Raw genomic sequence first — 144,179 nt, forward strand, 5'->3', positions numbered from 1 at the left:
AGGAACCTGGAGACAGGAGCTGGTGCAGAGGCTGTGGAGGGGTGCTGCTTGCTGGCTTGCTTCCCCTGGCTTGCTCAGCATGCTTTCTTATACAACCCCAGAACACCACCCCAGGCGTGGCACTTCCCACAGCAGGCTGGGCCCACTCAAACATTAATCAAGGCGATATGCCACAGGTCAGTGTGATGGAGGTAGTTCCTCACTTGAGGTTCCCTCTTCCCAACTGACTATAGTTTGAGTCAAACTGACAAAAACTAACCAGTAAATATCTAGTTTCACTCTTAAAGACTTCTTTTATATTCTTAAATTATGTGTATGTGTGGGTATCTATGTGGGTATGTGTGGGTGTCTATGTGGGTATGTGCACATGGGTGTAGATACCTGTGGTGGTCTGAATGTAACTGACCCCCATAAGCTTGTAGGGAGTGGTACTACTAAGAGGTATGGCTTTGTTGCAATAGATATGGCCTTCTTGGAGGGAGTGTGTCACTGTGGGGGTGTGCTTTGAGGTCTCATATATGCTCAAGCCACCCCTAGTGTCTCAGCTCACTTCCTGTTGCCTTCTTCAAGATGTAGAACTCTCAGCTCCTTCTCCAGCACCATGTCTGCCTGCATGCCACCTGCCATGATGATAATGGACTGAACCTCTCAACTGTAAGTGAGCCACCCCAATTACATGTTTTCCTTTATAAGAGTTGCTGTGGTCATGGTGTCTCTTCACAGCAATAGAAACCCTAATGAAGACAGTACCCAAGGAGGCTCAAGGCATCAACTTCCCTGGAGCTGAAGTTATAGACAGCTGAGAGCCACCCCATGTAGGTGCTGGGAACTGAATTTGGGTTTTCTACAAAAACAGCATGCCCTCTTAACCATTGGTCCGTTGCTTTAGGCCCCAGTAGCTCATTTTTATTTTTGTTATGACTCATGCAAGGACCAACTTGGAAGCATCCTAAAGATGCAATGCCTGGAGTGGTCACAGCTTAGAACAGAGTAATGATGACACAGCAGCCTAAGGCCTCCAATCATAAACTCGGGGGTGGGGCCTGACTCCATGGACTTCCTTCCTGTCCCCACCCACTGTCATCCTTTCTCTATTCCTCCCTCCCTTCCTTCCTGGAGGAGCTTCTTTTGTGTTTCTGTCATTTTTTAAAGATTTATTTTATGAGTTGAAGTGCTTTGCCTGCGTACATGTCTGTGCACCACAGGCATGCCTGGTGCCTGGAGGTCAGAAGACAGCATCAAATCCCCTGGAACTGGATTAACAGACAGTGGTTAGTGGCCATGTGGGTGCTACAAATCAAACCCGTGTCCTCTGAAAGGGCAACAAGTGCTCTTAACTCCTGAGCCCTCTCTCCAGCCCCTGTTTCTGTCATGTTTTAGAGAGACTATTGCATCTGTCCTTGTCCTTTCCGGTGCAAACCTTGAAATAATCTTTATGATAAAGAGGGATAACCAGGTAAGGTGGCACACACCTGTAATCACAGCACCTGGAAGGTAGAGGCAAGAAGATCAGGAGTTCAAGGCCTGTCATGGCTTTATAGCAAGACTGAAGCTAGCTTGGGCTACATCAATCAATCAATCATCAATCAATCAAAATCAAGTCAATAAAAATCCTGCTTTAAAAAAGTATGTTAACCAGTTAATCTACCACACTTACTTTGACCACTGAGCCATCTCTCCATCCCGCTCCCACACCTTTTTTGAAACAAAGTGTTGCTATGTAGCCCAGGCTGATTCTCACTTGTGATCCTCCAGCCTCAGCCTCTTGGGTTCTGGGTATATACAGGTGTATACTGCCACATCTAGCTATAATCTCCCATTTTTGAAAACCATATAGACCTTATGCTTATCTGCATAGATTGAATAAGTCCAGATGTTATTGCTAGAAACTGTTCAGAAATGGTTTGTGAGGCACCTTCTCCCTCTGTCCTTCTCCTTTTCTTTGACCCACCACCTGCTCCCTTCTCTCCTCCTTGGATACCTTTCTAATAGTTTTGGTGTTTTTTTTTTTTTTATAAATGTACATTCTTGCTTAATTAACATGAATGGATTGCTGTGGCTCTCCCTCTGCGTGTCTCCTCCGACTCTGTTTTAAGCTCCTCCATGTGGCCATGCATATATCAAATCTGTTCCTTTGGACTGTGGGTGTGGAAGGGAAGGACACCAGCTTCGGCATCAGCAATCTGAGGATAGAACAGAGGCTGGAGTCCAGCACAGGACATGTGAGGATACAGGGGCTGAGTTCTCGGAAACAGAGAGCCCAGGTCCTAAAATCTGCTTCCTTCGATGCACAGTCGGACCCTGCTCTTTGTCACACTTGGAATAGATGCTGTGGCTCTTGTGTGTCCACACAGGGACTGACCTCCTCTGGCTGAGTCAACTTCAGAGGCATTAGCCTTTGGGGGTTGTAGAGCTTGGGGAGTGGGTAATCGGCAAGCACGTCAGGAGAGAGGGGGATAGATAATATCAGATGGCAGCTTATCTCAGGAGCTCAGCCAGCTCACAGGGGAAAATCTCCAGTTTTGCCTGGTGTGGTGGCACATGCCTGAAATCCCGGCACTTGGAAGGCAGAAGCAGAAGGATTGCAGGGTTGAGGCCAGCCTGGGCTGCATAGTCAGACAATGATTCATAAAACAAAGAAAACCCTTCATTTTTGTCCCCTCTTCCAAAGCTCCAGGATGAAGGAATAGAAAACCCATACAGCAGGATGCACACTCCAGGCTTGGGCAGAGAGGGTTTGGTACCAAATCTATGCCAAGCATGACCTATAGGACCAAGCGGGAAGCAGACCTATAGGACCAGCTAACTAAGGCCCCTTCCTAATCCCACGGCCACTGCCCAGGGCCCATCAGCAATTTGGGAGGAGAGATCTGAGTTCAAATGCTGCCCAGCTAGAGGGCGGTGACTCTACCATAGAAAATGGAATGGAGAAGAAGACAATGGGCTTGCTTGGGACTCCCACAGCTGACGAGACCCCAAATACATACACATACCTCTTTCTCTCTCTGCGATGACTGTGCTTCCTCAGCCCCAGGGGCCGACAGGATGATGCCAGGCTCCTTGTACTTTCCGGCCTGGGCCACCACAAGGTAAATACAAATCACTCCTGTTAAATACAAATCACTCCATCCTGGGTATGTCAGTGAAAGTGAAAAAGTGAGTTTATTTAACTCAGGTGGCCAGGACTGGAGGTGCTTTGGGAATGGGCGTGGTTTAGCATTAGAGGAATTGGGGCTGTTAATAAGGAAGAAAGAAAGAAAGAAGAGAGAGAGAGAGAGAGAGAGAGAGAGAGAGAGAGAGAGAGAGAGAGGAAGGAAGGAAGGAAGGAAGGAAGGAAGGAAGGAAGGAAGGAAGGAAGGAAGGAAGGAAGGAAGGAAGGAAGGAAGGGAGAGTGGGAGGGAGGAAGGGAGGGAGGAAGGAGAAAGAAAGGAGGCCTTATTCCCCCTCACTGGCCCTAGCCCTCTGACGTCTCCCAGCTGCCTGCTCAGTTCCAGGTTTCCCACCTGCTTATCCTGAAAAGGAAAGCCTGTCTGTGTGGGGACAGCCCCATGAACAGACAGCCAGGCACCGTGCCACCAGACATTTCAGTTCCCCAAACCATCTTCCCAGGTCCAGACAAAGGAGGGTGGTCCCCAGCTTGGGCTGAAAGGCGATCTGGCCAGGCTGGATTTCATGAGGAGCCTCTGTCCATTCATTGACCGAGCGGAGGGAGGGAGCCTCAGCCATGCAGACCTGGTTGAAGAATGTTCTTTCCTCTCTTCCCATGCCGATGTCCAACAGCGGAAGCAGCAACAGCAGCTCACACTCCTGAGTGCCATGTGTCGCAGCTGTGCTCAGAGCATCACTGAAGCCAATGGCTTCCATTTTCACTTTGTGGATACACAGGGTTAAATGACTTGCCCAGAGTCAAGTCACTTGTGAGGAGCAGGCAGGGACTCACCTCGGGTGGTCTGGGCCCCAGCCCTGGCTCCATTCACCTCCGGACAGATCTAGATCTTTGTAGACATTCCAGGATTCCCATGACAATGGATGAGTATCAGGTTTGCCTGGGAAACTGTCTAAAAGGCACCCCTGTCTCCTCACGGCCCCCAGTAGTGTATTAACATAGATCACAGTCCAAGTGTATAGCTCATGTATGGTAAGAACTCTCCAGATTCTGAGGCTATTCCCCGTCACCCCCAAGAACTGCCATCTCCAGGCCTGTGCCCATCAGGCCCAAGGAGAAATAACTTCAGTCCTCCTCAGATTCAGAAGTCGCCTGTTGCTCAGCTGGGGACAGCACCCAGGCTGATGATGCCTCCCAACCAGTCCCCGGCCCAGAGGGTCATTTCCAAGGCAAGGAGAAGAGTGTAGATATGGCCAAGCCCTCTGAAGTGTGAAGACGGCAGGCACGGGGGGGAGGGGGGGGGGGGCCGCAGATAGCAAGGATTGAACTTCTGACCCGGGCTGTTGAGCCCAGTGCCCCGGGACCTCACGAAGCCTGGCCTGCAGCCCAGGCCACGCATTGGAAAACGGCTGCATTGAAGGGCTGTTTTCCCCATCGGCTTGCCGTAAGGGTCACAGGAAAGCATAGACGCCCTACGCTTAGCCTGAGAATGTTTTCAGAAAGGTGAAAATGGGAAGGGGAAGACCCGTGCTACACGTGGGCAGTGCCATCCCATAAACAGACAGCAGCATCCAGCTCTCTCTGCTTCCCTAGTGTGGATCCAATAGACTCAGCTGCTCCAAGCCCCCACTGCCCTGCCTTCCCCCACCTGATGGCTGTACTCCCAAGCTGTGACAAGCCTGCCTTCCTTAAGTTACCTTTGCCAGGAATTTGGTCACAGCAATGAGAAAAGTAACTAATATAACTAGAAGTAAGCTCACTGTGACTACAAACCACATGAGTAGTCTCTGCTTAACCCTAACTCAGCATACCTCCAGTTCAACTTCCCCAGCCGGAACCCCAGGTCCCCGGGGCCACTCCAACACCATCTGTCACGAGATGAAGCACAACAGAGGCCATCAGAGGAAAGACACAACAGACTAAGCCAATCACACTCAAGACTATCTTTTATAAACTTCACAGAAGTGTATGGACATGCGTGTGTGTTTGGGCCTCTCCCGGGGGGCCCTTCGGAGTCAGGAGCCTCCACCATTAAACTCACCTGTCTCACCTTTTATTCTGCAAGCTCTCGCCACACAAATGCCATCAGGCAATATGGAGGGACTCCCGAGCTCTCATTTTAGTTTTTTGTTTGTTTGTTTGGCTTTTGTTTTGGTGCTAACGGTTGAAGCCAGGACCTCACACATCCCACTGAGCTGTCCCACAACACCCATGTGCTTTGGTTTTGGTGGAAGGGACAAAGGTGTCTGGTGAAGTACAAGAGAGCAGGAAGCTCATCGAATCTGACCCAGGGGTCCTGGTTCAAGCACAACTGTGCCATGGAGCCTCCCTGGTGAATGATGTTCACATTGAGTGGGCAGAATCTAGAACTGCCAAGAGAGAGGATCCTATGGATATGTCTGTGGGTTAACTGTCCTAGTCAGGGATGCCATTGCTGTGAAGAGACACCATGACCACGGCAACTCTTATAAAGGAAACAGTGAATTGGGGTGGCGGATTACAGTTCAGAGGTTCAGTCCATTATCATCATGGTAGGATATGGCAGTGTGCAGGCAGACATGGTGCTGGAGAAGGAGCTGAGAGTTCTTACATCCCTGACAACAGGAAGTGGTCTGAGACACTGTGGCTTGAGCTTATATGAGACCTCAAAGCCCACAGTGACACACTTCCTCCAAGAAGGCCACACCTATTGCAACAAAGCCACACCTCCTAACAGTGCCACTCCCTATGAGCTTATGGGGGCCAATTACATTCAAACTACCACAGGATTTGTCTTGATTATGTCCATTGATGTGGGGAGACCCATCTAATTGTGGGAGAGACCATTCCCTGGGCAGGGCATCCTGGACTATAAAATAGAGAAGGTGAGCTGAGCACTAGCGTGCACACACTCACCCCTTTCTACTTCCCAGCTGTTGTTATGATATGACCAGAAGCTTCAGGCCCCTGCTACCTTGACTTTCTGCCCTGATAGACTAGACCTTCAACCCTGGGCTAAAATAAACCCTCTCTCCCTGAAGTTGCTTTGGTTGGAGTGTTTTTATCACAGCCACAGGAGGAGAGACTAAGACCGTGGGCACTGGTGGCACCCACTGACAGTAGCTACAAAAGTACACTGTGAGCTGGGACTCGTGAATAGGTCCACACAGCACAGGAACATGCAGGCTGGCGACAGGTTGTCCTCAAGACAACGCTCCTGGTGACGGCACATGAGCTGGGCCCTAGAAGACTCAGACAAACAAAAGAGCATACTGGCAGAAGACATCACACCCAGGCAGGCCATGAATGTCTCCAGCAAAGAGAGTGGGGAGAGATCCCCTGCTAAGCAGCCAGTGGGTTCCTGTGTTAAATGATTTCCAAAGTGTCTTTTGATTATAAGGAATTAAAAAAAAATGCCCCCAAACATACTGTCCTGTAGGCCAAGCAGTCAGTGCTTCTGGTGTCACACAAGGATCAGCACTGAGTGGCTTGGGAGTCCCCCACCTAGGCAAGCCCTGTGGTCAACCTTGTCAGGAATCCAAAGAGAACCTCTTCTAGTGTTACAGTCCAGTCCCCGGGACATGTGGTCATCTCTGAGATCACTGTGCCCACGTTCTCACTGGCCTTGACCACACGCTCCCTACATACCCCTACTTCATTCACCTGACAAGGGCTATGGTCCTGTTCACAAAGAGCTCAGAGGGTTTAGGGACAGATAAGCGAGGTGACACACAATGCAAGAGGCACTCGGAAAGGTCATGCTCTAAGAGCATAGAGACAGAGCTGTGGTCATAGATGTGCTCATGTATGTGGGGAGTGGGGGCTGGATACTGACCTGTGCCAGGACTGTATTCTAGCGAGCTTCTGTTCTGGTAAGTATGCTAACACGTATTGGATTACAGACCTGAATTTGGTTCAGCAAATCAGGTCATTAGTTACCAATGGAATGCTCACCAAATCTAAACAGTTCTGCCTGACTCTCAAGACCCCCACAGCCAATCCCATCTTAAAGATCTACCTAGAAAATTTTTCTTCTTTCCACACCCTAACCAACCGTCAGCCAAGAAAGCGTCCTCACACATGTGGGAGACACATCTTCTTTAACTTGACATTTATTGGATTTGAAAGCAAGTCAATTGTAGGAAAGTGGAAGAAATCAAAACAGTCCTATGACATGAAGCATCTCCCACAGTGCAAGCTTTAATAATCATTTCCTTGCCATCTTTATTCAATGCAAATATACTCAGCTATATGCTGCTAAGAAAACCCAGAGCACACAGTTTTACAGCCTACTCCTCTGCCTCTGTGGTAACTGAGCCTACTTCTTTCTGCCTCTATGTATGTACCTACAGATACAAAGACCTTAAACCAATGGTTCCCCACCTTCCTAATTATTGTCTTAGTTAGGGTTTCTATTGCTGGGAAGAGACACCATGACCACACCAACAATTAACTGGAGCGGCTTACATTTTTCATGGGTGTAGACCATTATCATCACGGTGTGACATGGTGGCATGCAGGCAGACATGGTGCTGGAGCTGAGAGTCCTTACATCTTAATTCAGGCAACAGGAAGTGTTCCGTCTCACTGGGAGTATATGAGACCTCAAAGCCAGGCTCCAGAGCGACACACTTCCCCCAGCAACACCACACACTTTTTCCCTTGGGCTGGTTCCACTCCCTGTTAGCAGCTCTCCTTGACAGGTATCCCACGATTCTGGCATCTCCAACATCTTAGGGTCTCCAAGGCAATCCAGGCTTCACCTTCACAGCTTCACACAATGGCCTCTCTGGGCCTCCATTCAGGGACACCCCATGACACATGCCTGGCCTCAGTGGCTTTCCTTAGTTACGGAGGGAGATTCCATAACCCCCTTCTTTTATCCTTGACTCTAAAGCCAGAACCATGTGGCTGAAGCTACCAAGTTCTGCTGCTTAGTGGGGTTGGAACACAGTCCTCCCAATCAATCACATCTTCACCAACTTCATGTTTTCGATGGTTTACTGCACTGCCTAAGCTTGGCTGTTCTGGAACTTGCTCTGTAGACCACCAGGCTGGACTCAAATTTTACATTTTGTAATTTACCCTGCACATCTTGCTCCTTTTCATTATAAATCTTCATCAGAGTTACCACTAATAGCCACATGACAGAATCTATACTAGGCTGTTTTGAGATTTCCTCTGCCAATGAAATTAATCCAAAACTCTTCACTTTAGCCTCAGGCAGACTCTTCAGACAAGGGCAAAAGGCAGCCACATTCTTCACCAAAATATCACAAGGCTGGTCTCTAGGCCATATACGAATGTTCTTCCCCTCCGAACCCTCTTGATCTAGTGCCCCACAGTTCAAATCACTCTTAGCACCACTGTCTTCCACGCTCCTAGTAGTATGACCCGTTAAGTAGAGCTTAAAGCATCCCACTGCTTTCCTAACCCACTGTCCAAAGGTCTACACTCCTTCAAACAAAAGCATGGTCTGGCCTATCGAGGCAATACCCCTGTCCCTGGTACCAACTTCTGTCTTTGTCAGGGTTTCTATTGCTGTGAAGAGACACCATGACCCTGGCAATTCTTATAAAGAAAAAAAAATTTAATTGGGGTGGCTTACATTTTCAGAAGTTTGATTCATTATCATCGTGGTGCAACATGGTGGCGTGCAGGCAGACATGTTGAAGCTGAGAGTCCTTACATCTTGACTCAGAGGCAACAGAAAGTAATCTGTCTCGCTGGGCATGGCTTGAGCATATATGAGACCTCAAAGCCTGCCTCCACAGTGACACACTTCCTCCAACAATGCCACATCTCCTAACAGTGACACTCCCTTTGGGTGGGGGCCATTTTCTTACAAACCAGCACACTAGTGCTGCAAACCTTTAATACAGTTCCTCATGTGATGACCCATAACCATAAAATTATTTCATTGCTACTTCATAACTGTCATTTTGTTACTGTTACAAACTGTAATGTAAATATATGATCTGCAGATATCTAATATGCAATCCCAAAGGGGTCAAGACCCATAGGTTGAGAACCACTGTCTTAGAGTCAGATGGGGAATGTGGGATGCCGGTCACAGGAAGAGGTAAGGACTAACATCTGCTTGAGCACCCCAATAGCCTTACCCTCCCTTTCCCAAGGTAAATCCTCCCACTAGCTGGCAAACAAACCTCTCTTCCTTTTCTGTGAACTGGATTTAGTTCCTCCGGGAGGCCCTGTCTTCTTATTCTGTCCTGAATGAGACAGGCTGGCCCTATGGCTTTTCCTTGCCAACCCCTCAGTGACTCACAGTTCCTTTCCAGGTTTAACCACCCCAGACTCCTCACCATCTTAAATACCATCTGATCCCTCCTCACTGCTATCCCATTGGTCACACTCCATCAATCTGTACCACGGAGGAAGAATTGCAGGTGTCTTCATGACTACTTTATGATCTTTAGTTTCCAAGTTTTCTGTCACAAGTTTATACTACTTCTATTACTTAATAAATAATAATGTATAGTATTACTTTCCTATTGTGGTATTAGTTTTTGTTGTTGTTGTTGTTTTGGTTTGTTTTTTGCTCTTAAATACTTGTAAAACTTTTTTTTCTGAGTCAAGGTCTCATTATGTAGCCCAGGTTGGCCTTGAACTCATAGTCCTCCTGTACCAGCCTCCTGAGTGCTGGGATTATACATAGGTGCCACCACACCTGCATTAAACAGTTAAATTCATAAGTACAAGTGGTGACAATAGTCACTCCTAACCCAAGGGCTCCAACTGTACCGGACCAGAGTCTGAACTATTTAGTGGAAATACGCACACACCATCAATTCACGAACTATGAGTGGTCCTCCTTGCCATAGGTTGCCATAATTGTTTCATCGTGTCATTAGAATTATTGTTAATCTACTGTTAATTACTGTACCTAATTTACAAATTAGAATTTGTCATAGGGCTGGGGGGTCTAGCTCAGTGGAGAAATGTTTACTTGGCGTGCACAAGGCCTTGGCTTCATTCCCCTGTGTTAGAGAGAGAGGAGAGAGGGAGAGAGAGAGAGAGAGAGAGAGAGAGAGAGAGAGAGAGAGAGAGAGCGCTCTACCATAAGTACATGGACACAGGAAGGAACATACTCGGCTTTGGTACTTTGGTCCAGTCGCAGGCGTCCACTGGGGGTCTCAGAATCCGTTTCCAGTGAACAGAGCCCCTCTGCACTCACTGTGTCCCCCACCGTTTTCCTCCAGCCCTTTGGTGACTGGACCCCAAGCTCCAAGGCCACAGCGACGGTGGCCTTCTCCCCGTGCACATCTATCTCCTGTGCACACAGGCAGCCAGGGAAACTGCGTTCAGCAGCTTGCAAAAGAGACTTTGCTTCTCCTGTCTGGCTGATGATAAATATGTTGAGAAAGTGGAGGAAAAATACTTTGGTAACGAAACTCACTGGGTATGGCTTGCCATGACTTAATGAACTATTCTGGAATGAGCATGTTCTTTGTAACGAGCTCACAGACCATCTGTTTAATAATTCCAGAGCGCTGCTGAGTGGCATTAAGCTGAGATGCCAAAAGCTGGATCCTTTTCATTTTGAAAATCAGGACATTTTGCTCCCTCTGGCTGCTTAGTCCCTTCTCTTTTCTCTAACCCATCCTCCAAGCACTTTCTCCTCCGCTCCTTCAGGACCAGCCAGTGGCCTCATCTTTCCGGAATGCACAACCAGAACAGAACCATAGCAGCAGCAGCAGCAGCAGCAGCAGCAGCAGCAGCAGCAAGGAGGGCGTTTGCGCCAGACCTGAGCTACTGTGGCCGGGAACGATGCTCACTCACTGTTGTGTCATAGGGAACTAAAGTTCCAATCATCTAGTTCCAGTCAGCAGCTGCTACTGTCATCTCCACTGGCTAAGGGGTGGACAGATTCCCTGGGGGTCTGGTCCTGCATTGCTCGGGGACCCTTACTTAGCACACAGTTGCTGAGCCTTGACTACAAACCTGGATTTTAATGTGCAATGTCCCATTTCTTTCTTTTTTCTTTCTTTTTCCAGCTCCTCCTCCCCCCTCCCCAACCCCTGAGACAAGGTTTCTCTGTGTAGCCCTGGCTGTCCTGGAACTCACTCTATAGACCAGACTAGCCTTGAACACTCAGAGGTCCACATGCCTCCGCCTCTCAAGTGCCGGATCAAAGGCATGCACCACCACACTCACCACTTCTGGGGCTCTCAGCTTAGTATTTCTAGTACTTTCTCTACAGGCCCACAAGGCCATGGGCCACAGGAAGTGGGTCCCCTATGGCTTTTCTTCAGTATCAGTCCTGGTCCTGCCTCCTGGTGAACTCTGGCAGCATCCTTCACCTTCACTCTGGCACTGGGAGAAACTGATTGGAGAGGCTGAGAAGACCTCCACCTCCACCCAGTGGCCTCCACCTCTCACCAGTTTGAAGAACAACCCATATTATGTTGTTGAGACTGTTGGGGTACCGAACTCCTGGGGCCTGGAAGGATGACACCATAAATAAGATTTTACCTTCTGTTCCTCCTGCAGTGCCCCGAGGGCCCAGACCTGCAGACAATTCTGTTAATCCAATACTCACCAAGGCCTTCCAGGCTGGTAATTGAATTCTGCTTCCCTCCCAACCCAATGGGGGGAGGGGGCAGGGCTCAGCCAGCTTCTGCCTGACAACACACTGGGACAGGCATCTAGGGAGGGCAGGGACCTAGAAGTTCCTTGCCAGCTTCCCAGAGCCACATGGGGACAGACTTGCTCAAGGGCCACCTCTGCCATTGCTTCAAGGTGGGGCGTGGCTTGTCTGAAGCAATGGGTGATTGACAGCAAGATTCTGTCACATGGGGATGAAGTCCTGGAGACGAGAATCCACAGGTTCCAAGTAATCCTGTCTGGATGGGTCTTCACGGCCTCTAAACCCCAACCCCAGGTCGTTCCAGAATAAACAGTTGCCAGGAAGTGGGGCGGGGGAGTCTGTCTCGGTGTGCCTTAGACCCAGCCACATGGAGATGGAAGAGCAAAATGGAAGCCTGGTTCTGGGACCGGGTATCCAGGGAACTCTCCGGCTGAGGACAAAGTCACCTGTCTCCCCTTCCTCTCCTTCCCCCTCCACAGCAGACAGCGTGTACCCAAGCTCTTTTTAGCATCCCAGCAGCTCCTCAGTCACCCTGGCTGGCAGGCACGGTCCACACCTGCTGCTGCACCAGCCCCCCTGGGTCACGCTCCTCCGCTTGCTGTGCTCTGGCAAATTCTCCACACATAGCCCTATGTGGCTCCCCGGCACCTGTCACTCTCTAGTGGCTTCTTAAGCCCCTTTAAGTCCGGGCATCTCTGTGACTTTGACCCCTCACCTCTCCAGCGTTATCTCTTGCTACACTAAGCTCTCAAACAGTTTAGCTTAGTCCTGGCCTGTCACCTCAAGCGGAGACTGCAGCCGGCACTCCAGCAATTCTGAAACCCTATTCCTACAGGAGTCTGTGTGGAGCGGCCGCTAAGAGGGTAAGAGAGTCGATGGCATTCCTACCACTAGAAAGGACAGCACCGGCTTTGCACCCAGGCGCCTGGTCTCATGGTCCAACTTCTTAAACACAATCCCAACTGTAGCTTCTTTGGAACCTTCTGTGGGCACCAGCATCTCCCCTCAAGCCACCCCGTCCCCTAAGCCCATATCTACTGACAAATCCCTACTACCGTTCCTATTCCTGCTTGCCTGATACCCCGCCCCTCAAAGCTCACTCTGCTCCAGGTTGGCTTTAAGACAGAGGTTCCCTCCTCTTGCTACACACTGGCATCACTTGGGAATCTTAAAAAAAAAAAAAAATGCAGCTGCTTAGGGCTGGAGGCACAACTCAGTGGTCGTGCATGGCTCACATGTCTGAGCCCCGGGTTACATTCAGCCTGGCACTGAAATCTGACCCCATTCCTGGACATGTGATTAAATCCATCCCATGTGTGCCGTTGACCACAAGTCTCCTCCAGGTGCCTCTGAAGTTCAGCAAAGTCTGCTCAGAATGGAGATGGCACCAGACTCATGGGGAAGGTGACGGGCACACACACTGACTCCCTACTCTGAGTCTGGCTCTACACCTGAACTGTAGTCCCAGCATGTACATTTCTAACAAGTGCCCCGGTGAGATGTGGCTGCTGTCACTTCAGATCCAGGAGCCCTGGAGCTCAGGTGTCCTCCAGATGTCTATGTATTCCCAGAGCATCCATTGCTGATCACGATGAGTCCTGGTCACACTTGCCAGTCCAGAGCTCTTTGCTTGGTCACACTCAATGAATCACGAGGCACTTAGACAGGCTTCATGCTCCACACAAATGGCTGTCAGCGTAGAAATGGAACGGTGAGAATGGCCAGAGCTGTCTTTCACGGAGGGCCTCCGGAGGCTGGACCATGTCCTCAGAGCTTCACATACAGGGCTGCTTTGATCCTCACAAGCTCCCTGTAAGCAGGTAATATCATTCTGCTTCACAGACAAGGGTATCTTGACACTGGGGTACGGTGTAAATATAATTAATGACTCAAACAGGCAGGTCCCAGATGGACAGCGGTAGTGTGGGATTACATTTATACCGTTGTACCAGAAGTCCCTTTTCCAGGCAACCCCAGAGCTCACTCTTCCCCCTCCTCCACAGCCTACATTCCCAATGAGTCTCAGAACAAGGGCTCCACCCTTTGGTGGGCTCTCAGATCAGGGTGTTAGCAGTATTTTTTCCCCAATATCCGAGTCTCAGAAAGACTCGAGGGGAGAGGACCATACGTAGCATTGTTCGCCAAACACACATGAGCTTAAGCCCGGAGTGCTTCAAGATGTGCATGTCTTACCACGGGTCTCTGGCAAAAAGTTTGCAAAGCCTCGCTTAGAGAAAAGGCCTCCAAGTCTCCACAGAAAGGGGCTGGTTCCCTGCCGTGCAGGCGCTGGGAAGAGCGACGTCGGCCTCTGCTGGGCACCAGAGACATTGCAGAAGAGCGGTGGCATGGGAGAGCCCTGACTTAACCATCATCTGGGGTTAGGAAAAAAGTAACAATTTCTTCAAAGCAGGATATCACATGGTTTTTCTAAAAAACAGACACACTTTGAAACAAAGTGTATGCTGGCTAGTTTTTGGTTAACTTGAAATAGCAAGCTTCCTATGGAAGAGGGAACTTCAAATGAGGAAGACTCGTCAGTTTGGCCTGGGGGCCTGGGGGAGCATTTTCTTGACTTATGATTGATGCAAGAGGACCCCCAGGTCACTGTGGGCAATGACACCTCCTGGTAGGTGGTTCTGCATTATATAAAACAAGCCAGCCGAGCAGGCTATAGAGAGCAAGGCAGAAAGCAGAGGTCTCTGCTTAAATTCCTGCCTCTTGTTTCTGCCCTGCTCGAATTCCCTCAACGGACTGTGATCAGGAAGTGTAAGCAAAGCAAACCCCTTCCTCCCTGACACAGCAACAGAGAGAAGAAGCGAACTAATAAAAAATGATTTTTGTTTTTTTATTTTGATTTCCAAAACAAAACCTGCCCTGGTCACCGCCCTGTCTTCTCTGTGAGCTGATCAGTAAGTCCACGGTCATTTCTTCTTTCCAGGTAGAGGTGGAGCTCCCTGAGGGGAGTCCCCATTTCTGTCTTCATCCAGACCCGGGTGCTGACTGACCAGTTTGTGGTCATTACGTAAACAGACTCACGTAACTAATGTTGCAGAACACCCAGGCAGGCAGTGCTAAGGCCCTGTCTTTTTCCTGTTGCAGAGGCAGCGGAGGCAATGAGGTGTGTAGACCAGACTAAACAGGAGGCAGCCACAGCCTGTTTCATGAACTCTCTGCTCCTACCTCCCTAGCCTTGCTTAACACTGAGGCCTAAGATCCCAAGACTGATGTGCTGTTTGGCCAATTCCAGAGCTGGGCCTTCTGACTCCTGGGCCAGCTCTCTGGAAACAAGCAAGGTGGAACCATCCGGGCCTCTTTCTCACCTCTTGCTCTGCCTTTCAACTTTTCTACCCATTGTACTTGGCAGAGCTAAGACCGGATGAGACCAGATAGTGGTCTTTGCAGAGTGGAGCCTTTGGTGGGTAGTTTCAATGGGTCTGGGCATAAATCCTATGGGTCCCTACACCCAACTCCGAAATTTGTTGTCTAATACAAAATACACGTTCACTGTTTTAACCATGATGCTTTCTATCACAGCCCATCTCTAATAGAAGGTGATCTTGTCAACTGTGCACCATAACGATTTGAGCCAAGTCCGTTTGGGGTGGGGAGCTCAGAAAGCCCAGAAACGGGGTGTTAGTTACAGCTGCCTTGGAGCAGTACAGCTACATCAGTGTCGCTGGCTTGGGGCTGGGAGTTTCCCCCGGGGTCTGACTTGTATGTACAGGCTGTTAGCAGCACCCCTGCTCTCCACTCACTAAATACCAGTGGGAACACGTACTCCCCCAACACACACACACACACACACACACACACACACACACACACACACACACACCAATACCTCAGGCATTCCCCCCTGTACTCAGTGTGATAAAATGGCCCCTGGCTAAGAAGCACTGTCTTTGAGGGGATTTCTTTCTTCCATGGCTCCTTTTAGATGAGTTTTCCTTAAACCTGTGTGAGTACAACCACCATAAGCTAATACAGAAATCTACATCTCCAAAACTCACGGGGCCAACACCTACTGCCTGCTTCCACTAGGTATCTCTCCAGCGTGTCAAAATCAGGGTGAACTCTGGCCTTTTCCTCCTGCCTTTTGTTTTAATTCCAGAAGCAGAGCCTGAGATGGAGACTCGGGGGAGATGGGAGGGAGGAGCCGTGGAGAGTGGAAAATGAAGGGGAAAAACCAGCACAAGGCCCATCGTCAAAGACACCGCCATCAGTGCTCAAGTCCACCGGCGTCTCCTGAGAATGCCTCCCAGAACTGTCCCAACACAAATACACTGGGACATTTGTCACCTGGCTGTGACGTGTAAGGCTAGGACATTTATTAACTGCTCTCCGCCCTCCACTGTTACTGTTCCAGGGCCATTAACTCCCACCAGAGGCTGTTTGGGAACACACTAGCCAAACAGAGTCCACACACTTGAGCAAGACTGCTGCCAGGCCGAGCCCAAGTGCACACAGACTCACGAACCACACCTTTCCCTGAAGTCCTAGGATGACAAAGGGGACATAAGGCTCCCCATGCGGTCCACTCCTTACCTCACCCTGGCCGATTAATGCCACCACCTAGCCCTGTGTCCTAGATGACAGTACCCAATCCCACTGTACTGTACTGTCTTTGAACGGGAACCTTGGTTCAGTTTTCAGTAAGCCACCCACCCCCCTAGTGGGACCAATACGTCTACCAACTTGGTATACAACAGACCAGTGGGTCTCAGTGGCCAGGTACTACTGTCACAGCTGCTTTGGTCTGCTTAGTCTGAGTGGTTATAAAGTATCAGATAATCAGATATTAAAAACAAAAACAACCCTCGGGACAACATTAGAAAGACAATCAATCGAGGAACGAACACTGGATGCCTTTTCCAAGGTAGTCAAAATGTCTCCAGTGGCTGACTGGCTGATCAAGTCTCAGCAGTCACTTTGGTTTAGTGGCCCTGGGTCTGACCTCAGCCCTTGTCATCCCCGAAAGAGAGGCTGACCTCCAGAGGGAGCTGCCTCTTTTGCGTAGGTGTTCTCTGGGATCTCTTCCGGGACCTCCTTGTCACCTCTCTTCACATCTTTTCCTTTCAGGCCTCTAACCCAACAACCAAGCCGTTTGCTACCCAGAATCCCCTATGATCTTTATGAAATTCATACGATTTTTCCCTCTACACCAAGTCAAGGAACAGGTATACCTGAACAGGCTTTAAGCTCTGCCCCCAGGATGGGTTTCTTCTAACCACTGTCACTCATAGCTACATTAACTGGGAGGTTTTAAGGGAAAACACCAGCCCGTTTTTGGGTTAGAATTAACACGCTGAATCAGGCCTAGGACACTGGTCTTCTATCAGCTACTCACAAAACACAAAAACAAAAAAACAAAACTCCTCAGTGTCATCTGAGGAGTCATCAGCACAACAGGCTGAGTATTGAATACCTAAGAAAGAGGCTCCTGCCACCTACTTGTGCCCTCTGGTCCTGCTCATGCCCAACCTAGCTACACCTCTTCCGTCTTTGAATGGATTGCCCCAGCACCACCATCAGAATGGAGCCGAAAGGTGATTAGCTCTCTACAGCAGAAGACACGGAGATGCTCCAAAATCCTTGTGCATCCGCATCAGCCACACAGCATCCTCGACCCTGAGCACCCCCAGCATCACTGGTTTGGCTCAGTCACGTGGTCCAGGAGGCAGTGCAGGTGGCTCACAGTATTTCCAAATATGGCCCGTGCTTCAGTCCTACCATGAGAAACTACAGATGATAGTAACGTATCCTCGCCTTCGGGGGTATGACACGGGACACACAAAAGCATCTCTGCAAACCTGACCCACTTTCTTTATTCCCGACCCCATGGACACAACCCTCACCGCCCCCCTTTCTGTCTTCTCCTCATCCAGGCGCTCCGCACCCCACCCACAGTCACCATTATCATGTCCTGCAGACCACCCTGTGTTTCCTCATTCCGCTCTCCTTTCCACCATGTCCCCCGCTTCCTTGATTCCGTCTTTGGCATTGATCTGTTTGGTTCCTACAGAAGCCTCCTAACAAAAGTCCACACTTCCAAATGTCAATTCTCTCCTAATTCAGTTCATTGCCAAGAAGAGAGAGTCCCCCATCACTTCAGAAGTATACCTTTATTGTAGTCAGGGGATTTTAAAAATTGTCTTAGTTTTCAGACAGGGTCTCTGTAGCCCAGTCTGGCTTCGGATTTTTGGTGAGCCTCCTGCCTCAGCCTTCTGAGTGCTGGGATCACAGGCCTGGGTCACCAGGTCTGATGCACTTTTGTTTTTCAAATGTGCTCTCCCTACCTTTAAATATAGAGATATTTTGAGGGTAAGAGCATGGCTCCCACAGCTAGCATATCTGTGGGGTGTTCCCAAGGCAACTGCTCTCTCTAGCAGTTTCTCTCTTGAACCATGCCGCTGCTCACCTCCATGCCTTGTCCAGGTTTTATACCCGAATAATACCTACCCACGCGCACCTTCCACCTGCTGGAAACCATCCTCAGACTTCGCTGAGAAAGTCTGTCCTTCCACGGGAACTCCCTTCATCCAGCCATCCCATTCAGCCTGCTGGCTTAGCAGACTTCTTTCTGTGGTCTCACCACCTTGTGCAGCGACCTTACCATTTGGCTAGTTTTTGTGATGGGTTGCTACACCAGGGAGCGCCAGCTACTTGTGGATGAAGACTGGCCCCAGGGTCTGGCCCACTGCCTAACACTTAGCGAATACTTAAGTCTTGGCTGGTCCAGTCAAGTGTGCACGGCCCAGAAACAGCTACCCGGCGCCTGGGGCTGTTTCCGACCTGCACCGTTTTACTTGGCCCCACTCCGCCCAGCTGGGCTAGGCCAAAGAGCACTGGTCCGGGTGATGTGGTTGGCAAGATTCAGGACATAGATTTGGTCTTTCTTTTGGTTGACTATTTACTAAGCCAGAAATGTACCAGGAAATTATCGGACCGAGGATGCCAGCTGCCACCATCCCTTGAGTATGCTCTGTAGCTTATGGGAGTGGCTCTCTGTAGTCTTAGTAGCCTGCATGAAGTCAAGGTCAGGGTACCCGGCCTCCCAGGCTGTTCATGGTGGAGAGACAGAGGGGAAGGAAATAGGAATGGTGACCCCTTAGTAATGGGTCTGGCTGACTTTCATATCTTCCTGTACCAACAGGTCTGTTCCAGCTGTATAGCCAGCAGGCCTGACTATGACCCCATGTGAACACTTCAAAGTCAGAAATTTGCACTTTAAACGAAATGGAAGAAAGAAACCTACATTTTAAATTTTTTTTAAAAAAAGGAAACAAAAAAAGGAATGAAAGAAACTTACATTTTAAAATTCCTTTTAGGAAACACAGCCTCCTTTCACTTACCTTTGTTTGTTTGTCTGTTTTTCCAAGACAGGGTTTCTCTGTGCAGTCCTGGCTGCCCTGGAACCTTTGTAGACCAGGTTGGTTTCAAAATCAAGGTATCTGCCTGCCTCTGCCTCCCAAGTGCTGGGATGAAAGGTGTGCTCCACCATGCCCAGTTTCAATTATCTTTTTTTTTTATTAGTGTCTCAGGCAGGGTCTCACAATGCAACCCGGAAAACTGCTGTGTATGCCAGGCTAACCTCCAGCTTGTTGTGCTCCTCCTGCCTCTGCTTCCGATCTGATCACCAGCAGTCCCACACAGTGTAACAGGAACAGGTGTCCACACATGGAAAGACTTGAGTTCCCAAGAGCCTGTGGCAGCCACACCTCCGGTGTGGTTGGTTCCAGCTAGTTAGTGCCTGAGCTGGTGCTCAGCAGATTTGGAATATCTCACTGCTAAGGGCAAGGTTTGCATTTTTCAGTACAGGAGCAACTGTGCTCTGGCAAGGGCCAGGGAGCCCATCAACAGAGCTAAGCCTTGGAGGATAGCAACACCACCTGAAGCCACGGCCTGGCACACTCTTGCTCAGCATCCCTGAATGACACCACAATCTCTCTGCTGTGACAGCCACTGAAAGCCTGCAACCAAGAAATGGAGTGAGAGCCTTGGCAATAGATCTTAGAACAGAAAAGGGCATCTTTGAGAGTGAGCTGTCACGATAGGACCCAATGCCCCAAAGGCAGTCATGGCCAGACTGGCAGGATGTCAGCTGTGGGACATGGGCCCCTTGCAGTGATGGCAAAACCTTTGGGGTGACACAAAAGAGATGATGCTCAGCAGGACCCCGAGAACTCACTGCATCCTGTCCCCCACCTTCCTTACACAGCCTGCCTAGAACCTCTCTGGGAAGCCAAAAGCACTCCCATCCAGCGGGAATGAGGGTTGGTTTATTTAGGAATAATTTTTACCTGTAGTTTGGACAGTGAGAAACTATCTCTCAAAGGGATGGGGACTCTTCTGTAAGGGGTGGGAGTTCTTCTGATGTCTCCCAGTAAGTGTGGAGGAAGCCAGTTATGTTTGCCTTCAATTATGGCCATTTTTTTTGGTGTCCTGGGTCCCCTGTACATAGGTAATAACTGTGTTTTGTGGCCCCACTATTTAAAATTGTCTACAGAGAAGTGTGTGGCATTTAGTGACATTAACCGCTCAAAACATACTACCCTCAATTCCACAGGTAGTTCGTATATTTCTAATAGAATTGCATACTATAAATCATCATTAAAATGTTTTATTTATTTTTATGAGTATTTTCCTGTAGATAGATAGATAGATAGATAGATAGATAGATAGATAGATAGATAGATAGATAGATAGGCATGGATGGATGGATGGACAGATGAGTGGATGGATGGATTGATGGATGAGTGGATGATGGATGGATGGATGGATGGATGGATGGATGGATGGATGGATGGATGATATAGATAGATGTACTATGTGCATGCAGTGCCCTCAGAGGCCAGAAGAGGGCATCAGATCCACAGGAACTGGAGTTGTGAGCCACCATGTGTGCTGGGAACTGAACTCAAGACCTTTGCAAGAGCAGCAAGTGCTCTTAACAGAGTCATTGCTCCAGCCTCAGAAATTAATAGTCTAAGAAATGTAATTCAGTGGGGTTTGTTATATTCATATGACTGTAACCATCACCTCTATATAATTTTTTTTTTGTTTTTTTTTTTTTTTTTTTTGGTTTTTCGAGACAGGGTTTCTCTGTGAAACAGTTATGGCTGTCCTGGAACTCATTCTGTAGACCAGAGATCCACCTGCCTCTGTCTCCTGAGTGCTGGGATTAAAGGCATGTGCCACCACCACCACGCAACTGTGGTAAATCTACAGCTTCAAAGGTTCAGTCCATTATCATCATGACGAGGAGCATGGCAGCAAACAGGCAGATATGGTGCTGGAGCTGAGAGTGCTACATCATGCAGGCAACAGGAAGTCGACTGACTGTCACACTGTGGGAAGCTTGAGCAAAAAAGACCTCAAAGTCCACCCCTACAGTGACACACTCCCTCCAACAAGGGCACACCTCCTAATAGTGACTCCCTTTGGGGACCATTTTTTTTTAAACCACCATACCCTATTTCCTTCTTGACAACCAGTAATCTTTATCTCTTATAAATAGAAGAATATGCAATCTTTTTATAAGTGGCTTCTACCATTGAATGTGGTTTAAAGGCTCATTCATGTATCACTAAGCTTTTGGACTAAGATTAGCCACTTGAGAAACAGTTGAAAGATTTCTCAAAAAGTCTCCGGTACTTTGTTTTCCCATCAAGGGTACACAAGTATTAGCTTCTGTATTTCCTTAACACTTAATGTCACCTGATGTAGTGGATAGCCATTCCAGCTTTGATCTGGAAGTCTCAACCTCCACTGAGGCTTCGATAACTGTCATGCCTATAAGGCAGGGCTAGGAGAGGGCACTAGATTACTTTACAGATGGTTATAAGCCATCATGTGGTTGCTGGGAATTGAACTCAGGACCTTTGGAAGAATTTAGACAAAAGGGGGAGATGTAGTGGGTAGCCATTCCAGCTTTGATCTGGAAGTTCCAACCCCCATTGAGGCTTCAGTAACTGTCACGCCTACAAGGCGGGGTCAGGAGAGGACCCTGAAGACCTGAGATCCAGATGTGCCGCTCTCTTGTTTCCTGGACCCTGGACGCTGGAGGTAGACCATCGAACAGAGTTCTCCAGAGAACACCGCCAGATAGACCCTGCAACCTACCTATCCCTTCATTTGTAAGTTATGCCACTAAATAAACCTCCCTTTTAACTATATAGAGTGGCCTTAATAATTTCACCAATATGTATGTATGTATGTATGTATGTATGTATGCACATACATTTATGGTTAAATCTAGATTCTGCATGAAAAAAATCAATATCTTGTCCTTTTTGGCCCCACATCACTCTCTCGCTCTCCCACCTTTCTCCTTTGAAACCCTTTCCTCTACCCACACAGGCCCTGTTCACATGCATGCATTCACGCACACGCAAACACACACACACACACACACACACATGCACACACACAGGCATGCACACACACACACACAGGCACACACACACACACACACACACGCGCGCGTGCATACATGCACACAGGCATGCACACATGCACGCGAGTGTGCATACACACAAATACACACACAACACATTTCCTCATAATAGATATGCTATCTTTGTTTTTCTGAGTCTGTCTTGCTTTGCTTTAACACGATGGTTTCTAGTTCTGCCCACTTTCCTGCAAATGACATTGTATTCTTCTATTCAGCTGAATAGACTCTATGGTGTAGAAATATGTTTTCTTTATCCATTCTTCTGTTGACGGCATCTAGGTTGGCTCCATATCTTGGCCACTGTGAACAGTGAAGCAATAAACATAGATGTGCGAGTATCTCTCTAGTGTGCTCAGACTCCTGTGGGCAATAAACATAGATGTGTGAGTATCTCTCTAGTGTGCTCAGGCTCCTGTGGGTTGATATCCAGGAGTATAGTTGGATAACACAGCAGCTCCATCAAATAAACCCTTTCCTCCGCAAGTTGCCTTGGTCATGGTGTTTACCACAGCAACAGAAAGCAAACTAAGATAGGTTTGTGGGAATAAGAAAAAAAAAGTATCTTTACACATGAAAATGTTATAATGAATCCTATTTTTGCATTATTGTTTTCATCAATGAAAACTGCACTCTCATTTGTCAATGATTGTAATTATTTACTGAGTGACCACAGTACTCCTCAGAAAGTCCTCTAAGTATCTCCTGCAGTGCCACTTTGAAAGTTGTGAATTAGTCAATGGTTTTCTTGAAATATCTACATTTCTTCATCAAATGTAAAAGGTAATTTTGCTGCATATAGCAATCTTGGTTGGAAGTTACACCCAGGGCTTGAAATACAGAATTCCTTGGTTTCCTGATCAACTGAGATGTCCACAAACCATCTCAAACTCCTGATGCCACAACTTCCCTACCATGGACAGTGTTCTCAAAGAGTGTGTGTGTGTGTGTGTGTGTGTGTGTGTGTGTGTGTGTGTGTGTGTGTGTGTGTCTCACTCTACTGTCCCAACCTTATTTTCTAAGAGGGTCCTACTCGGTGTCACCATTGCTGTGATGACACACTGTGACCCAAGCAGCTTGGAGAGAAAAGGCTTTATTCGGCTTACACTTGTACATCACTATAGGCAGATTTTTTGTCCCGCCTGCCAGCTCCCAAATAACCATACAGAGAACTATGAAAGCTCAGCTGATAGCTTAGGCTTCCTTTTGGCTACCTTTTATAACTTAGATTAAGACTTTTCTATTAATTTACTTTCTGCCTCATAGCTTTATTGCTTGATCTCCGTAGAGCCCATCCTGCTTGCTCTGCACCTGACTAGCAACTCCCCCCCTCTTCCTAGCATCCCGTGTGCCTGAAAAGCCCTGCCTAGTTATTGGTGGTTCAGCTTTTTATTAAACCAATCAAATGACACATCTTTACAGTGTAGGAAAAGATTATTCCACAACACACCATAGTCCATCATTGAAGGAAGTCAGGCCAGGAACTCAAGCAGGGCAGGAAACTGGAGACAGGAGCTGACACAGAGGCCATGGAGGAGCGCTGCTTACTGGCTTGCTCCCCATGGCTTTGCTCAGCCTGCTTTCTTATAGAACCCAGGATCATTGACCCAGGGGAAGCACTACCAACCATGGGCTGGGTCCTCCCCCATCAATCATTTATAAGAAAATGCCCTACAGGTTTGCCTACAGCCCCATCTTATGGAGGCATTTTTCTCAATTGAGGCTCCCTCATCTCCTGTGACTCTAGCTTGTGTCAAAGAGACATAAAACTAGCTAGGACAGAGGGTTTCTCACTGAACTTGAAGCTTACTATTCTGGTGGTGCTGGCTGGTCAGTGAGCCCCTGGGAAAAGCCTGTGTCCGCCCCATAGTGCTGCAGTTATAGGCATATAGAGGCATGCCCCACTCTCATGTTGGTGCCAGAGATTCACACGCAGGTCCTCTTGCTGACCCAGGTCCTCTCTTGCTTGCACTCTTACCCACTGTGTAATCTCCTCAGTCCTCACGTTGCTTCTTACTGAGCATTTGCTCACAGAGATAAGGAGTGTATTTAACACAAAATACTGGTGCCAAGAAGTTCTTGTGAGAAACCTGCTCATATTCGCTGCAGCCCTTTAGCCCTGATTATGGGAAGATGGGAGTTTGGAGATGCCCTAGAATACCATACACAGACTTAAATGGGTTTTTCTGGTGGGAGGTCAGAAGGCCACAGTGCTGACAGAGATGCACAGTGAAGCCAGGCTTATGGGCTTTCAGGGAGGCACAAAGGCTGTAAAGGGAACGGGAGTGCAGTCGCCATGACATTCTGACAATGCGTGTGTTCTCTCCATGTCCTAAAAATCTGAGTAAGGCTGAATTTAAAAGTAATGGGCTAATTTGCTTCTTCCCTGATAGGTGATATGAGCTCATAGACCAAAGCCCAGGCTTGATTGATGCTTACAGTATGAGTTCTTGAACAAATAAGGTTAGCAGAGGAGAGGAGAGGAGGAGGAGGAGCAGGGGGGAAGAAAAGGAGGATAAGGAAGAAGAAAAAGGAGGAGGTGGAGGAGGAGGGGCATGGGGAGGAGGAGGAGACTGCCTTGAATCTTAGTATCTGTAGCCCTTTGAACAGTTGGAATTCTAAGACAATGGAGATTTTTGAAGTTGATTTGGCATTATGCCATGGCTGTGTGCATACAGGAACCATGGCAGAGTGTTATGGTTTAGTGTGGATCTTCCCAACAGGCTCTTGTGTTCAAAACACTTGGATCCTAGCAGGTGGTGGTGAGGTTTTGGAAGTCTGTGGGAAGTAGGAAGTAGGCCAAGCTGGAGGAAGTAGGCAGCTGGTGTAGGGACTTGGGCCCTGCTTTCTACTCCAGGTGTTTCCTGATCCAGGTGTTCCCCAAACTGGAAGATACCCTCAAACCACTAGCCAAAATCAACCAACCCCTAAAAAGAAACAAAATCCTGGAGAAGAGAAAAGTAAAAATGATCATCCCATGCTTTCCTGGCTCCAACAGTTTGTGTTAAGAAGCCTGACAATATTGTGACGTGTTACATGCCTATGTGTGTTGGTGTCTTATTACTTGGATCTTTTTGGGTTTTTTGCTTGTTTGTTTGTTTGTTTGTTTGTTTGTTTGTTTTTTCAAGACAGTGTTTCTCTGTGTAGCTTTGCGCCTTTCCTGGAACTCACTCTGTAGCCCAGGCTGGCCTTGAACTCAGAGATCCACCTGCCTTTGCCTCCCAAGTGCTGGGATTAAAGGCGTGCGCCACCACTGCCCGGCTATTACTTGGATCGTTTAACACTGAGCCAACTAAAATGTACCATGGCTAGCTTCCTGTCCGGCCACATCTACTTAGGATTTTAAATGACTCTCCTTCTCGAGAGTGCACTTCTTTGTTTAGATGTGGAAAGTTTTCTTCTATGATTTCATGAATAGATTTCTGTGCTTTAGTGTTTTCTCAGATCCTCCTAGGCCCTGGCTCCTTAGGTCTGGTGTCTCAGTCACGTCCCCCAGTTCCTGGAAGCTGCGGTCACACTTGCCCTAGCCTCCTTTCTGTCACTGTGACAAACACCACTACCAAAAGCAACCAGGAGGAGTTGAGTTTAGTTGACTTGAACTTTCAGGTCACAGTCCATCTTTGAGGGGGGTCAGGGAAGGAATCAAAGCAGAAACTAAGCATGGACGGATGCTGCTTAATGGTTATTTATTGGGTGGGGAAGGATTGTTTTCTTTAAGAGGCTGGCCTTGGGGAATTTGGCCATGTTCTAGTGAGTATACGGGCAACACAAATTGGATTTTTTTTTCTTCCTCTCTCTCTTCTTCTCCTTTTTTTGGGGGGGTTGAGGGGAGGCATACCTGGGAGGACTGGGAAGTGTGATCATTGTACATGATATGAAATTCCCAAATAATCAATAAAAATATTATATAATTAAAAAAATTAAAACCACAAAAGCTTCAAAAAAGAAAACAACAAGAGATAAAATATAAAAGCCTGAGGCGATGGCTTGGCTGATAAAGGGAATGATGAACTGGGTTCACTCCCCAGCACCCACGCAGAAAGAAACTGGAAAACCTGCGTCCCAGAGCTGGGAGGTGGAGACAGGAGGATCCCTGCAGCTTGCTGGCCAGCCACTAAGCTAATCAGTGAGCATCAGGTTCCAAAAATAAAGATGGAGAGCTGATGAGCTGGCTCAGTGGTGAAGGCGCTTGCCCTCCTCAGAAACCGCAAACTGGAAGTAGAGGACTGACTCCCACAGTCCGTCCTCTTCGCCTCTCAGGTGGGCTTCTGCCTTCCCTAACTCCCAAGGGAACTGTGTGGGTGGAGCCCTGTTCCTTATCAGGCCACTCCCTGCTCCTTTTGCGACTGCAATGGCTTCCTTCCTCCTCTCCATGGGACAGGGTCTACTTCTTGCTATCCCGACTCCTCCACATCAGAGAGAGGCTGGTTCTAAATCTGCCATCTTCCCTGGATGTTTTGAGACTAGTCCTCTGCCTTGGCTTGAATCTGGACATGCCCCCATGGGCTCATGTTTTGAGCACCTGTTACCCGGAGCGTCTAGGGCTGTTTTGAAGGCTGTGGAGCTTAAGACTTGTGAAAATAGCTGCAGGTCTTTAAAGGCTATACTGGCTTCTGGTTCTGACCTACCACAATGTAAACAGGCTGCTGCTTCCCAGGGCCACACCACAGACAGAGGTACCCCCTACTGCCATGCCTTCCCCTCCCAGACAGACAGAAATGCCCACAGTCAAAATAAACCTAGCCATCCCCAAGTTGCTTCTTCAGGTCTCTGGTCACATGAATGAGAAAAGCAACTAACAGATCATAATGACTGTAATGGTAGTGAGCACATTTGATTGGCATCTTCCTGATGGGACTATTTTTTCGTGATTACTGAATATGTGTCTGTTTTCCAAGTAGAAATATCCAGATCCCTTGTCCATCTCTTTTTTTTCCCTTAAAAACCAAACCAAACCAAACAACAACAAAAAAAGCACACAACATGGCCTCACTATGTATCCCTGGCTGGCCCAGAACCCAGACACCCACCTGCCTCGGCCTCCCAAGTGTTGGATTAAAGGCCTGTGCCATTGCCACTGGCCTTTGTCCATTTCTGTGTGTTTTTAAAATTGGTTTGTAAGAGTAGATACAGACACAAGTCTTCTTAGTCAAGGTCTCTAAATACTTTCTCCTAGTAGGTGAACAGTCTTCTCTATTTCTTGATGTTATCCTTTGATGCACAAAAGCTTTTAACTTAAATAAGGCAACATTATCAAGAAAAAAAATGTGGTGTTGTTCATGTTCATGGTCAAATATCTAAGTGTTCCAAGTAGCTAACAGAAACCAGCTCCAAAGCATAAGCATTTCTAGTAACATATTAAGAAAGTTGGAAGGGGTTTTTATTTTTCTGCTTAAAATGTTTTTGATGCTATTACAAATATTTAATACAGGAGGGTAAAAAAAAAAAAAAAAAAAAAAAAAAAAAGCCAGGCATGGTGGCACATACCCTAGAATCCCAGTACCTGAAAAGCAGAATAATAAGTTCAAGGCCAAACTGGACTACATAGTGAAACCTTGTTTCAGAAAAACAAAAACAAAAATTGTCCTTGTTCTGTGTTTTCATTATCCAACTTGAGAAACTGGAGTAATAAAGCTGAAGTCTCTGTTGTCCTGGTCACACCTCTCCCCACAGAGGTGACCATGACCCCAAATGTGGTGTTCATTATGCACTTATGAATACCCTTTATCAACATACAGCACTGTTCCCTCTTTTGAAAGGGACTTGAAGCACAGATTTAAGCACTTGGGTTAAGAGACAGGTGGTCAGCAAAGGAAGTGGATGCACCCAAGGGTTTCTCTTTTATTATCATTTATTTTTGGTGGTTTTTGTTTGTTTGTTTGTTTGTTTCCGAGACAGGGCTTCTTTGTGTAACCTTGGCTATCCTGGAACTAGCTCTGTAGACCAGGTTGGTCTCTGCCTCCCAAATGCTGGGATAAAAGGAATATGCCACCACTGCCCAGCCTACCCAAGGGCTTCTAAAGAGACACCTGTACTTAGGCTCTGAACAGTGGACATATGCATGGCTTTGGTTGCTTTGGAAGCCACCAAATGGGTGCTAACTTAAATGGGGCCCCAGTGCACTTTCTGAGTGCATAGGATTACATCACCTGTTCTATCCAATCAGATCTTTCTCTTGCCTTGAACTTCTCCAGTTCTTCTTCCTAGGGCCTGGCCTTAGGCCCTTATCATAGCCGGCTGGTCTATCTGCCCATGGTACTATCCTTGTCTCCAAGTTTCTCTTGCTCTGTGCATATTGGGGTCGTTCTGGGCATCACCAAGGGATCTGGCTGAGTGAAAGGACCCATTCCCAGATTCCACAACATCCAGCCTCCTAACCATGGGTCTCTCTGAAGCATCTTGTCACAGAGGGTAATAGAGGATACTGAAGGGAATTTCAGGCCCTCGGGGCACAGACAGACATTGCAACACTTCCCAACATCCTGCTTCGTTTTTAGAATGTCAAATAAGTGGTATCATATACAATTCTGAATCTTGTTTTTTCTCTAGACCCCCACTACTGAGACAAAATCACAGGGCTATAGCCAAAAATACACAAATACACCTCTACTTACTAATCTGCACTGTGGCTGAAGAGCGGTGTGTACATCTTGATGGATCTACACTGAAACAGATCAAAACGGAAAAAATGGCAAGAAGCATTTTAAGACACAAACTAATCTTAAAATCATGGCTCCTCCTGCTCTTCTTCATCTTTTAAAGTATGATCCACAGTTTAAAAATCCACTTTGCTTCTTGGCCCTGTGTACATATGTGAGGACATACATCTGTATACAACAAACAAGGGTTTTGTGTAAAATACGGTCTCCAGTTATTTTCAATGATTCTACTTTTAAAGAAAGAAATCACAAACTGGCCTATAGACAGAGTGAATTGTCTCCGTGACTTCCTTCTACACACTAGTCACAGGTGACATGACTAAAGGGATCATCCCAAGAAGTTACTTGGCCCTGGTGTGTACACATGGTCAGCTTCACTAGACAATTCTAGTTTCTCCAATTATTGAGACAAATTATGCTCCCAGAAGCCAGAAAACAAGTTGCCACTGCTCTGTCTCCTTTTAAAAACGTATACCCAATCCTACTTACGAGAATGTTGCCCTGTATTGTCAGTTTGCATCTTTTCTTGCTTATGGGACATCTGAATTTTCAGATCCATAACTATGAGACAGAGAGTCTTCTATGGAAAGTTTCCAGAGCCTGAGCTGGGATCCATACTCGGCTGAGGGTCTGGTACATATGTTCAAATCTGTGACCACTAGCCCAATCAAACACTGATCTACTCAGGAAGACATCTGAGTCTTCTCAAGCTGGAAAAAAGACAAAGCTGGTAGCAAAAAGACTTACGGCAGGGCTGAAGAGACGGCTCAGTGGTTACCAGTGGGAAATGCTCCTGGAGAAGAGCCAAGTTTGGTCCCAGCACACCTGTCAGGCGGTTCACAACCACCCAAGTTACTCCAATTCTAGGCCCTGACCACCTGTGGCCTCCATGGACACCTGCACTTCTATCCCCGCCCCCCCCAACACACACATAGACATGGTTACAAATAAATCTCTTTTTAAAAAAGAAATGAAGGGAAACACCAAACAAAGAAAAGGGTTTTTTTTTTTTTCCTCTTTTTTTTTTTTCCATCGAACAGGGTCTCTGTGTGTAGCCTGGGCCGTCCTGGAACTCTCTCTGTCGACCAGGTTAGCCTTGAACTCACAGAGATCTGCCTGTCTCTGTCTCCCGAGTGCTGGGATCAAAGGAGTGCATCATCACTGCCCAGCAAGTTTCCTTTTTTTTTTTTTTTTTAATCTTAAGAAGTCCTATATAAAATCATATGAGGAACAAAGTTGTTCTAGAAAAGCCCCTACGTGTAAATCTGTGTCTGTTTGTCCCTCTTCTGCTCAGTTTTCAATGTGTAAAGTTATAACAATCTGTAGCATTTCTTATCCCATGTGGAAATTTAGATGCAAACATTCTTGTAAAACTGTGAAAACAGGGATCGCAGAGTCAAGGCCGTGTGGGTGTTAGTTATCCAATACCTTCTGAGACCTTCACCAAGAAGAACACTACAACACTGAGCAGCCTAGACCAGGGAAGCCCACAGCCCTGCTGAATCCTATCCCCAAACAGCTTTGTTAGACACAAGAGCTCTACGACGTTCTTCACTCAGAACTACAAAGCCCGTTTACAGAGACTAATAAAGCACTCCCTCAACTAAAAACAACCAGCAGGGCCGTGGTGGCGCACACCTCTGATCTCAGCACTCAGGAGGCAGAGGCAGGCGGATCTCTGTGAGTTCAAGGCTAGCCTGGTCTAGAGTGAATTCCAGGAGAGCCAGGGCTACACAGTAAAACCCTGTCTCAAACAAACAAACAAACAAACAAACAAAGAAAAAACCCTCAAGTCCCTTTAGCACCCTCAGTTTTCAGAGGTTATCCGCCACCTTTTGTTGCTCACTCACCCATCCACTGACCTGACCTCTGCCCCAGGGTAACGAGCTACCCTAATGTCAAACGTGCTTTAGAATTAGCTATAAAGATTCACTAGTCCACCTCAATTTACCTTCTCACTCCTGAGACTAAAGTGTCACCCGAAGGGAATAGGTCTAACTGCTTCAAGTGCCCATTACCGAAGCACAGAAGGTGGAGGGTCCCCAAGGAGCTTCTTTCAGCAAAGAGTAGGGAGTCACACAGAACAGCTAGGGTATGTGACCAGGCAGCACATCAACTCTAGACCCCCCCCCCATACCTCTTCGCAGAGTTGGTTGGCCACTGGCACTTGTACCCATCCTTCACCCACCCATCAAATGCCACACCAAGGCCCAGCAAAAAGATCTCATGACTCCCCATCCCACAATGGGATCTGCGGCGGCCCTGAAGATCCACATCCTCCTGGGTAAGCAGGCATTTCTTCTGTACGTCTCTGCTCCTCAGGATCATGGCCTGCACTTCTGAGCTCACTGCTCTTGCTGCTGCTTCCTATAGATTCTCTGGCTTCAGGTAGAGTCTCTGAGTCAAAATCCTACAGTGGCCCAGGAGCTCCCTAGTTCTATGTGTCAGTGCTTCTGAAAATGGAGTTTGACCCGGGTACGCACGTAGAAGGAGAGAACTGATTCTTGTAAGTTGTGCTCTGACCTCCATGCTTGGGGATACACATGTGCATGTGAGCAGCAATAGAGAGAATAAATGTTTTAAAATTTAGATTTATATTTTATGTGTAAGAATGTTTTGTCTGTGCCTGGCACAGTTATACACTATCACATAGGTGCTAGGAATTTAACCTGGGTCCTTTGCAAGAGCAGCCAGTATTCTTTAACTGCTGAGCCATCTCTCTAGCCCCATGTTTCAAAATTAAAATGATGATGATGATGGAAGCTGAGTATGATGGTGCACGCCATTAATCTCAGCACTTGGGAGGCAGAAGCAGGCAGATCACTGTGAGTTGGAGGCCACCTGACCCACACAGTGAGTTCCAGGCCAGCCAGAACTACATAGTAAATGCCTGTCTCAAGAAAGAAAAAAGAATGGAGTCAGAGAAGAGAATCACACTTACCAATGATCTCAGAGGACTACTCTTTCCAGAGCAATAACATAGCTAAAATAAAACTAATGTGGTGTGTGTGTACGATTGCTCTGTAATTTTTTCTTTTTAGATTGAAGTTACAATAAGATGGTGTCTACAGTGGAGAAAACAAACCATTAAGACAGCAGTTCTCGCCCGGTGGTGACACATGCCTTTAGGCAGGCAGATCGCTGTGAGTTCAAGGCCAGCCTGGTCTACAGAGCAAGTTCTAGGACAGCCAAGACTACACAGAGAAACTGTGTCTTGAAGAAAAAAAAATTAGGGCAGTGGTTCTCAACCTTCCTAATACCTCAACCCTTTAATACAGTTCCTCCTGTTGTAGAGACCCCCACACACACACACCATAAAATTATTTTCGTTGCTACTTCATAGCTGTAATTTTGCTACTGTTATGAATTGCAATGTAAATACCCAATGTGTGACCGACAGGGTGACAACCACTGCAAAAGGGCAAAGAAAGACAAAGTCCAGCAAGGACTTCTAGAAGGAAGAAGCCCATACTGCACAAGCACTAGCCACATATTATTTTATTTACTTGTGCCTATTCTACAAAAGTCAAAAGGTCAGAAAATGAGGTCACCCATAAACAGTTTCCTTCTAGAGTCAAAGAGTGTGTGCCAGCACACAAACTCTTGGTGGGTGCTAATACATCTAGGTTTCAAACACAAGGCAGTATGGAGGAGGCATTTCAAACAAATTGGAAACAGCCCTGCTTGGTAAGCAGAATCATTAAGTCTTGGACTGCAAGGATCTGGAGTTGAATGACAGGAATTAGGAGCTAGGTCTCACTCTCTCTCTAGATTTTCATTCTTCTTCATGCATTTTACAAAAGTCATAAGATATTCATACATGGCTTCTACCATTTGGGTAACCAAATAAAATTCTGAAAGCAGAACCAAACTAGGAAAAGTTTGTGAGGTTACTTGTAAAATACAGTGTTAAATCATAGGCAATCATGGTGGTCAGACCCTGGCATGGTGTTTTCTGGAAAGTGATTAGTCCTGAATGGAGTTTTGTTCCTGGGAGCAAAGGTACCTTCAGTTGTAACTAAAATCACCGGCCCTAGCTAAGGAGAGACATACAGGCTATAGAGAAACTAACGTATGTGGTGATACACCGTGTACCCTAATAAAATTTGCCTGAAGACCAGAGAGACAAAGGAACAAGCCACTGTCCTGTCTTACCTCTAGGACTGAAAAAGCCTCTAGTTCCTGTCTCCTCACGCCTTATAGACCTTTCTCCGCCCAGCCATCACTTCCTGGGATTAAAGGTGTGTGACTCCCAAGTATTGAGATTAAAGGCATATGCCACCACTGCCTGGCTCTATTTCTCTCTTAGACTGAGTCAACCTCATGTAGTCCAGGGTGGCTTTAAACTCACAGAGATCCTGACAGATCTCTGCCTCCTGAATGCTAGGATTAAAGGTGTGGGCCACCACTGCCTGACATCTATGTTTAATCTAGTGGTTTGTTCTGTTCTTTGATCTTCAGGCAAATTTTATTAGGGTATACAGTGTATCACCACAAATATAAAACTATCTTCTCTTTTTTAAGTGCTTTTTATCACTGTATACATGTTGAGGGGTACACACGCAAGTATGTGCTGGGAGATATAGAAAATTATCTTGGTTGCCATCCTCAGGAATGCCAATCCACCTCCTTGAGACAGGGTCTTTCATTGGCCTGGCGCTGACAAATGACTGGCATGTCTGGGCATGGTGCTCCAGGGACCCTCTTGTCTCACACTTCCCCAGTGCTGAGATCCCAAGCCTGAGCCACCACACAGCTTTTTACTCGGGTGCTGAAGACCAAACCCAGGTTTGGGTTTGGCAAACACTTCACCAACTGAACCAACCCCCTAGTGTCATAAAACTATTTTTCCCTAGATCTGACACAAGCTACTCACAACACATCTTGGAAATAGGATACAGCTATGGATTAGATGGTCCATGAACAAAATAGAACGTTTTCAACTCCGAAGGATAGCTTGGGGATGGTTCCAGACACTACCTTGTTAACTAAGGCAGGAAAAAAAAATTCTCAGAAAGTATCATTGTTTAAATACACTCTATTTTTATTTTGTCTTAAAATAGTTTAACCTTTATGCTACAGACTTATTTCAAAAAACAAAATCTCATCTTGCACCAAAAAATATATATATAACACTCTGTTTATTTTTTTTCTCCAAAGACCATTAAATACTAAATGGAAACACAAACTAAATAATGATGTAAAGAACCAAATTTCATTTTACAAACTTGAGTTGCACATTTGGAAAACATTACTTCTACGCAATGATTTGTCGTCACTGCATCAAGTCCACGCTCAGTCCCCAGCAACAGCAGATCTGTTAACGCCAAGTGCACTGGTTCCTAGCCATACAATGGCTGACAATTCATGTTCAAGGTAAGAAGAGCAAAAGATTCAATGACCTCTGCACTCTTTAAAGAACAAAGCAACAACAAAAACATTTCCTAGTTTCCAGTGATTTTTTTAAGATCACTACCCTTTGAAATTTGTTAGAGAATAAGTAGTGTTTTAAATAAAAAGAAAAAAAAACACAACAGCATTGGACTAAACTACGTGATTATTTTAAACCAACAGTGCACAATCCGAGGAAGTTTGGTTAGGTGCAACAGTTTTTATATACACACGGAAGTCACATCGCACATACGGGAGAGCAGGAATGGGGCTCAGCTCTTTGCCTTTATTAAAAAAATAAAAAGGAAAAGAAAGTCAAACCTAAGACAAAACTGCGCCCTAGGCTTTTGCAAGCCTTGTGACACAGTACAAAAAAGCAGGCAATGCATTTGTCTTCAGTCCCTCACGGTGTTAATGTGTTAACAGTAGATGAACAATGACTAACTAGCAACCTGGGCAGCTCATGCTCAGAACTGTGCGACAAACACATGTGATGGCTGCTCTCTCACACTGACATCACCCAGCTAGTCTACAACAGTGGTTCTCAACCGTCCTAACGCTACAACCCTTTAATACAGTTCCTCATGGTGTGGTGACCCCAACCATAAAATTCTTTTCATTGCTACTTCACAGCTCTAATTTTGCTGTGAATTGTAATGTAAGTATCTGATATACAGATGATCTTAGGAGACCCCTGTGAAGGGGTCGTTCAATCCATAAAGGGGTCATGACCCACAGGTTGAGAACCACTGATCTACAAGAACAGCCAGCTACAAAAGAGCAGTAGTTGCCATACAGAGCTGTGAACAGCCAGGTTTCTGCTCCTCTGATTTTCAAATTGGAGGGGAAGGAAATTAACCACATTTGTGTCATAAACCAGTCTATGATCCCACTGTATCCCTCAAACAATATCTTGGCAAAGCATAAAGAACTACTTATGCTACCAAATGTAAAACTTTAATTAGAAAACAATACTCTTTAAGAAAATTTCAAATGTTCTGAGAGTTATATGTCACAAAATTTGATTAACACCTTGCCAGAAAGCACATTCCCACTCTCCTGGATGTGCACTAACAGGAGTTTGGATGCCCTCTTAATTAGTTATCGGACGGGAGAGTCCATACTTTTTAGAGAGCCGACAGCCTCAAGCATCCCTTCACTCCTTGCATATTAATGCCTACATCTCTGTTCTGATGCACCAAGTCAAGTAGTCAGGGACCTGCATCAGGAGTAAGGATCTGTTTGTACAACCTAAGACAAAGGCAAAAAGCCAGAAAAGAGCTTAGTTACAACTCCCTTCTGTCCCCAATCCACAGTGCACCCAGAGTTAGGGGATGGCTAACAGGGACTAAAGAAAATGTCAGGGGAAATCACCTACTGTATAGACTTGAACAAAACATTATTAACAAGAAAATAAGTAATGCGAAAACATTCTTTAAAATGGGGCTGTGCCCTGATACTGGGGGAGATATAAGCTATGAAAACTTCAAGTCATACACTCCACTATATTCTCTTATCAATGATTTTCTGGAAAGCAAAGACCAGAAATTATGTTTCTCCTTTGTTGAGTATTTTAATTCAAGTAAAAAAAAAATGTGTAACAGTAAAACTCAATAAATTAATCCTAAAGCAAGATGTGAAGGTCCAAAGATACACCAGCAGTGAATTTTCAAAGTTCTGTTTCGCTCTGGCCTCTGGGTCTTTGGTTTCTGTCTAGGATTGTGGCCAGGTGAGAGCGATAAATGATGTACTGACACTGGAGATTCATGATTTTTAAAGCCTAATTAGTAGTAGACTGAAAGGGGAAAAAAATGAGAAGTTGGTGAGCAGAGGGCAGATCAAATGAATACCACCAGAAAAGATCAAAGGACACGTGCTCAAATACATACCTACTGAAGGAATCTACAGAAGACCTGAAGTAACAAGAAGGGGACTAAAAGAATAAACTTGTCTTTACGTAAGAAAAAAGAAAATGCCAGGCAGACTCATGCATGAGCATGCAGGCTGTGTCTCATTCCCCTCAGGCCTCCACAGCATCCACCCTGCACAGTGCTCTATGCAGTATAGGTAGGTCTTTAGTCAGTTGTGTGTTAACTGAATGAAAATGGCAGGTCTCTTCCTACAATCAGGAAGAACCAGCAAGGCATAGGAGGGAGGCAAAAGGACATAGCAACACCGCATGTAACAATGCAAACAGAATCAAAACCCACCAAAACAAACGGGAAGTCTTCTGAGCCAGTACTACTTCACTCCCCTGTGCACAATACATGGTGTTCTTATTCTAGGTATTGCTTTTTAAAGTACTTCACTAGTAACTACAACAGTACAGGAAAAAAGGTAGTAACTAATGCCACAAAATTCCTCTGCTGGCATTTCCTAAATTCCCTGAAGTTTCTATTACCCTTTACTAATCCTTTTAGACACTGTAAGACTTAAAGTACTATCAATGTGCTTTGCATCTGACTTCTTACGGTATGTTTTCATTTCTCTGGTGTATATATTTTAGAAGGCAAAGAAAACTACCCAAACACAGCATGAGGTCCAGTTACACAGTTGTCACACACCCTCTGGGGCAACCAGCTGCAAGAGAAGGCACTTTCCTCTCAGATTTGCAAGTGCCTACAGACTTAGATGCCACACAGCCTCTTAAATTCTTCCTACTCAAGTAACAAGTTTCCATGTTTGCCTTCCTAGTTGAATAAACCAGGGGGAAAAGCTGAGAGAGAGATTTCCCACTGATCTCTCAATGCACTCTTCAGATATCTAGAAACTCTCAAAGAATTAACAATTATTGCAACAGGAGACCAACTGAGTCCCCTTAATAGTATCTGGAAATAAAGGGAGGGGGCATTTCAAATATTTGTGTCATGGCAAACTGACAAGGAGCTATGTCAGGAAAGAAGGCAGAAGACATATACTAAAGAAAAAATATATTTTATAATACTTCTGTCTTCCACTGTAAAGGAAGGGTTTTCTAAATGCACATGCCCTACCAGGTGCCAACGAGGAGGACCTGACTGATGTGAGCGCAAATGCCCTAGAGTAGGAGTGACAGTGAGGCAGACAGAGGGTGGTCACATCTAGATATTAATTATTAATTTCATTATACAGAAAAATAAATATAAGATTCAAAACCTGAAATCCATTTTGACTAGTAAGTAAAATATTATTCTAAATGGAGGGTGACTTTTAAGGTAAGTCACCAAGCAAAATGAAGCTGTCTAATAAAATCCGCCATTCTCATATTCTTATGGAAGAAAAGAAAAAATTATTTTCTCTGTGATAAGTTATTTTCCTAAGTGAATTATTTTAATAAAAAGAGGGGGGAGGTTATCATGAATTTCAATTCCACAAATGCCACAAACAGCTTCTGAAGCTGCAGCTATGACGATGAACTCCCATGTCACAAGGAGGAGGAGGTGGAGGGAGCAGTGCGGAGAACAGGGACATTGCATTACAGTAGGTATTTACGTCTGCTATCCTCATCCAAGGTCAGGTCGACAACCTCTGCTGGAGAAGCCCACGTCTGCTGGGGAGTCACAGCAGTCCATGACTGTGTTTGCCGGGAGCCCACATACTGCGTGCCAGAGCCATGCTTCCAGGAAGAAACACTCTGTATCACACCTCCTCGGGGGTGAACACACCTGCAATTGTGTGAAGAAAAAAATTAATCCAGTTAATCTCACCATTAGAAAATTATGAGATAATAGGACTTCATTTGTACTGTCAACACTTTACCAATCCTATTATGCAAGCTTATTTTAAAAGACCAAGTAAGTCAGCTCCTGAGAAGTACCACGGTCAGTCATTGACAACAGCGAACAGGATTTTCTTTGAAATCACTTAAATCTCTCTGATTTCTATGATAATGAAATAGAAATTCTCAGCAAGTTGAAACAACAAGAAAAATAGGTAAAATCTGCTTGTAAAATAAGTTCTGTAACACAATTAAATAATCATGTTACAAATAGTGAAGATAGGCCAGGTGGTGGTGGAGCACGCCTTTAATCCCAGCACTCAGGAGACAGAGGCAGGAGGATCTCTGTGAGTTCCAGGCCAGCCTGGTCTAGAGTGAGTGCCAGGTCAGGCTCCAAAGCTACAGAAAAATCCTGTCTCAGAGAGAGGGGGGGGGAGGGGAAAGAAGGGGGAAGGGGAAAGGGGAAAGAGAAAGGGGAAGGGAAGGGAAAGGAAAGAAAGGGAAAAAAGGAAAGAAGGAAAGGGGGAGGGGTGGAAGGAAGGAAGGAAGGAAGGAAGGAAGGAAGGAAGGAAGGAAGGAAGGAAGGAAGGAAGGAAGGAAGGAAGGAAGGAAGGAAGGAAAAGAGGATGCGAGAGAGGGAAAGAGGGAGGAAGTGAAGATAGGGGGCTGAAGAGATGGCTCAGTGGTTAAGAGCATGGCTGCTCTTCCAGAGATTCCAGGTTCGATTCCCAGCAACCACATGACCCACATGACCGTGCAAGACTGTGCAACTCTAGTTCCCAGGGGTTCCGACACCCTCATCAGACATGCAGGCAAAACACCAATGCACACAAAATAAAAAACAAATTGTGAGAATAACGCTGTTTTATAAGTTATATTTCTTTTTTTTTTTTTTTTTTTTGGTTTTTTCGAGACAGGGTTTCTCTGTGTAGCTTTGCGCCTTTCCTGGAGCTCACTTGGTAGCCCAGGCTGGCCTCGAACTCACAGAGATCCGCCTGGCTCTGCCTCCCGAGTGTTGGGATTAAAGGCGTGCGCCACCAACGCCCGGCTATAAGTTATATTTCTAAGACCTTGGGAACTAGACCTTGCATAAAAGATCTCTACGTCTCTCACTGTGACTCAGTGAAAGGCACAGGGCTGAAGCCCCAGTTTATAGCACACGGGAGGGAAGAACTACACTGCTAACAAGTCACACGAGTCCCTGGGAGAAAACGGTTTCAGAAACACTAGAGCTTGAATTCCGTGTTCCAGCCAAATGATAAACCCAGAGCCCCTGGAGGAACACTGAGTCTTGACTCAAATTGAGAGGAAGGCAGAGGCTCTGATCCCACACCTGAAATGACTGAGTGTGTGTGAGGCAGCAAGCAGCATGAGCTTTGGCAGTCTGACAACCAGAGCTCAGACATCACAACGTTATTCTCTGACCACTACATGTTCGCCATATGAGTGAATCCATCCACAGGTATCACACACATGGTAATGGTTGAAAAACAACTGCTTTTAAACCATACACCGTCTTTCAAAGGTTAGCCTGCCAACTACTAAGAGAACTATGGAAGAACAGGGCCTCTGGCAGATGGTGGTTGTTGTTGTTTTGAGACAAAGTTTTTGCTATGTATTCCAGACTAGCTTTAAATTGACTAGAATCACAAGCTGGCCTTGAACTAACACTAATCCACCTACCTCAGCATCCTGAATGCTACAATTACAGGTGTGGGCCACCACACCTGGCTCAGAACACAGATTTCCTAAGTATCAGAGACACAAAATCTGTTCAGAAATGGGCCAAGTAGCCACCAAGCCAGAGGCTACAACAGTTTCAAAGACTAGCTAACCAAAGTATTAAAATAAGGAACCCACAGCACAATGTCTAATCCCAAGCCCTACAACCTGTTAAGTAAACACAGACTGAGTGACTAAGAAGTAGGAGATTGTCCTGGAAGTGAAACATCTGCAGAAATTATTGGATGGGATACTTCAGCAGTTTCATACACATCACCTTGCTGGACAATTCCAAAAATCCTGTGAGGTGGAATGAAAGTCATTACCCATGGTCTACATATAGAAACAGGTTTAAGCAGGTGACAAGACTTACCTGGTCACAGTACTCTTAAGTGTCAGGTAAAGGAACTTTGAGACAAGTCTACTTTAAATCGGTGTGTAAAATGAACCATCTTAAAGTATGAAGTTCTCTAAAAGTTCAAAAGCTCATTTGCACAAGCATTCTAATTTAAGTAAAGCTACCTAGAAACTTAGTAAGAATTCAGGGACCAAGGCAGCCAATGTAATCTTTGCACAATTCCTAGAACATCTAAGCTAGGGATATAAAGTCCCATTGTTATTCTTCCTAAGGAATCATGAACAACGGTTTTAAAGGGATCTACTCTAATCTGTATTTTACAGAAGAGAAGGACCAAGGATAAAATGCAACCTAAGTATAGAACCACAGCAAAATCATGTCTCCATTCAGGTTTATCTTCCTCTTAAGTAACTATGCCTTCTTCAAATTACAGCTGAAATACTACGGTTTGATCCAGAGGACTGCTGCCCAGTCCCAGGGGTATTTGTTAAACATCAAAACAGATTCTAGAAAAGTATTTGGTGTAGGAGCAGGGAGTTTGAGTGAGAGGTTTAAAGCCTGCACTTACTACTGAAGAGTGAACAGCCAAGGAGGCCAGGAGACGAAGCACATATTTAACTAAATGGTCACTCTGTATCGTGTTACAAGCAGTTCTAACAACCATAAGCGAAAGGGGTAGTTAAGACACTGAACACCTAAAAGACCTAAGGACGAAAACAAGCCCTGACCACCTGAGATTCTCTAGAGGATATAATGATCATACCTCTCTGGTCCAAAGCTTTCCTGGCTCCAGACAGCTATAGCCAAGTGGTTAGCTCCAACAGAGAACCACCATAAACTGCACAGCCCATGAAAGGTGCCATTCTGCCCTTCAGAAATGTCAAAGGCAAGTGACACAAATCAGCTTCCAGAAGGTAAGTCTTGGGTGATCACGTCCACACAATCCAGCCACTACAAACATAATCAATTCCCCCTTAAGATTCAAGATGGGGGGCTAGGAGGGCTTACTGCTCTTGCAGAGACCCTGAGTTCAGTTCCTAGCACCCACCTTGGGCAGCTTACAACCACCTATAACTCCAGCTTCAGGAGATCTGACACCTCTGGGCTCTGAAGTCACCTGTACTCATGTGCCCACACCCACACAGAATGAAAACACACACACATTTTTTTTTTTTTTAAGAAGAGTCAAGCTGGGTACCTCTGAGAATTAAAAAAGATGATAGCTTGACCTTTGAAGTCATCAGTGACCAGGATTTCTTGGGAGTCAGGATCAATGTCAATGGGGAATGGGCTGGGGAAGTCAAGACTACAGAGTGAAGACACAAGAGAATGCCTGTGCTTTGATCTGTGGACTGGCTACTTAAAAATGAACAGTTTGCAAAGATTAAGATGTACATTATGACTTGTTGTGTGTTATAAGCAGTAAAGCATTCATTGTTTTCATGGTTTAATTACATCTTAAATAGAATGACAGCCAGGAAATGAATGAAACACAGTGAAAACATGGCCCTGCAGCCCTAATACATGCTTGTTTGTTGTTTTTTTAAGTACAGAAAAATAACTTTGAGGGGTAGTGGTTAATGTATGTATTCATGTGGGTACATGCATATGTGGTGTGTTATATGCAGCTGTTTTGTGTGTATACACCCACAGACAACTTCAGCAACCTTCCTTGATTGCTTCTTTTCCCTGAGACCCTGAACCCAAGGCTCATTAATCCAGCTGGACTGGCTGTCCAAGGGTCTTTACAGGTCTGCCAGCACTGGAGCTACAGACACAGCTGCCCTAGGTGCTGCGGATCAGAAATCAGGTCCTCATGCTTTGTGCACAGGCACTTTACCAATGCAGACACCTCTCGGCCCAAGAATTTGTCCTTAAGTGCTCAAAACAGGCTGGTGTTGGAGAAACGTCTCAACTGCTTTGTAAAATAGTGCACAGTAGAGAGAGAATTTATAACGATAGGATGGAAATTTTCATGTAATAAAACTACATTGGTTTTTATAAGCCCCACGCAGTTGATCTTGGGGCTTGAAAGTTTGAGGTATTAAAATAAAAAAGGAACAATTTTCATGCATTAACCCATATGCTTTCCTATATTATGAAAGGCATATACTTAGCTGAGCTTTATTGGTCCAGTCCAAAGCAGAGCAGATACAGGCTGCATACTTCTGCATAGGAACTGCAATGAATCAAAAAAACCTAGAGACACACTTTGAAGGAGTTTTTGTTTCTGTTTTGACAGGGTCTCACTATGTAGCCCAGGCTAACTTCTAGCTTGCTATTCATCTGCCTCAGCTCTCAAGTACTGGTTAGTATGGGCACTATACCTAGCTTATTCTTTTTTTGTTATTTTGTCTTTTTTTTTCAGAGCTGAGGACTGAACCCAGGGCCTTCAACCACTGAGCTATATCCCCAACCCCGCTTATTCTTAATTTTAAATTTTTTTTTTTTTTTTTTTTTTGGTTTTTCGAGACAGGGTTTCTCTGTGTAGCTTTGCGCCTTTTCCTGGAACTCACTTTGGAGACCAGGCTGGCCTCGAACTCACAGAGATCCGCCTGCCTCTGCCTCCCGAGTGCTGGGATTAAAGGCGTGCGCCACCATCGCCCAGCTAATTTTAAATTTTTTAAAAAATGTCTAGACCTCATTTTCCAAAATTCTAGAAAAAAAATGTATAAACAATAAAATCTGATAGGATTTCTTATTTATCATCTACTAAAGCCAACAGAATAAAAATTTCACAGAGACAATTTCTTTACATTATAAAAATCTGTGACATGGTTTACTCACTATCCTAAGAGAACAATATTAAAGATTCATCATTTTTGCTCTCACTTACAGAGCCTGAAGGTGATCTAGCTGTTTTTCCTAAGTGAAAACAAAATGCATCCTTGTGATTTTATGGAGGTGCCGGGTTCCTTCTCTGTTCTTTTTTAGTATGGATGTTAATAATTGGGTTCATAAAACACTATGAAATGCAAAGATTCTTCTGTAATTTACTTGCTGTGTTCTAAAACATTAATATCTAAAATGTTAGGAATCTTATTCACTAAAGTCTCAGAAGGGGTTACTGAAGGACCATCAGTCCTTCGGTATATAGTATACAGTATTCAGTATACAGTCCTATAAAAGAGCTCTATAGGCAGTAACCTACCCACCTAGGAAAACTACCACTGGGGCTGGTGGAAGAAAAGGGGAAAAGACCAAGAACAATGAGAAACATCGACACGAGGGTCACGACTTCTCCCAAGACTTAAACAGGCGCAGAAGAACTAGGGACCTGACAAGTCTCCATCTCACTAGCACAAAACACACTGTGATACTGAACTGCCCCCAAAGGAACATCTGAAAATGATAATAAATTCAAATAATGCCAGGAGCTCACCACAACAGTACAAGGTCACCATAAACAATGCATTCAACCATTAGTTCAGAGAACACACTTTCTAATCTATGGCTAGATAAAATGCACAGGACAAGTCTAGCATGGTTTCCATGCCAGCCTGGTCTACACAGCAAGTTCCAGGTCACCAAGGCTAGCTACATAGTGAAAGCTTGTCTCAAAAATACATAATTAAAAAAAATAGATGGAGAGACAGACAGATCAATCCATAATAAAAGAATACAAAAGGATATGAGCAGGAAGAAAAGAAAAGCAACCTCACTGAAAAGGCACACCACTAAGCACAGAAGTCAAACAGGGAGAGCGGCACCCGCCAGAGCAACCAACCCCACAGAGAATACTCAAGGACCACATTTTCTACAATTCTTAGGAACCCATGACTATGTAGAATAGCAAAAGCAGAGAGAGAGAGAACACAAGACAACTAAATCCAAACAAACTATCTACACATGCAAATAAAATGAGAACAGAAAGACCTGGGCCAAAACCTAAACCCTTTCCAAGTGATAATCTTACCAGAAGCTTACCAATACATCGTAAATGCAAGCCAAGACCTATAAATAATTTCTGGATGAGATACAAGCAGGCAAAGGAGCAACTCTGACCACCAGGAAAGCCTCCTCTGTGGGCTTCGCTGGGTTTTAATCCAATGTGTGAGTGAAGTTTACCAGGCTATAAAACACTTTTAGCAAGAAAGAGCAGTCAATCGAGACTACTCGCTTCAGTCCTGGATCCAAAGGCCAATATAAAAGATAACCTCAAAAGGAAATAGGATTTCCTTTAAAATCTCCAACAGAATCCACAAACTTTGTATTCTACTGCACACACAGCATTTACCACTGAAGTTTCAAAATGGTTTCTCATCTGTAATATGTTTTCCCCAAAATTCAAACTAATGGGTCAGAATAAAGTGCAGCTTTACACTGCAGGGCCTGTAAGTAAGGTCCTCGAAGGTAATGACATTCAAAATGTATTTTAAGTTACATGACTTGGTTCAGGAAATAGTACAAAATAAATACAGAAGATGATGACAATCTAGACCAGTGGTTCCCAATCTGTGGATCCTGACCCCTTTGGGGTCAAACAACCCTTTCATAAGGTTGCCTAAGACCATCTGCATATCAGACATTTGCATTATGAGTCATAACAGTAGCAAAATTATAGTTATGAAGTAGCAACAAAAACAAATCCATGGTTGAGGATCACCACAACATATGGAACTGTATTAAAGAATCTTGGCATTAGGAAGGTTGAGAACCACTGCTCTAGATCAAATACTGACATTAAGATCGGTATACCAGAGATGGCAACTATACACATGAGTTAGGGTTAAGAAGGAACTGAGATTTTAGATTGAATGTTTTTAATGATAAAACTAGCGCCAGACACCATAATATTGGTGGGGGTGGGGTGGGGGGTGGGGGCGGAGGTAGAGATGGCTCAGCAGTTAAAAGCAGTTGTTGCTCTTCTAGAGGATCTGGGTTCAATTCCGAGCCTCTACATGGTAGTTTACAACTGCCCATAACTCCTGTTCAGTCGATCTGCTGCCTTCTGACCTCCATAGGCACCAAGTACACATGTGGTACACATACTACATGCAGGCAGAACACTCACACATACAATAAAATGAGTAACTCTTCAAGCAATTCAAAAGGAAGCAAAAAAGTTCATGGCGGAAGGAAAGCTGAGCAAAGGAGCTAAGAAGAAGGGCACCTACCATTTCTAGGGAACAACGAAGAAGGGAGCCGTGACAGGAATACAGAGACTAGAACTAGGGTGTGCCTTAGCACACACAGAAGACAATTTAACCACGTCAATCTCCCAAGAGGGTATCATAGTAGAAAACCTTAAAAACCACAACAGGAAAGTCCAGAAAGCCTAACACAGGACTTAAAAGGGACAATGTAAGAAATAAACCAATGGCAAAATCATGTTAAACTAAGGGGAGAAAAATGAGCATTCTTTCTTCCTCATCTGATGAGAAAGTCAGATTAAAAGGAAAAGTTAACTAATGTAAGAGAATTTATGAGGAAAAGGTTTTTTATTAAGTCAAGAAAAGAAGAAAAGATAAAATTGGAGTGGAAAACTGTCTCCCATACAGACAGAGCTGAAAGAGGACACTGTGCAGGCGCATGTCTGGCTGAGGGCCTGGCGTGTGACGCCCAGGACAACACTGACTTCCAGAGAGGCCGAGCTGCCACTCCTCTGGGCTCCGCTGAGAAACTCCCTTGGGAAGTATGACAAAGCCTTAGGGACCTCAGTTCACACACATCTGCATGTCTGTCACTGCAATCTACACTCCTGAATTCATTCTTTATAAGCTATACATAAAACACGGGTAAATATTTTATTAACATACTAACACGGAATGAAATGAGAACAAAGAACAGAGTGAAGAAGGTAACTGTGTTATATGCTCCTTTGTTAAAACACACACACACAGCTTAACCCTTGTTGGGGAGAAGTGCTAGTTTTGATAGATGGAATATACAGATTTTAAAATGTCAATTCTTGGTTTTCATGTAACTGTATTAAGACAAAAAATACATCTGAGAGGACTACAAACAATTATTTAAAAAAATAAATAAAATAAAATAAACAAAGCAGTACCTGGGACTGATACATGTAGTCAAGCACTCCACCCTTGAGTTATACTCACAACCAATCATTTAAAATAGAAAGCTGGCGTGGTAGCATATACCTTTAATTCCAGTACTCTGGGAGGCAGAGGCAGGTGAACCTCTGTAAGTCCAAGGCCAGCCATATTAACCTACTGCATGTACCAAAAGTGAAAGAAAGGAAGGAAGGAGGGAGGGCGGAAGAGAGAGAGGGAGAAAGAGGGAGAAAGGGAGGGAGGGAGAGGGAGAGAGAGAGAGAGAGAGAAGGAGGGAGGGAGAGAGGGAGGGAGGGAGGGAGGGAGGGAGGGAGGGAGGGAGGGAGGGAGGGAGGAGAGAGAGAGAGAGAGAGAGAGAGAGAGAGAGAGAGAGAGAGAGAGAGAGAGAGAGAGACTTTTTTCCTGCCAAAGGCTAAATATCTTGGGCTTTGGGGACCATGCAGTCTGCTTAAACTATTCAACATTTTGGCTGCAGTGCAAAAGCAGACGTGTGCTATGTGCAAAATGGACTAACAGTGACTCCATTAGGATAATTTTATGAATTTCTTAAGAATTTTATGTCATAAAATACCATTCCTGCCCAAGTATTTTAAAACATAAAGGGCTGACGATGCTGATCTTCCAGAGAATCAGTTCCCAGCATCCACATCAGGCAGCTCACAACCGTCTGTAACTCTGCAACTCCAGCTCCAAGGAATCTTACACTTGGACTTCTACGGTCACCTGTACTCACATCAAATACACCTACCCACACACACGATTAAAAATAATAAAATCTTTAAAAACTAAAAGTATAAAAAGCACTCTTAGCTCTCAATACGTACAAAAGCCTGTGGTAGGACAGATTTGGCCTATGAACCAGTTTGCTAACCCCTACCATAAAGAACATCAAATTCCATAAAAATTACATTCTTTTTTTTGTTGTTTTTGTTTTTGTTTTTGTTTTTCGAGACAGGGTTTCTCTGTGTAGCTTTGCGCCTTTCCTGGAACTCACTTGGTAGCCCAGGCTGGCCTCGAACTCACAGAGATCCGCCTGGCTCTGCCTCCCGAGTGCTGGGATTAAAGGCACGCACCACCGATACCCCGCTTGTTTTTGTTTTGGAGACAGGTTTCTCTGTGTTGCCCTGGCTGTCCTGGAACTCAGAGTGCTGGGATTAAAGGCATGCGCCACCACAGTCCAGCCAGACACATCTTTCTTTGCTTAAGAGCAAACTCTGATATGGTACCTAGACATTTGCTTAAAAGGAGGGGGGAACCAGCTGTAGTTCACACACACCCATGACTGACATGTTCCTTTTTTTTCTTAGATTTATTTTATTTTGTATGTATGAATGTTTTGCCTGCATGTATGCACCATGTAAGTGCCTGGTGCCTGCTGAGGTCAGAAGAGGGCACTGGATCCCCTTATACTGGAATTAGCCGACGGCTATGAGCAGGCACGTAGGTGCTGGGAAAAGAACTCTTCTATAAGTGCAACAGTGCTCTTAACTACTGAGCCAACTCTCCAGCTCCAAATGATATGTTCTTTATATGCAACAATATGGAACATGCTCTAAACCTCAAGCCACATCTTAACAAAAAGTATTAAACCAAAGAAAGCTGCAAGACAGACTACACCTTTATGCCAAGGATGAGGTCTACCATTTTCTTTGTTTTTTAAAAGATTTTATTTATTATGAGTGCTCTATCTGCATGTACAGCTTTATGCCAAAGAGGGCATCAGAACCCACTAGAGATGGTTGTGAGCCACCATGTGGTTGCTGGGAATCGAACTCAGGACCTCTGGAAGCACAGCCAGTGCTCTCAACAGCTGAGCCATCTCTCTAGCCCCGATCTACCATTTTCCTATCACTTTTTGTTTGTTGGTTTAAATAGACTCACAATTTAAAGTATCAGAATGCCCCCAATTACTGGCCTACCTTGCATGCTCCTGAACACCCACAATCTCCACTTCACTGTCTGAAGAGGCAATGTGAATCTCTTCGTTAAGTGGTGCATTGCCAACAGATGTTTTGTCACCTGCTAGGAATCCTGGATCCAAATGACCTGAGAGAGGAGGAGAGGAAAACAAGCAATACAGTTTGATTTCTTTATAGTAACAGCTCACTGACAGATTACTCATCCAGTTCGAATTACAGAAAAGGTAACTCTATGCAAGCTCTGTAAGTCACAGTAAAACTGCTACTATGTCAAATAAACAGGGGCACAAATCGGTTGTTTTCCCTTTTCCCTTTTTCGTGTGCGCGTGCATGTGTGCTTGTTGTGCATGTGTTCATGTATATGTGGTGTACATAGATGATTTTTTTGCATGTGTGTAGGTGCACATGTGTGGCATGCATGTGGATATATAAAATTGATATCAGGAATCATCTTTCATCCATCTTTTACCATATTCACTCAAACAGGCTCAATTCAGAGCTTACTGATGTGGCCAGTCATAACAGCCAGCTTGTATCCACCTTCAGGCTGAAATTGCAGGCAGGCTCCCATGTTCCCCTGGCATTTGAATGGGTTTCTGAATTCCAATCCTCACAACTGCATGGTAAGCACTTTAACCACTGAGCCATCTCCCAAGATGCTCTGCCATTTGATAACAAACAAACAAGCAAACAAACTGGCTTTTAAAAAGAAATATAAAGGCTGGAGAGATAGCTCAGCAGTTAATATTAAGAGTATGTGCAGTTCTTCCAAAGGACCCAAGTTCAGTTCCCAGCAGCCTGTAACTCTAGTTCCAAGGGATCTGATACCTTCCTCTGGCCTCTATGGGCACCTGCATTCATATACACATACCCACACACAGATGCACATAATTAAAAATAAAATATCTTTTTTTAAAAAATATGATATATGGATATGGCATGTACCCAAGCAGCAGATCAGGACTTTCAGGTCAAAGTCTCTTATTCTACACTTCTGTCTCTTAGGAGAACAACGAACTCCTTCAACTAGCACTCTACCTAAATATATTTATACATAAACTGTACAACATTCTATATTTTATTCTGTAGTGCTTTTTGCATTCAGCTCTAGTGTACTATTAATGACCTGCATAACCACCTCGAGGTCAATGAGGTAGCTCTCTACTGTGTATCATCATAGAACAAAATTCTAAACCAGAAATCTGCAAAGGCATATGCGGAATAAAAGTAACTACTACTACTGTATTTACATCAAGATGCTTTGTGAAAGACTTAACATGTTTTCCCTCTCAGGGAATGACGATCTGGCAAAGTCTAATCCCCAAATCCATCTAAAGGCAAAGACAAGAGGCAGATGGAGCTTTGGGATCTACGTGACTGACACATAAGCTGCACAGTGCCGACAACTCTCAATAGATACAAACGAGCCTGAGTGCCAGAGGCGTAAACCAGTTCAACGCAGCACTGAGACACAGAGGCTCTCCACAGGCGTCTGTGTAAACTATTCATTACAGCATACAATGAGATGCCTCCAGCGTCACAGTGAGCTGGACAGTCACAGACCCAACATAAAGGGCAATGGGCCACATCAAATCAAAATACACGGCTCTAAAAACAACCCAAATATGAGAAAAAGAGTTCAGCTAAGTGCCCAGCTCTTAAATATACAATCTTGAATGCATTTTCAATTCCTACATGGCCAGGATTAAGTTCAATGGTAAAAGCATTTGTCCCTCAAGCCAGACAACCTGAGTTCAATCCCCAGGCACACAATGGAAGGAGGAAATAGACTCCCGAAAGTTGTCCTCTGACCTACACACACACACACACACACACACACACACACACACACACACACACACACACACGCTCTCTAACAATTTTTAATTAAAAAATTAATTCCTACAAATTAACAGTCAACATATTATGCAAATTATGCAGTCAACATAAATTTCCATTTACTCTTTAAAAGATATTTGCATTTGAATATGTTGTCATCTAATACAAATGTTTTCTCTATACTTAACAAGAATGTTTATGAAACCTCATACAAATGAGACCAATGAAAGGAAAACTTTACAGACATGGGTCTTCCTTCCTCTCCTCTCATTCACTCCAATGCATCAGTGACACTGAGAAATCTTGTATCCTCACACCCGTCAGCTTTTCACAAGACCCTTCTGGAAAAGCACAGGCAGCCCCAAATCTAAACTTCATGGTGTTTGCATCCTCTATCTAACCCTGCAAACTCACCTTGGAGAGTTCCCCAAGAGGAAAAGGTATTACAACAGTCATGGGCACTACAGTGCTAACAAAAGCTTGGGAAAGCATACACATAACATTTAAAGTATAATACATAACTATTATAAAAATGTGTAGACAGTAAGGAAAGCTGTGAAAAGTAATCAGGTTTGGTGAGAGTGTTAGTGCTTATCGTTTAGTGCTGATTTTCCTATTTTGGGAAGTTTAAAATGACTGAGTGTTGGTGAGATGGGTGAGTGGGTAAAAGCACTTGTGGACAAGCCTGGCTACCTGAGTCTGATCCCCAGAACCCACATGGTGGAAGGGAAGAACCTACTTTCAAAGTCATCCTCTGACCTCCACATGTGCACTATGGCACATGTGTGCCTACATAAAAATATTTTTTAATGACTAGAAACAAGGTGACCGAGACTATATCACCGTCTGCATGAGTCTATAACATGTTTTGGATTTCATGTGGTGGCACTGGTAGTGGCCACCAATCTTTGAAACCTACATGCACAAATATTCTCCACACAGCACCTATTTTTGCTAAATCTGGGATGTTGTGTAAACAGGATTTGGGGAAGTCTAGAACCGGCAAACTCAGATCCTTATTCTGTCTAACACCTTGCTGTGGTCCAGTGTTTCATCCACCAGTACCTTGATGCTTTAGTTACAGTCATCACTATGCACACTGCTCCAGATGCACTGCAGGGAGGGACAGACTGACAGCCTTGATCTTCTCAAGTTTCAAAAAGTCTAGAATCGATATCTCAAGTAGATTTTACTGTTTATCTGTGTGTTCCTACGATAAGTATATTAACTGTGACATCATATACATTATACTAGGTGGTAGGGATACCACTGGACACAAGGCAGACTCAGGCACTTTTCTCAACAAATCTATAACACATTCAATGATAGTAAAAAAAAAAAAAAAAAAAAAAAAAAAAAAGCAGCCCGCTACCCACAGTTCAAAGAGCTGCTCCATGAGGGGGGTAGAGAACAGCCTGCAAAGACGAGTAATGATACACATCTGTGATCCTAGCATCTGGAAGCCAGGCTGGGTTACGTACATATCTAGCAGTGCAAGGAAACAGACCAGGCACACTCTCCAGACTTAAGTTTGATCAGGGAAGCTGAGCTCCAGAGAAGACTGGGCACAAGTGAGAAAGAAGTACCTTTAGGGTCTAAAGGTTTATTGATAGTTAGAGTAGAAAAAGTAATGATGAACAATGCTGGCAATATTGGTAGAGGTGAAATCACAGGTTGGAGTCTGGACTTGGTCTTGAAAAGTGAGAAACTACTGAAAGACCTACAGAGTGACATAGTTCGGGTTTGTATTTTAAAGACTTCTCTTTGAAATATAGAAACCAAGCTGACAGCAGGGCCAGAAGTTACAGGCAACAGAACCAGTTAGCTACACTGCGACACTTTCTGGGGAAGACACAAGATGGGAAATGCTCCTGTGACACGGGGACCAGATAAATGGAAGAATGCCGGAAGTAGAAAATGATGTACCCTGGTTATTTAGGCAACTTGAAGGAGACAATGGAGGCTGAGGATGGTTGCATGCCTACTTTTCAGATCTCTGACAAACAGTTGGGGGTACTGTTCAAAAACTTTTTTGACTCAGAAATATAAAGAAAACAGACTTGATAAATCCTATGACCACCACTAATGAAGAGATGGCACAAAAAGGGGAGTCTACGGGAAACAAAAGCAAAAACCACCAAAGCCATGGTCAGGTAAGAAGTGCAAACAGGGTATTAGCCACTTGGAACCCCTCCCGCTCTTGGGAGTTCTTTCTCAATTTTTCTTAATAAATCTGTGCTCACTCTGCTGAAGGAAAAAAGGGAAAATAAGTAGGAACCTCTACAGTCGACAACAAGATGACCTTGGAAAGCAGAGCCTCTGGAATGACGGGACCAAAACAGCACAAAAGCTGATGGGAAACAAGAACAGATAAACTGCAAAAGGTAGAATGTGGACGGAAGGATGTAAGACAGTGGTAAGCAAGCAAGAGGACTCGAGGGAGAGATACGAGTGTATATGTACCGTTCTTAAAGATGTGCCAGATTAGGCTTTATTTAGAAAAAAAGAAGAAGTGACAGAGTCATGGCAGGCAGCTAAAGTGATCTTCACTGGATGTGAACAGGGAAGCTGGAAATGGGTTTAGAGGAATACTGCAATCACTCAAGAAAAGAAAAGAGAGGAGAGGAAGGGGAAGAGGGGAAAGGAGAGGGGGAGGGGGAGAGCAGAGGAGAGGGGAGGGGAGGAGGGAGGGGAGGGGAGGGGAGGGGAAGGGAGGGGGGAGGGGAGGGGAGGGGAGGGGAGGGGAGGGGAGGGGGGGAGGGGAGGGGAGGGGAGGGGAGGGGAGGGGAGGGGAGGGGAGGGGAGGGGAGGGGAGGGGAGGGGAGGGGAGGGGAGGGGAGGGGAGGGGAGGGGAGGAGAGGAGAGGAGAGGAGAGGAGAGGAGAGGAGAGGAGAGGAGAGGAGAGGAGAGGAGAGGAGAGGAGAGGAGAGGAGAGGAGAGGAGAGGAGAGGAGAGGAGAGGAGAGGAGAGGAGAGGAGAGGAGAGGAGAGGAGAGGAGAGGAGAGGAGAAAAAAGAGAAAAGAGACTCCTAAGGAAAGGACAGCCTGAGTAGTCAAGGTGAAATTTCAGATTAGGGAAATAAAGTGACCCTTAATCCAATCCTGTAACTGGTTCAAAAGCAACCTACACAATAATTCAAACATCACATAAGAAAAAGTAAACACATGGCAAGGACACACGGCAAAATTTAAAAATGTACAACTTTGGCTGACCAGTTTCCTGATTCCAAACTAGTCTTTAAAATCTGCCAGTTACTCAACTCTTTTACCAAGGTCAAAACTAAAGATATTAAATAATGCTAACTCATACAAGAACATCATCTAATTGCTTTGAAATGGAAGCTGGCTACTCTATTACCAATGTTACTCAAATGACCCTATATACATCAGGGCTGTGGACTTGAGCTGACATCCCACTATTAAAGTGAACATATGAATAGTCTGTTCAGTAACTAGAATTTTATCTGTGACACAGGGACAGCAGAACATTTAACTTATATTCAAAACTCAAAACAGAGAAAGCGCCAAAACTAAAAATCATGACTTCTATTAATATTTTATAATGGATACCACAATCTTTAGATCCATAAAATAGATTCCTACTATAAATTATAACACTCAATTTTATTTATTATTCTTTATAATGACATCCTAATATTTAGAACCATATAATAGATTCCTACTATAAATTATAACACTCAATTTTTTCATTATTCACATAACAGTCTATATTTTCGTATCTAGGGAAAATGACTTTGAGAGACATCTTCACAAGAAAATGTCATGGGAGCTATTGAACAGTGGTAATTGTATCCTAAAGATTAACCTAACATAATTTATGGCCCAAACTGCACACATACTCTGTGTATTATAACTTAAAGAAATTATATACATATATATAATTTTATATGTGTATATACATATATACAAAAATTATATGCATATATACAAAAATGTTAACAGCAGCATCACTTAAAACAGTACCCTAAACATTCAGTAAGAGTAAGTTGTGATATACTCACATAAATATTAAACAGCAATGAAAAACAAACAGTAATGAACCAGACTCATGCTTAGCAAGCACAAAGCTCACAAAATGTTTGAGAAAAAAATTACAAATGATTGTCTGCAATGCAATTAATTCTAAAGTAGGTGTGTTTTTATACTAACTACTAATTAACAAACTAAATACATGAAGAACACCGAGACGCCAAACATGAAACAACCAATTTAGGACAGCTCTGAGAGGAAGGGGAAGCAGCCGAGCTGAAGGCCCTGGTGTCAGTCTCCTCACACTCTGTCAGCATGTTGTATTTCTTAAAAAGAACAGTGGTAGGTACACAGCAATCATGACGTTTTAAAAAAACAAGCTAAAATGTACAGTGAGCCCTCCATACCCATGGCTGCACATTCAGAATTTCCACCAGCTAAGAGCGGAAAATACTGAGGGAAATTGCACTTGAATTGAACATGCAGCCCTTTTTGTCAGCATTCCCCCAAACAACAAACAGTACAATGATGAGGCTTGTAAGTAATCCAAGGACAACTGAAGTACAAAGATGTGTGGGAGTTATATGCAAATACTATACCATTTTATAACAGGGATTTGTTCCTTCCTATGGACTTAGATTTGTTGTTTTCAGACAGAATCTTACTCTAGCCCAAGTTAACCCCAATATACTCTGTAGCCCAAAATGGCCTTCAACTCAAAGTGATTCTCCTAATTCAGTCTTCTAAGTGCTGGAATTATGGGCCTGGTACCTCTGAAGTTTTTCATTTTCTTTTTTTTTTTGTTTGTTTGTTTTTTATTTGGCCGGGGGGGGGGGGGGGGGGGTGTCAAGACAGGGTTTCTCTGTGTAGTTTTGGTGCCTGTCCTGGATCTCACTCTGTGGACCTGGTTGGTCTTGAACTCACAGAGATCCACCTGGCTCTGCTTCCTGAGTTCTGGGATTAAAGGTGTGCGCCACCACCGCCTGGCTTAGTTTGTTTTACAATCCAGAGATTCTAGAACAATTCCCCCACAGACACTGAGATATGACTATACCTGAATCTGAAAATGTAAATACTACCCTAGATAGAACTGCTGGGTTTTCTGCAGATCAAAGAAACACATTAACAATTCTACATGAGTCAAAATACTCTTAAGAATTCTCTATATTGAGAATTACATGGGCTAGACAGCTCTAAAGTTAAGAGCACTGGCTCCTCTTCCAAAGGATCCAAGTTTGATTCCCAGAACCCACATGGTGGTTCACAAGCATCTATAACACCAGTTCCAGGGAATCTGATGCCATCTTTTGGCACCAGGTATGCAAGTAGTACACAGACATACATGTAGGCGAACACCCACGCACATAAATTTAAAAAACAAAACAAAACATGTGGGCTAGAGAGATGGCTCTGAGGTTAAGAGTACTTGCTGTACAACTGGTCTTGCAGAAGACACAGGAGCATCTCCTAGCACTACACAGTGGCTCACAAGCACCAGGAGCTCCAGTTCCAGGGAATGACAACCTGTTCTGGCCTCCATGGATACTGCATGCACATGCAGACAGGCAGGTGTTCTCGTTCACACACACACACACACACACACACACACACACACACACACACACTTAGTTTTTTGTTTTGTTTTATTTTTTTAAGAAAAAGAACAACATGCTGGAAATTGTTCTTTTGTTGTTGTTGTTGTTGTTTTCAAGACAGGGTTTCTCTGTATAGCTTTGGAGCCTGTCCTAGAACTCGCCCTGTAGACCAGGCTGGCCTTGAATGCACAGAGCTGCCTCTCCTTCCAAGTGCTGGGATTAAAAGCATGCCCCATCACCACTCAGCTTTTTTTTTTTTTCCTTTTTTTTGGAATTGTTCATTTTTATCCCCAAGAATGTACTAGAAAGTGGTCTGTATGTAATGACATGGTCAGGGAAACAGGAAAATAAAATTGAGATGGATAGATTACTTCTTCAGCCATGGATAAGAATCGAAGAAAAAACACATCTAGTAATAGAACAAACTAAATCACACAGCTTGGAAACATGTTATACAAGATGTCTTTAATTTTAAAGTATTACCTCTATTCAAAGTATTGATGCAGAATACTAATAAATCCTTAAAAGATTCTTCTTAGGCAAATATTTATACACATAAAAATGAAAATCCAAAAGAAAAACAACTGATCCAAGATCAAAACTAAATTAATTTCCAAATTAGACATAATCAGAAGGTCAGTAAGTTATTTTTCTTCAGTGTTAATCCAAGATGGTGACAGAAAGAATTCAAGACAACCACCATTGGCACTGTGTTTTAATTCAGAAAACTAAATTATATTAGAAAATTTCAAATAAAAGTAATACTTTGGCTAATGATTAAATTACCAGACCAGTGCATTAAACCAATGAACATGATCCTTCAAAAGCAACAAAGAAAACATACATGGCCTAGGAAGGTTTTTTACGTTTCTTCCCCTTTTATTTTAAGTAGTAATCTTTAAAAATGAAAGTTCAAATTAAAAAGAATATTTGAGGAAGAGATTAAAGGGAGCTGGAGGCATGGTAAGAAGTTCCCAATATGCAGTGAGGTTCCTTATAAGTGTCATGTTAAGAATGTCCGAGACCTCAAACAATGGGACACAAAAAGGACATTTTCTCTGAAATGGCACAGGCAGAAGGTGAAAGAAAGGTGTTAGAGGAGGTGAGGAGAGCTTGCAGGGGAGGAATTCAGAGTAGAGAGCAGAGAGGAAACAAGGACCGCACTGCAGATGAAGAGGCACAAGCAGAGAGCATCCACAGCCCTCCGGAAGCTGCAAGGCAAAGCTATCCACAGTCAAGGCAGGGAAAGAACTGGCCAAGGAGTACGAGGACATCTTGGTTGCCTTTTTAAAAGCATTTTTAACCCAAGAGTATGCCTCCTGGAATTTGATGCCTACACATTCATATATTTTCATTTGCTTCCTTCTAATTAAGAAGTAAAATGACATGCTACTTAAATCTTTTGTTATACAGGGCAGCCTGGATAGACACAATTACTCAACGACAGAGCCTGTGTATGGCCTGTCCTCCTCAGCAGGGTCTACTACCAGAAGAAACGGTTGGCAGGACTCATGCATATTATGTCATTAGAAAAAGGGGTAGGGAAGACCAACCTGCCTCTAGAAGCCCGCTGGTCCTCCAGGTAGCTCCTGTGTTCTGGCCGCCTACTGAATTACTGTGCTCTTGAACTACTGCAGCCGCCAATAAATTGTCCACATTTACCACTTCTGGGTCAGAGCTGGTGTCAGACATATCATAATGAGCTACAACTGGAGGTCCATCTAGGGAGGAAAAAAAATGTATACTTGTATCTAACTTGTGGGGTAAGAAATATCTCTCCAACTAATTAAGAGCCCACTAAATGCCAGGTGCCTTAACTTAGAGCTCACTTTATGCATCTAGTATTGAGAACATGATGCTGAAGTAGAAAAAAGTGGAGGGACACATTTTGGAAAGAGGAAAAGGGCATTACTATGAAGAACAGAAGACAAGACTACACTACACAATGGAACACTGAATTATTCCTACAGAGCAACAGATTAAGAAAAGGCGATGAGGACTCCACAAAGAAAATGGGGGGAAACTGCAGTAAACTGCTGAAATCTAACTTCATGTCTTTAGAAAAATGAGTTTAGCTCTTTCAGTAGCTAATATTAAAAATTCCTAGTAGACTTAGAAAGGAAAATCACACGCACATTTTCTTATTTACTAAACAAAGTTGGCACAAGAGCCCTGCTCCACTGATGTATTTATCGCCAGCAAGGCCCTTGTACAGTAACAGGGATGTTACATACTTTATAACATTCTACAAAAAGGCAATACCACAAAACCCACTGTCAGGATTTTGCTTTCGCTATTTTATGAAGGAATAGGGATATTTATATTTTCTTTTCCCTGAGAAAGATAAGTTCATTCACGTAAAGGACAGCAATCTTGTGAGTAGGTTTTAAAAGAAGTTGAGAAAGTTCTCATTAGAAAAGTAAGAACATGCTCCCAACCCCAAATCACGTCACTAACTGCAGGTAAGTACCAAAGTAATTATACTACAGTAATTCATGCTACAATTGCCCAATATTCATGCTTACAAAATGAACACATGCTTTAAATTGGTATTGCCACCCTCTTCCTAACACAGTAGCAAAAGTATTTTGAAATAGCTTTCTTTCAGGAAATCCCTCAACCCCTCCCCGCTTTTAGAACAGAGCTAAAGGGAATGCTGTCCTTCCCAATAGCTAGCTATAAAGAACAAGCAAACTGTTTTCTTCACAGATTTTTAACATCACCCAACAAATGAGTATCAAACACACCTATTTATGACTATGAATATATGTATCAGTGAATCAAAAAATAACATACAATGAAGGCTTATTGTTTCAAATACATACATCCATTGTATAAACTATCACTGAACAAAACACAGAATACAGATGGGCTATTTATCCCATATCTTATGTGGCAACACTTTTTAAAAATAAAAAGTGATCAGACATAAAAGCAAATGAGTTGTCAGGTGCCACTATATAAAGGACAGACACATCACAATATGAAATTCTGACGATCATGGCAATTTTAGTTAACTACTTAAAATCATTTCCAGTTTCCTTACAGGGGTAAATCAAGTTCATAAAAGCCCATAAAATTTAACAAGATGGTAATGGATTTTAGATCAACAGCAAAATTTGTTCACGTTTGAGGTTTTTCTTTTCTTAAAAAGTGCATTTTCCTATAGAATTTTCGTCAGAGTTCGAAATGACGATTGTGGAATCATGATACTGTGTGATGTCCAAATACTTAGGTACAGAAGGTAAGGGGACCAAGTACAATGTTGACTATGTGACCAGAGGTTCTATTTTTGAAAGAGCTTTGTGGGTTTCTTCCATTGTTTGCAAAGAATTATTTACTGATTTATTCTAAAATTTATATAACCAATACCAATTCAGAGCCATTTATCCACATATTCCCCATCTTTGTCCCCAAATGGAGAACACAGGTCACAGGTCAAGTCAAAATTGTACTACTCCTACATGTATAATCATGCAAATAAGTATAAATGTATGTATACATGCAGAGTCACATCACCTACCCATGGAAATAACTTGTCTGAAAGTCTTCATCAGTAGAAAATACAAGCATAAACTTGTTATCTGGCTTCATTCTTGTATCTTCCATATTTCCAAACTGCACGCCTTATAACTTAGCTTAAATTTAGTATTTATCATAAACAAAGACAGCAATATTTCATATTTTAATTATATTTAACAGTTAAATTATGATCACTGTCATTTTTCATTTCCAATGGATTCAAACAATGACAACTCAGAACTATACAAACTTTAATAAAGTACTTTTCCAGCTTTGACTTTCAGTGAGAGAGCACTATTAAAGATCCTGTGTTCCAAGGTATCTTACACCTATCATTAGTAAGCCAAAACTAAGTAAATGTATGGCACTGGCAATGGAGTTTGAGTTGAAATCTGAAAAAATATGTGATATTAGCTAAATAATGGTGACAATTTGTGATAGTATTTTAAAGTGTGATTCTGGCTGCATAGAATTTAACTTTTTTCAGCTGATTATTTTTACATTTACTATGGGAGTGTATGGGAGTGTGTGTGTGTGTGTGTGTGTGTGTGTGTGTGTGTGTGGTGTGGTGTGGTGTGGTGTGGTGGGGTGTGGTGTGGCGTGGTGTGTGTGTGCGCACATGAGCATCCATTTGCATGTAGAGGTCAGAAGACAGCTTGCAGGAATCAGTTTGCTCCTTGCACCATGTAGGTTCTGAGGATCAAACTCAGGTCAGACTTGGCAGAAAGCATCCTTCTCCACTAAGCCATTTCACAACCCTTCATCTGTTTTATTTTTTAAAATATATCTTCAAGGAAAACAATAAGACCACTGAGAAGCTATAAAAGTTCAGTGTGTTAACACAAAGATCTATGCTGTCAATTCATGGCTGCACATAATAAGCACTCCCCTGATTATTCCTATAAGCTTTTAGAACAACTGAATTCCTACAAATAAATTATCTTGACTTTCACGAACATCAAAATAGCTGCTTTAGGTAGGTCTACATGGAAACACTAACAATTTAAGATTCAATTGTTAACATAAGCATATCCATTCTACAACAAATAAGGCTACCCAAACAGCATTCTCCATCTGCCAACTGAGACCCATCACACCCATAAAAATCGGCACACAATAATACATTCGCTAGTTTTTGTACAATCATTAAAAGCATCTCCTTATAAAGGCAAACTGAATACAGTTAGTTAATAACATCAACGTGTGGTTTATCCCCTCACTAGTTGCTTTCATGGGAAGACCCAGACAGGGGATCCTTCTGAGTGCTAGGATCACAGGCATGTCCACTTAGCAGAAATATTTTGAATGTTTTATCATTTGTTGCAAATACAAAAGAAGAAAACTTAAAATCAAGAATCTACCAACTACCTTTTATATAAGGACACCAACACAAAGCTGGAAAGGTAGGTCAGTTGTCAAGTTCCTACATAGCATGCACTGGGTCCTGGGCTTAATCCCCAGCAACACAAAACACTGTGTTAGGTTTGTACTAAGCTCCTATCTTATATGAATACATTCTAATCTCTCTCTCTCTCTCTCTCTCTCTCTCTCTCTCTCTCTCTCTCTCTCTCTCTCTCTCTCTCCCTCCCTCCCTCCCTCCCTCCCTCCCTCTCTCCCTCCCTCCCTCCCTCTCTTCCTCTCTCCCTCTCTCTCCCTCTCCCTCTCTCTGCCAGTCTGTCTGTGCACCTGCATGTGAATGCACCAGCCCTGAATATTCTTTCTAGTCTCTGGCCTCCTTCACCTCTTGTTGCTGTTTTGACACAGGTCCTCTCACTGGCCTGTACCTCTCCGAGGAGACTGTTCTCCCTGGCTCACACACCCCAGTGCTGGGATCACAGACCTGTAGTATCACTCCTGGCTTTTTCACCAGGCTCTGGAACTGAGCTCAGGCCCTCCCTCACATTTGTGCTGCAAGCACTTTTCTAAGTGAGCCATCTCCTCAACCCGGTTCTAACTTTTCAAATACAAATACTGACGAATCTGTACTGCTGTTCATTCCTAATAAATTGAAGTTTTATTTCAACTTTCTCCATTATTGATATTAAATATTTAATAAAATTAGTTTCTTTTCAAATGTATTCTAATGGGAAAGAAAATCAAAATCACAGAATAAATAAATAAATAAATAAATAAATAAATAAATAAATAAATAATTTCTTTACTATGTTTATCCATAATGAATTTCCTTTCAAATTTGGCAATGAGAAGCATATCATTTTATAACTATACAAGCACAATTTAACTGCTTTCCCATTCCCCTTTCTCCAGTACTGGAAACTCAGGATCTCATGAATGCTAGACACTACCACTGAGCTATACTCACAGCCTTTTCAAAATGTTGAGACACGGTCTAGCTAAAATGCCTAGGCATCTACCCTCTACCCTGCTTCTTTCTCTACAGATGAAAAGTCCAAGTCCTTAGTAGGTAGAACTATTTTAAAGACTCTTTAAAATAGTTGGGGGGCACAGACAAACTCTGTGAGTTCGAGACACTTATCTATATACATAGCATGTCTTAGTCAGCCATGGCTACACAGTGAGCCCTGTCTCAAAACAAACCAACAAACAAAAAAAACAAAAAAAACCACATGCCTACTAGCCCATCTTTCTGTCAGAAGGAACTATCCTATTTCATCTGTCTGCTTCTTTTTCCATGTACATTCTGCAAAACAGTTTGCATGCAAGCAGCTTTGGGGAAATAGCAATGCCTCAGCTGGTGCCTTCTACTGGTTATACACAAACCTAACTTGCTAAGTATCAGGCTAAGATTAAGTTAAAGGAGGCCATCATTAATGCAGGTTTTATTCTCTAATCTCAGTACCTAGGAGACTAACACAGAAGGTTTATAAGTTCAAGGCCAGCCTAGACTACATAGCAAGTTCTAGGCTAACCCTAATTAGCTACAAAGCAAGACTCTGTTTCAAAATCACTAAAAAGAAAAACCAAGAAACAGAAATGAAATGTTAGTTTGTAAGTATTCTTATAAAAGCATCTCAAAACCAAAGATCATTTTGGATTGGTCCACACTTAGCATCATCCCTACCTACAGAGAGAGCACTTCCACTAACTTGCATTCCCAGTATCTCATTATAAAAGCTAATTAAATCTAGACTAGGATGTCTTCATGTATTCTAGACACCTAGAAATATCACTCTTCATTCACTTTCACTTAAATCATATTAGGCAACGCACCAAATATGGTTTATTCCTTTGAGTATTTCTATGACTACAGTAACACACAACAAAGTCCAGAGAAAATTCCCTTCATCTGTTACACCTCATCTCTCCAATCCCCAAACAAGGAGAGAGAATGTCTGTCCTGTTGCTACTAAGGAACCTCAAGTGGTCCTCTTTCCCCATCAGGCCTATGCCCAGTACCATTACACACAAAACATCAAGAGGAGAATGAGGGGAGAGACACCCCTCAGCCCAGTCTGCTCAGATAATGAGATATGAAAGAAGTTAGTCTGAAAGAAAGGTTCTAATGGATCACCTAGCCAAGGAACCTCGGAAAATACAATGTGTGTGCTTGTGTACATGGTGACTAATAAGGTAATAAGGTGTAGGCTTGAGGAACTGGAGGAAAAGGATAGACTTCAACATACAGAAAGGAGACTGAATTTTAGAAGAACCTACTTTTAAAAAACACTAGTTTTTCTACCTTCTAGAAGACAAAAACACAAATTTGTATTTGTAAGTGGCAAAATGCTTGAGAATACGTACTTTGTTTTCTCATTACTATCAAAGAAAAAAGTATAAATTAAGAACCATTTTGAATAAATAAGAAAGCAGTCCAACCACCTCTGAGAAGAGAATTATGTCAACAGAAACAAAAATTTTAAAAAGTGCAATCTTTAGAAAAGCAACCTTAAGTATCAAAAGCTGTGTGAGTGTATTTTTCTTCAGAATAACATCATAAAGCTATTTTAATCAAAAGAAAAATGTTTAAAAAAAAGGAGGGAATAGCCGGGCGGTGGTGGCGCACGCCTTTAGTCCCAGCACTCGGGAGGCAGAGCCAGGTGGATCTCTGTGAGTTCGAGGCCAGCCTGGTCTACCAAGTGAGCTCCAGGAAAGGCGCAAAGCTACACAGAGAAACCCTGTCTCGAAAAACCAAAAAAAAAAAAAGGAGGGAATAAACAGAGATGAAATTCAGCAATATGTACTACATTTTATGTTTAGGAATTAAGCCAGTCTGCTCTAAATTTTTTCCACTGTATTCATCTCAGCTATTAAAATTGAGGAACTTCATAAAGTTCCTACCATGGTAATGGTTTTAGGAACCATTGTCTTTTCTTCATACTGATAAACAATTAAGTCATTTTGTTCAGAAACAAAGTTACCTACGATAGATACAAGCGTTTCATTTATCACTTTGAAAGGATCAAAGAGGTAAAGGGAGTGCGTGTTTCAAGATGCTCAGAATACTTGAAAAGCTGATCAAAAGAAAATGACAGCTTTACACCACAGCATTATCTACAGAGAAAAGCAAGCACTGAATAAAGTGAGCTAACTCAAAAGATAACCCAGTACCACTCAGAGAGATTCTTAAAGGAACCGAGACATTTGAAGAGGCTGCCATCTGCTTTAAGGACTCAGATCTGTAGAAACTGACTAAAGTGTACACTGCAGATGCCAGAGAGCACACGCTAGTGTAACTTCTCCAAGTTTAGTTCCTTGCCAAAGATTCATTCATCCGCCACTTTAGTTCCTTCTTTAAACAGACATGGTCTACATTTCCCCATTTTCCCAAATACCCTTTGATTTTTAACATGTAACCAGTAGAGCACAGAGTTTAAAGGAAAAGATAGACTTTCAGGCTTATAGTGGTGTTTTATCTCCCTTTTCAATATACCAATTCCAAAACTGAAAATCATCCTATAAATATTGTATAAAATCCATTATTCTAACTATAAACTAACACTGCAAATTTTATTGTAGAAATATTATTTCTTGATTCAGGAATAGACTGAATTTGTTGGTAGGGAATGACTAACATTACAATAGAGTCCTCAACAGAGTAACAAGAAACATTTCTTTTTCAAATTTTTTATTTAATCTATTAGTTACACTCCAGATGCACAGATGTATAAAGGATATAAAGAAAATGCAATAAAATAAAAACGGCAATTTAATAACATTTTTCTCAAATCTTCAAGGTTCTAATAGAAATAAGAGTACATTTCATGGAGGCCATTCCGTCGTTGTCAGGACACATTCTGTATAATACTGTGGTGACCTAATACAGCAATGAGACCATCTACTGCGGACTTAGCACTCTAGTCTGCTGCTGATTAACTTCTCTGAACTTCAAAGGAAGGAAGAGCAGAAATTACACCCCCCTCCAAAAGCATAGCAGCATGAAGTACTTTTCAATGTTATTTAAGTTTGTCAATTCATATACCTTCTAGATAAACTGACATTTTTTGTCTATACCATGATTAAAGGCACCTATGCCATTTTTTAAGAGGATCTGAGAAGAATCTAAGAAGAATTTTATAAAACAAATCAATAAAATAAATGTAATGTGTAAGTTTAATAAATTTGGTAGAACTATTTTTGATACTATACTTTGACATTTGGCATACACAAAATCTTTTCACCATCTCCATACATTATTTAAATCATTTTAAGAGGAAAGAAAAGGTTTAAACTAAATAAAATAAAATACTTTCAGAAGACTGCCTTTGCTAAGGTAATTTGCCCATGATCTTTTATTACATATATATGAAGACAGCAAGAAGCCTGCATACCATTTTTCCTATAACTGTAGTGTAACTATCATTAGGCAAAGTCAACTGCACACTAAAAAAGAAACTTAAGACCTGGTGTGAGGATACAAACTGTAATTCCAGAACTTGAGAGGTAGAGCCAAGAGAATCACAAGTTCAAGATTATCCTTGGCTACACAGTAAGGTCAGGTCAACCTGCATTACAGGAGATTCTGTCTTAAAAATAAGAAAATAAAATAAAAAATTAAGAAAGAAGAGGAAGGGGGAAAAAAAGAAAATTAAGTAAGAGTCAAGCAAGGTGACAAAGGCCTGCAATTCCAGTATTAAGCAAGGCTGGGGCAGGAGGATTACAAATTCAAGGACAGCTACATAGCAAGACCTTGTCACTGACAAAACAAAAGTTTATCAGTAATATCAATTTAAGATGTCTTGCTGAGAAAAATGATTTACTATGTATTTTTTTCATTAATAACCACAGTGTACTTGTATGAGCCACGTAAGCTTTCATAAGTCTAGAAATACCTATACTCAGAGGCCCTAGCTTAAAACCTACATAACAGTAATGCAATAAGCAAAATAAATTCATTTGTGTATGTGTACTTTTTTGGTTTGTTTTGCTTTTTAAAGACAGGAACTCATTTTGTAGGCCTCGCTAGCCTGGAACTTGCTATGTACACAAATTGGCCTGAAATTTGCTATGTAAAGCATACCACAGTGGCCTTGAATTTAGAGATCCATTTGCCTCATCTCCCTGGTGCTAGAATTACAGGCATACACCACCATGCCAAAGCTAGATCTCTTATATTTTTTTTTATTCAGCCTGTTAGCAATAACTGATGTCCATAGATATTGTTTTAAAATAAAAGCTCTTCCCCTCTCCAGTTTAATTACCATAACTAAGTTTATAGTGAGTAACATTTTCCCCTGCATGTTAGGAAGCAACAAATGGACAGTGTATTAATGACTAGATCCATTCCTAACACTGTAGACTGACACAGGAATTTGCCTCTAGACATTCATCAAACTAATTTTAATGAATTCAGAATTAAGGTGATAGGTATATATGTGCATGCATACACATCCCTGAGATTAGACTCCTTTATCTGACTTGGGAAAAACAACAAACAGAAAGAAAGGAGGGAGGAAAGGAAGAAAGAAGGAAGGGGAAAAAGAGAAAATTAAAGATAAGTTTCTTATTTTAAAGAACTTCATGCAAGGGGCTGGAGAGTTGGCTCTGCGGTTAAGAGCACTTAACCACATATAGTGGCTCACAACCATCTGTAACTCCAGTTCCAGGGAATCTAATGCCCTTTTCTAACCTCAGAGGGCAACAGGCTCACATGTGGTACATATACATATATTTGAGCAGAACACAAATACATATAAAACAAAATAAAATTTTTTAAAAATTTAAAACTCATGTAAAATATTAAATCTTAAGCTTTTAATTTCTTATGTATTCTAAACTAAAATTTTACTTGAACTTTTAAAGTTACCTCAATTTTAATAATGCCTACAAAATATATATCAATATAGTTGTTAACATCTCATAAGTGGCTCTAATAACCAGACTACTTTAATCTGCTACTTAGAGTCTCTTCAAATGATTAGGTATATAATATTTCAGAATGCTACACTAGCAAATACCAGGGGAAAGCAGACTACTGAAACATTATTAGAAAATATTATTTAACTTAATGATGGAATTATGCCCTTGAAATGCCACAAACTAAAGTGGAATACTGCTGTGAGGAAATAAAATGGTCAGTTAGAGTTATTACTAAACATGTTCCCTAACATTTGCCAAATAATTTAACTGAAGTAACAACTTTTTGTCAAGTCTTCAACTTGGCTGTCTAATTCTCTATCCCATGAAAAAAGCCACAAATGAAGACGATCTCCTGATAAAGAAACTTCCAAAGCCGGGCGTTGGTGGCGCACGCCTTTAATCCCAGCACTCGGGAGGCAGAGCCAGGCGGATCTCTGTGAGTTCGAGGCCAGCTTGGGCTACCAAGTGAGCTCCAGGAAAGGCGCAAAGCTACACAGAGAAACCCTGTCTCGAAAAACCAAAAAAAAAAAAAAAAAAAAAAGAAACTTCCATATGCAGATTAAGAGATGGCATAGTCCAAATAAAGGATTACACTCTTACATAAAAGCATTTTAGTAATGCCTGGACTAGTGTTATAGGTTGAAAGATGCTTCCTGCCAAGACTATCCCTTTACAGACTATAAGTAAATCCAAACAGAATACAAGGTTCTATCATTTTTTTAAATTGCTGGAAAACTACAGGAATTCATGGGAATGAAGGGTAGACCACTAGGCACTTAACAGCTACATTAAACTGTTATCACTTAATCTGGAAACAATTCTCACTTGTGATTTTAAGAATACAGACATTTGCCTCACTGAAGACAAATTTAATAATCCACTTCTTTGAATGTCCATAATACAAGCTCAAATGATTTTGACTTTTGAATCTGTGCAATCTGGAAATGGTGCTATTGTTACAGTAAAATCTATTCTCAAAACAATAATCCTTAAGACAGTTATAATGTATTATCTTCAAGGCACTGTGTGAAAATGAAATCAGAATAAAATTTTTTGTACATGCTTCTACTGAAAAATTACTCTTCAGGCTAAACTCTGCAAACTATATAATGCCAAGTTTTAGTCTAAAATAAATTCTTAATATTTTAGTATATATTTCTGGAATTAAACAGTGCATTATAGAGTTCCTTCTTTCTACCAAAACCCACTTTCACATCTTTATCCAAACTTTTGCAGAGAAGACCTCCCAAAATGAAAAGTACTTAACATATCTTCAAATATTCAGAACAGTATTCTATTACTTGAAAATATCAACTATTATTGAAAAATTCCAATTAGTTGAATTTTTCCTGGTTTTATTCTTGAAAAAATATATAAACATGGTGGCACATGCCTTTAATCTCAGAATTTGGGAAGTAAAGGCAGGTGGATCCCTGTGATTTCAAGTCCAGCCTGACCTACATAGTGAGTTCCAGGCCTGCCAAGGGCTACATAGTAAGACACTGTCTCAAAAACAAAACAAACAAAAACCTATAGAGCTCTTACTCAACAACAAAAAATGAGACTATATCCAGTCAATATAATCAATATCAACAATAATTTTCTTACAGGTTATTTCTAAAAGAATTGGTCTTTTTATTTTAAAAATAAATATAATTTTCAGTTACTTATTACTTGCTTAATATGTTAAATATTTTATCAGAAAGCAAAATAGAACTCATTAAGTTTATGCATGCATTAGAAAGTCATAGCAACATGCTGAAATGAAAGTAGTATTTTTATGTCTATAAGTCTACTTCTAATAAAATTTGATTCCAGATGGAAAGAAAAAACAAAATAAATTTCCTCTGAAAACATCTCAATTTCAAGGAAAGATTATTGATCAAAGTTCAGTCTGTTATCCAAAGGCAGGACGCTTTCTGTTGATATAAAACTTAAGATCTATGCACATATATATTTATAAAATCTGACATAGTCTGTAACTGTACTTTCACTTCAGAGAAAACTCCATCAGTTATAATACACTCCTAAATCTTTTACAGGGAAAAATCTTGATGTTCAAACCTTATCTCAATTGATCAAATGAAGTTCATAAACTTTCAACTCATTACACAGTAATGAGGACATCAATCTACAAAGATATTCTTAGACAAGAACATATTAAACTTTCCACAGTTAACACAATTCCCATACACTATGTTAAATTACAAGTATTTGTTTAATTCAAACCTTCTAAGAAAAAGGAAAACTTTGGCTGAGTCTATTACTATTAATTTAAAAGTTGCAAATATTTACACGCTCTATGATACCTGGCTGACATGTGTGAGGCCCTGAGTTAAATCTCAAGACCACCAATAAGGGGGGGGGAAGGGCTTGAAATGCAGCTCAGTTGGCAGAATGTCTGCTAAGCATGCAGGAAGCCTTGGGTTGGATCCCGAGTACCTCATAAACTAGGGGTAGTCCATAGTTCAAGGTCATGCTCAGCTATACAAGTTCAAGAACAGTCTGTGATATATAAGAAACCCGTCTCAGCTGGGCAGTGATGGAACACGCCTTTAACCCTAGCACTGGAGGCAGAGGCAGGTGGATCTCTGTGAATTCAAGGCCAGCCTGGGCTACAGAGTGAGTTCCAGGAAAGGCTCCAAAGCCACACAGAGAAACCCTGTCTCAGAAAAAAAAGAAGAAAAAAAAAAAAGAAAAAGGAAAAGAAAGAAAGAAAGAAAGAAAGAAACCCCATTTCAAAGTAAGTAGGGAAAGGGGTAACTTTTTTTCACATAAGATTACTGAGAAATATTAAGATGAATTATAGGCTTCATTTCTTACATGCAAACTTCTAAATATACTATCTAGTCTATAAAATATAGAATTTGGTTTTTCCATAATAAAACTAATATTTTTCATTAATGTGAAGGAAAAGGCCAAGTTTCTCAAAAAGAAAGTATAACTTAAAAACCAGTTAACATTACCAACATTATGTATCTGTTGAAGCCTTTCATGCCAATTTAGCTGTCTCTCACCATACTCCTACAAATCCTCAAAAAGATTTAAAAAAAAAATAAAAAAGAATCCCACATACAAGCACATCTCTCATACTGCAAGACTTGTGTTTTGTTTTGCTTCCGGGGCAGAGGAGATCATACAGTCAGGGATGACTTTGAACTCCTGGTCCACCTGCTTCACCTCCCATCCTGGGATTAGAGGAATACACCACCAAGTCCAACAAGCCTGTCGTTCCTGTCCTATTTAGTCCCTTTGCTACCCCACATGGGACTTTTAACACAATCAAAGACTATTTATTTTCAGTCTAAGGAATGAAAACAAAATTAAACTAGTAATTTGAAAAACAAATTAACTAAATAAACTTTTTCACTAGCAACTTGAAAACCCATTCAATTCCCCTGACTGATACTTGCCAGGGCTAATTGAAAGATGATCTGTGTAACAATGAAAAGTAAAGTACTGCCCACTAAGGACACTTTTATTTTCCTTGGTTTCAGTTACCCTACAGTTAACTGAAGACCGAAATAATAAAGAGGAAAAATAGAAAAATGACTAATTCACAAATTTTAATTTGCACAATATTCTGAGTAGTGTGATGAAATCCTCCACAGCCCTGAGCCCAAGCTCTGAGTCATCCCTTTGTCCAGTCTCCACAAAGAAAGCCACCATCTCAATTATGAGACTGTTTCAGTATTACAGAACTTTTGTTCAAGTAACCTTTACCTAACAGTCCAACTCTAGGCCAGTATTCACCTCACCATGTAGACATGGTATCTGCCATCTTACTATATCACAATAAGGGTGAATATAGTCCAATAGGATCTTTTGAGATACTAATTCACACAGCTTTTTAGTGTACTGTTAAAATTTTTCTATTTTTGCTATTGCTATTAACCTTAATGTGCCTAATTTATAAGCTAAGTTTTATGGTAGAGTACATACACAAGAAAGAAAAACAGTATATACAGGGCTTGGTACTATATGTGGCTTACAGCATCCACTGGAAATCTTAGAACATACCCTTTCCCAGTAAGGAGGACTATTGCACTATTTTTCCTCATGCAGGAAATCAACCTGCAGTAAGATGGCCTTTCCTATAATATTGTCCTGCTCCCCTTAAGGAAGGGCTTTGCTATAACCCAGCCTGACCTAAAACTCATGATCCTCCAGCCTCAGCCTCTTAAATGTTGGGATTACAAGCCTACACTATCATGCTCTGGTATTCCATACAGTATGTTGCATAGCCGGTACAAAAGTAAATATTTACTCAAGAAAGTAATGCATGCTTCCCATGTACAATATATTATAATTTAATGAAGACTACTGACAAATTAGTTCATTAAATAATAAGGACTATAAAATGCTCACGTAGTATAATCTTTCATAATCTTCATACAAAAATTACGGGACTTAAATCAGAGTAAGGTGACAAATAATTATGGAATGAATGGTAATATATTCAAGTTATAAACTACTTATGAGTTTTTACTAATTATTTTTTCATTAAAGTTCTATTTAGATTTTTTTGCACGAACAAGCATAAAAGAGACTCATTCCTTCCTATTGTTGCAAAAATATAATTTACGTTCCAACCTACAAAATAAAAACACAAGCTAAAACTTATCAAATTGTTGCTTTCTGTTTTAAATACTTTTGTTTTTTGTTTGTTTTTGCAAAGTTTCACATAGCCCAGGCTAGCCTCAAACTTGCTAGATAGCCAAAGGTGGTTTAAGAACCCGGAATGGCTTAACAATACCACAAACCTCAATGGCTCTCAGGTATCTAAAGTTTATTTAATTTTTTTTTAAGTTTTCAAAATAAGTTTAATATACAGCTTTAGTTGAGAACCACTGTATATTTGAGTATTTTTAACTGTGTTGGCTTTAGAATTCTAAAAGGTAATAAATACTTTGTCAGGTGAACCCATAATTCTCACCTGACTGAAAGCTTTTATTTATTTATTTGTTTGTTTGTTTTTGATTATATGGAAAACCACATAAAGGATGTATCCATGTGTACTTCTGGGCCAGTCTTACAAAAACCTTAGTGTCTGCCAGAGTGTTAAAAGGACTGTATGCCACTGGGAGCAAAGGAGTCTCATGTTTAAGTTTGGGGTATACAGGCTAAGTATGTAGGATGTACAGCTCTTGCCTAGCATGCATGAAGCCTGGGTTCAGTTCCTAACACTGCATGAAACCAGATGTGGTGATACACTCCTATAATCCTATATCAGTATTTGGAAGATGAGGTGGAGTCAGAAGTTCAATGTCATCCTCAACTGGAAGCTAACCTGGGTTACAATGAGACCCTATCTCAAAAATAAATAAATAAATAGAATAATAAATAAAGTTCAGTGAGAATTATATTTATCCCCTATATAAGATATATTAACAGTTCTAAGTTGTCCTTCAGTAAAGAAACTCGTTTTCACATAATCTAGCATATTCCAAATATGTGAACATATAAATAGGTATTGATATTCTGTAGAAGAGCAGTTTCATAGAATTCTAGTTTAAGATATGGCCTTACACAAACTGTTCATCCTTGAGCTGGATTCTTTTGGTTTAGGCCTCTAACAAAACTAACAGTATTAAACTCTTCACTTTCAAGACCAATATTAAAGAAACTGCCTTTTCACACTACTCTTGACTATACTATCTACAATAGTTTTTTTATCTGACTCTCATTCAGTCTTTATCTCCTATATGATTTATTATTGTTGTTGTGGTAGTTGTTATTATAGTATTGGTAGCAAATGGTATATATTAACACATATAAGTATATATATATTAGTAATATATTAGTATATTTAATATATATTATATTATATATTATTATATAGTATAGAATCACCTAGTAATAATGAATGCATTTATTATCTGGCTCCTGAGGGTAGAGTATATTTCATGAGGGAGGAGACTTCATTCACTATTATGCCCCCAACATTGTATATTAGGTATGCAAATACTTGCTGAATAAAATGACTGATGGAATCAATCAATACTGGACTTATACCATCTACCTATATCAAGAAATTGTATGAACAGTCCTGGGCTTGGGATATAGCTCAGTGACAGAACACGTGCCTAGAATGTGCAAGGTCTTGGTTGGGTTTAATGCCCAGCACCACCTAAAATAACACAAACAAAATTGGAAAACAATCTTATGAACTGTTCTATCATGTTTACTCCGGGTTATTTCTAACAGTATGGCTCACTTTATCATTTAGTGGCTATTTACAAGGATGCAAAAGAATGCCTCATTATCAAGAAAAACTGTAGACACTAAGAACTTTTTAATCATGCCATCCTTTTTTCTATACCTACATACTACTGTACCAATTTTTAGCTCCATTCTACTTAGTAATAAAAAATCTCTTCAAGTTTGCTACCTACATTTCCCCTAAGTTCATCTTACCCCTTTTCTTCTGACTACTCTTTCTCCACTATCTCCACTTTAAAAAACAAAACAAAGCCTTTCCTCTATAAGCATGATTCTTTGAGAAGGATGTGCCCTCTCCTATTGTATATTTAAGCTTAGGGAAACCAGACCAAATAGAATTTATACTTTATTTTCCTTGTGGTTTTTGAGACAGTATCTCATTATGCATTCCATGCTGGTCTAACTTGCAATCACTCTGCATCAGCCTCCTGGGGGCTGTGAGTGACTTATAGGGTATTACTATACCTGAACTTTGTACTCCTGTCTTTGAGACAGGATTTCATTAGGTAGCTTAGGCTGGCCTTGAACTCACTATACAGCCAAGCTTTCATTAAACTCCTGCCTTTGCCTTTGGGATGCTAGAATTATAGATGGGTACCACCCTGCTTGGCTTAAGCAGAATTTAAAGAGTAACTACTTTCCTTTTAGCTCCATTGCATGTGCTGCGTAAAAATAAGTGTAGGGCAGAAAATCAGAAAGCAAAGATGATCTGTTAAATACTGGCACTAGCTATTTCTTGATGAATATATAAATAGGTATTTAAAAATTGAATTCAGGAAATAGTGAGCGAACACTTATACTGAGGACAGTAACAGAAATTCTAGCCTCAAAAAGATGATTGCCGGCCATAAACACTAACAAATGAATTTCGAGAACTAAAAGCAAAGGACACATTTGTCAAAATCCACATAACTTAGAAAAATGAAGTGAACCCTAACAGTACATAAAGGACTTCAGGAATAACAGAAAGTCAATGTAGGTTTATCATTATTTTTTAAAAAATTTAATTTGGGTCATTAATAATGCGGAGGCTCTGTGTAAAGGCAGGAATTTGGAAGAACTTTACAAATTTGCTGTGAACTGAAAACTACTAAAAAGTAGCTTGTTAAAAAAATTTCAAAACAGGGACAATATTCTCATCTCAAGTGAACATAATCTTTTTTATTAACACTAAGGTATAGTCTGTGTTATACATACAAAATTAGCGTAGACACTCATTTTAGATAAGAAGGATGAAACTAATGTATCTTTGTGCTTTAACATGAGAGGCTGCCAAAGGATATCTACTTCAAAGCCTATAAATGTAACATGCAGGAACTGTAACATCCAGATATACCCTTAAACAATGGATGCTTTAAAAACACTTAGGGTGGGTGTAGTGGAAAATGAGGTGAGGCAGGAGGATCACTAGTCAAGGCCAGTTACCTATTCAAACACTGTGTCAAAAATACACAAACATTTCACTTAGATGGAGAAAGAGGTACCCATCCAATTAATAAACAACTGTGCACAGTATACAACTCTGATTTCTAATCATCAGACCCCATTTTTTTTTTTTTTTTTTGAACATCACACCCACTGGAAACTCAGATGACCAGACTACCAGTTTTACATTCTCATTCTCACCACCACCCACATTCATGCCACACAGCCTGGTTAACTAACTGAACATTTCACCTGGAGAGTTATAAAGGCACTGGTACCTAGGTGCAGACCCCAGTAGATTCTGATTTGATTGGGCTGAAGTGTGGCCTGGGCACCAAAAGTTTTAAATGGCTATTAAAATACATAGCTAGGAGAGCCGGGCGGTGGTGGAGCACGCCTTTAATCCCAGCATTTGGGAGGCAGAGCCAGGCGGATCTCTGTGAGTTCTAGGCCAGCCTGGTCTCCAAAGCGAGTTCCAGGAAAGGCGCAAAGCTACACCGAGAAACCCTGTCTCGAAAAACAAAACAAAAACAAAAAACAAAAAACAAAAAAAAAATACATAGATAGGTTAAAACCTGCATGGTTCTCTTTTAGCCTAGTCTGCATTTACTGAGCCCAGAACAGTTTTTACCTGAATGTTCTGCCTCTGTGTTGTATTAGCAATATTATCTACCAGGTCTCCTAAACAGCTGTCAAACTAATTCCAGATTACAGAAAACATAGTTACATTAAATACATGAGGCTTTAAGCCACTGAGGGTCACTTTATATTTAATCTAGGAGAAAGGTCAACAACCGGTGCTTCATGGAGATCCTTATGAGTCTAAAGGTCTTCTACTATGAGTCCCCACTGCTTGGATTAATATCAAAACTTTTCCAACAATTAAATACCCAATAGATTAAGAAACCCTACAAATTTAAGACAAAAAGCACATGTGCCAAGAAGAAAATGTATGAAGAACATGAAAACTGTTTACCAAAAGAAACAAGTACTGGGCGGCAGTGGCGCACGCCTTTAATCCCGGCACTTGGGAGGCAGATCTCTGTCAGCTTGAGCCAGCCTGGACTACAGAGTGAGATCCAGTACAGGCGCCAAAAACTACACAGAGAAACCCTGTCTCAAAAAGAAAGAAAGAAAGAAAAGAAAGGGAGGGGGAGGGAGGGAGGGAGGGAGGGGGGAGAGAGAGAGAGAGAGAGAAGTAGCAGAAGTAGTTTTTCAACTTTACTAAATAGCAAAGTAATACAAATTAACCTGAAGCTCCAATTCTTCAGCAAATCAACAATAAATAATTATTTATCTATAGAAAGAATATAATACATAAACATTCAAACTCCAAGATAAAATAAATAATGTATTTTTAAACATAGTTTTAGACTATATGGTCAGAAACCCTAAGTATTCATACTCTTAACTTATAACAGCAAAATATAAAAATGGCTTAAATGGCAAACATTAGGGAAGTTATTTTTATAGTTAACTAAATTATTCAAAATTCAAATAATCTAGAGGAAAATGTATTAGTTAAAGGTGTAAAATGCAATGTTATAAAAAAAAAAAAAAAAGGAACACAGAAGTATACCCAGCATGACAAATTTTGTATTATAGAAGACAACATAGTCAAATTTTAACAAAAGTATAATTATGGGGGGCTGGAGAGATGACTCAGAGGTTAAAGCACATGTTGCTCTTGCAGAAGACCTGAGTTCAATTCCAGGCACCCACATGGTGGCTCATAGCCATCCATAACTCTAGTTCCAGGGAATCAAAAGCCTTCTGACTTCTATGGGCAACGAGCACACGCATGATCCACATACATGCATTCAGGCAAAACATCTGTACACATAAAAAAATAAAAATAAGAAAACTTAAAAGTCATTTTTAAAAAGTGAAATTATGAGTCACTTAAAATTTTACTACTATTTTTAAAAAAGATATTTGTGTGTGTGTGTGTGTGTGTGTGTGTATCTGTGAGTAGGTGTGTGCACATGTGTGCATGAAGGCCCGAGGCATATTAGATCCCCTGGAGCTAGCATTATAGGTGTTGTGAGTCATCCAATGTGGGTGACAGGAATTGAATCTCTGAAAGAGCAGTACTTGCTCTTAACTGAGCCATCTCTCAACCCCAAATTTGTTACTTTTTAAGAATGTTTAATTCTATACAAGAATTACGTGATTAAGTATAATAATCATAGAAAATTAGCTAGACAAGTTTGTCATGCTACATCTGAGCATACCAATATCTGTAATGGATATTAGGTGTGGAGATGCTGGCTTCAGTAGGGCTGAGCTGGTCTGATGGCCTCACATGAATTAAGAATTCAGGTTATTGTAGACAGCTGTCCTCAATAACCATCCTCACCTACTCCAAAAAAGGTAAACCAGCTGAGACAACTGACTCTTACCTGCCACAATGGGTACCCTTTTGGAATCTCATTCTGAAAAAGCATGTATAAGACTATTAGATCACACAGAAGTAGGTCATAATACCAAGATGAGACAAAGTTACCCTAAGGCTCACTCTATGCTAACTATTAATGAAAAGGAAGGGTTACAGGAGAAAAAAAAATGTTTTCTGGATGCCCATATATACAATGATGCAGATGTTTACTCAGGAAATTAATTCCCTGAACTGAAGTCTAATGCCCATTATTCTTAACTAAAATCAAAACACTTCCAACAAACTTTACAGAGCTAGAGTGGTTTTTACAGAAAAATTGCCCCCCCATGAAAAAATAATGTTCCATTCATAAACTGTAAAGAAAACAAAAAACATAAATGTTCCAATCATAAAACTGCAAAGATAATATATATAAAGCACATCAAAAACTCTAGAGATAAGCCAGGCATTTGATAAAAGGCCTTAAGTATTCAAGGTAACTATCACATAGCATTTTTACATTGGTTTACTATAAAATACTATAAATTTATCATAAAATTTCTAAATCCTCCAAATGAAGCACTGCCAGATTATCTTTATCATGTTCTTCCAAATAGATATTTAAAGCATCCATATTTCTAAAAATTTCAAGAAAATGGTACAATGCGATACTAAGCAGCCTATCAGTTAACTAATTTTTTAAAAACCATAAACATCTCTTCCCAAGATATCAAACTAAATCAGTAAGCCTGTATTAGTGTGTACCATTATCTAAATTCATTAAAAGAAAATATACTGTTAAATTACTTGGCGTATAGTACAATCAGGATACTTCCTTCAATTTTTAAGATGTGACTAAACAAAAGCTTGTAATAAAGCATTTTCTGAATTACTAAATTGGTTGTATCTTGACAAAAAAAAAATCACATAGTAGGAAACTTTTTACTGTTCCAATTGCTTTCCATTCTGTGTAAACAGCTGGACTCAAATTTCAGCATCCAAAGATTCTCTTAGGCACATCCAGTGAAGGTTCACCCGAATGTCCATGTCGTTGCACTCAAGTTGGTTCACAGCACTTTTCAACGACTACTCTTGCTATAAGGTTGAGTGTACCTCCCTTCTTGCCCAAAGTTATAATGTGACTCAGGAAATTAAAAAAATATGTGTCTGTCACAGTAGAAATGTACAAGGAAACAGTTTTTCAAAGATAACAATACGGTTGACCTGGAGTTCCTTATGTTTAAACACTAGTTCAATGTTTTCAGCTTTGCATAATTACCAAAAAAGACCATTTATACCTGTTCTGTGTGTGAATAGGGCAACCTTCCCCTCCAAAAATATCAACAGTGCACATCACAGTCATACAGTGGCCTCCATCTTCAACTACCATTTGATTTTCCACAATTACCTTAGAAACTGTTACTCTTCTCAAAGGCCAAAAACTTACTAAGTAATATAAAAAAAAATATAGAAACTATAGTAAATATTAATTTACTTCAATGTTTGATTGGCATACAATTCAGAAGAGATGGCAAAAACAGAAAGAATACCAATGTTTCAGAGATCTTAAAAAAGGTTCTGACAGTCAGAAATGAACAAACAGCACCTAGCCTGTATATTAAGGAAAGAAGGAGAGTATTCATTAGACATTACTCATTTCACCTCTACAATGGGATTCTAGCTTTAAAAAAGACTTTTATTTGCCCGACTTCTCCCTTTCCATAAAAAAAGGCAAAGTGTTGAGGTTATATGAAAATCTGTTTATAACTGGAATTAAGTACTGTATCAGGAGATCCAGTATAATTTAATTAATAGATTAGAACAGAATATAAGAATACACAAACAATTTTACAGGTATTTAAAGGCTTCCTTAAAAAATTATTAAATGGAAAACTGAAATATACCTAGAACATGCTTTAGAACAATCCAAAAGTCTGCTTCTTTCATGAACTTCATTTAAATCTTTTCCCATTAGTTTTAATATAAGGAACTACTAAAGGAATTCAATCAAGATATTATCACAGTAAAAAGCATTTCTCAAGACTGTTTAAACTCATATTTAATATGCTATATGAAAGAGACTTATTGTTAGAAGTTCACACCTATAAAGTGTTTTTTAAAATCATTCTTGCTATTGAGTTTACATGGTTAGGTATAAATTCAAATAACCAGTATGAATTTCTTGAAATATCTTTTGTACACCAGCAATATGTTGCCCTATGCATAAAACAGAAAACTAAAAAGAAAAAAGTCACCTATAAAACTTCAGAAAACCAAAACTTTCCCCGCTTCAATGCAGCAATAAACAATGTTGTCATGACCTCTTAAGCATGTTACTTTACAAAATATCCCTAGTCATATGATTCTCTTTAATAATGAGAACTCTTCACTTAAAAACCATTCAGATATCATCTTTCTTCCTCTATGAAATCTCAAGACTGCCTCTGTAGCACACAGTATCAGATGTGACAATTCAGGGAAAGCAGACATGTTAAAAATGTAATAAACTACAGACCCTTTTCTCTATGAGAGCTGAAACAAGCCAATTTCCAAGTAACTTTTTAAAGCTTGGGAGATTAAGGGGAAAGTTTTTTTTTTAAAACATTCTTTACAATTTGAGTGACAAGGTAGGATAAAAAATGTGCAATATGGGTAACTAGTTTATCATCCACTAAACCTGAGGGAAAACACACAAAACTATTGTTTTAGGAGGAACAGTAATTAGAAAGCTTTCATGAAAAAAGTGTATTATTCCAGACACCATAAGCTCAAGTGCAGAGACTAGATAATAAAGCAAGGTGCCTATTCCTGAGGAAAATGTACTTGTATTTAGTAATAATGCTGAACAGTGATTATTAAACCTATGCAGTGCTAAAAAGGCAATGATGGAAGTTCAGATAGTATATTACAGAGAAAGGCCTGTAAGAATTCCATTGCTTAAAAAATAATCTTGTCCCTGTCATTAACCACTTAATGTTTTTGCTGATGTGCTAAAGTGCACTGGCAACTCAGAGCAGGTTTGTTTATTTTTTAAGTTGGCCATGTCTTGTTAATAGACTGCAGTCTTCAAATTTATATAGAGCTGCAGGTCTCCTGGATTTTTTTCAAGTGTCACTCATCTAACTGAGTCTGACAGCTGAGAAAAGCCATCAAGTGCTTTACAGTCAGTTTAAAAAACATCCTCTACCTGGTATCTCTGCAGTGATTGTCTTGCTGCTCCCTGAAACCTCTTCATCATCATCTGATGAGCTCGTGCTTGAGTCACAAGTGAGGTCACTATCACTGGTACTACTGTCCTGCAGCAAGTTGTACTTCTTTCTTGCAGCAGCCTCCCTTTTCTGCCTCAGTAGTCTGATCCTTTCCTTGTGCTTTTGGCTCCGATGACCTTTAACCTTGGTGACTCGGCCATTCTGCTTATCACTGGATTGCCGGTTTTTCTTGGCAGCCATAGTAGAAGTTTCACTTTCAGAACGGGACCTCCTGGACTTGCGCCCAACTGTGGCACCAGGCACTCCTGAAGTATCTCCTTCTACTGTTGTTTCTGCTTGAGAGGGCTCATTCTCCTCTACAGAAGACAATGTATCTGAATCAGCCAAGTGACCACTAGAGGAAGGGGAAAGCATGCAATGATTAGAGGAGTCACTCTCATAGACTCGGCCAGTTGTGGGCTTGTCACTCTCGGTGGATGCTAACTGAGACTCCGAAGAGTCCCTTCTCAGTTCCATCAACAAACAGGGCATTGAAGAAAGAACTGCAGAGTCGGCTACACCATCCTTCGGAACTTGAGATTCCAGTTCTACAGAACCATCTTCCTCCTTGACCGTCTCTTGTTCAGAGGTTTTTGGTGGGGCTGCAGACTCAATGAGTTCTTCTACTTTTCCCACTGTCTCCTCCATCTTCATTTCAGAATTCCAAATTAAATCATGGAGCAGAGTCTAGGAAACGATATCAAAGATGCAACAGGAAAGCAGCCTGTATGAAAACACATAAAGTCAATGACTAGATATGGAAGATTATTTAACCTATACAGTATGCTATTTTTCTAAGTGGCAAAAGCTACTACTTAGGCAGACCTTTAAGATATTATGTACCCATACTCTGTTTGACTAGCAGTCAGAATCACAAGATGTTATAGTATCACAATCCTAGCAATCTTATCTACTAAAAACAGAACATTAATCCCCTATTGCTGTAATTACAGTAAGTAACCAAAGAGTTAAGTTTAGAACTTTAGATAGAGTTGGGAAAGTAGTGTAGCACACAGTGCTTGTTTAGGGTACCTGAAGCCCTGCACCAAAATAAGAAAGACTTAAAAGACTCAAGAAAGAAATCTTTGAAAACCTTTAATATAATTAATGTGTACTTGGCTTTAGTATAAATGAAAAAAATGATTTAAAATACTACTCTGGGGCTGGAAGTGTAGTTCAGTTGATAGAGTTTGCCTCGCATATATGAAGCTGGGGTTCAATCTTCACCACTACCTAGAATTAGACATGATGGTACATGCCTGTGATTTCAGCACACTATAGAGGCAGAAAAATTAGGAGTTCAAGGTCATCCACAATGAATTTCAGGCCACCCTGGGATACATGAGACCCTATATCAAAAAAAAAAAAAAAAAAAAAACAAAGAACAAGGAGAAGAAATCTGACCTAGACATGGTAGCACAGGCCTATAATTCCAGCTACTTGAGAGGCTGAAGTATGAGGATCTCCAAGTTAAGACCTACTTGGACAACTTTCCAGACCCTGTCTCAAAATGAAAACAAAGGGGGCAGAAAGATGGCTCAGTGGTTAAGAATACTTGCTGCTCTCGCAGCATATCTTGGTTTGGCTCCCAGAACCTACACAGCTGCTCCTTTCTGTAACTCCAGTTCCAGGGCATCTGGTATGTGTGTATGTATGTGTGTATGTATGTATGTATGTATGTATGTATGCACGTATGTATGTATGTAAGTATATATTATATATATACAGGCAAATACTTCTACACATACAAAATAAATCTTTCAAAAATATATACATATATAGGGGAAAGGGCTGGTACGTAGCTTAGTAGTAGAGTGTTTGTCTAACATGTTTAATGCCCTGGTACCATCAAACACAGCAGTAGCCTGGGAAATCACTGTAACTGAAATGATAGTTTTATACTCAATTCCCTAAAGAAAGAGGAGATGTAAAAGGGAGAACTATCTAATGTACTCTCACGGATTGTTAGGGGATTGGTGGTATGTTTTTTTATGCACGTGTGTGTGTGTGTGTGTGTGTGTGTGTGTGTGTGTGTGTGTGTGTAAGTGCATGTGGGAGCAGATGAAAATCTCCTGTGTCATTCATTCCTCAAAAGCCATCCGCCTGTTTTGTGAAACAGGATCCCTTACTGGCCTGGAGATGGACAATTCCACTACACTGGCTGGCCAGTGAGTTGTAGGGAAGCCTATCTTTGCCACCTCAGCACCTGACTTTTTAACACAGGTCCTGGGTGTCAAAGTCAGGTCTTCTGAATGAGCTATCTCCTCGCTGCTTCCTTTAAAAAAAAAAAAAAAAAAATCAACTACATGCTCTTGGTAAATGAGGAACCAAAGTAATTATATGCATCAAACCTGTCTGCATTCCCCTCAACAGAAGCTATCCCAAAGGAGGATTAAGAAACCAGGCCATCTGGGCATGATAGCATATCTGTGTAAGATGGTGCTTGCAAGGCTGAATTTGGACTGAAAGTTAGACATCAGCCTAAACTACACATTGAGAGCCTGTCTCAAAGGCCAAATTCTTATGTTCTCTCAGTCCATCTACTGACTGAGTCTCCTGTCCGATGTTTTGTTTCAAAAGCAATAGCCACTACATACAGTTCAGTTACTTTGTGAACCCAGGAAATTCTCTGACTAGGTTCAGGTTTTAAAAAGAACTCTCTATATGTTTTACACCTTATATACTAGATTGAGCCCCCATTGTTCTCACCACCACCATGAAGGACACAGCTCTGATTAATCGTGAGCAGAATACAACCTTTAATCACAAGTCTGTACCTTTTCCATCGAAAAGTTCATCGATGGTTTTCTAGAGGATGCTAAGAAGGAGCAAGGCAAGCCACTCCCTCACTTGTACATAGAATACAGAAGGCAAGGACCATGATGTCCCCATAGGCCACAAGTGCAAACGTTAATCATGATGGTATGCTAGTAAGGTATAATACAGCTTCTCCATTACTTTCATCTACCAAGTATCAGTTCATTTTATGACCAAAAAAAAAAAAGAAAAAAGAAAATACCAGAAAAAGCCTTTTATTGCTCTAAACATTAGAAGCATTTTTATGTACCTTTTTTTTTTTTTGCTTTGCATAGCCCTGTTCGCTAATAAAATGGACATTGTGATAGTTTCCTTAACAAACTCAGGAAGACTAAAATATTCCTACTACAGCATTTACTAATTTGAGACACTCTTATATAGCCTATTCCATAAACAAATATGTATTACAACTAATTTTTTAACTAAATGAAAATAAGCATGAATATTTAACAGTTCTAAAAGAAATGTAACACTGCTGAAAGCCAACAGAGGGAGTATAGGCTAAACCAATAAACAGAGTGTCACAAATAAAGTATGCTAACAACATAAAATATTTGTATGTCTATATAAAATACCCCTGGAATAAAAAACTAATGAGCCAAAATTTTCTGATAAAAATAAAAGAAGCGAGAGTTGAGGCTGGCAAGATGGCTCAATGGGTAATATAAAGGCAAAGGCACTTGCCACCTAGCCTTATGGCCTGGGTTTAGTCCCTGGGATTTACAGGGTGGAAAAGACACCTGTAAGTTGTTCTTTGGCCACTACATATACACTGAGCACATGTGTATACCCCTACCCTCAAATAAATAAATACCCTTAGAAAAAACTTAGGCGGGAGTTGGTGGGATTGGTGTTTGCAAAAGCCCAGGGTTCAATTCCAAGCACTACACGAACAAGGCATGGTTAAGTATGTGTGTAATTCTAACACTCAGGAAGTATAGGAGGAGACACAAAAATTCAAGATTATCCTTGATATATAACAAGATCAATGCCAGCCAGACTTTGCTGAGAGAGAAAGAGAGAGAATATCTCAACTGATTCTTCTGTTGAGAATCCATTCATACACTCTAGAATAAAGATTTTTTTCTTTAAATTGAAATATCTAAAAAATACTAAAATAAAAGTAATGTCAATAAAAGCAAACACATGAAAGTCTTGTTTTGAAAGAAGGAAGCACTAGATCTTTTCAAAGTATTACAATGTAGCATCAGACTGAAAATATTTTATTGCCTCTTTCTTCAATGTTGCCAAGGTGCACAGTCTTCTAAAGAAGCTAAAGCTGCATTGGATGAGGGCCTCATTCCATCTAGAGATTAACTAACTAGCACATCACCCAGCAACAGCAGTCTCCTCAGCACCATCGCCACTGTCCACCCTGGCCTATCTCCGTGTTTGTCTGCATCTACTCTGCTCTCATCCTGTAAGATGAGGTGACCTGTACAGGGAAGATCAATGCTCCCATTAAAGCAGTTGGTGTAAATTTTGAACCTTTTGGTCTGATTTATTTGCAAAGTCTCAGCCAATGTCAGCACCAGGAGTCTCATGTGCAACATAGGAGCTGCTGGACCTTCTCGTGCAGCTGATGTCACGCTCCAGGAACCCTGTCCACTGCTGCCATCAGAACAAGAGAAAGCCAGAGACAAGAATCAAGAGAGTGGGTGGCAGCTGAGGAGAGAAGGCTCAGTGGTTAAGAACACTTGATGCTCTTCCAGGCACCTGAGAACATTCAGTTCCCAGCACTCATATTGGGCAGCTCACAACGGCCTGTAGCTCCGGCTGTAGAGGACCCAATGCCATTCTCTGGCCTCCTCAGGCACATACATACACGTAGTATACATTCTCATATTCCTATTCTCTCTGTGTGTCTCTGTCTCTCTATGTCTCTATCTTTATGTCTCTGTCTGTCCTTGTGTCTCTGTGTCTGTCTCAGTCTCTCTCTCTCTCTTATACACACACACACACACAAATAAAAACAAACTTTTAAAAAGAAGGAAAGAAAGAAAGAAAAAAGAACCCAAAGACATTGATAATGACATGGGCTTCAGTTTGTTTTTGCAGCTTTTGTTTCTTTTTAAGATTTACTTGTTTTATTTTATGTGCATGTGCCTGTGCCTGTGCCTGTGCCTGAGTGTATGTTTGTGCACCACATGTATGTATACAGGTGTTCCTGGGGGCCAGAAAAAGTTTATAACTGGGGTTATTAGTTATAGTTGCCCAATTTGGGTGCTGGGAACCAGACCCACATCCTCTGCAAGAACAAGTGCTCTTAACTGTTGTGGAGTAATCTTTTTGCACACTGTGAAGATGTGTCACTCTGACTGGTTTAATAAAAAGCTGAATGGTCAATGGCTAGGCAGGATTGGGGGGGCAGAAAGAACACTGGGAAGAAGGTTGGAGATGAGAGGAGACATGGAGGAAGCAGAAAAGCAGGATGGACAGTAAGTATGTAGATGAGGTAAACAAGCCTCAGGGCAGCACATAGATTAATAGAAATGGGTTAATTTAAGTTATAAGAGCTGGCTAAAAACAAGCCTAAACTATCAGCTGAGCTTTCATAAATTGATAAGATAATAAGTCTCCATGTTGTGATTTGGGAGCTGGCTAGCAGGATAGATAAAGACTTGCTACACTTAACCAATGAGCCATCTCTCTAGTTCAGCTATGGACTTTTGACTAAACTCTTCTGTGATACGTTCAATAAAAAGCTAAAATCCAAAAAAATCGACTAACTACTTAGTTAAAATGACCAAGACTCTTATTTCTTCTGAGAATATGTTATTATGGGTAGCACAAATGAATCTGAACTACTTTCTTTGTAAGAAACTAACAATATTATTTTCAATATTATATATCAATCAATTAGCTTGCATTTCAAGATCCTTAAACTTAAGTCATAAATAAGAGTTCATAGCCGGGCGGTGGTGGCGCACGCCTTTAATCCCAGCACTCGGGAGGCAGAGCCAGGCGGATCTCTGTGAGTTCGAGGCCAGCCTGGTCTACCAAGTGAGTTCCAGGAAAGGCGCAAAGCTACACAGAGAAACCCTGTCTCGAAAAACCAAAAAAAAAAAAAAAAAAAAAAAAAAAGAGTTCATTACAGTTGCCTAAAAATGTCAACAATACTGTGGTTAAAATCACTGTAATATTTCCCAAATCAATCGCAAAGGACTGGCATTAACCATAAACAGAACCAGTGAGTTCATCGAGGTATTTCCAAACAATGTGGGCACTGAGAAGGAAAGGGTTCTTTATATAAAATGACACGAGACAACTCTCATGAACAAAAATTAAATGAGGAGGCTGAGAGGTGGCTCAGTTGGCAAAGTACCTGCTGTACACACATGAGGACCTGAGTTTGGACTGTACACATTTATACCCCAGTGCTTGAGGGTAGTAAGAAACAGGCAGATTGAGTTCACTGGCCAACCAGCCTGGCAAAATCCATGAGTTCTAGGTTGAGTGAGAGACCCTATCTCAAAAAAACAAGGTGAACAGTGATTTATCCAGGAAGACAACTGATACCAACCTCTGGCTTCCATACACATGTGCACACATGCACATGCCAGCACGAATATGTCCATATAACACACACAAACCTTAAATGAACAGAAGAAATAATTATACTATCTGTTTAAGTACAAGCAATGGTATTTATGATTTTGTCTACAAGACACATAATCTCTATAATAATCCTTATTAACAAAAGTAGTCACCATCTACCTTGAGAGGAAAGAGAGGGGGAAGGAATAGAAGATATTATTATATGCAGTTCTGTACCTGTTAAGTTTTGTATCATATACAATAAATATCTCTCAAAGCTCTAACATAAGTCTTCTGAAAGGGTAGTGCTTTTTTTTCTGGACATGACACTCTATCATTTGGGTCATTTTTCATCAATAAATTCTATGAAGCTTCCCCCTAAAACAGTGGTCAACCTTCCTAATGCTGCAACCCTTTAGTACAGGTTCCTCATTCTGTGGTGACTCCCAACTATAAAATTATCTTCACTGTTACTTCATACCTGTAATTTTGCTACTGTTAGAACTGGAATGTAAACATCTGTGTTTTCCAATGGTCTTAGGTGACCCTGTGAAAGAGTCATTCAACCCTCCAGGGGCTGCAACCCACAGATTGAGAACCACTGCTCTAGGATATAATTTTCTTCTAATTAATCACAGAGTTGGGGCTTAAAAAGTCACCAGAAAAACCAAGCTATGAAAAAATTCTTTATAATGGAATTAAAATAAAGTTCTCTAAACACAATAGAAAAGATATCATACATAAAGTTTAATCATGCCAAAAAACAAGTTATCATTTTTAAATTATATTTGAGTTTATAATAGAATTATAGCATTTCCCCCTTCCTTTTCCTCCCTCCAGACCTTCCCATATTTCCCTCCTTGTTCTCATTCAAATCAGTGGCCTCTTTGTTCATCAACTGTTCTGTTGTGTGTGCATGTGTGCGTGTGTGCGTGTGTGCATGTTCCTAAATACATAAATACAACCTGCTCAGTCTGTATAGTGTTACTTTTACTTTTATGCATGTTTTCAGGGCTGTCCATTTGGTATTGAATAAACAATTGGTGTGCTCATCCCTGGGGAAGACTATTTCTCCTGCTCTCAGTGTTCCTTAGTTGCCTGTAGTTCTTAGTATAGGGTAGAGATCTCATGGGCTTTCCCCTGCCCAAAAAGTAGATTTTTCTTGGTAGGGATAATCAAATAGGTGAAAGCAGAAAATGATTTTAACATGTGAAGCTGGGGCTGGTAAGATGGTTCAGCAGATAAAGGCACCTGCTGCTGACAATCTGAGTTTGATCCCCGGGATCCATACAGTAGATAGAACTCCTTGTCCTCTGATCTCCATATGCACACACACACACACACACACACTCACTCACACCAAGTTAATAAATAATTAAATTTAAAAGTGTTAGGACAAGAGAGATGGTTTGGCTAAAAAATGCACTTGCAGCAAGCAAAGCCTGACTACCTGGGTTCTATTCCCAGACTCACATGCTAGAAGGAGAGAACTGACTCCTATAATGTGTCTCTGACCTCCACACACATACCATGGCATGTGCATGCCAACACACACACACACACACACACACACACACACACACACACACACACAAATGTGATTTTTAAAAAGTATACAGTGGGATTTATATCATTTCAATAGGATAAAGGCCCTTAACCTTCTGGGTTAGTGTTTATAATGTACAATGAGTATAAACATACACCATCATTCTTGTTAGAAGGGCAATCTCATCCATGATGCTCTTCCCATCAAACTAAAGGCAGCCTTTTCCTGTGTGGCTATTATATCTCATTCTCCCTATGACCAGACAAAATTGACTGTTCTTTGACTCTCATTAGCCCATTCATTCATTTACACATTGATTCACATGTCCATTCACCTACTCATTTCTAAAATCTTGCCAGGTGTGGTAGCTCATGCCTGTAATCCCAACATGTAATCCCAATACTCAGGAGGCTGAGGTAGGATGAATTTTGGAGGCGAGCCTGGGGATACATAAAAGACCATCTCAAAAGATAAGGAGCTAGAAAGATGGCTCAGTAGTTAACAGTGCTTCATGGTAGAGAAGGTACTTGAACTAGCCTTCCCCTGTACTCAGATCAGTGACTACCCTAATTGTCATCATAGAACCTACATCCAGTGACTGATGGAAGCAGATGCAGAGACCCACAGCCAAGCACTGGGCCAAGCTCCTGGAGTTCAGTTGAAGAGAGGAAGGGGGGACTATAAGAGCAAGAGGGAACAAGATCATGATGGGAAAAAAAACAGAGACAGCTGACCCAAGCTAGTGGGAGCCCACGGACTCTGGATTGACAGCTGGGGAGCCTGCATGGGACCACACTAGGCCCCTTGAATGAGGGTGACAGATGTGTGGCTTGATCTGTCTGTGAGTCCCCTGGCAATCGGACCAGGACACATCCCAAGTACATGAACTGGCTTTTTGAGAGCCCATTCCCTACAGTGTCATGCCTTACTCGGGCTTGATGCAGGGGGAGGGGCTTGGGCCTGCCCCAACTTGGTGTGCCAGCCTATGTTGACTACCCAAGGGAGGTATGAAGAGTGGATGGGGGGTGGGAAGGCAGGAGGTGCAGGGGGAGCAGGAGAGGAGGAGGGAGGGGGAACAGTGGGCAGTATGTAAAATAAAATAAAAAAAAACTTTAAATAAACAAGCAAACCTTAAAAAAAAGTACTTGCTGCTCTTTCAAAAGACTAGAGTTTGGTTCCACATCACCACAACCTCCTTTAAGTAAGCTCCAGAAGATCTAATGCCCTCTTCTGGCCTCTGCAGGCGTACACACACACACATACACACACACACACACACACACACACACACACACACACACACACACACACCCTGTGTGTACACTAAAAATGTCTTACATATAAACATAAACAAAATGTCTCTTTACTACCTCAACTTCCCACCCCGCCCCTGAGACAGGGTCCCTCTATGTAATCGTGGCTGGCTTGGAACTGACCATGTAGACCAGAATGGTCTCACACTCGCAGAGATCCACCTCCCTCTACCTCCTGAATGCGAGAATTAAAGACATGCACCGCAATTGGCGGCCGTGTTCTTTCACAGGATACTTCACTTGGTTGTCGGGGAATAGTATATCCAGTCACTGGGGACCATCATGTACATCAATGGGTCAAAATGAGTTACCTGGTAGAACATGAGATTCCAGAATTTTCGGTACCATAGTATAGTGTAGCTAGCTACTAAGGAAGACCTGGTAAGGACCCCATTTGCTACTTCAGAAATCCTTCACACTGCACTACCAAGGGTAATACTGCATAGAAGCACCCATTAAATTCACTTGCTAGAGTGGTTATGAACAATAGAATATTTCATGATTATTAACTGGCTAAACAAGAAGTCTATGATATTGCTGATACTGCATGCTCTACTTCAACAAACTTCTGTGGGGAAGCTGAGACCCAATTATAAATGACAAGGGAATAAGCCATGTTTACCAGTCTCACCCCAGTTTCCTTGGTCATTTGTTTAACTGGTTGCTTTGAAGCCTGGATTTTTAGAAACCAAATAATTTTGAAAACTGGGACTATCAGATACTCTTAATTTTGCTCTGTATTATCCTTTTTAAATTTTGGATCTGTTGCTGCCTGTCAAGTTTCTGAAGAAATACAAGTACCAGAGGTCAGCCATCTATCTCAGTGGGTAAAGGCACTTACAAACAAGCCCAAAAACCTGAGTTCAACTCCCAGGACCCATATTTAAAAGAAAACCAACTGCTGCAAATTGTCCTCTGACCATATGCACACTGTGGCACGTGTGCACTCACATACATACATGAAAACATATGTGAATGCAGACACTAGATAGATAGATAGATAGACAGACAGACAGACAGACAGACAGACAGACAGACTCACTCACTCACTCACTCACTCACTAACAGAATAATGCTGATCCAATGTTTTGAGATGATAAGCAGCCAAACCTGTAGGACAGACAAAACTGAATCTGAGAATGAAACGTTGAAAGCTTGGCTCAATGGGTTAAACAAACAAAAAAAAAAACTTGTCAAGCATGCCCAATGACCTGAGTTTCATCCCTGGAACCACAGATGGAAAGAACCAACTCCCAAAAGCTGTCCTCTGACCTCTATCTGTGCAACATGGCATACACACCTAAGTCATACACACACACACACACACACACACACACACACACACACACACACAGGGGGGGTGGGGATCCTGAAAGTCTCTCCTTCTGTCAACCTTGCTGAGCAAAGTGAGCAAACTATTCAGGTGGTCTGTTTGTTTGTTTGTTTCAAGATGTGCTGTTTATGTGTATATATGTGTATTCATCTGTGTGAGTTTATGTGCACGCTATGTATGCAGTCCTCTTAAAAGAAAGAGGGCCACTCAATGTGGATGCTAGGAGTGGAACACAGTAATGAGTAAGAGTAAATGATGTTAACTACTGAATCAACTTATCTCCAGCACTGCTATGCATGATTTTAGTATCAACTAAAACTAAAATGTTAGCAACTCCTTGTTGCTAGTCATTTTCTTCCCATGTGGTAAGACAAACCAGAATAGGTCTGTCCTATCTACTAAGAACAAACAAAGCTAATTTGAAATAAGCAATGTTTTTAAGTAAGGATATCTATAACGAGGGAAATGTAGTAGTGTTGTAACACATGCTGTAATCCCAGTACTTGGGAGGTGGAAGCAGGAGAAATTACAAGTTCAGAATTTGAGGTCAGCCTGGGCTCTGTGAGACCCTATCTGAAAATGGCTCAGTTGGTAAAGTACTTGCCTTGCAAACACAGACCTGAGTTCAATCCCTAGAACCCACATACTTTCATTTAAAAAAAAAAAAAAAAAAAAAAAAAAAAGCCTGCCATGTTGATGACATGTGCTTATAATGCCCGCATTGGTAGGCAAAACCGAAAAGATCCTGGTGGTTCACTGGCCAGCCAGTCTACCCTACTTGGTGAGTTCCTGGCCAGCAGGAAAAGAAACCCTACAGTGAAACAAATAGAAAGGTGGACAGAACCTGAATAACATTGAAGGTTGTTCTCTAGCCTCCATAGACACATATATAACACACAAAGGAAGGGGTATGCAGTATGGCAGTTTGAATTGTCAAAAATGTAATTACTTGTGTAAAACCTTAAAATAATAGCCCTCATATCTGTGTACTTATGATAGGGACAATGCAAAGACTTCCTCAAAACCCACTATATTCTACCCACATAAGGCATTTGAACAGGAAACCTACCTAAGTGCACAGCACCAATGACTAATGCCAACCCCTAAAACAAGTCCTTGTAATAAAAACCCACCCTAACATTTAATACACTCAAGGTGTATTTCTTCTTGGGGCTGGAAAAATGACTTAATAGTTAACAACACTTGCTCCTCTTGCAGAGGACCCTAACCATCTCTAACTCCAGCTCCAGGGAATCTGACCCTCTCTTTTGACCTCCTCGGGCACTGCAAACACAGGATGGACAGACATATGCAGGCAAATCACACATACACATAAAATAAATCTTTACTTATTCCTAATGTGTGTGTATATAAAATAAAACTAATGCTGATCATGACTCAGTAAACTGATTTCACAACTGACGGCAGCCTGAAACTTGGAAAGCACTCCCTAGAGAAATCTGTACACATGGGTTGTGGATGTACTCTGTTAGTAAGAATGTGTGTCATTTGTCTAGCACACACAAATCCCCAACACCACACAAACCAGGAGGACCTCTGATCCCAACACTAAGGAAGTGAAAGAAGGAAAAATTAAAAAGTTCAAGGTCATCATCAGCTATACAGGGAATTTGAGATTAGCCTGGAAAAGAGAAATCCATGCACAAGTTACGTTGACAACACAATTGTTTTAGTTTGGTTTAGTTTTTTGTTTGTTTGTTTGGGCTTTTTTTTGGGGGGGGGAGGGGGTGTTGTTTTTCCAGACAGGGTTTCTCTGTGTAGACCCAGCTGTCCTGGAACTCGATCTGTAGACCAGGCTGGCCTCGAACTCAGAGATTCATCTGCCTCTGCCTGCCAAGTTTTGGGATTAAAGGCGTGCACCACCACCACCTGGCCACAATGGTTTTGTTAAAAAACATAAATTATGGTACATTACACTGAAGAAGCACTGGGCTAGCAAAATGGCTCAAAAGATTAGAGCACTCTTTTTGCTTCAAAGCCTGACAACATGAGTTCAATCCCCAGGACTCATGGTAGAAAACTGACTTCCCAAAGTTGTCCTTTGACTCCTGCATCAGCACTATGAAATGTATGCATGTACTTGCAAACACTTGCAAGCATACAAGCGCACACACAGAGAGAGAGAGAGAGAGAGAGAGAGAGAGAGAGAGAGAGAGCGCCACAATAAATAAATGTAGTACTAAGAAACTTAAAAGAAGTATATCAAGTGGAAACAAATTAAGAGCAACTATATTAATATGAGTAAATTTTAGAAACAATGGTAAGAGAACTCAAGAAAAAAGGTGTCCAAAGTATATAAAGCTCAAAACCATGCAAAATGACACATTATGTGTAGACATTTAGTTGCACACTAAAATTTCTTTTAAAGCAAGGGAATTTTTACTAAAATATTAGGGGAACAATTATCTATAAGTGGAAGTATGAAGTTTATGAGTATACGAAGATTTAAAAGTATTGATAGGGACAAGTATGGTGGCTCAAGTATGTAATCCCAGCACTTAAGAGACTGAGGAAGGAATACTATGAACTCCAGGCCATCTTAGGCTACATAAGATATCTCAAAAACAAAGCAAAGAAATAAAAAAGGCCAGGTTGGGGTGGGGTGGGGAGTGCTTGCTGCACAAACATGAGAACCTGAGTTCAGATCCCTAGTATCTATGTAAAAAACAAGGCATAGCAATTGTTCACCTGTAATCCTAGAGCAGCGGTTCTCTACCTGTGGGTTTTGACCCTTTTGGGGTTGTATATCAGATATCCTCAATATCAGATATTTATATTACAATTCATAACAGCAGCAAAATTACAATTATGAAGTAGCAATGAAATAATCTCATGGTTCGGGTCACCACATGAGGAACTGTATTAAAGAGTCATAGCATTAGAAAGGTTGAGAACCACTGCCCTAGAGGGAAGAGGGAGTATGGGACAAGTAGGTCTTGGGAGCTCAGGTGGGCAGTAACAAAGGACAACATCTGATCTCTGTCTTACACAGGCTTTCTGCCTATAGGCAAGTTTTAGGGTTACCAAAAAAAATATTACTATAAAGGAAAGCAAAACAATAACCATTTCAGTTCTCTGGAAATCCAACAAAAGCATACAAAAAGTGTTGGTGCTTGAAAATTTCTCAATTTTTGTTGACAACAGGAGTTAACATTCTTGTCTGTGGCTATCTGCAAGCTGAGTAGATTCTGTCAATGTGGAACAAGCATTGACTACAATGTGTAATAATAGAACACACTATATCCAGGCATTACAGGAGCAAATGACAATCTTACCAGGCAATAGAGTACCCAAGGGCTCTAGTAGTATAAAGATATGGTTGTACATGTATCGAGCATATTCTTGGTTGATATGGTAGTTAGTGTAAGAAACAACCCTCCTTTCCCTGGATCCCCAGTTGGTAGTGGGGTTTAGAGTTTATGTAACTTTAGGAAATGGAATCTTGCTAGCAGAAGTATGCAATGGGGGTGGCCTTTGAAGGTTTATAGCCTTGTCCCAATTCCTGTTTCTCTCTCCCCAACCCCCACCAGTACCCACCCCAACCCCTTTGCTTCTTGTTTTTTTATAGACACAAATGTGATCAATTAGTTTTCTGCTTCTGTTAACACGCCCTGCCTTCTCCACCAAGATTAAACTTGATCCCTCTAGAACCATAAGCTAAAATTAAAAATCCTTTCTTCTTAAGTTGCTTTTGGTCATGGTATTTTATCACTACAACAGAAAGGTAATTAAAACAGAAGATACTGAGCTATACTGTCAAAGCATTTTAGAAAATAAAAGTGGTGGATATATTTTGAAAAGGCTTCTGCTTTAAAATGTATTCCCACATCTACTCTAAGAGATATTCTCTACTAGGACAGAATGAAGTTTTATTAGCCTCTGATTTTTATGTACAACCACTGTCTAGTCACAGGTTATAGATCAGTAAGCAAAATCAGAAATGACAAAAGCAACCACTAAAATTAGAAGAAGAAGAAGAAGAAGAAGAAGAAGAAGAAGAAGAAGAAGAAGAAGAAGAAGAAGAAGAAGAAGAAGAAGAAATAATAATATTGAGCAGAGTAACTAGTAGCTAGATATACACTGGAGTGAAGACATTTCACAGATCTGTTATCTAAACAAAGAAAGTGTAACATCTTCAAAAGGACAAAGATCAAAATCCAAAACTGGAACAGTATTTTGTCTGAGATGTCCAATTTCAACAACCAAAAAAAAAAAAAATTAAGACTTCCAAAAGAAACAGGAAACTGTGACTCATACACAGGAGAAAAAAGTAGTCACTGGGAAAAACTCTCAGATGTCTGACTTAGCAAAGACTTCAAAGGAACTATTTTAAATATGTTCAAAACACTTAAGGAAGGGGCTGGGTGTGTAATCTCAGTGATAAAGAGAGCTTACCTAGCATGCACAAAACAAAACTCTGATCTCAATTCTCAGCAAAACACACACACACACACACACACACACACACACACACACACACACACACACACAGACACACTTTTAAAAACTTATTTAAAAAGAAGAAAAAAGAAAAATAGCACTTTGAAGATTTACAGAATGGACAAAATAACAAATACCATTATATATTTAATAGTAATCCTCAAAAGAGAGTAAGACACAAGAAAAAAATTGAAAAAAAAAAATATCCCAAAAGCCAGTGGTAGCACTCATCTGTAATCCCAGTACTTGGAAGGTAGAGGCAGACTCAGTTCAATGTCTTTCTCAGCTACAAAGCAAGTTCAAGGCCAGACTAAGCCATATAACACTCTGTCTCAAAAAAAAACAAACAAAAAAGCCAGGCGGTGACAGTGCACGCCTTTAATCCCAGCACTCAGGAGGTAGAGGCAGGTGGATCTCTGTAAGTTAGAGGCCAGCCTGGTCTACAGAGTGAGTTCCACGACAGGCTCCAAAGCTACACAGAGAACCCCTGTCTCAAAAAAAAAAAAAAAAAAAAAAAAAAAGGAAAAGTAACAATTCACATATAATCTAAATTTGATTTTTTTAAAAAAGTAAGATACATGCAAAGTGATCCACATATTCACATCATAGGTAAGTAGAGGACAAAAGAATGATGGGTGATGTCATTCTGTATGCTGTGAATATGTGTTACTCTGGTTGATAAATAAAGCTGTTTGGCTAATGGTGAGGCAGAAAAAGGTTAGGTGGGACATTCTAGCTAGGGAGAAGAAGGAGAAAGACAGAGCAGGAGATGCTGCCAGCTACCACAACCGCCATGAGAAGCAAGACGTAAAGATACCAGTAAGCCATGAGCCACATGACAAAGTGTAGGTTTATAGAAATGGGTTAATTTAAGATGTAAGAGTTAAGCCGGGCGTTGGTGGCGCACGCCTTTAATCCCAGCACTTGGGAGGCAGAGGCAGGCGGATCTCTGTGAGTTCGAGGCCAGCTTGGGCTACCAAGTGAGCTCCAGGAAAGGCGCAAAGCTACACAGAGAAACCCTGTCTCGAAAAACCAAAAAAAAAAAAAAAAAAAAAAAAAAAGATGTAAGAGTTAGCTAGCAAGAAGCCTGAGCCATTAGGCCATACAGTTTGTAATTAACATAAGCCTCTGTGTGTTCATTTGGGTCTGAGTGGCTGCAGGACCATGGGACCACGGGAGCCAGGCGGGACCAGGAAAACTTCAGCTGCAAAAGAAAAATACTCACATCAGCTAAAGTAAACCTGCAAATGCAAAGGAACCTTATATCATCTTGATTTCTTCTTTGAAACAGAAGCCAGAAGGAGTAGACCCATACATTCCAAGTGCGGGAGTAGAAAATTGACAATCAAGAACTCTAATTCCAACAAAACTATTCTTTCAAAATGAAAACAAGAAGTCCAAAAGGATCTTCAGACCCAAAGAAAGTGATATGACCCTATGCTTGAACTTTAAAAAATGAATAATGACAACAAACACTGGAGAATGTGCTGGGTGAACCTACAGGAATCTATATACTTTCTTAGTTTTTATCTTCCCTTTAAAATAAAGGAAAGGGGCCAGAGAGATGGATCAATGGGTAAAGTCTCTTACCATAAAGCCTAATGACCTGAGTTCAAAACCCAGATCCACATAGTAGACAGAGAGCCAACTCCCACAGGCAGTCTTCTAATCTCTAATGCCATGGCATATGCATGCAATTACACACACACACACACACACACACACACACACACACAAAATACCTGAAAATGTATAAAGAAGTAATTATGTCATTCTAATGTTAGGTTTATAATCCAAACAAATGTCAAATACATGAAAATTATAGTTATCTAGCACACTTCTATAATCCCATTATTCAGCAGGTAGAGAAACTCAAGAGCATGGACTATATAAGACAGCTGAAAACATAAATAAAAATAACACTATATAGACTGAGGTTATTATTTAGAAATATATATGTACACATATATATGCATCAAATAAAAATAGAAAAAGAAGTCATGAATTTGAAAGAAAGCAAGGAGGGGTTTGAAGAGAAGGGGAAAGGAGAAATATTGTAATTATAATCTAAAAAATAATAAAGTATAATAAACAAATAAATATAACTAAAAAGGACTGGGTATGAACATGCCTTCAATCCTGGCACCCAGGAGGCAGAGGTAGGTAGATATCTAAGAGTCCCAAGGACTAGAAGGATTAGGAAGTATGGCCTTTGTTTGAGGAAGTGTGCTGCTGGTAGTGCGCTTTGAGGTTTCAAAAGTCCATGCCAAGCCCAGAGTCCCTCTCTGCCTATGGATCAGGACATAGCTCTCAGATACTGCTCCAGCACCTGTCTGCATGCAGCCACACTTCCTGAAATGATGCTTATGGACTAAACCTCTGAAACCATAAGCAAGTCATCAATCAAATGTTTTCTCTTATTACAGTTGTCTTTGGTGACTTACTGCGAGTACCTAAATAGGAGTATGTATTAAGTATCTTCAATACTCAAGGATAATTCTGAATTTATATTTAGTGTCTAATATATGGATTGAAGCAGGATAGATGGAGGTAAACATGGTGCTATGGTTTGAATGAGAATGTCCCTCACAGGCTCATGCATTTGAACAGTTTGTTCCCAGCTGGCAGTGTTGGCAAGATGGATCACTGAGAATGAGCCTCTGAGGGTTATAGCTCTATCCAACTTTCTTCTATTGGGGCTCTCTGCTTCCTCATCTTCCAAGACAGGAGGAGCCCTATGCTCCAGCCATCATGTCTTCCCCACCATGATGGATTGTACCTTCTCAAACTTGAAGCCCAAATAAATCCTTCTTTCCTTCCTTAAATTGCTTCTCTCACAGAAACAAGAGAGGGGAGCTTCTTCCTCTACATCGTTCCACTCACTCTCACATCAACACTAACTCTGCCAATCTAGCTTGCATTTCTTGATGGCTTAGAGTCAAAAATTTCAATACAACTAACAAAAATGACTGGGAAGACTGCTTCTGTAGAAACAATATTCCCTTCCCAAGACAGATCTCAAACTAGAGTGTTAAAAAAGCTGACAAACCAAGGTTAAGGCTTTCTTAAGCTGGAGAGATTGCTCATCAACTAAAAGCACCCCTCTTCCAGAGGACCCAAGTTGAGTTTCCAGCACCCATGTGGCTTGGCTCAGGGGATCCAACACCTTCTCTCCTGGCCTCCTTGGGCACCCATATACATGTGACATATACAAGCACAGACATAAACATACACAAAAATAAAATCTTCAAGTTAAAAAAAAAATTCTTTCTCATCTGTAAGGCTATTTTTTTCCTAAGAAAATCTCATATACATGACGAATCATGCTTACAATCATAAAATATGTCTTAACAACCTGGTGACCTATGTATAGTTAAATAAAGAAAAATTTTTTTAAAAAAATTCATCTTTTTTTAGATTTATTTTATGTGAGTATTCATGTATGTCTATGTACTACATGTATGCAGTGCCTACAGAAGACAGAAGAGGATGTTAGATCCCCTGGAACTGGAGTTACAGATAGTTCTGAGCCACCATGTGGGTCTGGGCATTGAACCCACGTCCTACGGAACAGTAATCAGTATTTTTAACCACTGAATCATTTCTCCATCCCCTCTCTTAGCTTTTGTTTGTTTGTTTGTTTGTTTGTTTGTTTGTTTGTTTTAAATCGTACCAGAACTAGCCCTTCCTTTTTATAAACTTGTACAAGGTACACCATAAACTGCTTAGGGGGGAAAAAAGAAAAAAAAAAAAAAAGACTATATAGCCTTGGCTGGCCTGGAACTTGCTATGTAGATCAGGCTGACCTCAAACTCAAAGAGATTTTATTTTACAGTCTACACCTCCCAAATGCTGTAATTAAGGCATGTACCACAATGCTCAGCACTAAAACACTTACACACTGTATCCTTTGAAATATGTAATTTCAAAATCACACACTCACACACACACTCAACATTTCATGAAAACACTGAGAACCCTAATCCACCCCTTGGGAGTATACTGTTCTTTTCTCAATAAACCCCAACTTTGCTTCATTCTGATTCATCTTCAAAGTTTTCTCTGAGACCTAAGTCAAGACAGGCAATACTTAAGTGGAGGTCCCTGAGAAGACTTCTTCAAGCAACAAAGCTGATAATTTGAGTTACATCTCTTGCTGCCTCTAGCAAATCAATTACTTAAGCTATCCAGAAGTGATGGGGCTGGAGAGATGGCTCAGCAGTAAAAGTGCTTACTGCTCTTGCAGATTCAGTTCTCAGTACTCACATAACAGCTCAGAACCATCTGTAACTCCACTTCCAGAGGCTCTGATGTCTCTTTTGGCCTCTTCAGGGACCAGGCACACACGTGATACAAAAACTTACACTCAGGCACACACATACACATAAAGTTAATAAAATAAGTATTTTTTAAAAGTTTTTCTTAAAAGAGATAATAGTGGCTTCAATAAATCAGATTTGAGAGTTACTCAAATAAGGCTTCAAGAGAGATCTGGAAAGTTCTTTCAAAAAGGAAAAAAATGGGCTTGAAAAACACTCTTTAGATGACAAAAATAGACTGTCGAAAGGATAAACTAAGTGGTGGAAAAATAACCAACTTGAGTGTGTATGGAATAGTACAAGAATACAAGCCCCAATAAACAAATATGTGGATGAAATGTGATGGCACACACCTGTAATCCCAGCCCTCTGAATTTATTAGACGACAGTGAGTTCCAGGCCAGTTTAGGCTATACAATAAGATCCTGTCGGAAGGAAGGAAGCAAGCAAGCAAGCAAGCAAGCAAGGAGAGACAGAGACAGGGACAGAAAGGCAAAAAGACGAGAAGGGAAGAAAAGAGAAAAGGAGGTACAGCGATGTATGAACCCACTGAGCACTCAGCTTGTCTTACCTTACCTTTTCAACTGTATAGCTTTATAAGCAATTAATCATTCACACCACTATAATGATAGTGCATTTCTACTAAAACAAAAAACTTAAACTGTGCTGCCCTTTACCCTTGTGACAAAATACAAACTGAAGTCATTTGATGTTACAAGTTTATTGCTGCCAAAAAGACTTTTCAGTTGAAACCACAGATTGATGCTGTCAGCTGACAAAAGTAGAGTGAGCCCTTTAAATTTCCTAGGACAGGATGTAGATCAGTGGAACGTCCATGTCCACAGACCTGGGTTCTATCTCCAGGACTGTAACAGATTAACTAATTTAATAAATAAACAAGATACTTAAAGGCAAGATTTTCTCCATAGAATAGGCATTCGAATTGCTAGCACTGCTACAACTACTTACTTTAATCATCACCCTAAAACCGAAAGAAAAACAAGCAACTAATATCTCAACAGGATCTATATAAACCAGTTAGCTTGCCCTGCTGCTTCATATGCATGCTCTAGCATTAGGTAACTTCTGAATTCCAACTGCAATGTCTTATACAAAAGTATAAACTAAAAATGGATTTCTAGTTTTAAAAAAAGACTCAAAATCTTTACAGAGTCAAGGTTTACTGATAAGATAAGAAAGCTTCTGTTCACTAAGAGCATATGAAATTTTCCCTGTCAACAAAAATCTGAAGGGAAAAAAAGCCTTAGAGGTGAGGTAATTTATTCCCTTGCAACATACAACTGGGCCAAATAACACACGTGCTGTTTTAAGTAATCTAGTTTCATATACCAAATGACAGGACTTTTATCAATCTCCTTTGAAAGAATACTATATTCTATATGCTGGAGGGGATGCTAGGAAAAGAAAACTCGCACTTCCTGTCAGTGAGATTGCACACTGGTGTATCTACTATCGAATACACATAAATCTACCATATGACCCAGCTATACCACTCCTTCACATATGCCCAGAGGACTCACCATCCTACTCCAGATGCTTGCTCAGTTATGTTCATTGCTGCTCTGTTCACAAGAGCCAGGAAACAGAAAGAACCTAATTGTCTTCCAACCAGTAAATGGATAATTAAAGTGTGGTGTGTGTGTGTGTGTGTGTGTGTGTGTGTGTGTGTGTGTGTGTGTGTGTGTGTGTGTGTGTGTGGATAAAAGCCCTATCATTTGTTACTAGCTGTAAAGAAAAATGAAATTGTGAACTTTGCAAATAAATGGATGGAACTAGAAAAGATCATATTGAGTGAGGAAAGTCAGACCCAGAAAGACAAACATCACATGTTCTCTCTCACTGGAGGCTCCCAGCTCCAAATCTTCAGATGTGAGCACATAAGTTTAAAGTAACTGCAGAATCCAGGTAAGTAAAATGGGGCCACTGCCAGGATTGAGGACTGAGGAGCAATAAAGAGGGGAAGAGCAGGGTACAAGTGGTCTGATTAGGGAAATGGGAAGAGGGGACTTTTTTTTGCAGGGGGGGGGGAGGCAAATACAAAAGATGTGGGGGGCGGTAAAGGGAATAGCAGGGCACAAGTGATCAGATAGGGGAAATGGGAAAGTGGGGGATCCTTAGGGTGGGGGAGGGAAGTAAACAGAAGGAAAGAGGGTAAAATAACAGTAAAGAAGTCTAGAAAAGCCATAAGGAATCATAGTTATTTAGTATTTACCTGGAAAGAAACTAATATACATATATAGTTTTAACAATTTTTCTCATCTAGACTGACAATGGTCCATCAAAGAACCAAAGACCACTTAACAAAAACTCCAAACCAGACTGAGAAGCCCTCTTTTGAGTTGTTGGCCAGGGTTTTCCAAGAGATTCCCCAAACATATATATAGTTTGTTGCTATTATCCTTGGTTGTCCCTAGAGGTGGAAGGTAAGTCCCTATTGCTGAAGACATCATGCACTTCAGAAGCAGGGCCCAGAGAACTCTGAGCTAGAACTGCCCTGAATGCCTCCTCCCTGAGGACTAGCTTTCATGGTACCAGAAGGCACTGAGCAAGCTTCCAAAGGAGGGAAGCTATGACACCTATGACACCTATGAACCACATCAACAACCAGCATGGCAATCAATAACCTGAAGGGTACAGTAGTAACACACATACCTGGGTAATAACCAACAGCTCTCTAGATATGCTCAAGTACTCAGTGCTAGTGAAGTCATGGATATTCAATCACCATGGAGAAGTTGAGCTGGTGACTCACTAGAGCCTTCACCCCCTACTGACTAATGTTATGGTGCTGGAAGGTACTCTGCACACTACCAGAGAAGGAAAAGGATAACCACCAAGTCAGTTAAAACCCCAGCTATCAACAATGGTGTCCTGCCTGCATGATACTCTGATACAATAGTGGCACAAAAGTTGTGGACGACCATCTCGCTAGATTTAAGGCCCACTCCATGAGATGGAGCCCATGCCTGATAATGCTCAGGTAGCCAAGAACCTGAGATTAGATAGACCATGGGCCTAAGAGAAACCCAAATACTATTTATTGTTCTGCTAAAAGAACACAGCAATAAAATGGTTCTTAAGGATATTCTGCTATACCTATAAATCAGTGTTTTGCTCAGCCATCATCAGAGAAGCTTCCTCTTGCCATAGATGGGAACCAATTTAGAGACCCACAACTGGACAATGTGCAGAGTGGGAGATTTTGTTACACTCAGTCTTAAATGAAGAAAGGTCTTCATCATCTCCTCTCCCCAGGCTCAGGGAACTCTGCAGAAGAGGAGGTGGAAGGACTGGAAGAACCAGAGGTGATGGATGACACCAAGGCAAGTGTCTTCCAGACACAACAGGACTAATACACAGATGAACTATCGCAGCATAGGGTCCACACGGTTCAAGCCAGAAGGGGAGGGGCAGCAGGGGGAATGGACACATACACAAACTCCCATCCCCAACCAAGAATCTATCTCCAACTGACAACTGACTGGCCTTGCAGTCTTAGTCTTCCTGTCTCCACCTCACAAGTGCTGGGATTACAGACAGGTACTACCACATACACCTTTTCTATTTTAACTGATGATGATAGAGTGTTCCTTATTTTTATGCTTTTTAAAAAGCTGTAATTTGGGGCTTCAAATGCAGTATATTCCCTGTAGTAGAGCATGATGCCTTGGATTTGATCTATAGCACATAAAATACAAAGTGTCCCTACACTGATAACTACCCATTTAGGTTTTGAGATCAATTTATTAATTCTTATTACTGATCATAGCTAACCTGAAATAAATACTCATTTCTAAGAAAAGAATATGTAGGTCAATGGCCAAGATATATTTAGAAAGATATATTTAGAACACTTTCTGAATTTCTACCCTGCTTCAAGCCTGGCCCATGCTACACTAGCAGCCTCCTATAATCAAACACAAGCATTCTACACATCTAGATTTCTACAAAAGCTGAATTAGATTGTAATGCTTGAAAGACAAGAATTTTGGGCTCAGACTGAGTTTGATGCCCAGTACCACATAAACTGGATATGTTAGAGCATGCCTATTATATACCCTGTCTAAAATAAGGCTACTCTTCTTTGAGAAGCCCACACTCACCATGCCCTGGATGTATCTGTCTTCTTGCTCAGTGTCTCTTACTCTTAACTCTCTGGGGGTAGGATCTATGTTAAGATATCCATAATAGAGCAAAGCATGGTGGCACACACCTTTAATCCCAGAACTCCAGAGGCAGAGGTGGGAATGGATCCACCTAGTTCCAGGCCACTCTGGTCTACATATCAAGTTGCAGGCCAGCTAGGGCTACTAGTGAAAAAAGGAAAGAAAAAAACAATGTTTAATTAACCCAACTCTGCTTCAAATAAAATAAATGAAAGTTTTTGTATTACTAAGGTTTGAAACAAAGACTCATGCGTGCTAGGCAAGTGCTCTACCACTGGGCTACATTCCCAGCCCCTTTTTAATTTTATTTTGAGACAGAGTTTGGCTCAATTGTCTACACTGGCCTTCAACTTACAAGGCTTCTACCTCAGCTTTCCCTAAGGGAAACAACTACATTCTGCAATGTTTAAAACAGAATCCTTTAAAACAAAGCTTTCTTCAGCCAAAGACCCCTTTAAAAAATATTTTAAGCCATACATACCAGTGTCTGCCTGCAATCTCAGCATTTGAGAAACTAAAGCAGGAAGATGAGAAATTCAAGGCTAGCCTGAGCTTTAAAACAAAATCCTGTCTCAAACAAATAAGACAAGGGTTTAGGAAACAGAGAAAGGAGAAACAGTACAAATTCAAGGCCAGCCTGGTCTACATATTAAAGTTCCCAGGCTAGCCAGGGCTACATAATGAGATCTTGTCTAAACTCCCAACCCCCCCCAATGCGCGCGCGCACACACACACACACACACACACACACACACACACACACACACACACACACACACAAAACCTAACAAATAAATTGCCAAAAGTAAGTTTCCCAAAGGCTGGAAAAAACAGCAGTTAAGAGCACTGGTTGCTCTTCCAGAGGACCCAGGTTTGATTTCCAGCATCTGCATGGCACCTCAAAACTATCTGTAACCAGAGTATGCAAACTCTTATCCTGGGACACCCATACATGCAGGCAAAATATCCAGTACACACACAAAATAAAAAGCTTTCCTAACTTATTTGAAGGTTGCTATTTAGAATTTGGATATCCACAAACATAGATATATCTTTTGTATAAGAAAATATCTACATTTTACCTAAGTATAGTAAAAATACACTTAAAAGGCTAAAGAGGACTGCTGCTTTTTGTTGAATAAGTTTCCTTAGAGATTGAAACATTTCATTCTGCAGGGAAGCACCTTAAGAAGGAAGCAACTCGCTGGGTGGTGGTGGCACACGCCTTTAATCCCAGCACTCTGGAGGCAGAGGCAGGTGGATCTTTGTGAGTTCGAGGCCAGCCTGGTCTACAGAGCGAGTTCCAGGAAAGGCGCAAAGCTACACAGAGAAACCCTGTCTCGAAAAACCAAAAAAAAAAAAGGAAGCAACTCAAAATAGCTTCAGGAAGTCCCTAAAACTGACCAGATTCCCTAGCCCCTCCTTGCCAGAATAAGCAATAAAAGCTGTAAAGACTCTTGAGACCAGACCAGCTCCCTGGAAGAAGAAGAAACCAGCTTAGATACCTGGAAGAGGTTTAGGACACCTGAGGTACCTGCAAAGGGTCCTCTCCAACCTGTTGAGATGCCTGCAGGCTGTGAAGTATGCTCCAGGTTCCCAGCTTTTGTGAGCTGTCACCGGTGCTGGATGGGCTTTGGTCATGCAGCTATCTCTGAGTCATTTCTGTTTCTTTTTCTTTTTCCTGCTTTCAAGACAGGGTTTCTCTGTGTAGCTCTGGCTGTCCTGGAACTCACTCTGTAGACTAAGATGGCCTCAAACTCACAGATCCTCCTGTTCTGCATCCTGAAGCTGGGATTAAAGGCGTGCACCACTACTGCCCAGCCATTTCTGCTTCTTTAAGTAACCATTCGTCTATATTCCTGTAAGTGACCCCAATAAAATTCATGGTTCACCAAGTTGTACTTTGGTGGTATCCATACTTTCGTCTGACACAGGTTTCCTATCTGTGGTGAGTAGTTTTTTTGTTTTTTGTTTTGGTTTTTTGTTTTTTTGGGGGGAGACAGGGTTTCTCTATGTAGCCCTGGCTGTTCTAGAACTTGCTCTGTAGACCAGGCTGGCCTTAAACTCAGAGATTTGCCTGCCTCTGCCTCCTGAGTGCTGCAATTGAAGGCATGTGCCACTATTATCCAGCTTAAAACTAGTTCTGTCTAAAGGTGGTTCCTTTTTAAATTTCCAGTCCAACTTAAATTCTTGAAGGTTTCCTTAGGCAGGTGGCATGGCTCAGTAGGTAGAGGTGCTTACTCCATAAGCCCGACAACCTGAGTTCAGTCCCCAGAACCCAACTCCACAAAGCCATCCTGACCTCCAAAAGCATATTGTCAGATTGGAGCACACCCAACAGGTACATATATGTGTATGTACACATACATACACACACCAAAAAAAAAAAAAAAAAGTATTCTTTAAATATTTCTTGAAGAATGGTTTCCTTAGTTTATTCAGGCCACCACTATAACAGATCAGACTAGATGGCTTAAACAGCAAAGCATAATTCTCCCAGTTATAGCAGCTAAAAAGCCTAGTATTAAGGGTCTGGCAATTCTGGTAGATCTGATATTGGCAAGGGTCTGCTAGCCAATCTAGTCTGAACACTCCTGATCTGATCTCATCTAATCGTTCTCTGGCCTCTTTATAAAGGCACTAATCCCACCCATTCTGGCAGATCTCTCTTGACCTAATCACCTCCCAGAGGTCTCACCTTTCTAATGCCAATATTGGAAGTTAAGACCTCAACATACAAATTTGGGGAAGACAAAAATTAAGACCATAGTAAAAGGCTTTCATTAAATGCACTAAATGACTCCTCTCATTCACACTCTTAATATTTAAAACAAATGGAAAACAAGTGTAGCTGAGAATCACGGTAGGGCATGTTCAAGAAGCTGAGGCAAGAACTGGGGATAGGGCTCAGCTGGTAGAGAGAGAGTGCTTGCCTAATATGCTTGGTGCCATGGGTTCTATCGCCAAGAAACTTGGTATGGTGGTACATGCTGTAAGAAGCAGAAAGATTAGGAGCTTAAGGCCAGTCTGGGCTACAGGAGAGCTTGTCTCGGCACACACAAAAGTACTGATGGGGATAGAGAGGGAACTCAGTGGGTTAAGAACACTTGCTGCTCTTGCAGAGAACCTGGGCTCAGTCCCAGGCACCTACACCAAGCAGCTCCTGACCACCTGTAACTCCAGTTCTAGGGGTTCCCATGCCCTCTCCTGGCCTTGAAAGCACCTACACACCTACACACACACACACACACACACACACACACACACACACACTCTCTCTCTCTCTCTCTCTCTCTCTCTCTCATACACAGTGCATACAGACAAGCAGGCAAACACGCACACACATAAATAAAAATATATTCTAAAAATACCTTTTTAAAAGTATTGAAATAGAATCTTAACATTTTGGCTCATTTCCTCTGAGCACTGACTTTACCTATAAATGTGTTATTAATAGAACAACACAAGTCTTTAGAAATGAATTACTTTTTCAAAACAGCAGCTATAGGATATGCAAACAATATGTAATACCCTTGTCTAGACCTATGGCTCAACTAATACAAACTATTATTATAAGCAAATACTATGCTACTTTATGAATGTAAATACTATTTATTTGACAACTTTTCCTTAAAAACATAAAACCACCATTGTCTTAACTGATTGGGGAAAAATAATCCCTTGCATACTTTAATACTATACTGAAGAAATGGTGCAAAAACAAAAACAAACAAACAACCAACCTTGGGCTGGCAGGATGGCTCAGCAGGTAAGGGCACCTGTCACCAGGCCTGGCACTCGAAGTCTGGTCATCTCCTGGCCCACCTGGTGCAGACAAAGAACTGATCCTACAAGTGGTCCTCTCTCTTCTACACACACTTCTCTAATAGTTGGAAACAAGAGCCAAAAAGAAGAAAAAAAGAAAAAGAAAAGATCCTTAAGAACAAGTTGTGGCCAGGCATGGTGGTGCACACCTTTAATCCCAGCACTTAGGAGGCAGAGGCAGGCAGATCTGTGAGTTCAAGACCTACCTGGTCTACATGGTGAGTTCAGAACAGCCAGGGCTCTGTAGAGAGACCTGTCTCAAAAAAAGAAGAGGAAAAAGTCATGGGTATTTAAGATCATATTTCTGTGGTCCCTTTGTCTGAGCTATTTCTATACTTAAAATGTACTATTAAAAATGCTGACCTGGTGTGGTGGTCCATGCTTTTAATCCCAGCACTGGGAGGCAGAGGACATTGAATCTTAGTGACCCAAGTCCAGCCTGGTCTACATATCAAGTTATGGGGGGGGAGTACAAGTAAAGATGTCTTGAGATTCAAGTTTGGGAGTTTTGTTGATTTTTTTTTAGACAAGGCTTCACTATGTAACCCTGAAACTTGATATGTAGACCAGGCTGGCCTTTACTACTGGCTCTGCTTACTTAGTCTTTTTATCACAAGAAACAGGGAACAAGATATATGAAGACTGGAAGCCAAAAGACAAGTTGTAACACATAAAGATGCAACAAGAATGCAGCAAGGCTTTCAAACAATCCTGTGCCATCTACTCCCTGCTGGTCTGGGCAACTAACTGTCATAAAAAGATTTCATGTATTTCATAGGCTAGGTATGCAATTCAGTGATGAAGAGAATGCTTGCCTAGGATAAACAAGGTCCTGGGTTCCATCCCTAACACTAGAAAAAAATGAAAATGTGTCATTTTGCACAAAGTTAGACAAGCTGGGTCTCATTGCAGCACTGTAAACAGGCCAAGGCATACCTGTAATTCCAACACACAGGAGGCAGAGGCAGGAGGCTTTGAGTTCAAGGACAGCCTGAACTTCAAAAAGCATGTCTTTAAAAAAACAAGGCCTAAGGCTCAAGAGATGGCTCAGAGGTTAACTGTACTTGCTGCTCTTGCAGAGGACCCAGATTCTGCTCCCAAGACCTAAGTGGTAGCTCACAACCCATACCTCCAGTTCCAGGATATTCCACACCCTCTTCTGACCTCCACCCACACACATAGCTAAACACTCATACACACAAAATAAAATAAGTAACAAGGCCTAGAAATGTAGCTCAGTAAGCAGAGTATTTATTTACCCAGCATGCACAAAATCCTAGGTTCAATCTCCAACACCCGCCACACACACACACACACACACAAAGTATGCTATGGCGATATTTTATTTGTGCTGAAATGTGATTTTATTTGTATGTGAATAAATAAGGTTGCCTGGGGATCAGAGCTAAAAGCAAGTCATTTAGCAGAAGTCCGGCCCTTAATCCAATCACATGGCAGGCAGAGTCTCTGCATAGTCAAGGACACAGCCAAGTGGTGACCCAAACCTTTAATCCCAGTACAAACCATAGAGACCTGGAGGTCTGTATAGACAGGCAGCGACAAGGAAATCATGTGGTTGGGTTTAGAGCCAATGAGAAGGTAGAACAGAAAGGCAATAAAAAGACAGGTCACACAAGAGAAGGTCTCTTTCTCAGGGGAAGAGACGGCAGTGACTGATAAGCTAAAGGTAGTCTTGGGCTTTGCTAGTGCTCTAATCTCTTAGGCTTTAACTCTGTATTTGGCTCTGCGTTTCTTATTTACTAAGACAGTTTAGAATTTCATCTATAGTATGCTATGCAGTTATGAAACTGCACTAAGTAGAGAATTGTAATACTAGCCATCATCTAAGAAAATTAACACCTGAGTAATCTAATTTCTCAGACTATGGCCACAACAAATACATTGCTTCAAAGAATACTTTTTTTTTAAGACAGGGTTTCATGTAGCCCAGGTTAGCCTTGAACTCTTGATCTTTCTGCTTACACTTTCCAAGTGCTAGAATACAGGCATATGCCACCAAGCCCAGTAACAGTACTCTTAAGTACCAATACCTCAACAATTTTGTTTTCCAACAACTTTCAATTATTTGTAAGGATTTTAGGTTAGTTTTTCCACTGAGAATCTGCAGCACAGATAATGTGAACTGTGCAGGAACCAAAGATTAGAAATGAAATAAAAACACCTACAGGATATTACAATGAGCTCTTTTCTCCACAGCAATTCATCCTTCCCCAACTCTCAGAAGGAAGAAATTAAAGAGACTACAAACAAAACAGAGAGAGAGAGAGAGAGAGAGAGAGAAAGAGAGAGACTGACTCCCAGCTAGAAATGATGAAACAGAAGAAATTCATTAATGGAATTGGACAATGACCATCAATAGCAGCTAACATCACAGACAAAATAAAATATGTGCCTCCCAAGGCAAGTACTCAACATTAACTATAAAGTCGCCTTGCCGACCAAGAAAAAAGAAAAACTGACAAAGAAAGACTATACATCACAGAAACTGAACCAGATCAACTCTCCAAACAATTAGCAAACACAGGCCAGAAAAACATGCTCACCACCACTACAGGAACTAACAAATTCAGACTATGGGAAATTTTCAGTTTCTTCATAAATGATGTGTAAAGAAAAAGAGAGGAGCTAGAGATTACTAAAACTAAATGACTACATTTGGCTCTTGATTTAAATAACTATAATACCACATTTATGAAATAATGAAGAACCCTGAATGCTCCCACATGATGCTAGGCATTATTAAACTTATTATCCTTCATTGTGATTAACAGTTTTTTGGTTTGTCTTTCCTTAAGGGTGAAGTTGACTGGGAAATGAGTATCAAATGGTTGAAGCACATAAAAAGAAAACTAAAATTAATAAAGCTGAACGGAGTTATCAGAAACATCCTGGATCTGGACTAACAAGCACGGAAATATAAACTGCCAGACTGCAACCATGAAGGCAACTTTACGTATCTGCCAGCCAACCTTTTCTCCACTGATACAAGCCCTATAAATAGGCCAAGAGTGATAATAGCCACTCAGATCACTTCATACTGCAGATACTACCACTTCTAGCATGTACCTGGCCCTACACCAAGACTGTGAATAAACCAGCATCAGGTAAGAGGCCAATGAAGTTAACAATTGCAAAAAGCCCTGCAGCTAATGAGAGAAATCCTAAAGCACTCATTCTAAAGCACCATTATTGTAAATCAAGAATAATTTAAATTACAAGTTTTAAATTTCTCCAAGATTTTTGCTCTTACCATTTTCTAGAAGATCATTCAAAAAGATAGATCACCAAATAACCACATATGCTGGGACCTCAGGTCCCTAAGAAAAATGAAAAAATGCTGCCAAAAATCTATCTCAGGCTCATACCAAGTTGTTCTGTGGATTGCAGCAGAGAAAAACAAACAACACTTGATGATTAAATGTTGGTTTAAGAATATGCTTCTAGATGCTGGAGAGATGACACAGTGGTTAAAAGGCTCTTGCAGAGTTCAGTTCCCAGCATCCATATCAGGAAGCTCACAACGACCTCCAACTCAAGTTCCCGGGCACCCAACAACCTCTTCTGACCTCAGGCAGCTGTACTGTAATGTAATATAATGTAATGTAACGTACATGCATATTTTACATTCACACACACATACATTTTTAAAAAGTAATAAAAGTCTTTAAAAAGTAAAAAAATAAAGGCATGATGGCAGATACCTTTTAGCACTAGGAAGGCTGCAAAGCAAGTTCCAAGTCAGCAAAGGCTACATAGTGAGACCATGCCTCAGAAAAAATAAAAAGAAGAGTATGCCTCTTACCCAGGAGTAGTAGTGCAGGCCTACAAATCACAGCACTTGGGAGCAGAGGCTTGTTGTGGATGATTGATCGATAAATAAAACACTGATTGGCCAGTAGCCAGGCAGGAAGTATAGGTGGGACTAGCAGAGAGAAAAATTGAGAGAACAGGAAGGCAGAGAGGAGGAGACGCCAGCCTGCTGTCCAGGGAACATCATGTGAAGGCAGCAGGTAAAGCCACGGAACACATGGCGACATATAGATTAACAGAAATGGGCTGAGTATAAGAGTAAGAGCTAGACAATGGTAGGCCTGAGCTAATGGCCGAGCAGTTTAATAATATAAGCATCTGTATGTTTATTTTATAAGTGGGCTACGGGACTGCCGGGGCTTGGCAGGACCCAGAGAAAAACTCTAGCTACAGAGGCTGGAAGATCATAATTCAAGACTAGCTTCAGCTATGTAGTTAGTTTGAGTTCATCCTGAGTGAGCTACATTAGACATCACACACACAAAAAATTCAATACAATTTTTTTAACCTTTTTATCAAATGGGCATGGTGATTCATTCTAGTATTCCAGTAATCCCAGCTCCAGGAGGCTGAGGCAGAAAGACTGCCTCAAGTTCAAGGCCAGCTTGGGGTACAAAGTGAGATCCATAACACAAAACCAACCTTTCTCAATAAATAGTTTTCACCTTATTTTGTGTATGTGTGGGTATCCATATGCCCATATGCAGTCAGAATTCAACCTGCAGGAGTCCCTTCTCTCCTTCCACCATGAGAGTCCCCCATTAGACTCAGACAGTCAGGGTTCATGACTGGGGCCTCAATCTGCTGAGGCACCTTACAGCCCCTCTTTTGTTGTGTTAAGGGGAGCAGGGTCTCATAAACCAAGCCAGCTCAAACTTACCTAGCTGCTGAGGATGACCTTGAACTCTCAATCTTCTACTTTCCAAGTAGTGGGATTACAGGTGTGTACCACAATACTTGGCCAAAGAATATGCTTCTATGCTAGGATAAAACTAAGGCAGACAGGAAAGACACTGTTTACAATCAACTGGATGAGGGTTTTGTTCTTAACACAGAAAGGAAAACAACCTTGTTCTCCTCGAGTTTTATACTCCACACACAACTTCCCTATCCCCAATACCTTTCTCTAATCATAAGGCAGCTAACAAAATACTGACTCTAAACATCATAAAAAGTTATTTATAAAAATCTGACAACTCCATTTACAAAAAATTCTTATGTCAGTCATCTTAGTTCTCTAATGTCATCCATACATATAAAAACTTAATTTCTAGACTAGCTAAACACAATTCTAGTTTAAACACATTTTTAGAAATAGCTGCTCTAGGGGGCTGGAGAGATGGCTCAGCAGTTAAAAGTGCTGACTGCTCTTCCAGAAGACTCAGGTTCAATTCCCAGCACTCACATGGCAGCTCACATCTGTCTGTAACTCCAAAATCTGACACCTGCACACAGACATACATGCAGGCAAAACATCAATGCACATAAAATAAAAATAAATAAATAAGGAAACAGCTACTCTAAGGAAGATAAAATCTGAGAAAAATAGGTGTCAGAAAACCAAAGAACAATAAATTTAATAAAGAAAAAATGCAAAGACATACCATGATATTTGATTTTCAAGAGATTTATACCAACCGACCATTCATAAATAAAAATTGGAAGCACTAAAAAGAAAGGGGGGAGGAGGGGGGAAGAGAAAAGAAGAGAGGAAGAGACAGGAGGGGAGGGAGAGGAAGGAAAGGGAGGGGAGGAGAAGGGAGGGGAGGAAGAGGGGATAGCTGTTCTAGGGCTTGGGAAAATGTCTCAGTGGTTAAGAGTGCTTCCCACTCTTCCAGGGGACCTGAGTTGAGTCCCCAGTTCACAACTGCCTCTAATCCAGCTCCAAGAGGTCCAATACCCTCTTCTGGTCCTCTTTGAGCAAACACAAACTGGCGGCACAATAAACACACACACACATAAACAAAAATAATAAGAATATAAGAGCCAGGCGTGGTGGCACACGCCTTTAATCCCAGCACTCAGGAGGCAGAGGCAGGTGGATCTCTGTGAGTTTGGGGTTAGCCTGGTCTACAAAGTGAGTTCCAGGACATCCAGGGCTGTTACACAGAGAAACCCTGTCTTGAACCCCTCACCCAAAATGAATATAGCTACTCCAAAAATGTTAATATGATGTTCTTTGAACAACCACCCAAGCTAATTTATTAATACACAGACCTGAACTCAGGTGGAGGAAAACACATTTTGCAAAGAAACTGGCAGTAGTACATTTAAAAAACAATTTTTTTAAGGTGTCCACTTTTTTTTTAAGCTTAGAGAGCTATTTAAGAAAAACACTGCTTTCCAAACACCTTAATGAAAACTGGCTTACAAAGGAAAAGATCGGCTTCAGCCTACAACTGCTGTGAGTACTTTCCCCTTATAGCATACTTCCTCTCACATTCTAAGGCAGGAAGGAGACTTAGGAATCATCTGGCTCACTAGAATCATTTCCTTAGCTAGAAACTATTTCTTTTATCTACGTACCCATCCCCACCTGCACTTTAGCACTCAGTAAAGGAGATTTTAATTTAACCACTTTGTAAAATTTACCCACATTCACACCAAGTAGGATTTGCTGATAAGACTTAAGTTTATTAGTCTTCATCTAACTATGAAAACATTTTCAGGTAAATGTGTAAATAAAGCCAAGTTCATACTTTATGAATTTACAACATCTACTCAACCTATTGGCTGAGTAAAGACAAATTCCTTATTTTAAGTAAAGATATGAAAAAGAACAGGGTTAAATTTACAAGAACCAAGTCAAATCCAGAAATTCCCAAATAGAGCAACTGACCAAATCCGTCACATAGGCTAAAATATTTTAATTTAAATCATATTAGGAACTGCCAGCTGCTGTCACTACTTTTTGATAAGTATGTACATATATGTGTGTACATATGTATCCGTGTGTGTGTGTGTGTGTGTGTGTGTGTGTGTATGAATATATATAGATATAGACAGACAGACACACAGATAGATATGTTTCTCATGTTTCCGCTCCTAGTAGCGCAGGAACACTGAAAGGAAGATACTTTCTTAGCTTGCCCTACCCCTTCCTTTTACGACAAGGCCCTGTAGGCTTGAGTGTGAAAACCGACTGAACATCAATCCCACTCTTCTGAGAGATGCTGCCCACACAAGAAGCACTGCTTCTTTCCCTTAAGTTCAATAATGAGAGTTCTGAAAGAATAAAGAAAGCAGGTATATTTGAAAGGCAAAAACTAACAAAATTTTTCATAAAGTTTCATGACAATGGTCAAATTCAAAGCAACTAAAGAAAAATAATTACCAGAGCCAGTGAGTCGGCTCAGTAGAGGCACTTTGCTACTGTGGTAGTTTGAATGAGAACAACCCCAGAGGCTCATATATCTGAAAGCTTGGTACCTACCTAGTTGGTGGAATTGTCTGGGGAAGGATTAGGAGATGTGGCCTTGTTGGAGGAGGTGTGTCACTGGGAGTGGGCTTTGAGGTTTCGAAAGGCCAGGCCAGGCCCAGTCTCAGTCTCCCCCACGCCCCTCTCTGCCCTTGCTTGAGTCAGGATGTGAGCTCTTAGCCACTGCTCCAGAGCCTGCCTGCCTGTCTTCCACCATGCCCCCCACCATGACGACTGTGGACTCACCCTCTGAAACTGTAGGCAAGTCTCCAACTAAATGCTGCTTTCTTCTATAAATCAACTTCATCATGACGTCTCTTCACAGCAACAGAACAGAGACTTATACAGCAACCAAACCTGACAACCTGAGTACGACCCAGGAACCCACATGGTAGGAGAGAATGAATTCTTATAAGTTGTCCTCTTACCTCCACACTAATCAGACAGATAGACACACAGACAGACACAGACACACACAGACACACACAGACACACACACACACAGTAAATGGCTAAAAATGTTTTTAAATTAAAAAAAAAACTATCAACTTTATTTAGCCTGATGATCAAGGATCAAAGCAAATTAAGTAAGAGCAGGGCTGTGAGAGCTCAATGATAGAGTGCTCTGCTAGCATACACAATACCCTGGGTTCAATCCCCAGCACTGGGAGAAAAATTGAAAATAAACAAAACCAAAGACTCCCTAGGCTAGTAAGATGGCTCAGTGGGTAAAGGAACTTGGTACCAAACCTGAAGAATTTCATCCCTGGAACCAACCAACATGGTTGTCCCTGCTCTCCAGATGTGCACCATGGCACACACAAATTAATGGAAAGGAAAAGTAAATAAATCAAAGAATTCCCACCTACACCGGGTGTATAGATGTTCCTACCAGTAATCCCCACACAATGAACACTAAGTAAGGGATCACAAATTCCAGGCCAGCCTGGGCTAGAAGACTCTGTCTTTGAGTTTTCATTCCAACTGAGGCAGGAGAAGCCATCCTAAAAGAAACTTCACAACCCATTAGCAAACTAAGAAATCTTCGCAGCTTGGCCCTATCTCTATCTACACAGCCACCCCTCTGAGAGCTTAAGGCTCTGCCGCCCTGATCAACTCTGAGTTTGATAATCATGACTTCACTTTGGCTGGTCCCTTTCAGGAAGTACTTGTCTGGAAACTCATCTCAAACCTTAGGTACAAAAGCTGAAGTTTTTTGGACATGCTCCATCATGGCTCTATGGAACTGCTGACAAGCATTAGCAATCAATAGCTTAGGGCTAAGAAGAAAGAGGTGTCACATAAGGCAGGCTAAGGTGTGGTGGTGTATACCTTTAATCCCAGCACTGGTGAGGTAGAACAGGTGGAATCTCTGTGAGTTACAGAACAGCCAAGGCTACACAGTAGACTCTGATACACACACACACACACACACACACACACACACACACACACACACACACACACTGACGTCCCATATGAATATTTTGTCTTCTTTCCCCATATCTCTTCTAGATATCACCATTTTATTCATGTTATTAAGCCTACATAATTATAGTTAACAAAGAAAAATTTGGGCCCCAAATCTTTCTTAATCTATTAAAATCACTTGGGTGTTGTCGGTAGGTACAGGCAAGTAGATTTCTATGAACGAGAAGCCAGCCTGGTGTCTACATAGTGAGTTCCAGAGCAGCCACAGCTATATAAAGAAACCTTGTCTTGAAAACACAAAATTAAAAAACGAAAAACAAAATATACTACTACATTAACAATATATTTTTAGCCTTTTGCAGAGTTTCAAGCATAAGCCTAGTTACATGCAGGAAAATGAAAGTCTAAGATAATTACTATTAAAGTTATCAAATTAAGGATAGGGTTCCTACTACATCCAAGCTTTAAAAAGAGAGGAAGACACTCAAACTGTCCATCCACCCTGTCTATTCACGCACATGTTGGAGCAAAACTGTAAGATTGGGGATCCCAGCAGAACAACGTCTTGAATAATAAGTAACTACCCACTCACAGAAATGATTAGTTATGTAGTAAACAGATTTATTTATTTTTGAAGTTTAGTCCCACACTATAACCTAGGCAGTCCTAAGTCTCACTATGTCTCCCATGTTGGTCTTGAACTCAAAGCAATCTTCTTGCCTCAGTTTGTATTACACGTGTAGGCCATCACATCTGGCTCAGTAAAGAGATTCAAAGTATCAATACCTGAAATATGAATATAAGGAAATTCTGAAGAATCAGTGTCAGCAAAATCTTTAAAGGCCATACACTGAACACAGAGCTCCAGCAGAATTGCATTATATCTGACAGTTAAACTTATCTCCACTATGTAGGGCTTGAATTAAGTCACATAAAACTAACAGTATTACGGCCGTTAGTCTCATATGAATGCACGTGGTGTAAACAATGCCAGGAGTAAAGCATGGCACAAGCTTGCAACCCCAGCACTCCAGAGGCAGAGGCAGAAGGCCTGCCACAAATTCATGGCCAGCCTGGACCCTGTCCCTCCCTGACACATACACACCAAAAAAAAAATATTAAACAAATTGAATTATTCCTATAAAAATGCACTGTGAACTTAATATGAAGCTAATGATGGACAAGTTTCTTATTCCAAAAATCCAATCCACTTTCCACAAAGTTGAGGGGGCGTCCCAGTAAGCAATCTGACTTGCTACCAATCCTAGGGACCCACATGACAGAAGTAAAGAACCAACTCCCACAAATTCCTCTGACCTCCACTTAATAAAACAATGCATGCACTCAAGCATAAAAGTGTAACTCAAATTAAAAAGAAATCTGAGCACTCAGGAGGCTGAGGCACGAGTACTGAGACTGGCCTGAGCTACAAGGTGAGACTGCCTTCAACAACAAAAATCTGATTTACTTGGTCCTCTAGTTAAAGCTGTCTTGTCGTTTCTCCTTGTCTTTCAGATTTCATACATTTATTTTGATGTTTACACCTATGTTAACATGAAGCAGGGCATGGTGGTAAACCCTTTCAATCCTAGCATTTGGAAGGAGGAAGCAGGAGAATCAGGAGTCAAAAACCAGTCTGGGCTACACAAGATCCTGTCACGAACACACACAATCTCCATGTATGGGGGGGGGGGACAGAGTGTAGTTTGCCATTTTAGTACTACATTGCACAGCCAGTCATGGTGGCACATTCCTTTGATCCAAAAACTTGGAAGACAGAAGCAGACAGAACTCAAAAGTTCAGAGTCAACCTGGTCTACAAAGCTAGTTTCTGGACAGCCAGAGCTACAAAGAGAAACCCTGTCTTGAAAAACCAAAACCAAAACAAATAAAAACAAAACAGTGTTACTAAGAAACACTCTAAAGAAAGTCAATTTATAAGTTAAAAATATTTTTCTTTCTCATGTAATAGAAGTGAATTAAAATTTCAGTAAAATTCTTTTTAAAGTAGTATGTAGGTCACTGGAGTCAAGTTCATCTTGGCTTCCTAAATTCAAATTTAATTAAGTAATTACATATTTATAGAAAATCAACTATGCACAATGCACTCTACTTAACATTGTATTAGCATATAAATATGGTCCTCCAAAAAAGAAAAAAAAATTACTGCTATAATTCTTCAAGATAACAGAAGATACATATCAACTGTAGGTCTAAACTGCTAGTTAAACCAAAAGGCAATGCTCTGATTACTGGAGAAATCCAAATTGCCAGAATCAGCAAAACTACATTACAAAGTTAGTAGCCTCCATCCTTAAAATATCCCAAGAGGAGAAAGAGAGTGATTCAAACTGTTAGCATGTGCCTAACGATACTATACAGTAATAACCTAAGCAAACGGTCAGATGCATTAATAATGAAGTGACCCAACCTTTACAAGGCATCATCAGTGGGGCTTCCACCCAAATGGATGCAAAGATTCAGACACAAAAGCGCAAATGCAGAACTGCAAGCACAAACTGCCCAAGCGGTGCAAGATCTGGAAGGGCTGCACCGGTTCTATCCTTCAACCGCTGAGCCTCTATTTTGTGATAAAGACGGGGTAATTTAAAGGTGAGAATGAATGGCATACCAATCTGACGGGGCGGGGGGGGGGGGGGTTGCTCCATTAAAAAAAAAAAACAATACATTATAAAAATAAGCGCTTTAAGATATACGGTGAGGCATTATACCGGGGAGGGAACTACTCTGGGAAATCGGGGGAGGCAGGAGTCCTTAATGCGGGGGTCGTCAGATCACATCTGCGCTGGCCTTTAACTAAAGTTGACAAACTCGCAGGTCAGGGTCGGACCCGGCACACTGATTCTGGGTATCTGTGGACCGGCAGCGGCGGACGCGGCGAAGAGGCCGGTCCCAAGCCAGGGAAGACCTTTCTCGCTCCTCCCAGGCCACCACCGGAGGGGGCTCTCCGCGGCTCGGGCAGGTGTGTCCCCCCCACCCCCCGCCAGCCTCCGGCGCCCCGAGCTGACGGAGCAGCCGCCTCAGCGGCTCCCACGGGCCGGGCTCGGGAAAGTTGCTCCGACACAACTCTGCGGCCTGGGGGGCTGCGGTTCCCCCCTCGGTTGCAGCGGCCGGGGGAGGGCACTCCGGCGGGTAGAGGACGCGAGGGTCACCCGCGGCGGGCGGGCGGCCGAGCCAGGGGTCCGGGCCGCGCCTCCGCTCGTCGTCACCCCACGCTCGGGCGCCGCAGAGCCCCCAGCCCGGGCCCCGCTCCCCGTCCGCCTCCCTGGAACGCAGCCCCGGGCCCCCGCGGCTCGCCCCGGCAGCCGAGGCCGCTCTCCCCCAACCCCGCGCCCCTCCGTGCCTCACCTGCGCCCCGCCGTCCGTGCCTCCTAGCCGGCCCCGCGCGCCCCGACGGGGCACGCGCCCACCCCGGGCGGCGCCGACGGGCCGCAGACTCGGGCCGCGGCGGGCCCCGCCGCCCCCTTTCTCCTCCGACAACTCCCAGCAGCGAGCCGAGGAGCGCGGCCGGAGCCCCGGCGGAGGGGCAGAGTGGAAAGCTCGCCGCCTCCGCAGCCTCCAACACCGTTTCCCTTCAGTCGTCCGCGCCGCCCCAAGAAAATGTCACCAGAGGCCGTTCCGCTCTGCGCCTCACTTCCGCCCGGAACCACAGAGCAGCGCCCACCGGGCTAGAGCGGCCGCCGCGGCGGCGGGAACCCGCCGTGACTGCCGGGCGGCCGGGAGCGAGCCGCGCAGCGCCACCTGGCGGCGGGGACGCGCGCAGGTCCCCTCGGTGAGCGCGGGTTCCAGCGCGGTTCCAGCGCGCCGCGGCTTCCCCGGGCTTTCGTGCGGACCCTCCTTCTGTTCCCGCGACCTCCATCCGGAAACGTCGGTCTCGGAGAGAGCCAAGATGCCAGGCGATGCAAACCGGGGACAATGCCTCACAAGCACGGGAATCCGCTTCCCGAGCGCTGCCCAGTACTCACCCACTCGCGAAGCCTTTCCGATGGAAGCTCACGATGTCCAGATCGCAGAGTCACTCCAGCCGCGGGGTCAGCTCCCTTCTCTTGCCACTTTCCCGCGGGAGCCAACAGCTCCGGTCCGGGAACCGCTCGTCTCCAACACCCGCACTAACGTCTTGTTCAAGTTTCGGCGCAGGAACGGCGCCGGGCTTGCGGCTAGCGCGCCACCTGCTGGTGAGACCGTCCTCCAGGGGACCCGGCTCCGCCACCGCACGCTTCAGACGCCCCAAATTCCACCTCTGCAGAGTCACTCTTTGGTTTGGCGCGCCCTGGGAAGGGTGACCCAGACCAATGTGACTTTTGCAGACCCGTCCTTAAAATGGGCGCAGGGCACGTGCTGGACTCAGGACCTGGAGAGAATGGGAAGGGCAAGTAGAGAGCTCCAGAGACTGATGCTGAGGACAACCTTACCACGCAAGGTCGACTCCCTAAAAGCAGTGCAGTTGTTTTGGAGGAGAGGAAGGATGTAAAAGGTTTGAGAAGAAGAAAAAAGGATTGCGATCTGTACCTCCTTCCCCGCCCCCCTTCCAGGTGTATCGGAAATTGAACTGATCCCTGCAGATGCTAGGCAACTACTCCACCCCTGAGCCATGTCCCCAGACCTTTTTTAAATTTTGAGACAGGTCTAGCCGTTTTCCAAACTGGTAAAGATCTGCTCTGATTTCTGGTAGCAGAGTCTGGAGACATCATACACCTCGAACAAAGAAGGAAAAGACTTTGTCAAGCGGCTGAAGGGAAAATGGATTTGGTGTCTGCCATGTCTCTGCATCCTTCGGTGATAGTAACTTTTCCATGTCTGTGATCTTTCTAGCAGCGAAACCATCTGCCCAGCGACTGGCAGAATGAAGGTGACGGCTGCCTGCAGTGAGTCCTCCTCTGGCCGGTTATCACTGCCCTGCATCTCAAACTCCAGACGGTAGAAGGAAACGGGACCAAGACCCCTGAACCTGGGGCCCACTCAGCCTCCAGAGCTTCCGTTTGCGATGGGATGTCACCCCATCCTCTCCGACAGCATCTGCAGGAAGAGGGTTCACAGTCAATTTCTGTTAATAAGTTGCCTTTGTGTAAGGAGGGAGTGAAATCTTGCGTGAGGTTCCTCAAAGGGAGATTTGGAAAAATCTGCAGCACTGGTCCCACGCTTCCATCAACATCAGTTACCTCCTTAGACTAGGTAGCTCTGCTCTCCCGCTCACTCAGGATTTGTGTTTATCGTTATCTTGTTATTTTGAGAAAGAGAGAGAGAGAGAGAGAGAGAGAGAGAGAGAGAGAGAGAGAGAGAGAGAGAGAGAGAGAAAGAGAGAGAGGGAGACTGGTGAGCTCAGAAGACAACCTTGGGAATCTGTCCTCGCCTTCCTCATGGGCTGTTGTGAGGGTCAAACTTGGATAGTCAAGCTTCCAAAGCAAGCACAGTCTTCTCGCCCGCCCTTTCTCAAGACCTTTTAAGTATGTTTTATTCACATATAATAACTGTACTATTTGTGGGGTACAGTGTGCCATTTCAAAACACGTATGATGCCATGATCAGATCAGCGTAATTGGCTCAGACATTTACTTTTTGTATTGAAGACATTTAAAGTCCTCTCTACCCCTATTTTATTCAACTAATTGCTACCAACCACGGTTAGCCTACCCTGCTGCTGTAAGACAGTGTAAGCTGTTCCTCCCACCCAGCTGCGCCCCGGACCTGTTCTTAACCATCTCTCTACATCTGATCCTCAGGCTCTGGTAACAGCTGTGTGCTCCTGTGAGATCATCTTTTTAACCTCTGCATATGTCGTAGGGTCAGTGTTTCCACCGGCCAAAACACGACCATCCCATGACCATCTTGGAGCAGAAATAGCTTTGGCCCTCTAGTCTCGGCCATGGCACAGAAACAATATAGTGATAACTAGGTCGGTGATAACAGTAAGGGGACTGTTAACACATCCTAGTAAAAGACACGCGGGGGTGTGTCTTAGGACCTTAGCCTGGGGTTCTAGTCATAACTCAGCCCCGCCCCCAAGTTGTCACATGATCTTGGGAGTTTCTAGGATATATTTGTGTGTGTATATAATACATATCTATATATGTGTGTATAGTACATTTATAGTGTGTGTGTGTGTGTGTGTGTGTGTGTGTGTGTGTGTGTGTGTGTGTTGGAAAGTCCTGCCTTAACTGAAGGCAGGACTCCACGGTACGGCTTCCCTGAGGCCACCACTCATGATGAGGTAGGACTTTCAGTAATGAAGTTGTTTTGGAATCACCCAGGCTCCTGGAAGTAGCCCCTCACCTGTGTTCCTATTATAAATAAGCCAGGAAACTCATTGGTTCACGAAGTGGGACCTGGGAGGAATCATTACTTTGATCTGTCACAGGTGTCCTATTTTTTTTCCACAATTTTTTCCCACGTTTCCCCCGGGGAAAGTTAATGTGACAACATTTAAGTGAAAGCATGCAGAGTCTCAGCACTTGTCCTTTGGTCCCTGACATATTCCATTTAACATCCAAAACCTCCAAGATACGAGAAATGGTAGAATTTTATTTCATAGCTAGATAATAGTCTACTCTGTGTATCACATTCATATCTTGTCAATAGAGCTGTAATAAATATACAAGTGCAGATATTTCTTTAATATATTGATCCTATTTGAGATATATATGTAGGATATATAACATCTTATACAGTTCGCTTATTTTTGCTAACTGGCATTGGCACAGGAGATTTCCAGCCCTAAGTAAAGTGAGAGACTAAGATAATAATGGTTTTTATTAAATACTATGCACTAGATGCTGTGCTATTTAAATGGGTTTATTCATCTACACCTCACAGCAGCCCCATGGGCTTGGTGGTATTTTTAATCCCTGTGAAGGTATAAGGCAGTGGACTCTGGGGAAATGCTGAGCCTCCCCGCACTGTGATAACCATGTAACCGCAGACAAGGGATGGCTTCCAGCGTTCACTTACTTGCCCTGCCTGGAAGTAGCCTCCCGCGGAATGGCATTGCATCCTCCTAGGGAAGGCTATGAAGCTAGAAGCAGTCAAAGGAATCCAAATAGTCGAAAGTCTGAATTTGGACCTGGCTCTGCCTCACTCCAGCAGAGTGACCTTCAAGCGACTGTGTGATCTCGCTGAACCTTGGAGTCCTTACTGGTCCAAAGGATGACCTCTTGATGCTCTTGAGGGTAAAGGTGAAATGAGGAATGCATAGAAAGATGCCAGAACAGTCCTTGGCTCAGAGAGAACACACAACTCAGGACCGTCCTTCTGGTGCCAGGGTCCCCCGAGTCACACGTTAGGAGTCCCAAGGCACACAGGCATAGCGCTTCTTCAGTACAGTGACATTCCCATCTCAACAGGATTCTTTTTTTTTTTTTTCCCCAGAACAACAGGTTCACATGGAACTAGAGCCAGAATGGAACAGTGCAGAATGATGTCAGGAGGTGGAACCAGGAGGTGGCCAAGTGGGGGCTGGGAAGAACTCTTCTTTCTCTGCTGGCAGGATGACTGACATTCCTTAGCCTGGGGTGAAGTGCTCAGAGACCCGGTTCCATACCTCTCTTTCTTGTCAGTTGAGCCAATGAAACCTAGTCCATATAGAAAGACTAGCCTTTTTTTTTTTTTTTAGATTTATTTCATGTGTATGAATGTTTTGCCTACATGTACATAGGTACACCACATGCTTGTCTGGAGCCTGTGGAAGTCAGAAGAAAGTGTCAGATCATCATAAGTGAGTCATCATATGGGTGCTGGGAATTGAACTTGGGTCCTCTGCAAGAACTAGTGCTCTTAACTGCTGAGCGATCTCTCCATCCCCAAGTCTAACTCTTTAAAAGAAGGAAAATGCATGCACGCCTTTAATCCCAGCACTCAGGAGGCAGAGGCAGGCGGATCTCTGCAAGTTCGAGGCCAGCCTGGTCTACAGAGTGAGTTCCAGGACAGCCAAGGCTCTGTGTACAGAGAAACCCTGTCTCGAAAAATCAAAAAGAAAAAGAAGGAAAATGGAAGGAACTGCTAAAGATGGTTTCTAATTTGTCAACAAGGCTCCCTCACCTCCTGCCCCTCTCTCTGCTCCAGCTATACAGCTAAGGATTTCTGGTTCTCCTGCTGAAGTGACAGGCATGTGCCACCATATTTATACTGTGCTGTGGATCAAAGCTGGGCCTTCCTGCATGCTAGCAAGCACTCTATCAATGAGCTCATTCCCAGTCTATGGCCCCCCATTTTCTTAAATAAAGCTATAATAAGCTGGGGTCCACAGTAGACTAATTAGTGAGGTCTAACAGCTTCCCTGTCTCCTACAAATCCAACCTCAGGATTCTGACATAAGGTTTAGGTTTAAACAGGGAATGAAGCCAGGCATAGTGGCACATGCCTTTAATCCCAGCACTCAAGTGGCAGAGGCAAGTGGGTCTCTGTGAGTTCAAGACCAGCCTGATCAACATGGTGAGTTCCTGGCCAGGTAGAACTACAAAGTGAAAACTTGTTTCAGAAAGAAACCTGGACTTTCTCTTACCCATTAACAGTTCAGAGAAGAGGGAGTGAAGGACTCGAACCAGCTGCCCGGGAGGCTAGTAGGAGCTCTGGAAGAAGAAAAGCCTACATCTGAAGGCTCTAGGGGAAGCAAGGAAAACATGGATGGGGGGGAATGGCAGAGGTATCCACCTTCAAGAGTTCCCTATGAGTGGCCACAAAAGACACCTAGTTTGAGAAGAAAGGATTTGACTCCTGTGAGTCCTGGAAATGGCCCTGGTCTCTGCCTTTGCCTCCCCAGTGTGGTATTTAAGAACAACACCGGAAGGCAGGTGATGGAAAACATACCAGTAGGCTCTGTCCGTCTTGGCCCAGCTTCCTGATGCCCTGGGGATTTATGGAGCAATAGGAGTCCATTGCTTGAGTTTGCCCTATTGGCTAATGGCATGACCCCTGGAGGGTCCCTAGAGAGCTTCAAGAGAGTGCTGAGTGGAACTTTTCAGCCCTACCCTCCACCCCCACCTCCATCCTCACCACTCAGTCCCAGGAAAAGGAGAAGGGCTGGAGATGGGATTCTATTGCCAAAGGCCAGGGATCACTGGTTTGAGACAAGGTCTTGCTGGGTAGCCTAGGCTAACCTCAACTCAAGACCCTCCTGCCTCGGCTGCCTATGGATTCCAGGCGTACAGTATATCCACCTAAGGCTGATTTAATCGTGTAAGGCTGTGTAACAAAACCTTAATAAATTCTCCCAAAGTGATGGGATTTGAGGAGATTCGGTTGGCAAACTCCGAGTTCTGGGACTGTGGTACATTGCATAGGTCATGGAGATCCTAGCTAATCTCCAGCCCGTTCCTTGCCTCTCTTCTACTTGGAATACTGGAAGGCTACATCCCCTGGGACCACAGGACAGCAAGAAGCTGAGAGAGCTTTCTGGGTCTTAAGCAGCTCCTCCATAGTCCAAGTAAAAGGGAACTTTAGAGATCAAGGGTCTTGTTTTGTACGAGGCCAAGAGTAATAGTACGTTTCTACAAATCTCTCTTTCTGGAGCAAAATGCTCCTGAAAAGCTTAGTCCAGTTGCTCTAGCCATTCTTTTGTTTCATTTTGTTAGACAGGGTTTCTCTGTGTCGCCCTGGTTATCTGGGAACTCAGATTCTGTAGAACTGTAGACCAGGCTGTCCTTGAACTCACAGAGATCCGCTTGCCTCTGCCTCCCGAGTGCTGGGATAAAAGGTGTGCACCACCACTGCTCTAGCCATTTTTGTTTGTTTACTTACTTTAGTTTGTATTTTGAGCCAGGGCCTTGTATAGGCCAGGCTGGCCTCGAACTCTTAATCCTTCTGCCTGTACCTCCCCGATGCTGGGGTTATAAGCATGTGCCACTGTGCCCAACTTACTCTGACCTTTTATTTCCACCTGGATTTTCTTCTTTCCTACTTCAAGTCACCAGAAAGAAAGACAAAGGGCCAGCTCAGGAGGAAGGCATCTTGAAGTCCCTCCTTGGGTTGGCCTGGAGGTCCCACTGAGTGAAGTCAGGCTCCCCAAAAGTATAATACACCAGCAAAGCTGGAGAGCAAGTGCCCAGAGCAGCACCATTCCTGTAAGCAGAGAGAACACACACCCAGACTTCAGGTCAGACTTGGGGATGTGTGACTCTGCCCTCAGAGAGCTAAGACTTGCTTTGATGGATTTCCTGGATGAATTATTGTCACCAGAGGAAATCCTATCTAAGGCAAAACGATGGAGTTGACGTTTGTCCTGGTTAGGGTTACTATTGCTATGATGAAACACCACAACCAAAAGCAAGTTGAGGAGGAAAGGTTTTTTGTTGTTTTGTTTTTGTTTTTGTTTTTGTTTTGTTTTTTTGTTTGGCTTACATACACTGAATCATAGGCCATTGAGGGAAGGGAAGACAGGAACCCAAACTGGGCATGAGCCATGGAAGAGTGCGGCTTGCTGGCTTTCTCCTCATGGCTTGCTCAGCCTGCTTTCTTATAGAACCCAGGACTACCAGCCCAGGGTTGGCTCCACCCCCAGTAGACTAGACCCTCCCTGTCAATCACTAATTAAGAAATGCCTTGCAGACATGCATTCAGCCGGATGTCATGGAGGCATTTTCTCAATTGAGGTTCCCTCCTCTCAGATGACTATAGCTTGTGTCAAGTTGACGTAAAGCCAGCCAGCACCCTGTCTGCCCCGATGTGTCTGTCTCCACTACCCCAGACCCCTCCTTAATCCAGCCAGTGCCTTTTCACATTACTTGAGGAACAGGACTTCAATCTTCCTTGCCTTCCCTGCTTCCAACAGCCAATCCTTCCTGCCTGGGACTCTCCATCTCTGTGTCTCCATGTCTTAACAACCATTTGTGGAAACTGGTTCTTATTAGCGTGGTAAATGACTAACACAGTGCCCCTCCCAGGTGACAGAACACCCTGTCCGACTAATATAAACGCTTCTCCAGAGTTTATCAAAGGGAGACACAGAATGGAGGGATTTTACACAGAGAGATGGCTCCGTTGGTAAGCCAGGTTTTATGGAACCCTCAAATCCTATTCTGCTAGCCCAGAAGGGCCAGCCTAATGTGCACGAAGTCATGTCTGTATTCTTTCTATGCCCCAATGCCAATTATCTTCCAGACCCGGGAAATACCAGGACATTCTGGAATTTGCAATCAAAATAGTAAAAAGAACTAGATCTGTCTTGTTGATATTGGTGTTGTGATCACTCAGAGAGAGAGAAAGATTGCTGCCATAGGTAACAAAGCCTCTGCCACAACCAGCAAGGCTGGAATTAAGGCGTAGCCAGAATCTCATTGTGCTTCTCAGGTAGTGGGCCAGTGTCAGAGGACTTGGCATGGCATGAACATACCAACATAAAGAAGAACCCGAATGTGGAATGTCCCAGGCCTTTTCAAACTTCACTTGAGATACTTCTAATTTTCTCCAGAAACTTTAGAACACATCTCCTCAACTTCATGCAAAAATGAAGGTTGGATGTAGTAGGTAGATTTCTCTGGTCCTGCCCAGCTCCGTGGTCCTGCAGCCGCTTATAAAATAATCACTCAGAGGCTTAATATTATTTACAAACTCTATGGCCTATGGCAGGTGTCTTGCTAGCTAGCTCTTATATCTTACATTAACCCATTTCTATTCATCTATGTTGCCACATGGCTGTGGGTTACCCGTCTGCTGGCATATTGTTCCTTGAGCAGCAGGCTGGCATCTCTCCCTCCTTTTTTTCTCCCTGTCTCTCTGCTTGGATTCTCTCTCTCTCTCTCTCTCTTTCTCTCTCTCTCTCTCTCTCTCTCTCTCTCTCTCTCTCTCTCTCTCTCAGCTGCCTTGCCATAGGCCTAAGCAACTGTATTTATTAGCCAGTGGGAGCAACACATATTCACAGCATACAGAAAGACATCCCACAGCAGTTGGAGGGGCTTGTCATGGGACTTCAGGAAGCTGGCTTCTACCCCGGCAGCTCCCCATCCTCTCATGCAGCCCTGTTCCTTCAGCCTGTCCCTTGGCAGGGGTGTGTTCACAGCCAGAAACTTTTGGGTGAACTAAAAGAGCAAGCAGAGACAGGGAGGCAGTTTGTCTTCATGGGAGAGCTGAAAGAGATGGCCCCCGGCTGCCGGGGGAGAGGGAAGATGCTCTGTCATTGCCAAGGCCAACCTCTCTGCCAGTGCCTGCCAGGCTAGTGGCAGAAACACCACGCCTCTGGCTTCACCCCAGCCCATTGGCAAGCCACTACCTCAGGTCTGCTTCCGCGGTATCTCAAGCTCCGTTTCTTCTCTCTCTTTGTCACCTGTCCCCACTCTGCTTTGCCCTCCTCTCTTTGAGTCCTGCTCGCCTCGTCCAGTGTAGACTCTCTGGCTGTGTCTATGTAGAGACAGGGAAGCAATGAGAGTCCTCCATGTGGTCCAGAGCAAGCCCTGGTCTCTTCTTGATGGTAGAAGGGGACAGCAAAGACAAGTGGGCTGTAGAGAGGACAGAGGTGCCTGTGGTTTCCAAGAGTCCTCTTGGGACAAAGGTGGCAATACAGTCTCAAAAGCTGAACTGGTACTCCTCCTATGTCCTTGGTCCCCTGGAGGTAGGCCGGGTGCTGGCTGGCTGGCTGCATCATCTTCAGAACTGGAGGGATCCTGCCTATCCTGCACAGGCCCTCCTGGGCTTGTTTCTGGGCAGGCTTTCCTCTGCAGGTGGTTGAACTTTATCTGTGTCATCCTCTCCACTCTGGTCCCCAGTGCTGGAACAATGGAAGTATTCATTAGTTAGCTGGACTTTGGGTCTCCAACTAGAAGCACCCATCCATTGACAAGATTCCCTTTGTGCAGGGCTTCCCACAAGTCCCTGTGAAGATAGCCACCATTCGGTCTCAGGAGTGACAAAATACTCCCCAGAAAGGTGAGGGAGGATGGAGTAGATCCTGGGTCAGTTCAAGACCTGGCAACATTTCTACAGTGTGCGTGTTGGCGGTAGTGGTGGTGTGAGGAAGCAGCATTTCAGGAAACAACTAGGGATTCAGTTTATCCTTTAGGGCTGGATAACAATCTAGTCTTCCAATTCACCGGTACAAGAAACGTCACAAGGGTGAATGACCTATCCACCTACATCCCTATCTTCCTATCAACCTACCTACCTATCTACTGATTGATTGATTGATTGTTTGATTGATTGATCTACCTCCCTGTCTATAGTCTATCTATTGCCTAGCCCCAAAGGCAAGAGAAGAACCCAGAGTCTCACACATGCTATGCAAGACTCCACACTAATACCTAGTTTATACCCCCATCCAAACTAACCTAATTTCTACTCCAAGGCCCCCACTTGCCAGAAGGGCTCATTTTGTTATTACCAAAGCCTCATTCTCTCCCCTTCCCGCTAAGTACGCCCAGAATCCAATCGTCCAGAAAGGTATGCTCTAGACCTTCATCTGTGCATATCCCTTACTTGCCCAATCCCAAAAATACACTATGGCAGGGTCTCTGGCCTCATGTCACGAGTGTGGACACCTTTCCCAAGGCCAGGATACCCAAGATGCTCCAAGGACATCTCTAGAGTGGATGGCCGTGTAAGGATGGGTATAGCAGCACCTTTCTCCCCGCTGAGGCGCTGAGGGCTGCTTCTCTCAAGGCCTCATCGCCTTTCACCCTATTCCCTTCCCTACTCAACAGTACACAGAGAAATGGCAAGAGCTGCTAACCTCGGTTCCTTCGGCCCATGTCCCTGACGCTAGTGGTCACCAGCCTGGCTGTCTACTGCATGGGAGGAGTGGAGAAGAAGACTGGATGGAAGGGATGGGAAGGCCAGATGCCATCCTGCCGCTCATCCACGGAAGCAGCACTGCAAGGACACCTGCTCCAGAGTCGGGCGCCCCTGCTAAGCGCCGAGGACACGTGACCGCAGGAAGCCCCTCCAGAGCCACACACAGCCTAGCCTCTGCTTTGGGACAGTCACCTCGCATGAAAACCGGCTAAAGGGTTGTAGACAGACAAGCTCTGCAGAGAGGACCAATCCGGTCTTCTGTTCCTTCCCAGGGACACTTGTATCCAGCAAGTCATCCTCCATCTAAGAGAGGCCGGCCAGATGGGCTGAGAGATGGGTCTGCATTGGAATACGTACTGGTCTCCAGAGGGTCTGAATTCGGTTCCCAGCACCCACATCAGGCAGCACCACAGCTGTCTGTAATTCTAGCTCCAGGGCATCAGACTCCCTCTCTTGGTCTCCCTGGAAATGCATGTCCATACACAGAGACATATAAATAAAAATGAATCCTTTTTACTTTTTTTTATTTTTTGTTTTTGTTTGTTTGTTTGTTTTGGTGGTTTTTCGAGACAGGGTTTCTCTGTTTAGTCCTTGCTGTCCTGGAATTCATTTTGTAGACCAGGCTGGCCTCGAACTCAGAGATCCACCTGTCTCTGCCTCCTGAGTGCTGGGATTAAAGACCTGTGCCACCACCACCTGGCTCATTTTTTGGTTTTTTGAGTCTCACTATACAGCCCCAGCTGTCCTGGAACTCTCTCTATAGACCAGGCTACCCTCCATACCATCCAATCCACAGAGATCTGCCTGCCACTGCCTCCTGAGTGCTGGGATTAAAGGCATGTGCCACCACACCAGACAAACAGAAATAAATCTTCATAGAGAGGGGGAGGGGACAGTCCAGAGACACTCATGGAAGGAGGCTGGCACAGCACCCTAGCTACATGGAACTAAAGAGGAAATGCAATGAAGGTTCGGGGCACAAGCCATTGTGGTTCTTTCCTGAATCAAAGAACCGCTACACACTTGAGTAGAAACCCAGCTATGTACTTCCTTTTTCCTGGTAGTGCTGGGGATCAAACCTAAGCCCTCACACTTGTTAGGCCCACATTCTACCACTCAGCTACATTCCTAGCCTGAGACCACACTGGCGGGTACTTCCACATCCATTCAATAAGAGCACACACACACACACACACACACACACACACACACACACACACACACACACACGACAGAGTGTTGGGAAATCACCAAAGCCTACCAGCTCCTTTTACAGATAATGAAGTTCAAGCCTAGACATTAGGAAACCAACAAAGAGTGGCACCTAGATTAGAGGCCTCTTGGTCCACGCACTATCCACAGTCCGGAGCTCATCTATTAAAGTCTGCTACCTGCAGCTTTCCTGGTGTTTGTAGTCTTTTCTCTGCAGCAACTATCCTGGACACTAGCGCAAATCCCCTCAAGAGAGGGAACTGAAGTCAAGGAAATTCTGAGTGCAGCTAAGTGCTCTGCAGGGGCCCCAAAGTGTGCTTCTGTTTGTACTTGCCCAGTCTGGGCTCAGCTTAAGCACTGAGCCATAGAAGATGATGAGCTGCATGTAAACACAAATAAACGAATAGCTGAAGAACTAGAAGACAAGACATGCTGTTTAAAGACACGAGTGAAGAGGGACTCTTGAAACAATAGAGCAAATGAACTTGGCATTGGCCAGAGGCCTCTGCCAGGCTTGTGCCCGGGCACCTGTCCCCATTCTCCAGAGATCTTTAAAGGTCATCTTGGGCTCCTTTTCTCCTTCATCCCCATATCAAATTAGTTTCCAAGTTCTCTTGTTTCTCCTTCTTTTCCATCGCTGTGGCTGCATCCTGGCCTAGGTCCTTATCACTTGGAGCCAGTCTGGACTCTGGCTGGCTGGGTGAGCACCAAGTCTGGCAGGCAGCTCCGAGGCCAGCTTACTGCTTCCGGCTGTGCTGACTCTGGGTCTGTCTCCTCCCCCTTTGTGGTTCAGGTCTCCCCCCTTATCAGCTGCCCTCACATGTACCCCGGCTCCTGCACCCTGTGCCAGCTCCCGGCTCGGCCACCCAGTCTCTGTGTACTCAGGCTTTCTCCACCACCTCTCCCTCCCCCAGCCCCTTCCTCAGGTTTCAATTAACTAGCTGCCCATAGATTGCGGCAAATTTACTGTCCCTGAAATAGAAGTGGCCCATAGCGGAGGCTTAATGAGATCATCCCCCAAGGAATTTAATAAGGGACAATCCCTTTAGCTAGGCAAATGAGAGTTTAGCTGTGTGTGCAAGGGGGTATTGGGGGAGGGGAGGCAGAGGGTTCACGATGCACTACTCCTGGGGTGAGTGGGCAGCCGGATTGAGGGGGTGTCAGGGAGGGTGGGACTGAGAGCGAGAAAGGTGGGATGCGGGGAGACGTGGCAGATCGGCTGGGTCGCCGAGTGCAGCGCAGCCTCGTGGCTTCAGAAGCTTGCCAAGAGCCAACGGGAAACCCGACTCCAGCCCTCACTCTGCTGCTCCAGAGGGCCCAGGTCAGTTCTAGAGGACAAGCCCAAGAGTTTCCAAAGCCTTGAGAGGAGGCTCTCACGCTGTAACCTCTCCCTCTCCTAAACATGGTGGGGCCAGCATCTAGCACAGCGGAGCTTGCCTTCCAAGCAGGGAAAAGAGAATGCTGCTTTTTCCTGCTCTTCAAAACTGACTCTCTGCAGCCAGGAGCTTTGCCAGCTGCTGTCAGCGGCCAGCCAAGCAGATGGGTCAGGAGGGACCCAGGATGATTCCTCAGCTGTCTGCATTCCCTCTGCCTATGCGTTAGCCACTTCAGCATCACAGCTTCTGGGCCAGAACAGTCCCTATGCCCTCTCAGGGGAGGGCTAGAAGCGCCCCCCCCCCATATACACACACACACTAGAGCAATGGTTGTCAACCTTCCTAATACTGCAACCCTTTAATACAGTTCCTCATGTTGCGGTGGCCCCAGACCATAAAATTATCTTCGTTGCTACTTTATAACTGTAATTTTACCACTGTTATAAATCATAATGTAAAGATGCTCTAGACCACTGCTCTAGAGGAATCAGCCACTGGTCATTACACAGTCTCTCCAAAAGCTGAAGCCTCAAAGACTCCCAGCCATGATGTAGACCAGCCATCTCTCTAATTTAGAGGGGAACAGCCAGGACCTGGGGAGGTTGAGACATCCCCAGTCCTAGGCTGCAGAGCAATGGCCCTGTCTAGCAGATTAAGCCAGAAGTCGCTTAGCTGAGTTCCTAGAGTGGGAGAGCCATGCTGGTGCCAGTTGGCACTGCTCTTAGCTCTCAAAAACTGAGATCAAGGTGTAGGGTTGGGGCAGCAGTCTGGGTCCCATGGAGACTTAGCTGAGGAAAGAACTCCAGAGATTCCTTGAGCTGTTGGCAAAATTCTTCTTGTTCCTTTGCTGATGGTCAGATGTGATCACAGGTAAAGGCTGGCCACACGTCCTCGGCCATCTCCCAGGGGTCTTCTAACATAATAGCAACTCACTTACTCATTTAAGCCATGGCTCCACACACGCTAGCAAGGCGCTTTACTTTTGTACTACACTTCCAGTCCCATAACAACTTTGCCTGGGTTAGTATGTGCTACTAGGGGTTAAAAATCTCTTCCCTTTGCCATATTCTGTTGGTTAGCAGCAAGTGACAGGGCTATATCAGAGATGGTTTAAAGGGCCAGAACAAATATGAGACAGACAGACAGATCTAAAGTCAGGAGGGTGGCGGCTTGTTCTTAATTGTCAACTTGATTGGAACAGTGAGGTTCACCTTGGCTGTGTCTCTGAGGGCATTTTCAGAGAGGCCTGGCTGAGAGGAGGAGACCTGACCTGAGCTTGGGCGGGCTGCACCATCCCATGAATGAGGATCCTAGAGTGAATAAAAATGATGGAAGGAGAAAGCTAGGGGAGCACTCACACTTCCTTTTCTGCTTCTTGAGCTGTCCAGATGTGAGCAGCAGCTTCCCAGTCCAGCTGCTACAGCTAACACAACCAGCAGCCTTCCTCCATCCCCAGGCCTTCCCTGCCCGGTGAACTGTCCCCTCAGACCGTGAGCCGGCAGAAGCCTCTCTTCCAGCGCCTTGTCAGTGCTGGCTTCCTCTCTTCTCAGGGTTTGGTTACAGCAGCAAGAAAAGTAACTCATGCCCATGCCTCTAATCCCAGCATTTTGAACCAGGAGAACAAGGTCAACCTGGACTACATGGGGAATCCTGTCTTATAAACAAACACCAAAAAAAAAAAAAAGAAAAAAAGAAAGAAAGAAAGAAGGAAGGAAGGAAGGAAGGAAGGAAGGAAGGAAGGAAGGAAGAAAGAAAGGAAGGAAAAAATAGCTAAATCAGGGGTTTATTAAGAGAATAGGTTCATGTTCATCTGATTATGTGGGCTGAGAAGTTCCAACACAGATCCAAGGGTGCCCGCCACATCCAAAGACCTCAGAGACAATTCTTTTTTTTTTTTAAAGATTTATTTATTTATTATGTATACAGAAGAGGGTGCCAGATCTCATTACAGATGGTTGTGAGCCACCATGTGGTTGCTGGGAATTGAACTCAGGACCTTTGGAAGAGCAGTCGGTGCTCTTAACCTCTGAGCCATCTCTCCAGCCCCGACAATTCTTAGCTTGAAAGTAAAAGCCCAAGAACACACAAGGACATGGCTTAAAGGCCAGAGATCCTGGAGTTCTGATGGCCCATGGCAGGAGGTGGTAAGCATCTCAGATGAGAGAGAGAGAGAGAGAGAGAGAGAGAGAGAGAGAGAGAGAGAGAGAGAGAGAGAGAGAGAATGAACATGGTCTTTCCATATCTTCTTTAGAAATGACCTCACGGTTACTCTCAGTTCGTTAGGTACCCACTTAATCCAGTCCAGTTGATTTCCAAACTGAACCATCACAAAGTAGGTCCTACCCATACTCAAAAGAAGGGGGTCACTAGCAGCATGGTTCCTGAACCTTAGGGCCACCTTAGGATCTATCCATCACACCTGTCATCACATGGATGGAGAATGGCTGAGATAAGTCAGAGAGCCTGATTTCATAATAGGAATGGGTTCAAACTTCAGGATGTTTCAGTTCTAGGAAGCAGGTATTGTACTAAAAACTCACAGTGTTCCAGCGAGGTCCGGGTCAGCACCAGTTATCACAGGTGTCATTTGGCCAGACTGTTTGAGCTTGTTCCTGTAGGATTGTTTGTTTGGCTTTGTTTTTTTCCATTGTGATATCGAGGATGGAACTCAGGGCATTGCATGCTAGGTAAGCCCATCCTCCATCTCTGAGCTTTGTCTGGAGTCCTCACGATGAATAAATTCAGGTCAGGCCAAGTTTTGTCTGATGAGTTATGAAACTCTTTGGGTTTTGAGAGCTTCGGGAGCTTTAGAAATTCTAGTGAGGAGGTGTGAACATGTAATAATTGATGTGCAGTGTGTTCTTACCATAGGCCAGATGCAGGTCAAGAAGCTGCAGTCTCCCAGTTCCAGGAGGGATAGAGTTCTGCTGTGTCAGCCTGTGTTAGCCTGTGTTAGCCTGCGTCAGCCTGTGTCAGCCTGCTGTGTCCTCCCTGTGTCAGTCTGTGTCAGCCTGTGTCAGTCTGTGTCAGCCTGTGTCAGCCTGCGTCAGCCTGTGTTAGCCTGTGTCAGCCTGTGTTAGCCTGTGTTAGCCTGTGTCCCCCTGTGTCAGCCTGCGTCAGCCTGTGTCCTCCCTGTGTCAGCCTGCGTCAGCCTGTGTCAGCCTGTGTCAGCCTGTGTCAGCCTGTGTCCCCCTGTGTCCCCCTGTGTCAGCCTGTGTCAGCCTGTGTCCCCCTGTGTCCCCCTGTGTCAGCATGTGTGCGTCAGCCTGTGTCAGCCTGTGTCCCCCTGTGTCCCCCTGTGTCAGCATGTGTGCGTCAGCCTGTGTCAGCCTGTGTCAGCCTGTGTCAGCCTGTGTCAGTCTGCGTCAGCCTGCATCAGCCTACTGTGTCCTCCCTGTGTCTCCCCACTTCCCTTCTCACTCCAGTAGACTCTGCCTTCATGAACATGGGATGGGGACAAGAGGAGGCTGCAGGGGGCCCAGCTCTCTATTTTATATTTTCAATATTATTGTTATTATTACTATTATTATTAGAGACAGGTTCTCTTTTTTTCTTTTTTTTCTTTCTTTTTCTTTTTCTTTTTTTTTTTTTTTTTTTTTTTTTTTTTGGTTTTTCAAGACAGGGTTTCTCTGTGTAGCTTTGCGCCTTTCCTGGAACTCACTTGGTAGCCCAGGCTGGCCTCGAACTCACAGAGATCCGCCTGGCTCTGCCTCCTGAGTGCTGGGATTAAAGGCGTGCGCCACCACCGCCCGGCTAAGGTTCTCACTATCACTATACTGCTCGGACCAACCTAGAACATGCTATGTAGTCCAGGCTAGTCTTGAACTCACAGAGATCTTCTTGTCTCTTCTCTCCTTCTTTGTTTTTGTGGTAGATAGATTGAACCTAGGGCCTTACATGAGGTAGGTAAGTACTCTACCACTTAGCTCTATATCAGCTTAATTTTTTTTTAATTTTTACTAGCATACAATTTATATAAAACCTAGTGGGTTTCATTTGACATTTTCCTAAGTGTATATAATTTATTTTAATTTTTATTCACCTCGCTGCCCTCTCTTGTGCCCTCCTGCTCTCACTGATGCCCTCTCTTCCAGCTGCCACTTTTTCTACTCTCATGTCTTTTTTTTTCCTAATTAGTTTAATTAGATTCACCCACAGGAATGTGGGCAAATTATTAGTGTCTACACCAATGAAGGAAGCCACTCTCTCTCTCCCAGCAACCACTACCTACCTATGAACCCAGAGACGGGAGACTTCTCATGAGCCCCACGCCACATCAGAATGTTCGAAGACCCAGTCTTTTGCAGGTGATATGCTACCGAGAGTTCAAGAGTGTAAGTGCCATACTGAGCCTGAAACACAGTGCTCCTCAGCACTCCACCCCCTCCACCCCCTCCACCCCCTCCACCCCCTCCACCCCCTCTCTGGTCCTTTCTGCCCTCTCTTCTATGATTTTCCTGAGCCATGGAAGGGGGGTCTTTTTATTTTCTGTTTTGAAACAGGGTGTCATTCAACTATCCCAGCTGGCCTTGAACTCACTGTACTGTCAGTCCAGCTAGACCAGCTCCAGATCCTCCTGCCTCAGCCTCCCAAGGACCAGGGGGGGTTACAAAACTGAGCTCCCAGGCCTGGCTCTGACTCTCTGTGGCTGTGTTTTCCCCAATCTGCTCCAGCCCTGTATTTTGAGCTTTGACAAAAGCACTTCAGAAACAAAGACCAACCAAACAAATAACCAAAAGCAGACACCGGAAGTGGCCCTCTTAGCCCAGGCTGGGTTGAAGGCTGAGCTTCTGAAAGCACTCATGAGTTAGCCGGACACCCAAGGCAAGCTCTGTTGTAGGCTGTTGAAACAAACCGGAATTGGGCCACATGGCAGCATTCATCCCCTCCAGTGGAGGGAAAGGGCATCCTGGCTGGGGCCTCCCCAGGATGTGGTGCCAGCTAGCTAGAGAAAGTCTATTTCTCTGCAGCCGTAGCCGTTGCTTAAACAGCTATTGCTCAACAAACGCTCTCGACTGACTCTTCAGTACAAATTTGACGGGTGGCACGGTCTGTGGACGCTCTAGGTACCTCCCCCACAGGCTCCTGCGCAGCTAACATCGTAGGGGTGGGTGTCAGCTTTGGGAAACTCTGTGACCTAGTTTGCCGTGGTGGGCATCAGGTTCCACGGTGCTATCCTCCGTCAGGGGCCAGAGCTTCACGGCGAACTAGCAAAATCCCAGGCCGAGAGTAGAATGAGAGATTGGTTGCTGGGTGCGTGGTCCCCCCGCCCCCAGACTGTGTTTCTTCTCCACATAATCCATCCAGAGCCTTTTCTGGACCAAGATTGTCTTGTTGGAGTTGTTTGGGAGCATTTTAAAGTTATGGCCGCCCTCTGGTGTCTGAAATGATGTATGCCAGCGCCCGTGCCTTTCAAACATGATCCCAGACAGGGAGGGAATTTGAGCACCAGGAGGAGTGTGAGAACCGCTGGGGTAGGTTCCTGAGTGATTTAGGATCGCAAAGTGGATGATAACAATTTTCTGTGTTTGCTGGCGTAAAAGTCAGACTTTAGTAGATAATTGGTCAGGTCATTTGGGGGGTGGGCGCGGTGCTGAGTTTTTTGTTGTTGTTTTGAGGTTTAGGGAATGCTTTGTTTGAGGCACTCTTTTCTCCTAGTGCTTTGCGGAGTGCTGGGAGGAAAAACAATAACTACTCTAAGATGTTGATTGATTGATTGAATGAATGAACAAACGAACGAATGAACTGGCCCCTTAAAGGGAGCAACATAATTCCACTCATTTTTACCTTATTTTGCTGTCTCTCCATAAAATATTTTTAAAGGTATTTTGGGAGAAAAAAATCTACATTTTTTTTTAAATTGTCAAAATTAGAATAGATTAGTTTCTTTAATATTATGGAACCAGGATTAGAGCAAAACTTATTTGGTAGACTATCTTCTGCTTAACTTGGGAGCATTAAGTTCTCCCCTTGGCAGACTGTATTTCCCAGCATGCTCTTACTCTATATAATCCTAACAATGCGCTCGCTGGGCGAGAAGACGGTGTCCACTTGAGAGGGAAGTGGTGGAGCAGATCTGGGGGGAAGGCTCGGCTGTAAAGAGCCTTTATAGAGGGCCTGGTTCCTAGCACCATACCGGGCAGCTCCCAACTGTCTTTAACTCCAGGTCCAGGGGATCTGAAGCCTTTGAGGGCACCTGCACGCATGCACATATCCTCACGCATGGACAAACACAAAAGCACACAACTAAAAATAAATCTAAGCCAAGTGTGTTGGTGCACACCTTTAATCTCTGTGAATTTTAAGGTCAGCCTGGTCTACATAGTGAGTTCTAGGACAGCCAGAGTTACATAGTGAGACTCTGACAAAAAGAAAGAAAGAAAAAGAAAGAAAGGAAGGAAGAAAGAAAGGAAGGAAGGAAGGAAGGAAGGAAGGAAGGAAGGAAGGAAGGAAGGAAGGAAGGAAGGAAGGAAGAAAAAGAAATCTAAAAAGATAAAACAATGGGATCCTAGTAACATCTACAAAATGTTTTTTTGTTTGTTAGGTTGGTTTTTGGTTTTTCGAGACAGGGTTTCTCTGTGTAGCTTTGCGCCTGTCCTGGAACTCACTCTGTAGCCCAGACTGGCCTCGAACTCACAGAGATCCGCCTGCCTTTTCCTCCCAAGTGCTGGGATTAAAGGCATGTGCCACCACTGCCAGGCTTATTATTATTTTTTTTTTAATATGTTGTTTTTTCTTGGTGGTATGGGGTGCTATTTTAAGAAAGAGTCTCTCACCCTAAGCCAGGCTGACCTGGAACTCACCATGCAGCCCAAGCTGGTCTTGAATTCAAGGTGATTCTCTGGCTGGGGCCTTCTGAGTACTAAGATCACAGGCAAGTACCCCCATGCCTGACTGTTCTAAAAAATCTTAAATGACCATGCCAAGGATTTATGAGGATGTAGGGCTGAACAGAGTAGAGAGTACTACAATCATTTTGGAACATATTTTGATAGAAATTCCTAGTTTAACAGACCAACAATTTTATTCCTAAATGCATATATGTGTATACTAAATGACATAAGTGGTAATGTATGGTTGTTGTTCATATCTGTGGGCTTTGCATGTGCAGATTCTACCGACCATAGAAAATACTTGGTTAAAAATTACATTTGTACTGACACGTACAGCCTTTCCCCTTCTCATTCTCTAAACAATACAGTGTAATAACTATTTGCATTGTATTAAATATTATAAATAATCTAGATGTGATTTAAAAGGACAAGCATGGTGGTGTACGCCTTTGATCTCAGCACTTGGGGGACAGAGGCAAGTGGATCTCCGTGAGTTCCAGGCCAGCCAGGGCTACACAGTGAGACCCTGTGTCAAAAACAGATAAAATAAATAAATGCCTTAGTTGGGGTTTTATTGCTGTGATGAGACACCATGACCACGGCAACTCTTACAAAGGAAAACCTTTAACTGGGGCTGGCTCGCAGTACAGAGGTTTCATGGCAGAAAGCATGTCGGCATGCAGGCAGACATGATGCTAGACAGGTAGCTCTGAGGTCTACATCCAGACCCACTGGCAACAGGAAGAGACAGTGAGCCACTAGTTCTGGCTTGAGCTTCTGAAACCTCAAATCCCACCCTCCAGTGACACAGTTTCTCAAATGAGGCCACACCTACTCCAACAAGGCCATCCTTCCCAATAATGCCACTCCCTATGGGCCTGTGGGAGCCATTTTTATTTAAACCACCAGAATAAATAAATAAATAAGTAAATGTGATTTAAAGTTTATGGCAAGTATAGCGTTCATGAGAAATATAGACCATAGACTTCAAATGCAATTACCTTTGGGGAAGAGATAATATATAGTAAGGTTACCAGCTCTTGATGAGGAAACAATGGTTCTCAATATATGTGTATGTTGTTTGTTTTGTTTTGTTTTTATTGAATGAATTGTACTCCAGACTGGTCTTGAATTTAATATGTATGTAATTGAAAATGATTTTGAATTCCTGATCCTCCTGCTTCCACTTCCCTGGGATTACAGGCATGTATCACCATGCCCAGGTGAAATTTTATATACTTAAAAAGAAATTTATGCATGTGGATGTTTCACCAAAATTTTTTTATGGGTATGGGTGTTTGCCTGCATATGTGTCTGTGTACAGCATGTATGTAATGCCCAAAAAGGCCAGAAGAGTGTTAAATCCCCTGGGACTGGAGTCACAGATGGTTATGAGTTGCCATGTGAGTGCTGGGAACTGAACTTGGGTCTTCTATATTTATAATAAAAATGTAATACAAATAAGCAAAGTCTATGGACATATAAGACATTTACACTATGTAAGACATATGTTTTACTTAGCTTACAAAACTAAAATTTGGACTAGGCAGTCTGATGGTCTTTGGATTTATAAACTGTCTCTCTGAGATTGAGGGAAAATTTTTATTTATCTTTTTCATAACCCCACTATGTAAGGTATCATGCTTAGTGGGTGCTAAGAAACAAGCCAATGAACAGTGAAGAAGGCCTTTCAGCTCTGGAGTCTGACACCCGAGAGTTCCTTGCAGCATTTAAGGTCACACTGCAGGGAGCATAAGGATGAGCTCCCATGCTCTGTGTGCTGAAAATCTGGATCCTGAAGAGGGAGAGAGAGCAGTCCCACCCACCTACACTGTGGAGGCAGACTGTCAGCCCACAACTGCTGCTGCAGAGTTTAAAGAAAACTGAACATGTGGGAGCCGGGTGCCGTGAGATGAGCCTAAAAATACACACCTGTACAAAGTGAGAGAAAGCATGCCGAGATCAGAAGGGAGACATGCATCGTGCTCCCAAATAAAGGTGGCAGATTGGCCTCTCAGTGGTGTCCCATCCAACCTACAACCTCAGCAGTCCAGGTACAGGGTCACAGCCAGCCGAGGGTAAGCCATCTCTCTCGTGCTTCTGTGACAATCCACAAGAAAAAGTTTCCCTGGCAACCAAGGACACCCAACACCATCATTCCACTCTTAAAATAGTAGAAGCCGCACCTTCACATCAAGGTCTTCTCATTCAAGCTGCACCTCGCACCCACCAGGCAGCTTCCAGGGGCAAGTGGAACACAAGTGTCAGCAACTCCAGATCATCCCTGGCTATGTGGTGAGTTTGAGGCCAGCCAGGTCTACATAAGACCCTGTCTCAAAAAAGCAGAAAACAACAAAGACAAACGGGACTACACATAATATGTGTTCCTGAACTGGGCAATTATATATACTGTGCATTATTAAGATAATTGAAGAAATCTGAGTATGAATCATACTGCAATAATATTTCATCAATATTAAATTTCCTAAGATGAAATATTATATTTGATCATTTTACTATGCTTTGCTACAAAGTTTCTGTTCTTAGGGAATGGATATGGAAGTACCAGGAGGGAAGAAGCTAGACATGTAGTCTAGGGTCAGACGTAGAGACAAAAAACAGAGGTTGCCCCTCACACCAACTCCCCTGTACATACAACTGAGTTCACAGCAGAGAACAGTGCTTTATATCCTTTATTTATTGGTTTGCTGAAAAAAATTATTCCTTTGTGTGTGGGCACATACATGCCACAATGTGTGTATGAAAGTCGGGGAACAGCTTGCAGGAGGTGGTTCCCTCCTTCACTATGTGGGTTCCCAGACTGGAATTCTGACAATAGTGCCTTCCTCTAGCCACTGAGCGATCTCACCAGCTGTGGTGGTTTGAATGAGAATGAATATATTAGAGTGCATGGTCCCTGGTTGGTGGAACTGTTTTGGGAAGGACTAGGAGGCGTGGCCTTGTTGGAGGGGGTGTGTCACTGGAGGTGGGCTCTGAGGTTTCTCAGCTATTCCTGCTGCCATGCTTTTGCTCCATTATCATGGACTCTAAACCTCTGGACCTGTAATCCCAATTAAACACTTTCTTTTATAAGCTGCCTTAGTAATTATGCCTCTTCACAGTGATAGAAAAGAAACAAAAAACAAATACAGAAGTTGGTACCAGGAATGGGGTATTTGCCGTGATAGACTTAACCATGCTGTTTTTTTTTGTTTTGTTTTTTGTTGTTGTTGTTTTTTTTTTTTTAGAGGAATGTAGAAAACTTTGGCATTTATACTAGGAAAGCAATTGAATGCTATAATCAGAGATTAATGGGCCATTCTAGTAGAAGTCTGGAAGACAGTCGTGCTGAGAGATGTGTGGAAGGTGGAGGCACAGCTCAAGAGGCGGTAGAGGGGAACAATATTGGCAACTAGGCTAGGGACCATTCTTGTGATACTTTGGCAAAATATTTGGCTGTTTTCTGCCCTAGTCCTAAGAATTTGCCTGAGGCAAAATTTGAAAGTAATGGACTAATTTATTTGAAGGAGATTTCAAAACGGTCTAATATTGGCTCTCTTGCATAGTAACTAGTAATCACATTTATGTAGGTCCACAATAAAAAAAGAGCAAATGGGGCAAAAAGAAATACAAAATGTAAAGTTTGGGGAGAAAAAGAGCACCCGGAAATTTCATGTTAGAGGCAAGGTGTGTGCTTAAAAGATCAAGGTGAGGCCTGACCTTCACTGTTATAAAAAGAGGGAAGTGCCCTCAGGACAAGGCTCCACCCAGATACTCCAAAAATGTGTGAAAGCAAAAAGCCTAAGAAATATTACACCCTTGAAGAGCAATAACTAAGAAAAGCTTCTGCAGATATGACTCAAGGGCCAGGCTCCAGTCCCAAGTAGGAGGCCAGATTTGGCGGTGCTGTCCACATGGTTCTGGTTTTAGTCATGAAAGAGACCTGAGTAAAGGGGTTGTGGGGTTTTCATCTGATGTCAAGGAGAGTCACTGAGGCCAGGTGTGTAGCAGAATCCCTGCATGGAGACCCTGAGAGGCCACTGGAAGAAATTGTGAAAGTGAAGCCTGTATTGTACAGGGTGCATCAAGATGTTAGATCAGCCAGAGTCATGGGCTGCATACAGGGAGTGGAACCAGTCCGAGAGAGAGAGAGAGAGAGAGAGAGAGAGAGAGAGAGAGAGAGAGAGAGAGAGAGAGAGAGAGAGAGAGAGAGATGTCTTACAGGCAGCAAGCTGGAAGTGTGCAGCCATCTAAACCCTTCGACATCAGACAGGATTCGGAGTTGGCACTACGAGGTTTTGGTCTTTCTTCATTTTGGTATTTCTTCATTATGCTCCAATCCCTCCCCTTTGGAATCACATTACATATTCTGTGCCATTGTATGTTGGAAGTATGTAGTTTGCCTTTTGCTTTTCATAGGGAGTTGCAATTAAGCGATTGCCTTGAGATTCAGAAAAGATTTGGACTTTTAAACTGTCAAGACTGTGAGAGACTATGGAGACTTTTGGAGTAAATGCATTTTGCATTATGACATGCCACTAGCCTACGGGGACCAGGAAGTGGAATATGGTGGTTTGGATGAGAATGGCTCCTACAGGCTCACATTTGAATACGTGGTCCCCAAGTTTGGGAAGAATTGGGATGTGTGGCCTTGTTGGAGGAAGTGTGTCACTGGGGGCGGGCTTTAAGGTTTCAAAAATTCATGGCATTCCAATATTCTTTCTGCCTCCTACTTGGGGATCAAGATGTGAGCTCTCTGGCCCTGCCCCAGTAGAAGCCACAAGGTGGGCGTGGGAGAACTAGCCCAGCCTGTCGCGGGAGAGCTGGCCCTGCCCTGCTCTGGCCACCACGTGGCTTTCCTTAGATGACGGCTTCTGGTGTGGATACAGGTGGATAAAGACTCATCCTTGTAGGCGTAAGTTTTCTCGGCTTCCGCCTGGCCCAACAGTCCCACAGCTGCTTATAAAATAATCACTCAGCCAGTCAGCGGTGGCGCATGCCTTTAATCCTAGCACTTGGGAGGCAGAACCAGTCGGATCTCTGTGAGTTCGAGGCCAGCCTGGTCTACAGAGCGAGATCCAGGACAGACACCAAAATTACACAGAGAAACCCTGTCTTGAAAAACAAAAATAAACAAACAAAAAAAATCACTCAGAGGTTTAATACTATTTACAAACTGTATGACCTATGGCAAGCTTCTTGCTAGCTAGCTCTTATAGCTTGACTCAACCTGTAACTATTAATCTATGTATCACCACGTGTTCCATGGCTTTACCTGAGTCCCATTACATGTTGTTCCTTGGACAGCAGTTTGATGTCTCCTCGCCTCTGCCTTTCTTCTTCTTCCTGTCTCTTTCTTAGATTTCCTGCCTGGCTATAACCTGACTTGCCATAGGCCAGGGCAGCTTCTTTATTTATTAGCCAATAGGAGCAACACGTATTCACAGCATACAGAAAGACATCCCACAGCACATCCTCCCTTAGGGGGCTGGCCACTAGGAATTTGGTCATGCTCTATTGAATATATGGACAACAAAAAATAGACTTGCTTTTTCTTTTTTTGGGGAGTGGGAAAGTCACGGGGTGGGAGCAGACATGGGAAGACTGG

The 144,179-nt window shown here is 42.9% G+C and overlaps 1 protein-coding gene across 5 annotated transcripts; it reads right to left on the reverse strand.

Annotated features, from left to right (window-relative positions):
• Nucleotides 1–33,825: 33,825 nt before the first annotated feature.
• Ark2n (arkadia (RNF111) N-terminal like PKA signaling regulator 2N) lies at nucleotides 33,826–119,573 on the reverse strand. 5 transcript variants are annotated; one of them, XM_042264226.2, is made up of 6 exons: nucleotides 106,946–108,010; nucleotides 106,658–106,797; nucleotides 79,341–80,125; nucleotides 56,883–57,050; nucleotides 47,907–48,033; nucleotides 33,826–37,840 (listed from the first exon to the last, which is right to left on the reverse strand). In XM_042264226.2, the coding sequence occupies exons 3-6, from the start codon at nucleotides 80,053–80,055 to the stop codon at nucleotides 37,651–37,653; spliced, it is 1,200 nt and encodes a 399-aa protein (XP_042120160.1). In that variant the 5' UTR covers nucleotides 80,056–80,125; nucleotides 106,658–106,797; nucleotides 106,946–108,010; the 3' UTR covers nucleotides 33,826–37,650. The 5 variants fall into 5 exon arrangements, with proteins under 5 accessions (XP_042120160.1, XP_006973914.1, XP_076411668.1 ...); XM_006973852.4 differs by lacking the exons at nucleotides 106,658–106,797; nucleotides 106,946–108,010 and adding an exon at nucleotides 119,406–119,544; XM_076555553.1 differs by lacking the exons at nucleotides 106,658–106,797; nucleotides 106,946–108,010 and adding an exon at nucleotides 118,789–118,927.
• Nucleotides 119,574–144,179: the final 24,606 nt, after the last annotated feature.

This window comes from Peromyscus maniculatus, chromosome 19 (assembly GCF_049852395.1).
Source record: "Peromyscus maniculatus bairdii isolate BWxNUB_F1_BW_parent chromosome 19, HU_Pman_BW_mat_3.1, whole genome shotgun sequence".
Lineage (NCBI taxonomy): Eukaryota > Metazoa > Chordata > Mammalia > Rodentia > Cricetidae > Peromyscus > Peromyscus maniculatus.

Coding starts and splice junctions, on each gene's coding strand:
- Ark2n (XM_006973852.4), bottom strand. CDS start 80,055: ATGAAGATGGAGGAGACAGTGGGAAAAGTAGAAGAACTCATTGAGTCT. Junction 57,051..79,340: donor AATCACTGCAGAGATACCAG/GTAGAGGATGTT, acceptor TTTCCTCCCTAG/ATGGACCTCCAGTTGTAGCT. Junction 37,841..47,906: donor GGTGTTCAGGAGCATGCAAG/GTAGGCCAGTAA, acceptor ACACAATTGCAG/GTGTGTTCACCCCCGAGGAG.